The sequence below is a fragment of the Amblyomma maculatum genome, chromosome 3 (genome assembly GCF_055883805.1).
Source record: "Amblyomma maculatum isolate TAMU_Amacu chromosome 3, ASM5588380v1, whole genome shotgun sequence".
Lineage (NCBI taxonomy): Eukaryota > Metazoa > Arthropoda > Arachnida > Ixodida > Ixodidae > Amblyomma > Amblyomma maculatum.
The window spans coordinates 55,527,083-55,671,261 of NC_139346.1; the positions used below are offsets into that span (position 1 = coordinate 55,527,083).

Below are 144,179 nucleotides of genomic sequence, written 5' to 3' on the forward strand. Positions count from 1 at the left end.
TATTGAGGAATTGAAAGCCGTGAACAGCGCAAGTGAGCCCCTTTTCAAAATTTTCTTAATCGACGCCCCCCTTCTGAGCACGTGCCTTCAGGTGAGGGCGTTATCAGAAAGCGGCGATAATAGGAGAGCGATTTCGCAGACGCGCTTCGAGGGCGGGGGAAAATAACAATACAAGCAAAAAGGCACATCAGCCGTGTGTGCACTGCGTCCCTGTCACTGCAAAGTAAACAACGTGCACGCGGGACACAATGTACAAAACATTGACGGCCGGTATGAGGCAACCATATCGTCCGAAATATTGCTCGCGAAGCGCTCGATGACGGCGCGCACTTTCAGGCGAAATGGGACAGGACGTCAGGTCCGCCTGTTCGGCAATTACAGCTCTTTGTACCTCACGTGCCGTACCGTATGCATGAAGTGCACGCCATAGCCATCGTGCAAGAATGTTGAAACCGAAGCAGCGATCCACGTATTCTAATTCTATAGGAAATCATTTGGGAGTAGAAAAGAGCAACTTAATATGATGTGCATGGTTCTTTAATGAACGATATGTATAAATGGACGGTTGAATAGTTACAGTAATGGAGTGTTCCGCTAGAATTGTTTACGGCCGTGACCGCAATAAACATTACTCATATTGCTCTTAGCTTTAAGCTCTGGCATTGATAAGCCTATCTAAAGAACCGACTGGTAGTGACAGGTTGTTTACAGCTGTTGATCAAAAGGTAGGCCATCATGCTATTATTGCAGGCATATTTGCTTCTTTTTGTACCTCTGTTTACTAAAACTTAATTTTGTTCCCCATTCCTAGGGACGCTGCACCTCTTACAACACTCACTGTTCAGTCGCTTTTATTCAAGTATACAAAAAGGAGGAAATGCGCATGCACTCGTAGGATAGCCTGTCTCTCCGTTAGCAGCTGCAAATAACACGCCACTGCTCCTCGGTACTTTGGATGAAGTTTTCAATGGGGTTACCTGAGATGGCTAGCAATTGCTGTAATATTTATACCAATCACTGCAGTGAAACAGAAAGGTAACACTGCATCACTTTGACTGCTGCATGCACCTATAAACGTGCCTTAATTTATTGCCTATTCTTATAGACGCAGGACCTCTTACTATAGGCTTTGTTCAGTAAGCAACCGTCTTTCATTGCTTCAATTTCTATCTCTCCACCACTTTCTTGTTGCTCTGGGTGTGATCATTTGATTTCATTGTTCAAATCATATTGTTTTATCATGTGTGAATGATTTAGCCTGCACATACCTGCTTTCATTTTTTTAGATGCGCATCGGGAGCGTTTTCTACGTAGAAGTGGATCGATTGAGTTGTATCACTGGTGCGAAAACCGACAACCCCCAGAAGATATGTGTCCTGTGGTTGGAAGGGCAATAAAGAAGAAGAAAATCAGCGGAAAAGCCTGCCTAAAAAAAAGGTAGCACTGCATCACTGTAACTGCTGCACGCACCTTTAAATATGCCTTATTTTTATTGCCTATTCTTATAGACGGTGGACCTCTTGCTATTGGCTTTTTGCAGAAAGCAACCGCCTTTCATTGCTTCAATTCCTATCTCTCCACCACTTTCTTGTTACTTCGAGTGTGATCCTTTGATTTTATTGTTCAAATCATATTATTAAATCGCCGGTGAATGATTTCGCCTACACATACATGCTTTCATTTTTTTTAGGTGCGCATCGAGAGTGTTTTCTACGTATAAATGGATCGATTAAGTTGTATCACTGGTGCGAAAACCAACAGTTCGGTACCCCCAGAAGATTTGTGTCTTGTGGGTGGCAGGGGTATAAAGAAGAGGATAATCAGTGGAAAAGCCTGGCTAAAAACTTACAAAGATGGCGCAAAAGCGAAATGCTGATCAGGGTTAGAGTCTGATTACTTCTGTTATCCCATTTCACTTGCTAGGTGATGTGACATATATGAAGCACCTTAGTATAATTTGTGGTATACTCACTGAAAATTGTGTAGACATTAACTTTTTTCTCGTTCAATTATTTTGAGTGACGCACGAATTGGAATAAAACGAAGTCATCCACACGTCTAATGCCCATAGACATTAGATGCGTGGATGAGCTCATTAATTGTGTTCCTATGTGAGCATGCAATAGTTTGTCGAATATATTAGTATGTTAAAAGTTGATTTTTTTACTGTTAACCGGAGTAATACATATGCTCCATATCATAGCATTATTCGCCTGTAGTTTGTATCTGCTCTTTCCTAAATTGTATTCTACAAAGTACACGTGTGTCATCTCGTACGTCTATTTAACTAGCGAACAATTTGCAATCGAATTCCTTTTGTGATGTTTCAGCTACAAATAATGTATGACAGTTGTGACAATATAGGTAGCTTTAGGTGTAACATATAGCGCGAAAATCTTTAATATATGCGATGATATTTTTATTCACCGCATTGGCTAAACCAGCCTGTTGAAGAGACGAAATGAAAACAAATATGGATGTCTTCGAACAGGAACAGTAATCGTGGTGCCATGACTATTTTTTTAATTAAATTTTCATATGTCGTGGGCTAATGTCTCGACACAAAGGAATGAGCCTTAGGTTTGCCAGATCCGGCGTAGTATTCTCGAATAAAAAAAAAACGCCTATCACTAAAGCTGGAAAACGCCGTTTTTGTCGTTTCAAAAAGTTGCACGTTTGGAGGCCGGCTGGTTGCGTAAAATTTTGTCATCCACTGTTTTTTACTCACCGCAGTTGGGTAACGTTTACTTGTATAAGAAGTATTAAAAGTGTGTCTCATTGATGCAGTTGATTTAGTAAAAAATCGCAAACTTTGCTTCAAGAACAACGCGCTACAAAAATGTTAATGTTCAACCTTACATACTGGCGTGACGCATTGCGTTGTTTGCACTAAAATATTCTGTGTTTATTACGCAGGTCATATTGTTAATTTAAGGCAGAATTTGTAGCTCTAAGCTGCTATGTGTGTTCTCTGTAACGCCACCAAAAGTATTATGCTGGAAAGCGATTTGCTTAAGATTGTAATTATAAAAATTACACATTGAAAAATCATCTTCAAAAATATAGTATTGTTAGTGGTGGTCAAAGCTGACAAATGGAATAATATATTAATAACCTAGATTGAATACTATTGCACCTAGGAATAAAAAAGAATGCAGGACAGAGAAAAAGTTCAGCCTTCACTTGCGTTCTGCCATGAAATTGACAGAAATAGTGAATTGATACCATTTTAAGCTATATTAAGTATTTGTCCCAGAAGCAGAAAAACGGTGTTAAGCGCTGACAATGTTTTAAATTTTACTTAAGGTAAAATGTAACTAAATTAGGCAAATACTAAATTGAAGTTTTGATGCCTATTCCATAAGGGGGAGCCATATAAGCACATCTATAGAACAAAAACAAGCATTTTTATATTTCTAATATTACATTTTGCAGAATTCAATATATTTACTGACTCAAATTAACAAAGTACTTTGCATTGTTTCCAGAGATTTTGATAAAAATTGATGTTGCGGCCGTTTCTTCAATTCTAATCAGTTTTCCTTATTTTACCATTTTCTTACCTTTGTCCAATTTCAAAATAATATGCAGATACACACACAAATCTAGAGCTTGAAATTTTTTCAGAAATAAAGAATGGAACCTAGATAATGTAGAAAAATAGTTTCTGTGCCAAGATATTATTGGATCTTGCAAGAATGCAGGCTGAGTTTGGCCATTATCAGCACAAGCACTCGGTTTAATATTTAATGTTATATTTTTAAACAGTATAACGCAACACTTTTTAGTCCGTGATATTTTTGAGGTACTGAAGATTTTTGAGAGGGATTTGAATGAAAATCGAAGATGATCTTTTTTTAATTGCAGCAAATTTGCCCTTTACTGCTGTTTTCGAATTCAGAGCAATTTTGATGCGTTGTGGAGAACACACCTAGTGGTCTGGAGCTCCAGATACTGCCTTGAATTAATAACATGCGTCAGGAAGTGAAAACATATTTAGTGCAACCAACCTAATGCATCATATGCCAGTACATAAGGTTAAAAATGAATATATTTGCAGCGTATCGCTCCTGAAGAAAAGTTTGCGATTTTTTAATAACACAACTGCAAAAACAAAATAGGTTTCTAATAGTGTTTGTAAATATAAAACCTGCATATATTTAGTGAGTAAAAAAGAGCAGATGACAAAATCATGGCATCCAAACTTGCAACATTTTGAAATGGCAAAAACAGCGTTTTCTACCTCTAGAGATATACCATACAATTGTTGTTTTTTTCGAGGAAACTACGCGTATCTTGAAAAACTAAGGTTAATTCTTTTGTGCCTAGATACTTGCCCACCACATATAAGAATTTCATTGGAAACGAAAGATGGCCATGGGACCTCGATTATGTTTCTTATCTAAGGCACCCATAATACGCTGTGAGAAAGCCAATATCAAGGGCTTTTTTTAATATTCCATATTTCGAACGGTTGTGCCATCTAAGAAAATTAGAAAGCTAGGCACACCTTAGGTGTAGCCAGCCCTCACTTTCTGTTACAGCTGCATTTGCTAAGCTGAATTAATGCGTTTATTACTTTATTTTAGCCACGAATATAGCGCTATTACGTGTCAATTATAAAGAAAGGCCGCAGTGACGCGATTCCTGTAGAATTTGTAAGTGAAATCTGTAAACCTTACAAATCTACCCATATATATGATCTCTTGCAGGTTTTATTCAAGCTACATTACACCTGCTGCGCCCCATAGCTTGAGCCAAGGGTTATAAATAAACCATTAGAAACAGACGATGGAAACCGGTGGTGCATTGCTGGCAGCCACTTAGGACAGCGCAGAAAATTTTTATTTTGTACGTGGGGAAGTGAGGTTATTCGCTTCAAGTACTAAATATTCACTTTAGACAATAAATAGGACTTACAGAGTCGGTGAGCACGTTCGGAAACCCCTGTTTCAATATTTGCGGTTAGAAACCTCATGTGTACCTTTTTTTCCAGCTGTAGATAAATTCCGGGTTATGTAGATACCGAAACCGTTACCAGCCCATTCACGCACCTCAACTGTGCTGCTCACAACATGATTTTGAGCGGACAAAACAACCTGCCGCTAAGATTGCTAGCCCCATGCATGAGTGAGGGTGATATGCTGGCGATGGTTGCTTCGCGTCGGCCCTTTGGCACACATGAAGGCTCGAGTTACAATGAGCGCGCCGAACTTTGCAATGCGGATAATGACTACAAAGCGGTAAGGATATAAATGAGTTTAACAGTATTTTTCAGCTGTAAAATACAAATACAGTCTTGTTGGACGATGTGCTGGCGCGGACGAAGAAACCATAGGCAACTTGTAGGTCTAACGCTACACAGGGCTGTCGAGCCAAGCCAAGTCCTCAATTGTATTGTCCGGGAATCAGATTTCTGTATTTTCGTGGTTTCCTATTGTATCTGGCGTTCAAAATGCAGACGTGAGGGTTCTTTATCACAAATAATCAAACGTGGATTGTGCCGGTACTCTTCAAAGCAGCAACACCATTTATTGTGTAAGTCATTAATCAGTAATTTAGGTAAATAATGTCAATAAGGATTCCAAACAAAACCTTTTCTGTGGCGCTCAAGGTAGCTTCCAGCAATATATATCTGGTTTCCTTTGCCTGGCTCCGAAATGTTTTTTTTTTTATCCCTTGGATCAAATTTGCTTGGACAAGCAGTATATGTGTAAAAATGATGCACCTGTGAGCTACCCGTTTAAGTGAGCTCCCGTTTAAGTGAACTACCCACAAAACCAGTCAAAAGCGTATATCAGCTAACCAGCGGCCAGTGCAGCAGTCGTGGGCTTAGATCGCTTGTGTATATTATATCTAGCCATTTAAAAAAAATGAAAATGGTCGCCGAACATTCTCTTGGTAACGATTATTAGTATAAACTGTTTGCACATCGCAGAAAGCGTAGGAGCGGCAAAAAAACTAGCGCGCCAGTCATATGCGGAGACAGCCGATAATCAAGCACTAATTCCTAGTGTGGGATGAAACACTGGCTGTCTCAGCCGTATTGCTGTGGAGGCGATCAAAATGCAACGGGGCACATGCTATGCAATGTATGTGCGTCTTTCATCCTAATAAACCCAAGGCAGCTGAAACTAGTCTGGAACTCATCAGTATAGTGTTTCTCATTGACCATAAATTTCGGTACATGAATCCTGGAATTTTCTACATCTTCCTAAAATAATGCGCGCGATTTTATATGCCTCGTAATAGTGTTGTAAATTTTGTTTCCTCATTGTTTTTGTGCAGGTGCCATTTGCGAAAAAGTTGGGGTGGACGATTTGGAGGCACACGCATTTATTCGCAGGTGGCTGCCTGGCTCCTGTGACAGGGGGGGGGGGGGTGGAAGAAAAAGGCGTTATGCTGAAACCTCCCCTGGGGAGCCAGGCATGCCACCTGTGAATGCAATTGCAGGGTCAGCCCCCTCACTACGCCTATGAGTGTGCCCTCCAGCTCCCTGGCCCCTTCCACTTCCCGAGAGCCCGCCCTGCCCTGACCAACCCTGCCACTTCCCCGCTAACTGCTGCTGGGTGTGCCCTCAGCGCTGGCTAGTAACAACTGCCGTCTATAGTAACAATTGCAATAAATATTATCTTTTTGTGAACCATGCCCTTGTTTTGTGAATATCTACTAGTTGCTCATGAGCAACAATTTGAATTTATATGGCCACTCCTATTTGAAAGGCCATTATTGTCCCAGCAAGTTTGATGTGCTGTCACGAATATGGCTAGAATGAAAAAGGCTGCAAATTATGGCCTGCACAGGCAGTGCCACAAAATGTGTAATCTTGACATCATCAATGGCACATGAATGGAGTAGCCGGTGTACCCATAAACCATTGGATTAATATTGGTATCGACAATATGCGGCATGAATAGAGTAGCCAGTGCACCTGCAATGGCTAACCATTGGTATGATATTGGCATTGACAATGGGCCATCAATGGAATAGCTGGTATTAAACAAATATTGGTAATACAATGATGGTATAATGCTGGACAGTATTGGCAAGAATCATGGTGCATGAATGGAAAGTCTAATATTGTGCCTACATTGGTGGCTCCAGCTTGGTTGAACACTGGACCAATCTTGGAACGAAAGATGGGCCAAGAATGGAGAATGTAGTAAAATGCCCAAATGCCAATATCAGTCCAATATTGATGCCATTCTTTTCCAGTGATGAACCATTGTTGGACCAATGCCGGTGTGCTGCTTGGGCTTGTAAAGCAGGGATCCAGGCACTGGTAATGGGCACTGGTAGCGAGCAGAACCGGAGTGGTGGTGGCTTAGCTTTTAGTCAGCCGGTCCGCAAAAGCACTTCCTCTTCCTCTTTCTCGGCTATCTGTCCGCTTAATCAGAACTTCTTTACAATCTGGCCCCCGCAAAAAAGAGGAGCCATCCTGGCGACTCAAGGAGATGAAATAACAGCAGGATCGTAGTAAGGCTTTAAGCGGTCGACGTGAACAATCTCATGCCCACGGCGGCGAAGGCCGGTAGAAGCGGCTAGTGGTTCAACTAAGTAATTGACGGGAGAAGTCTGGTGGAGCACTAGATAGGATCGTGGTACTTGGCAGTAAACTTGCTGACCACACCTGGTGGTCGATGGGACCCAGAGCCATACGTGAGAACCGGCATAGAATTGGTGGACAGAGTGGCTGCTGTCGCTTTGCGCGTTCATCTGGGCTTGCTCATCCAAAGTAAGCAAGCGAGCCAGCTTGCGACATTCTTTAGCGTGCCTGGCACCTGCTGAAAGGTATGCATACTCTGAGATATCAGGACGGTAGGGGAGGATGGATTCGAGTGGAGACGAAGGTTCACGCCCGTACAGCAGAAAAAATGGCGAAAATCCGGTAGTTGCTGTAGGCATAGGTTATAAATGCGAGAATCGTGTCCCAATCGGAGTGGTCGGAGGCGATGTACTTGGACATCATGTCACCGAGTGTACGGTTGAAGCACTGTGTTAGGCCGTTGGTTTGAGGGTGGTACGCGCTGGCTGTCCGGTGCATGGTCTGACATTCACGTAGCGCTTCGAGCGCTTCGAGAACCTCGGATAGGAAAGACTTTCCTCGATCACCTAGGAGTTCACGAGGGGCCCCGTGCCGCGGAATGAAATGATGAAGACGAAAGGACGCGATATTCGCTCCGGTGGCATCCTGAAGGGCTGCTGCCTCCGCATAGCGAGTAAGGGGATCGACGGCTACGATGATCCAACGATTCCCTGCAGATGTATATGGCAGAGGTCCATACAAATCGATGCCAACACGATCGAATGGTCGGTATGGGCACGGAGGATGCTTTAGTGGAGCTGACTGATGGAGAGGAGGAGGCTTGCGACGCTGGCAATTGATGCATGAACGCATATACTTACTGACGAAGGTATACATAACGCTCAAGTAAAGCGTTGTCGCAACCATTCATAAGTCTTAAATACACCCACATGGCCACGCTGCGGGTCATTATGGTAAGATGCGCAGATATCACTACGGAGGTGGCGAGGTATGACTAGCAGCCGCTTACGGCTAGCTGGCATATAATTGCGTCGATAGAGGAGACGGTCACGAAGGGCGAAATGCTGCGCTTGACGACGAGTACCTGCGCCCTGCACGATGGATAACTCGTATATCATACTCTTGCAGTCCATGCGACCAGCGGGCGAGACAGCCCGTGCGGTCTGTAACAACATCGATAGGGCGCCCATAAAAGTAGGGCCGAAATTTCTGAAGTGCCCAAACAATAGCCAAGCAATCTTTTTTTTGTCACCGAGTAGTTGATCTCGGCCTTGGTCAACGTTCGACTTGCGTACGCCACAACTTATGCATCAACACCGGATTTTCGTTGAGCAAGAACAGCGCCGAGGCCGGCGTCGCTGGCATCGGTGTGCACTTCGGTAGGAGCAGCCGGGTCACATTGGAGCAATACGGGTGGGGAGTTAAGTATCGTGCGCAATTTCGTGAAAGAGTATCGCAATCCGGCGACCAGGCAGAAAGATCTTTAGGAGCACTGAAAAGTCGCGTCAGAGGGGAAATGATGGTCGCAAAGTTCCGAACGAAACGCCTGAAATAGGAGCATAGGCCTATAAAGCTGCGTAATTGCTTGATAGATGTCGGCTTCGGGAACTCTGCGGAAGCGCGTAGTTTAGACGGACCTGGAAGGATGCCACCCTTAGTCACTAAATGCTCTAGAATAGTGAGATGGCGAGCGGCGAAATTGCAGTTTTGTCAGATTGAGCTGCAGACCGGCGTCGCTAAGACATTGCAAGGCAGTTTGAAGGTGAGTAGGTGGGTCGCGAAGGCTGATGAAAATACGACGATATCATCCAAGTAGCAGAGATATGTGTGCCACTTCAAACCGCGGAGAATATTGTCCATCACGCGTTCAAAGGTGGCGGGCGCGTTACACAGGCAAAACGGCATAACGTTGAACTCATAGAGCCCGTCGGGGGTGACAAAAGCTGTCTTGGGGCGATCGTCCTCAGCCATTGAAACTCGCCAGTAGCCAGAACGTAAATCGATTGAAAAGAAAAATTCTGCTGCATGCAAAGTATACAGCGCGTCGTCTATGCGTTGTAGCGGATAGACGCCCTTTCGTGTGATCGCATTAAGGCGGCAGTAGTCCGCACAGAATCGAATAGACCCGTCTTTCTTCTTGACTAAAACGACCCAGGACGCCCAAGGGCTACTGGAAGGCTGAATGACACCATTACTGAGCATCTCGTCGACTTGCTCATCAATAATGCGCCGCTCTGAGGCTGATACACGATAAGGGCGTTGGCGTAATGGGGCGTGCGTACCGATATAGATGTTGTGGGCAACAGTTGATGTACGACTCAAGGATAACTGCTGGATGTCAAAGGAAGCTCGGAATCAGTTTAGCAAGTCGAGGAGCTTGACGTGTTGATCTGGGGCGAGAGCACTGTCGATGGTTTTGTTGAAGGCGGTCAGAGGCGACGAAGGAGAAGAGGAAAGAGGTGGACTAAGAGCACTAACGCTGTAGGAGATTGTGTACGCACAGATAAGCGGCGGGACGGTCACAAAATTTTCTGATTGAACACGCTCGGCATGCCCTACGCACACGCCACGTTGCAATGTGAGTGGATAGAACAAATCATTACTAATGGCGAGTTCGATGCGGCCGCTTCGTAACCAAGGACGGCGCAGGGGAGGGGAAGACAGCGTCGCGAGACGAAAAGGGAAGATGGGGCGAAGAGCACTCTACAGTTTGTAGAGAGGCACAGTTTATAGACACAGTCACAGCAGATGAAGGCGGGATATCAGTAGCATCCGCAACGTGGCATTTGGCTTCCCCAAGAACGTTAGCGGCGGTCGATGCGGTGAACAGCGGTGAAAGCTCTACTTCGGCACGAGCGCAATGAATGACGGCGCGATTAGGACACAGAAGTCCCATGCCAAAATAGTGTCATGGGAGCAGTCACGGAGAACGACAAAACTGATGACATAGAGAATGTCCTGAAATGTCACTCGAGCCGTGCAGGTACCGAATGGCTCGATGTGCTGAGCAGTGGCGGTGCGCAAAGAAATCCCAGAATGCGGCAGAGCAACGTTTCTTCACAAGCGGCACAGTCTAACGTCAATAACCGACACAGCAGCACCAGTATCTACAAGCGCGAGAGTACAAACATTTTCAATGGTAATGTCGATTAAATTGTTCGGTGGCGAAGGAGGACTTTCACTTGTCGACGAAAGCGCAGTTCTTGCCTGGGGAACTGCGTCTAGTGGTTTTCCGGCATAAGCGAGGTAGACGACGACGCATCGGTGACGGCGAACGACGAAGCGCGGAGGTTGAGCGGTGGTCGTGCGAGAAATGGTCAAAGTGAGACGGCTGAGGTGGCGCACGGGGTGGAGACGGCGGCGGTGCGTAGGCAACCGGGCTCTAATCGAAAGCGTACGGGGTCGGGCGACGGCGACACGGGCGTACAACATGGCCAGGGAGACCACATGCAAAGCAAATGGGCCGGTTGTCAGATGTGCGCCAAGGCCGTGGAATAGGTGGCGCACGGCGCTGAGTGAAAAATGTGCTAAGGCGGACCATACGATAGAAAAGGTGTAAGAGGGGGTGGCCTTGTGGCAACTTCAACATAAGACAGTGGAGTGGGTCCGGGCGTCGGAACATCGTCGGCATGAATGAACGGAGCTGTCAGTGGAGCAGCATGAAGAGTAGGTTGTCGACGGGGCGGAAGTGCGTCGGCAATTTATTACTGAATAACTTGGCGTATGGTCGGAGCCAGGTGTGAGCTGGAATGCGGAACGTGTGGAATTAGAAATAATTGCCGTGCAACGTATTCCCGTACGAAGTCTTTAATTTATTGAATAAGTGTGGAGCGTACAGTGGCATCTGACATAGCCGAGATCGTAGGCTCAGGTTATCGAAGGACGATGCGTTGGCGACGAAGGTCGTCCTAATTTTGACACATCGTGACAACATCATCTACAGTACGGGCCTCTTTTGCCACTAGGATGTTGAATACACCTTCATTGATTCCCATCATGATCTGACGAATCTTCTCGGCTTCATTCATTAATGCATTTACACGGTGGCAAAAATCTAAAACATCTTCGATGTACCTAGTAAAAGTTTCGCCTGTTTGCTGCACCCGCTCACGCAAACGGTATTCGGCGCGAAGCTTGCGGACCCAAGGGCGACCGAAGACATCCACAAATCGGATTTTAAACGAGGCCCAAGTTGGAATGTCAGCCTCGTGATTTGTGAGCCACAACTTTGCTACTTGGGTCAGGTAGAAGATGACGTTAAGTTTCAGGGTGGGTGCTTACGCGCTCATACGAAGAAAGCCAGTCCTCGACGTCCTGATCGTTGGTACCACTGAAGATCGGCGGGTCCCGCTGTCGAAGCACCCGGTGCATAGAATGGAAGGGGCCGAGGGAGCGGGGCCGGTCGTGTTGGTGCTGAGGTCGGAATTCGGCGGCTGCGGAGCTCCAAGGCGAGAAAATGTAAGATAGATCCAGCGACCTCCACCAAGTGTTAAGCGGGGATCCAGACACTGGTAGCGGGCAGAACCGGAGAGGTGGTGGCTTAACTTTGAGTCAGCTGGTCCGCAAAAGCACTTCCTCTTTCTCGGCTATCTGTCCGCTTAATCGGAACTTCTTCTTTACAGCTTTAATTATTTGACCTATTAACTCCTGCCTGTTTGCAGATGAGACTACTTCATGCATTTTGAATGCTCTACACAGTTCTAAATTTAAAACTGTTTATTTAGAACAGAGCAACAAAGTTAGAGGGTATCTTAGATATTACTTAAAAGCAGAGCGGCGAAACTTTGTCCTCTTTCTCTCCTATTATTTTAATCTAATTTTTACCTCTTATCGGTCGTTGTAGTGCTGCATATAATTATAATTGTTTACAGGAAAGGAAAGGCGCAGTCTCAGTTACGCTTTCTCCTTTAAGAGTGACGTTGGATGGTATACCATCGCTCCTGTCGCGTGGCGTTCATTGGTGCGCGTTCAAGTCTGGGATAGCAGATAGCAAGAACGCTAGACAACAAGAGCACATCTCGTGGAATCTCGCGCACAGATCCAACACCGCCTAATAGGAGGCGTCGATAGATCTTGCAAACGGGATTTCGTTCCATGAGCCAAGAAAGGCTGTTCTGTAGCACATGTGCATAGTGGATCATGAAAGACTGATATGGTTCTTGATGTCCCGCTGGTCTTAGCGGCAGACTAGCGATGATCTGCGGAAAAGACGACCAGCGGGTAAGCCATCTTTTTGCAAGCCCTACTGCCGTGCTCTTTGGCAGGTAGAAGCTCGCTGTCGGCTTTTTTGTCCCGGAAAGTGTGAAACGCTGTGGTTGGCGGCTTGAAGAGTGCCCTTCGGCTGAATGTAGGCGTTTCGGGGGTTCCATCCGCAAGTTTCAGGATAGGAGACGGCGCAAAACTACTGTTCTGTAGCCCATGCGCGTAGTGGATGACGAAAGGCTGATATAAGTCGATAGATATCCCGCTGGTATCAGCGTTAAGCTGGCAATGATCTTTGGAAGGAAGACCAGCTAGTGAGCCTTATGCTTACAGGTACTGCTGCCGTGCCGTTTTTAGGGAACCAGTGGCGACTACTGAAGATAGCTTTAAAATTAAAGATTCGCACTTTTATCGAAAATATGGGGCAGGAACTTATATTCTTGACGTGGTCAGTGGGCATACTTATGGCATGAAGCAGTCTCAGGATTTATGAATAAATATCTTCAACAACCCTCTATAGGTACAGCCGCCCTGATTTTTATTAATATAGCTCGAGCGTCGACCAAACTGCTGGTCAGCGCCTTATAACGGCGATAAGCTTGCAACACAGCAAGAGTTCGCGCGCGCGCAAAAAGAAAGAGCGTTGTCTGCTACGCTGTTCCGATCATGAGAACACACTCCCTGCCATAATACCACTTCGCTGAAACACGCGAGGCAGTACAGCACATGCGCATGAATAAAATGTAACAGTGAGACGTGATGCCGCCTCGTTTTTGCCTTATACGTTGCCTGATACGTATTTTGCCTTTTTGCGAAGCAGAACGAATATAAGAAAAATAAAAAGAAGGAAACTCAGCAGTAGATGGAAACGATTGTCTAGATCACGATAAGAGAGGCACCGACCAGCTGTTTAATCGGTATTTCAGTGTCTAGACGGTCTAACGGCGGTATAAAAATGGCACCGCAGCTTTCAAACGTGCCCTTCCGCGGGGAATGCCTCCTTGCGAGTTATCATTTTTCGGTTTTTGTTGCTCTGGACCAAGGCCCACTTGTCTTAATTCGGAAAGGTCTACTCGCTCACTCCTGAACTACTTGAAGAGCAAAGACACGGAGCCAGGAATGATTGCGCTTTCATTTTTCTTTTCTTTTTTGCAAGAGGGTTGCCGCTTTCTGCATGCGTCAACTGAGCTGGAAATGGCAGTCGCCAGGTTAGGAGCGATGAATGCATTGAGAAGCGTGGGGTGTATAAGCACGTTTTTCTTGCCTGCTGCTTTTTTTTTTCCTTTATTTAGGAGAGAAGGGGGTAGTGGAGGCATAGCTGTATGGTTGAATACTTCTTCGTATTTTTACCAAATAACCTTTATTTGCTTAGTGCATTTTATAACTGAAACAAGGCATTGACTCAAGGCTCTCACAAATCAGCCTTCGAGTTAATAACGGTTAAATGCTCCTCCGGGCTGAACAACACTTGCGATGCGCTTGGACAGTGCGGGTACAAGATCCACGTCATCCTTGAGGGCATCCCATTCAATCTTCACGGCTTCCCACAAGTCGTCTGGCGAGAAATCATGCAGACTCATTTTAGACAAGTTGGACTTGAGGATGCCCCAAACATTTTCATTTATATTGAGGTCCGCTCCCTGGGGAGGCCAAGACAACGTCATGATGCCTAGTTGCTCCAGATGTTCTTTCACGGCGCGTGCAGCATGCACCGGTGACAGGTCAGGCTGTGGGTAGAAGCAACTGTCCGGGAAAGGGCCGTCCAGAAGATGAGAAAGAAGCTCCTCGTTAATAACGTCCAGGTATGCTTCAGCACAGAAGCGGCCCGATATACGACGGAGCGGACCAAGACCGCATTTAGTTATTACACCCCAAATATTTACCCTCGTCCTGCCACTAGACTTCACATTCTGAACATAGTGTGGGTCAAACCTGTAACAGTGGCAAAAAAATTATAAACATATATTGTGTGAATGGCTTCTATACAGTATTAAACAACACCCAAAGAAAATATTACAGCGACAATATACCCCCTCTTTACATGGAAGTATAATCCATCCACAATCTCAGCAAACATCTTTAAAATTTAACGGAGTATAAATAATTATATTTAGGAACCATTTTACCCGCCTTTGCTGCATCATCGATTTCTTGAACAGTGACAGCTGACTTTGATAATCACATGTCGCCCCGCGAAGCAAATGTCATATACTTTCGTAGATATAAGCCAAACATAGCCAAATCGAAAAAATGAACAATGATAAATCACCAACCTCATGAGGTCTGGCCGGTAAACTTTCTGTTGCTGGTTCCATTTTGTGCAAACCGTGGACTCGTCTGTGAACACAACATTTTCCCAGTCCTCCACGGTCCATTCAATATGGTCGCGTGCAAACTGTAGCCTTTTCTCCTTGTTAGTCGCCGAAAGCTTTTGTTTCTCGGCAGCAACTCGATTGCGAAGACCTGCTTCTCGAAGACGGACACGCAGCAAATTATCACTCACGTCCACTCCAGCAACCTTTTTCAATTGTCCAGCAGTCATCAAGGGTGCTACACAAGCCGCAGCAACAATGGCATGGTCCTCTTCTTCGGTTGTCTTGCGCTTCAAATGTCGAGGAGCTTCACGAATTCGCCCCTCGTCGCGATAAGCCTGAACTATTCTGCTTACTGTAGCCTGAGTGACTCCAACGCTCTTAGCAACTTCATTTTGAGACTTGCCGCAAAGCGACATTGCGATGAAGCGGTGGCGTTGTTCCAGTGGCACACGTGGAGGCATTCTCCGCCGAAGAGGGCGTTTGAAAGCTGCGATGACTTTTTATACCGTTCAGACACTGCAAGACTGATTAAAGAGCTGGTTGGAACCACGTTTATCGCGATCCAGGCAATAGTTTCAATGTGCTGCCATATTTCTTTCCTTTTATTTTTTCTTATCATACCTATGCATCGCCAGGCTGGCCTCCCGTAAGGCAGAAAAAAAAAGAGACCAAGAAATCACGTCTCGTGCAGTCTCACATAATAATCATGCGCATGCGCTCTACGACTTGGCGGGATTTTGCGAACTGATATTGTAGCAGGGCGTGTGTCCTCTTTTTCGGAACAGCGTAGCAGACGACGCTCTGCCTTCGTGCGCGTGCGCGTACTCTCAACCTTGTTGCACGCTTATCGCCGTTATAAGGCGCTGACCAGCAGTTCGGTCGACGCTCGCGCTATATTGATAAAAATCAGGGCGCCTTACTTTTCCGATCCTTGGGGGATTTTACGAAATTTTATGCTCCACTGTCGCTAGGTGGAGACGTCAAGACTTGCATTCATCTACAAAAAGATCCTTCAATTTTCTACGTAAAATTAGGTCTTCGCAGTAGCCGTGCCAAACGTCAAAAACAACTGTTATCAGCTTTAAATATTCTTACGTTCTGACGCCATGAGCAGAGTTGCATGACATCGGCTTGAATACAATGAGACTGTTACTATTAGGATAGTTCACTGATATATACGTTCATTTCAAGAAAAGCATCTCGTCAACAATAATTAGGTGGCACTTGTAATTTTATTACTGAAATCCTTCACCATCTGCGTGGGAGTCAATGTGCAACATGTGTTTTTTGGGTTTCGCAAAATAACCCATAAGCAAAAGGCATTGCATTGCTGTATTTAAAAGAACGCCCGGCGCTGATGGCGAGATTAACTTAGGCTGGGGATATTTCTACAGCTGGATTGAAAGATTTCGACTCATCTTTCAAAATCTCATGAAGAAAAAAATTCTTGGATAATTTAGAAATTTATTTGATACCAAACAGAGCGGTGGTTATGCGTTTTAACTCCTCTTCAAAGCCATTCTGAAGCAGTTCTTCGCATGTTTTCATTAGAACTGACGTTATATACTTAATTTCGTTCAGAGCATCAGCAGATATTACATTGTTTGTGTCAGTATGTCTTATATCAATTTGGTCCTCGTTTGGTCACTCAATCTCCAATCTTTCGAGAATTATCTTGGGCTTTGGGCTCCTGCAAACAGTGAATAAAAACTATAAAAACTCTAAGACAGATACAGGTGTAGCATGATTCTAAGACTTCTCAAGCAATCATATCGCATATCGTCGTGCTAGGCCTTCTCACGAAAAACGATATTTAGCTACCATTGAGAGAAATATTATACAAAATGCACAGAGATTGCACAAACGTAAAAGCTGGAACTATGCCAGCCCCAAGAAAAAAATGATAGAAGAAACTGAAGCTCCACCTATATAGGTATAGCATTAATGACGTTGCCTGTGGCTCCTGCTATATGTCTTCGTTCACCCCCTTGACTCTGTCCGCTTAATTACTAATCACTTTGCTCTTGCCTGTTATATCCTAAACATTTCAAGTTTATATCATTCAAGGCTCCATTCTCGGAAACTCTGGCGTCGGCCTCCCGTCATCCGACGTTGGCGTTAGGAGCAAAAACTTACGTGCATGTATCTCGCAGATGATAGCTGGCAGCTCACATGGCCGACTATTAACAGGACATAGCGTTACCAGGCATTATGTTTTGCAGAAGCTGGTAATTCGGCCTCTCCTTTCATAAGGAGCGGTGATCAGCCTACCAGAACCGTTGCATTAATTTCACTCCTAGGCCGTGCTCGCAAGTTGATATGGCTTTTTTAAAGCGTGGCTTTATGAGAACAGCCATCCTGACTGGCCATCCAAATTCCTGAAAGCTGATGCTTTTCGCATCCTCTGCCTAAAGTTATTAACGCGATGTTATAGCTGCTTAAAACGTTGAGACAGCATGGGCTATCGTTGCATCACACCGGCAATGGCTAATTAGTGATCAGCTATGTCACTTGCAGACAACCACCTTGAAGTGCCTGACCCGTTAGTTTTCGTTCACAAACGACACGACGCCAACGCAATGTTTTCTACTATAATGACTAAACGTCATGACAATAAAAGGCCAAACTGGTCAGATATTTTCTCGAGGCGATTCAACTGCGCACCTGTCTGATGCGCATTTATCACGTATAGCTTAAAAGAAATCGCAAACGTTCGTACAAGAGCGTCGCTGTATCTTCGTGGCTTTCAAGAAGTTCTAGCAGGCCAATACTGCACGAAGCCTTAGCATATCGAAAGTGCTATTCACTGCTTGGAGCCCTCCTTGCAGCGCCTCTATTAGGCGACAAGCCCATTTGGGGAAATTGCCGTATATACCACTGACCTTCTAGAGAGGGATCTACTTTGATTTAGGCAGAACATGTGCCAAATGCCCTATAAAACCTGTAGAACAACATGGTCATTTCTTTTTTGTCTTTTCGCATCTCCGCCCTTCGACAGAAGAATAAAAATAAAGAGAACAGCTTCTCATATGTCAGAAGGGCGTCTTTTATTATGAGCGATGCACTAGCTCAACAATCCACCATAATACTTGTGGGGCCCTGCGCCACATCTCTGTAGGGCCCGTGGCACGCCGCGCATTCGAAGGCCGCGCCACTTCCCAATGCTCCCGGCGCGGTTCCTGTTTCCCTCTGCAGGCTCGTTCGGGGATAACCGGTCCCGCGCGAGGGGGCTATAAAGGCAGCCACGCGCCGCCGTCTCGTTCTTCTTCGCTCCTGCTCTTCGTTCCTGCGTCTTCACTCCTGGCGCTTCTCCACGGAAGACGACCCGCAGGCTGCAGCCCCCCGGACGACGACCCCGCACAGCCTTGGACGACCCCCTGTGAGAATTAAGATGTTTGTTACACGGCCCGCTGTGTATTTGTCGTGCGCATCTCTCGGGCAGAGGAATCGCCCACAACTGGCACCCAGCTGGGGCTGAATTAGCACCCATGTGGACGATCTCTCTGCCGACATGGCAGCGCACGGCAACACGACGGGCCGGTCCTTTGTATAATAGGCGCGACACCATTTTGAGTTTAGGGCTATCATGTGTGCAGATGACGCGGAGTGTAGTATAGTAGTGTTTGTACAGTGTTTTAATTTTGTTTTAGGTTATGTACGTGTTTTTTAGTGTCGGGCGGGTTGTGTTTTATTTTTTTTTGCATATGTTAGTTTTATGAAGGGTTGTCGCCGCTATTAGCCTTTGTGACTAGCCTCTTGATGCGCGCTAGGTGGTAGTCGTACGCGTGCAGTTGTTCTGTGGCTCCCGGCCGGGCTTAGTTGTTGAGTGCAATATGCCTCCGAGAAAAGACGTGCCAGATAGGGCCGCCGCTTCGGACGCCACTGCGTCCGGAAGTGAGGTAAGAGACGCGGTAGAGTCTGCGCAGGTTACCGATGCGGCCGCCCTGATGAGGCAGATGAACGAAATATTTTCGGTGTTCACCCGTCAGATCGATTCGGTGGCTAGCGTCAACCAAGCCACAGCTGCGGCGACAGTCTCGCGTCCGCGGATAAATGTAGAGGTTCCCTCCTTTTTCGGCTACACGGACGTGAAGCCAGTCCACGAGTTCTTGCAAGAACTCGAGGATTATCAGACGGCACTGGGCTCCGCAGACAACGTGGTGCTAGCGCAGGTAATTCCCGTCGCACTTTTTGAGAGCGCGGCGCGATCGACACGCTGCCAGCCGGCCTTCCAGCCGATGGCAGACTTCACAGATCGCTTCCACGCCGAGTTCTTGCCGCCCGATTACGAGCGCCGGATGCTTGAGGAGCTAGCGTTGCGCACGCAGCACCCAGAGGAGAGCCTCCTCGAGTATGTAGGCGCAATGCAGGAGCCCTACAAGAGGGCATATCCCACGACAACCGATCTTGAACAGGTCGCGCGCGTGATGAGGCAATGCCATCCGCGCTTCAAGCCGTATTTGCGGGGACGTGGTTTTGCAAACCTCGAGGCCCTAGCACTGGAAGCGAAGGTAGTACAGGCGGATTTACTCGCTGAATTGCGCTACCCCCCAGGCCAGCCGAATCGCTAGAACCGCGATGCGCCTGGGCCGGAGGCCAAGACTCCGCGCTGCGCGCCAGAGGCGCAGACGTCATGACGGTAGGGCAGGAAAGGCCAGCGGAAGGCTCCGCGATTCCTCGCGCTCTTGACCCGTACGCGTTCGAGCAGCGGCGTCGAGCTGGGCTCGCCAGCGACGTCCGCATAGGCTCGGAGAGAGGGGAAAGACGTCCCCAACCGCTTCGTGGAACGCGGCATCCCCTGACTGCGCGGCAGGTGAACGATCGGCTTTGCCGGAATTGCAAGCAGACGGCCCACGTGACACGAGAGTGTCAAGCAAGGCGTATACAGGGAAACGCGGACCGCTGGCGGCTATAATTGGTAACACCAGCCGGTCGCCGTCGGCGGTAAAATTTCGTGGTAGCCAAGCCGGAAAATGGAAAATGTATTCCCATGCCGCGTCACCGGGCGACCGCCCCGAGGGCGCAGAGGCTTTCGTCCCCCTCGCCTGTAGAGCGCAAGTAATGTTGTCGCGCTCGAGACCTTTTATGCTAGTGCGATTAGCTGGTCAAAGCTACTCGGCACTCATTGACACGAGCTCAACTCTGTCACTGGTCGGTGATGATGTGTTCGAGGCCTGCAGTAGATGTAACATCCGTGTCCTTTCATGAGGAGGCAATAGGGGGGCAAAGCACCCTACTCTAAAACCCCTCAATAAACTAAAAGTAGCGCCATGTCAAAGCTACTCGGCACTCATTGACACGAGCTCAACTCTGTCACTGGTCGGTGATGATGTGTTCGAGGCCTGCAGTAGATGTAACATCCGTGTCAGGCCAGCCGAAAATCCTTTGAGCTTAGCAGCAGGGACGGCAAAAGCGGAGGGAGCGGTACGTCTGGTCCTGCGTTTTGAAGGCAAGAAGCGGAGGCATCGCTTCGTCTATCTGCCAGGCTTAGCCATACCAGTTATTCTGGGAAGAGATTTTCTTTCGAGCGAAGGCATTGTGCTTGACATGGGGGAGAACAGCTATCGCTACCGCCCTTTCACCCCCTCATTCCCTTTGTTAGCGCAGCCAAACAGGAATGCGTCGCCCAGCGAGCGAGCGTCCACGCTTTTGTGGCAGACAGCTCCCCCGCGACACTGAATGGTAGCCCATTAGAAGCAATTATCGCGTCCTTCTCAGGAACCTGTAGTCAGCGCCGAAGGCTCGTGGAAACTTTACTCCCGTTTTCGGATTGCTTCATAGAGAAACTAGGCAGAACCGACTTGCTGCAGCACGAGATCGAAACGGGTGATACGCGCTCTTTCAGATGTAACCCGCGGCCGTTAAGCGCGTTAAGAGACAGCTTCTCGACAGCGCCTTTAACGAGATGATTGATACCGGCGCGGTGAGACCCTCCCAAAGTCCCTGGGCGTCCCCAGTGGTTCTAGCGCCGAAGAAAGATGGTTCGGTCAGGCTGTGTGTTGATTATCGAAAGCTCAACTCACTGACGCCTATGGTTGCGTACTCTTTCCAGTCCATCGAGGCTGTGATGTACGCGTTAGGGAACGCAAGGTTCTTCACAGTCGTGGATGCAAGCAGAGGGTACCTGCAGATTGAGGTAGCGGAAGGTGACATTCAGAAAACCGCATTCACCTGTCACCGCGGGCTCCTCGAATTTACTCGAATCCCGTTTGGTTTGCCTAATGCACCGAGCACGTTCATGCGATTGATGGACATCGTGCTGGGCGATGCAAGGTTCAACTACGCGATGGAGTACCTCGACGACGTCGTGATATTCTGACAGTCGTTCTAAAAGCATCTCATTCACCTGAATGAGAATTCCGTTCTTAAAAGAATTAGACGTGCAGGTATAGCGATCAACCCAAAGAAGGTGCAGTTGGCATCAGAGTGAACCTCTTGGGATTTGTGGCTGACGATGGCACTTTGAGACCGAACGATGACAAACTGCAGGCAATTCTGAACTACCCCTGCCTGACGGACGTGAAAAGCTTGCAGAGGTATTTGGGAATGGTTGCCTTCTACAAACAATTCATCCCTAGTTATTCAGAGCTCGCTAGGCCATTGAACCAGCTGTTGCGGACAGACTCGAAGTGGGTCTGGGGCAAGGAACAGAACGACGCTTTTGTTGCCTTGGCTCGCGCGATAGCGAACACCGCTAGTTTGCGCCTCCCCGACCTGAACAAGCCGTTTGTCTTGCAGACAGATGCTAGTGATGCCGGTGTAGGAGCGGTTTTGTTGCAGGAACACGAGGGCAAGCTGCACCCTGTCGCGTTCGCTAGCCGCACGCTCACATCGGCGGAGCGGAATTACTCCGTGACCGAAAAGGAATGCCTGGCGATAATGTTCGCATTGTCAAAGTTCGACATGTACCAAGACAGAGCGGTTTTCACCCTGCAAACACACCACCAGGCACTTTCTTGGTTAAAAATGCTGAAAAACCCCGCAGGCAGACTCGCGAGATGGGCGCTGACGTAGCAACGTTACGCGTACGCCATTGAGTACCACCGGGCCAGCATGAATAGGGTGGCTGATGCTTTATCGCACGCACCGTTGAAGGCTGGCAGAAGCGCAGAAGAGGCGCAGACCAGCCTTGCTGAAAGCGGCGTCGCCGCTACTAGAGAGGAGGAGAGGACGGACGCGAGTGTCGCGCCCTGCGTAGTTAAAGGGAGAAAGGAGGCGGACAGAGTTGCCGCGCTGTGCTGCGAGAGAGGGAAGGCGCAGCAGCTGGTGGCGGCGACTAGTCGCCTGCCAAGAAGCGAGGCTGAGAGAAATCTGTCTTGGGGAGTAGCGATCAGTTGGGAAGAGCTAACTGAGGCCCAGAAAGCAGACGGTCTATGCCAGCGGGTGCTGACAGAGCTTGCGAGTAGTGCAGCTTGCACCGCGAACGCTGAGGGCAAGTACGACACGTATCTGCTGGGCGATGATGGCTTACTGCTCCGCTACATCCCCCAACTTGACGAGGAAGAGGCGATTGCATCCCCCTTCCGAGTCGTGGTCCCGAGAAAGTAGCGGAAACGATTCCTCCAGTACTTCCATGACTCAGCGCTGGCAGGCCATGGCAGCGGCAGTAAGACTTACAACAAGTTATGCCGTGTCGCGACCTGGCCAGGTATGAGAAAGGATGTGCTGGGTTACGCCCGCAGATGTCCTGTTTGCCAGGTAGCCAAGCCTCGGGCGGGGAAACCCGCTAGCCTGATGAAGCCGGTAGTTAGCAACTATCCGTGGAAAGTGGTCGCGTGCGATATCATGGGACCCCTCCCTCGCTCCGCGCGCGGACACCAATATATCCTGGTAATAATGGACCACTATTCCAAGTGGGAGGTTTTCCCCCTTAGGAAGCTTGTGTCGGAGCGGATTTGGGAGAAACTGTTGGAGACATTCACTCGTTTCGGTTTCCCTTCCGACCTGATTACAGACAATGCTTCGTATTTGACAAGCAAAGTCTTTGTTGATTAGTGTCGGGCGCTTCAAATCCGCCACAGGAAAACGAGTCCCTACCACGCTCAGAGGAACATAACCGAGAGAGTGAATCGGAATGTTAAGAGTATGCTGGTCGCGACGACCGAGCAGCACAGAGATTGGGACGCGCGGCTGTCCGAACTGGCTTTAGCCACTGCAACAACCGTGAACAGGTCGGTGGGTATGACAGCTGCTTACTTGAATTTTGGGAAAGAGATCGCTTTTTGCTAGAGAATGCCCTACTTGATGCGGCGGGGCCCGCGCGCCCTGCGCTTACACAGTATGCGGCAAAGCTCCGCGAGCGCCTTGAGGCAGCGCAGCGCGCGGCTCGTGAAAACCTCGAAGTCGCGCGCATGGAGCAAGCGGATCAGTACAACAAAGGTCGTCGTCACGTCGTTTTCAACACGGGCGACGTGGTACTGAAAAAAACGTACCCGCTTAGTAACGCAGCGCGTGGTTTCGCCGCGTCACTAGCGCACAAGTGGGTTGGACCGTTCGAAGTTACGGCACGGACTACGCCACTCACCTACCAGCTGCTGTTGTTGGCGAGCGGTGAAACCGCTGGTCCAGTGCACGTCGCAGACCTGAAAGCTTACCACCTTCGCAAGGACGATAACTGCGAAGCGGGGGAAGCTCAATGCGATGCAGCGATCTCCCCCAAAGTAAGGCGTACAGGTAGCAGCACGGTTCGCAACCGACGCTATAACCTAAGGCCAAGGTAGTGCACTACTTTGTCTAACGTCTTTGCTTCTTTCAGAATGCATTCTGATAACATTTTGCAGCAGCCAGATGAACCACCGTCGCTGGGGCGGGAAACCGCACTCAGCGCATGGTTCAAGGACGCGCCACTTAAACAGGGGGTACCCCCCTAGTTTGTCGTGGTTTGTGGCCCATCATTGTGACCAGCGCGGCCATGCGGGCCGTCTTCAACGAGCCTGGATTGGAGCCCGCTGCCCAGGCCTGCAGTACGGGCCTCAGGAAGTCAGGTGTGCCCGGGGTGGAAGCGCTTGCTGCAAAGGGGTCCCAGAGCATCCAGCACGGCGACATGTGCAAAGGGGTCAGCGATGTAGAGTAGCAGCTCAGGGCCGCTGCCAGGTGTATTCGTGGCCGAGCCCAGCTGCGCAGTGACCCCGAGGATGTGACCGCTGTCGGAGAGGGACCAGCCGGAACAGTCCCGCCATGCCTGCTGCTTCTCCCGTCCCACGGACCAGCAGAAATGGCATCCCGCCAGAGCCAGGCGACAAGCCTTCATAGTTTACGCCCACCCGGGCTCGAACATGGACATTGACCAGCTGTTGGCGGAGCCAGGGCCGGACGCTGAGGGGGGGGGGGGAGATGTGGGGCCCTGCGCCACATCTCTGTAGGGCCCGTGGCACGCCGCGCATTCGAAGGCCGCGCCACTTCCCAATGCTCCCTGCGCGGTGCCTGTTTCCCTCTCCCCGCTCGTTCGTGGATAACCGGTCCCGCGCGAGGGGGCTATAAAGGAAGCCACGCACCGCCGTCTCGTTCTTCGCTCCTGCTCTTCGTTCCTGCGTCTTTGCTCCTGGCGCTTCTCAACGGAAGACGACCCGCAGGCTGCAGCCCCCCGGTCGACGACCCCGCACAGCCTTGGACGACCCCCTGTGAGAATTAAGATGTTTGTTACACGGCCCGCTGTGTATTTGTCGTGCGCATCCCTCGGGCAGAGGGATCGCCCACATACTGCAGTTCTAAATCTTACAAAAAATTGCAGGAAGACGCCGATGCAGAAATAATACATAGGAGCACAAACAATGTCACAAGAAGAAAGCAACGGCATATGCATTCATATATTGCAGAGTGCAGCAGGAACAGGGAAACTCTTGCAAGCACTGCTACAGACCACAAGATAATCAGCAATTTATTGTCGCGTCTATTTGTAGCAGAACTTTACGTAAGCGATTAATCCTAATTCATCATTTGTATATTTAATGGTACATAATGTGCGCCTTCCTTGGATCTTCTTTCATTTGTACATACCAATATCTTCTCTCATTTGTACAAACCATCGTCATCGTCCCGCCGCGCCTGCTCCGGCACGCGCCTGGGTTCGCCATCGGATTAAACGTTTGACACTGCATACCTTGCCTTGCCGTCACAACCTTGCCGTTTCGACCTGGCCTTCTTTCATAAGTACTGTAGGTGAAACTCGATCCACTTGTTGCCTTGTGCCCAGTCTCTCGCTGGAGCTACGTTCCGGTCACCGTTTGGCAACAGCCACCATCATCATGTCAACCGAGAGCAAGCCCGACCCGGCCGGACCCACTACTTCGGCTGCACCGCCACCACCGACTATGCCCACACGACCACGTGACCCACCGCTTATCTCTGGTCGTCGCAACGAAGACGTAGATGACCCCCTTGACACCTATGAACGCTGCAGTGCCTACAACCGGTGGTATGATGCTTTAAAATTCCTCAACTGTTTCTTTCTATCTTATTGAGGTCACCGGGAATTTGTTCATCAACCGCGAACCCCACACAACTGACTGGCCAACCTTCATGCAGCAGTTCCGAAAGTACTTCGCCGAACCGGCTGTTCGGACTGAGATTGCCAAGAACAAACTTGCTTCCCGCCTTCAAGGTCCAGATCAGTCATATGCGTCTTAAACACAGGCCGAACTTGTACCCTGCCGTCGTATCAGTCCCACCATGCCAGAACCTGAACGCGTACGCAATGTCGTGAAAGGAATCAATTATGTTGCTTTTAGCACCATAGGTGTTGTGTTGATTATTACGCCCTGTCTGCAGTCCTCCCGATTGCAGCCCGGTTTCGTTACTAGCCCGACCTTAGGCTGACATCGATTTATCAGCACTGATTCGAGCGATAATACGCCACGAGCTCCAAGCATTCAATCCTTTCTGCCGATACAGGTACGATCATTCTTCTCTGCCGTCTTGTGACGCGGGCTTCCGCAACATCGTTAAAGAAGAGTTAGCAACTGTCACCCACCCTGTCGCACCTGACCCTCCTGCACCTTGCCCAGCAGCACCGACTTACGCTCACGTTACTGCATCCCCTCTTCATTTTGTTCCCCCACTCTGACAAGCACCACCCTGCAACCATATGAATGCCATGGGGCTGGCTCATGCTACGCCACCCTATTACGTACCTTGGCGCCCCTCCCGACCAGTGCGCTACTACTGTGGAATTCAAGGTCATACAGCCCGCTTCTGTCGTCAACGCCTGAAGAACAAGCGGCGTGGTTGCAATGACTTCGAAAGTGACATACCTTCATGTTATCAGAGACGACCTTTCCCAGCCCACCTCGCTGATCCTCTCCACCGCCGGTATCCTCGTCTTAACCCAGTGGGGCCCATGTAATCCAACGCCGGTCCCCTTCCCCATACCGCCACTGTTTCACCACTTTGACCAACAACTCTCCCTGTCCTTCATTCAAAAACCTAAGCGATGCAGTTTCAGGAAGTGAAACGGCACTTTGCGAACTTACCAAAAGTCCTCCTCATCGCCCGTACAATACGATTTTTGTTTCAGCTGAAGGGTTGCCGGTCGAAGCTTTGGCTGCAATTTTTGTTATTCATGCTAATTTATGCCACAGTTTGTGGAAAGTAATAACACCATATGATGAGCCTGAACTTCGTGGAGCAAATGACGTACTTATGCACCCTTCAACAAAATGTACAGTTCGGGTTTGTTATAGACGGCGTCCGCCACCATGCGCAGTTTGCTGTGCTTTCATCTTGTGGGTATCTGGTGATTGTTGGATAGGATTTTGTCAACCACTTCAGCGTTGATTTCTTGTGGCGACCGTGTCATCTATATGACATAGAGTGATTTTTCATCTGACTTTTTTGGATATCATTCCCTCGTTGCAGCAATTGATAATGTTTGCTTCCGTAGCGCGAAACTCTTACCGTTGTTTCCGAACACATCACCGACTAATCGCCCCATCTCATCCTCATCTTGCGCCTGTACTCGCCTTCCCATCAAGCCTTGTACGATTCCGCAGCAGCTCAGAGATACTGGCTGCCACAACCACTTCCCGCGAATTCCTTGTATTGACTAAAGGAACTTCCATGCCATGCAGAGTGGGTGCTCACCCTACGTCCATTATGGTGCTCACCGCCCCGCTGCCTCAGCAACGTGATTTATCGCACGCGTTTCTTCCCGTTTTGTCAAAAAAAAATCAATCCAAATCTCATGCCACAGCCACGCTAAGAATTGCTGGAATTGCTTCAATCCCATCAAGCCATTTCTGATGCCCCTTCCCCACCACTAGGACGGACTAGTGTTGCACACCATCGCATCATTACTGTAGGTAACTCAATTGTACGCCGACGGCCTTATCGGTTTTGTCTCTCGGAACGAAAAGTAATTGAAGAAAATGTCAATGATATGCTCCGTCGCGATATTATTCATCAATGAACAAGCCCATGATCCTACCCAGTAGTATTAGTTCAAAAAAAGACGGATCGGTTCAATTTTGTGTTCATTATCGCGCACTCAACAAAATGACCCACAAAGATGTCTACCCGATGCCGCGAATTGACGACGCCCTTGACTCTATCCCAAGCGCCGAATATGTCTAGACTTTGGACCTCTACTCATGTTATTGGCAAATACCTATGCACAAGGATCACAAATGAAAACCCGCTTTCGCAACTCCTGATGGACTTTACTAGTTTAATGTTATGCCTTTTGTAGCGCACCAGCGACATTTGAAAGAATAATTGATACTGTACTTCGTGGCCTAAAATGGAGAACCTGGTTATGTTAATTGGACGACATTGTTATTTTTTCGTCAATTTTTAACGGCCATCTCACGCGCCTGAATGTGGTCCTCATGCGTCTTACTTCAGCCGGTCTTCAGCTCAACACAAGAAGTGCCGCTTTGCACAGACAGGAAATTAATATAATGGGACATCTGATTAGCCATGATGGCATTCGTCCAGGGACTAAAAAGGTCGTCGTGGTCTTAAACTTTCCTCGTCCGCAACGGAGTGTAGATTTGCTCAGTTTCCTCTGCCTGGCGTCCTATTTCCTGCGTTTTTAAAGCATTTCGCAACTATCCTTGATCCACTTCATAAACTATTTAAAGCGCGCAGCCCTTTCGGGTGGACGCAACAGTGGGACACTGCTTTTAACAACCTAAAACACGTCCTCGCATTAAATACCGTCCGTGGCCACTTCAGCGACAGAGCTCCTACTATCCTGCACACTGATGCCAGTGATCATGGTCTTGGCTTTGTACTTCTGCAGAGCGATGCAACTTCGCGTGAGCAAGTGATGGCCTTTGCCAGTCGGACCATGACTCCAGCTGAGAAAAACTACACCATTACCAAGCAGGAATGTTTTTCGTCATCTGGGCTGTTCAAAAATTTCGGCCTTGCCTATATGGTCGGTATTTCACAGTTGTGACCAATCGCCATGGTCTTTGCTGGTTGTCTTCGCTGAAAAATTTGACAGGCAGACTTGGCCGTTGAATTCTACGCCTGCAAGAATGCCATTACGATGTTGTTTATAAATGGGGTCGCCAACACCAAGAAGCTGACGCTTTTTCTCGCTGTACACTTTCGGAATCAGCCTGCTGTTTTTCTTCGCAATGCATTTTCACCTCTGAGCACAGCCGACCATCTCTACCCCCTACGCTTATCACAAGTTTCTTTTGACGACTCTGAGAACAAACACGCTCTCCGCTCGCACCAATTAGCCGATGCATACTGCCATCCCATCATCGACCGCTTATCAGCTCTTCGAACCCGCCCAATCCTAGGCTTCGCAATTACAAGCTCGAAAATTGCATACTACGCCACTACGTATATTGCGCTGATGGAACTCGCTGGCTCCAAGTCGTGCCGTGTGTGCTTCGCCCACGTATATTGGCGGCTTTCCACGATAACATTACTGCAGGTCAACGTGGTTTTCACAAAACACACCACCGCTTGAAGCGACGATTCATTCGCCTAGCCTATCTTCTAACGTAGCTAAATACGTCGCTTCCTGCCATTTGTGTCAACTTCTCAAACAGCCGACTTCTTCACCCGCTGGCCTCCTATAGCCTTTTCGCTGTCCCTCCCCGCCATTTGACGTTGTTGACATCGACTTATATGGTCCCCTAGCTCTCTTCACTGGGGATAACTATTGGATTAAAACAGCTGTCGACCACCTTACACGCTACGCTGAGAAAGCACCTGTACCGACTGGTTTCGCTCACGAGATAACTAATTTCTTTTTGCGATCAATTGTATTGCGTCATGGCGCTACTCTGGTGCTCCTAAGTGACCGTGGGATGGTCTTCTTATCGACAGTCGTTGCCGAAGCTCTCCATGCGTCATCCACCATCCATAAGACAACCTCAAGCTACCATCCCATGACTAACGGTCTGACTGAGTTATTTTATCGCATCCTATGGGATATGATATTCATGTACATCACACCGGATCATCGAAATTGGAACACTATTATATTATTCGTCACATTCGCCTCTAATGCAGCATTACAAATCACTGCCGGTTACTGTTCATTTTGTCTCGTTTTTGGCCGTCCTCCCACTACAAAGCTCGATAAGTCCTTCTCCTCTACGCCCGACTACTCCTCATCAGTACCTGCCCCGTTCTTATCCCGTTTACCCAGATGCCGTCATCTTGCCATCCTCAACACGGAAGCGTGCCAGGAAGACCGCAAGAGTCGCTATAATTCTACGCATCGTGTGGTTTCTTTTCGTCCTGGTGACGAAGTACTGCTTTATACACCACTGCGCCCCCCTGGCCTTAGTGACAAATTTCACCGCGCTATTTTGATCCATACAAGGTTATCAGCCAAGTGTTCCCAGCGAACTACCTAGTCACACCTGTCGATCCTAAGCCGATCGACGCCACCGTGGATCTAAAATTGTTCATGTCTCTCGCTTGAAGCCGTTTGGGCGCCGCGGTACATCAGTTATTTAGGAGCGGCCAGGCTGGCCACTTTCGACCCCCCAGGTATTGTTTGAGCTCTCCATGTATCTTCTTTCATTGTTACATACTATGATCTTCGCCTGTCATTTGTACAAACCATCATCATCGTCCTGCGGCGCCGGCTCCGGCACGCGCCTGTGTTCTCTATCAGATTACATGCTTGACAGGCATGCCTTGCCTTGCCGTCTCGACCTGGCCTTCTTTCACAATAATTACACTTAAGTTATTTTGTAATATAAATGGTTATCTTTCAAATAATACCATTGCGGGTAGTTCCAATACTTTTTCGGTAATTAATTACCAGTTACCAATTACTTCAATGCAGAACTAGCTAAAGGGGCGAAGCGTCTGTGGAGATATAATTGTTTCAAATTTTAGGCTGCGCGACAGGGCGCGTGGCTGCTTCTCATTTCCACTCTTCGAATTCTTCGTTCTTGGTATAGCTTCTGCTGGCATGGGATGAACATTCTCGAATAAAGGCCAATTCGGTGTCTAATGAAGGACGAGGCCAGAAACTCGAGCAGCATTTTAAGCATTCAGGCAAACATGCCTACAGTTCCCTTTTACCAGCGCGAACGACTAAATGCGGGCTTCATAGAGGATGCTTGTTTGGTTTGTAAGGTTCAGCGTCCTAAAGCAACATAGGCTACGAGAGACGTTGTAGAGATGTGCTCCGGAAATTCTGACCCGACATTGAGTTTTTTTTTAATGTGTACTGATATCCACGTGCAAGTGTATAGAACACGTGCGCCTTGCTTTTTTTGAAAAAAAAATTGAGCTGCCGCCGTGGCCGGAATTCGATTCCGCGTCCTTTCGTTCAGTCATCGAGTACCGTCACCACTCAGCTACTGCCTGCCTCGGGTCGTAGAGAATGTAGAAATATGCAAGGAAACACTGAGTAAGTATGAGCCAGTGTCCAAGCCTTTCGTACGCTGTAACAGCTCTCTAATCTACAGGGCTTATTTGAAGAGGAATGTTCAGTGTAGCGGGCGAAGCCTTCGGAATGAAACGTTGAAATATCATTGCCGTCAACCTCAAAAACAACTCGTCTTCAATGTTTACCGCTGTAAAAGAATGGAAACCGCGCATGTTAGTTGCAGTTTCAGCGAGTTCGTGTTCTGAGAAAAAAAAAGTGTTTTGAAAGGCACACACTTTGATGATGGAAGGTAACGCAATTGTAATCCCCGGCTGTTCTGTATTTATCTGTTAGCGAGAAAGAAAGAATTCCAGAACGTAAAGCAGATAATTTAGCCGACATTTAGGATTCGCTCACAAGCTACTCTTCCTAGGAGAGGAAATTGGGAAAGCGAGACGAAATAAAAGAGGTGTGGAAAATAAAAGATATAAAAGTAGGGGAAGATAGACTGCGGTCATTAATGGCGTACTAACGTGCTTCGTAGAGAAATGTTAAAAATAAACGGATGAGATGCATAATTCTAGATATGGCTTTACAAAGTTCCAAGCGTGAACATGCGCGAGAATGGCCCGCAAGAAAAAAGACGTTCATAGCGTAAAACATGCTTGAGGGGAATATGCGGCTTGCACTATAGCTTGTCGAGAAGTGCAATGACTTCTAAATCTGCAAACAGAAATTTCATTGCATAATTCTGTTGCTAGGTCAGGTTAAGCGAGCTGAAATACTGTACAATGTTAGAGGCTCTAGGGGAGAGCTTCGCCATGCAAAATTCATGGTACGCACGCTCGTAAGTATACATTTACCGTCCTTCCTTTTACTGCCCACGTATTGAGAGTGCGCCGTTTTCACTTGAAACATGACTTGTCATCTACCCCGTTCTCGCACTTCGCCAGTCACCTAGGACATTCAACCAAGACATGGTTCAGTTTCAGTCACACCGCAGTTGTCAGAATTCGGACTGGTTGTCTCACCGAAATGGTATTGCAAGCCATGTCCAAATGCAGTGTTCATGTTACTTTTCCGGAGCCGTAATGAACCGCTTTACTATGCTCCATATCAGAAACAGTGTTTCTATTTGTAAACGGGTACTTATTTTCTCTAGCGTATACAAGTCTGACTCGCAGTTCCAATTTATGTGCCAGTCAAAAGGCAACCTTAGCACACCGGCAGAGACTGCCCACCCACATGCCTGCAAAACAGCTTGCCTGCCCCCCTGTACCTGCCTGCCTTCCTGTGCTTGCATGCCTTTGTCCTCCCGTCTGTGTCTAAACGCGTCTGCCTCTAGTTTCTCTGCCTGCTACCAGCGACGCCTGCCTCTGAGTGCTTAGTGATGCTTTCCTGCCATGCCGTTCTTCTATGCCAGCTGCCTCCGTATTATGTACATTATTGACTAGAGACCGATTTCATTCCCATGCATATTCAGTGCATCGAATTCAAATCATTTGTACATATGAACATGAATCGAACATTGACCATGCGGTAAATTTTGTTTCCTAGCGCTTATTATACCTGTTTTGGACATTTGTGCCTTTCTGTTGCTATCTCTTTCTTTGAGGCGAAAAGTATCCCTTTTACCGAAACGTGGCATCAATACATTACCGTTTTGGTTTCGAATCGATTTCTGGTTGGAGTATTTTCGCGTAGCAATATATAAAACATTCTCAGTTCACTGTAAACGGTATTGTGTCAAGATCGGCTGAGTGAATAATGCTAACCAAGTGAGCAGAAACGGCATGCAACAATTAACTAATTTCTGCAGTTTCACCGCGGAAGGTTGTAGCTTTCGTGCGGTAGAGTGCCAATAACCCTGTTGGTGCTGCTTTTTAAGAAGTACATGACGTTAGTTACACGTTCGCGAATATGTTTGCTAGAATGTACTACTCATTTTTATAATCTTCCATCATGCCATAGCCGGATGTTATTCTCATAAAATTGCATTTCACCACACTCCGGTTTCAACATGTAACACTCTAAACCTGGAGGAGTCGCGCTTGTACACGACCGCGTATTTGCTCATTCACATAAAGAACATTGTATGGAGACTATTATTCCGGCACCAATCTCGCTTCATATCTTCGGAAACAAATCATCTTTGGCGCCAATGTTATTCCTTCGAGCCTTCAGAAAAACAGTTCCCTCTCTCTTCGTCAATATGAGGGACCCCCGCTGGGCTTCCCACTAATTTAAATCACAAAGTCTCTAAAGTGTATTTATTCGGAATAAAACCAAAACATTTGTGAAGTTTAATAATCCTGTTGGTGCAAACCTCACGGCGAAACTGTCTGCCGTGTGGAGAGGTGACCACATAGCTGGTATGTTTATTGGAGGCATTGCAGTTCTCCAAAATTTTTTACGCCTTACACCTCAGCCCTTCACCGCCATTTATTCATGGCCTGCTGTTACTTTATGCAGACTGGGTTTGTCAAACTTTGGGTTTGTCAAACTTTGCTCATTAACCTCTCGATGTTAGTATGCTCCACATGCTTTGCTTCTCATGCCATTAAGTAAATTTAGCACATTAGTATACGAACGTTTATCTCCTATGAAAGAAAAATTGCGTTTATTGCGAATTTTCGCCTCCGGAGCTATTACCTGAACAAAAACGATAAACAATGGCTGCGGCTCAGCACAGCTAATCCTGGATATGCAAAACAAATGCTTACGTCTCCATGGAACCAATTAGTCACAGATGCGCATTCGGCCAACCAAATGGTGCGGTTGACGACCATTCGTTCGTTCATTTCCTCGCTCACTGTCATTGTGGCTTTCGCAGATTCGGACAAAGCCGCCTTAGGCGTTCTGTGAGCCGAACGGCTGGCTATTTCTCAGTCTGCAACGCTGGCTTAGCGCGCTTGGCATTCCGGACCCTTTCCAGTGAGGCAGCTTTGCGGGCTGTACCCACCGGCTGGTTAGCCGCCGCTAACCGACTACGGCTTAATGCCTCTAAATCTTGCGCAAAGCTCAGAAAAGACGGCCCGGCATATCTCTCCTGCATCGCCAAGCGCTTACTCACTTGACTGAGCGGAGCTTCTCTTAGTCAGGTGCGCGGCGAGTCACATGGTCAGGCGGATGCCCCTAGTAGAGTATAAAAGAAACGTTTGAGTGAAAACGACGCGGCTAAAGGGAAGCCTCACGTCGCCACATTCTGGTGAGCAAAAAAAAAAGCGCCGGTGTGCCTCACGCAGCTGATGCACTTTCACGCATTACCTCCATCGGCGTGTCTACATCAGCTGTGAACCGGGAATGTGAATTCGGAATGTCTTCGTGACCACACCATGCCCTCCGCATGCAGCTCGTGCCTGATCCGCTTCTGACCGGATTGCTCTGGTGCGACATGTCATCGGCTCTACCTCGTCCATTCATCGCGGAAGCCTTTCGTCGTGCCATTTTTCATTCACTTCATGACATCTGCCATCCGACCACAAAAGCCGCACAGCACCTCGTTATCCAGCGGCACGTGTGGCCGAACAACACCAGCAATCGCCTTGCTTGCCAGTAAGCCAGTGAACCGCATACAAAGACTCCACCCCAATCTTTCCTGCAATCTGGTTGCCGCTTTGACCACGTTCACCTGGACCTGGTTTTATCGCTCCCTCCCTCTAATGGCTGCCGGTACATTCTGACGATAATCGCACGCTTCACTCACTGGCCTGAAGCAGTGCCCATTCCGGATATTACTGCGGAAAAAAATGCTAAACTTTTCGTTTCAGCATGGGTTTCCCGCTTTGGTAGCCTCGGTATTGATACAAGGATCATTGCCGCCAGTTTAATGCGCCCATTCCACTTCCCTGCACCATCTGCTCAGCACTGAACACTCCCTTACGGAAATCCCGTATCTGCTCCAGATATGGAACATGCTGCCAGATACAAATATATAAGGCAGCAAATAAGACCTTATCTGGGCCAGATAAGGTCATATATGTGCAAAATGTTCCCCTTATATGGCTCAGATTTGGCCATATCATGCAACATATAATCCATATCTGAACGGGTGACGGGACCTTATATGGCTCGATCAGGGGCATATATGGTATCTTTGCGACCTTATGGGGCCTGATAAAGGGCATATATGGCATCATCATGACCTTATATAGACAGACCAGGGCCACGGCTTCAGAAAGGGTATGTCCACTGTCACGCAGTTGGTAACTACAGTTAATGAATTTCAAGTAGTTCTCGATAAATCTGGGCAGATTGATGTCCTCATTTTAGACTTCTGCAAGGCCTTTGACACAGTTTCCCATAGTAAACTCATTTATAAATTAGTAAGTGTCGGCGTCCCTAACTATCTTGTTAATTGGATTAATGCTTATCTTACAAACAGGAAACAATACGTAGAGGTTAATGGTTTCAAATCAAACGAGCTTCCAGTCACATCAGGTGTACCCCAAGGGAGCGTGTTAGGACCGCTGCTTTTCATAATTTATATTAATGATCTGTCTGTTTCTCTTCCTGATAATGTCTCTTTAAGGCTTTTTGCAGATGACTGCATACTTTTTAAGACCATAAATGAGCCCAACGATCACTACACCTTGCAAAATTCGCTATTAGCTGTTCACCAATGGTGTCTTAAATGGGACATGAAATTAAACCTCGACAAAACAGTCCTATTGCGAATTTCACGTAAAAAACATATCAGTCATTTCTCTTACAGCCTGCTTAATCATTTAATTGAGGAGACTACACATTATAAATATTTAGGGGTAACCTTAACTCATGATTTAACTTGGTCTTCTCATATTTCCGACATTTGTTCCTCCGCATTTTCCAAGCTGTGCTACTTGAGGCGGAAACTTAATGATGCTCCAAGTAAACTCAAACTTCTTGCATACACATCATTTATAAGGTCTAAATTAGAGTATGCTTCAATTTTATGGGATCCTTATTTAAAAAAAGACATACATAAAATAGAGATGGTGCAAAGGAAAGCGGTTAGGTTCATTTACAGTAAATACAAGAGGTCAGACTCACCTACTACACTAATGAAAGCTAACCATATTCCACTACTTGAACTACGCAGAAAAATGTCCCGTTTATTGTTTATGCACAACCTCTTAACACACAAATTAAACATACCTCGCCCTGAAATTCTTAAACAATTGTCGCGCAGGACACATCATTCAAGAAGTAACCTGCTCGAACCCATTTTTGCAAGGACTGACTCTTTCAAGCACAGCTTTTTTCCACGGACCATTTCCGACTGGAACTGTCTTCCTGAGGCCATTCTCCAGTCTTCCAATTTCATTAAAGCTCTAGCGTTACATTTTTTTGAATGATACAGTGTTGTATTTTGTTGACTTGTTCATTTACTCTAATCCCGTGTTTTGATTTTTATTTTTATTTGTTGTTTTAATGCCTTGTATATCCACTCCTGCCTGGGCCAAAATATTGGCCTGCAGTATTTTGAAATAAATAAATAAATAAATAAATATGCCTGGCATCAAAAGGGCTTTATATAACCCCATCGGGGCCCTAATTATGTCCGCGCCATAGTGATTGTATATTAGCAATATATGGCTTTCGTCTACCTTCTGCAAATATTCAATATTGGCATCATGTGGTCGAGCTTCAATTTTTCTACACTCAGCATGGCCTGAATGCTTAGTGTTAATTGTATCCAATTTAGAAAATAGCTACGACTCCTAATATTTCAAATATTCTGCAGATTTTGCTGCACTATAATTATTACACCATGTGTTCCTTAATCCAGGAGGGCGCTGGGTTATGGCTACATGCTCCTCTTTCCGTCTACTAACTCCCATTTTCATTTAAAATGCGCCGGCAGTCCGGTGCACAAACGCATGGTCGGTTAAGTTGAGCTATTCAAAATATCAAGAAAATGATGGCAGTTCAGTATACGGCCCCCTCCGAGCTGTCTAGATGGTGACTCACCCTCAGAGACAGCTGGCAGTTGCTACGTGGAGGGCCGCACTGGCTAGACAGTGACCCCTCCTCTCCCGCGTTCCCCTCTTCCCTCTCAAACAGCGGCGGCCCTTGCGTCGCGGGCTCGCATTTCATCTCTCCTCCTCGCTGCCACGCTCTATACCGCGCAGGCCGCGAGCTCTCCGTTTTGTGTGCGCTTGCTTCTTTCCCCTCCCCCTTTCAACTCCGTGTGGCGCCTAAGCACTTGTCTCCTTCCTTTCGCGGTAGCAGACATCAGAAATCGGTGCGGCTGGTGGGCATGCTGCATGTTGTGTATGCTGGTGTGTGTGTGTGAAGACGCCTGTTCGCTATTAGCTGTGTGCATGTAACAAAAATGCGACAGCAGACCTACAAGAGCTTCAGTCTGACTGTCGGTCACAGAGGAAATTACTGTGTCCCACTGCGGGTGGAAGCTGCCTCCACAGCCTTGGCGGCGAACCTGATGGTCGATAGAGCTTTTCGATTCTTCTGCCTCGGGTGGCCCGGCAAAATCTTCAACATTGCGTCGGATCGCACCCTCATCGTGCCGCCTCATCTTCACACACGATCACCAAAACCGTGAGCGTGAGACTTCTTGTCGGGAACTAGCACTTGCCAGCCTCAGGATATTGTTCACTTTATTATTTTGATGGAAAAATTTTCCAATCACTAAATTGGATGGTAATTGCCAGTATGTGATATTTTTCCGTACATTTCATTGCTAATTTGTCTTTCGCTCAGTGGGTGTATAAGGTCCTTCGTTGTTTATTTTTATTATTATTTGCACTACCTAAGTAGCTTCATGCTTGATTTGGTTTAGGGGCAGAGCTGTCGCTGTCATGACAAATGCCATCGGACATGCTTTTTTCTTTGTTTTCTCTCTTAATTTCAAAAGCAACCAAGAGTTAGGCGCGTTCGCTCATTTCGCACTGCAGTCTCTGCTTAAGGTAACACCAGTACTTCCTGACAGCATATATGTACTTTGCTAAGGCTTAAGTATTATCAGCAGTCCCAGAAGTGTGTGTTTTATCGCCCTGCGGTGTAGAGGTACCTTTTCCGCGCATCGACAAACCTTTAAATTCCGTTTCAATAGTATAGTTCAATTATTAGCCGTTTATTTTATTTACCTTCGCAAGTAAACCAGCTCAAACTAAAAGCATTTACTGGTTAAAGCTCTGGGTGTAAAAAAGTAGAATAAAAATACAATATTTAACTTAATAGGATAATGTCCTTCACTTCGCTTCTCATATAGACATTATTCTGTTCAGATATCCCATTAGTTTGTTATAGTATCGCGCCTAAATGAGTAGAATCTCAATGTTTACTAACGGATGAGCATGTCTTTGGCCCTCGGTATACACAGGTAATTCAGGCCCGTCTTTGAGCGATTCCATATAGGCAGGGAAAAAAGAAAACCTGTGGTTTCAAAGCTATTTTCCTGTAAGGTTTTAAATAAAAGGGGAAATTCAGGTTTCCCTTGGCAAACATGATTAAGCGTGCGTTTAGCTGGAATACTGAAATTGCCTTGTATGTGTTGTAATAAAGTGTTATGTTGATATGCAGATATATCGACCTATAGTTCAAAACTTACATGCCATGCGGGCTAGATCTTTAAATCAGAAATTGGGTTGATAAGGCATATCAGACCAGATATGCCTTATCTGGTACTCGAAATCAGGAATTGGTCAGATCAGGCATATACAACCAGATATGCCTTATCTGGAACTCGAAATCACGAATTGGGCAGATATGCCTTATCTGGCCTAGATCTGTCCTAATATACCACATCTGCCCAATTCCTGATATACCTGATCTGGATTTTTTTTATAAGTCCAGATATGGCATTTCCGTAAGGGCTGCGGCGCTGCAGCATACCGTCTCAGTGTCAACGACATGGTCGAGCAGCTGCATCGTCCAGCTCAAGACTGCATTCACTGCTTGCCTTGACTGTGAGCGCTGGTCTAAAAACCACCCTGCAGTGCTTCTTGGCCTACGCTCCATTCTTCATAGTGACTTTGGCTTTTCTGCGGGCGAACTCGTCTTCGGTTCACCCCTACGGCTTCCCAGAGACTTATTCGTTCCTTCGGCTCTCGTGTCCCATCCAGGGCAGTATTTTCAATGCTTTCAGGACTGCCTTCAACACCTAAGCCCAGCCCCGCTTCCATCGTGTAACCGTCAGATCTTCGTACACCCGGACCTTGCGTCCTCGACTCATGGTTTCCTAAGGCGAGAAGCTGTAAAAGCGGCTCCTACATCCCCCCCTCCCGCGATGGCCCGTACCACGTCCACAGCAAGACGACAGTCAGTGTCTATCCTGCTGGATGATCGGGAGGAGGAGGAAGAAGATGAGGAAAGGCAGGGAGGTTAAACAGTAAAGGAACTGGTTTGCTACCCTGCACTGGGGGAGAGGGGTAGGTGGGTATAAGAGTTGTGGGTGTGTGAGGGCTGGGTGATGACAGTATACAGTCACAATCGGGAATAGATCGTCTCCATATATCGCCTAAAACACGCATCCATGGGGACACCTCCCCAAGACCTCCCCTCTATGTTTGTGGATTACCTGCCGACCTGCCTGCCGGCGCGGCACCCCCATCCCGATCCCAATCGGCGCGTACATTTCGCATATCCGTCTGGGCGAAGGGCAATCTCGCGCACAGCTGCCCTGTAAAGCGTATGCTCTAAAATCAGCGTTTCCAGCCGGCGAAAGAAGATAAAGTTGAACGGCACGGGCTGTTCGGTTCGAGAAGCCCGCCACGCTGGTCGTTTTGTTCTGGTGCTCCACTGCGTCCCGTCCATTTTCTACAATATCTTCCAGGGGGACCACCCAGTTTGTGTATGCTTTCTTAGGCCTCCGCATGGACTGAGCAAAACCTTCTCCGCCTAGGTAGGTATGCGCGTCTGCCTGAGCTCTACGACTTTAGCGCCATCTTCCTTCCCGTTTTCTCCTCTACGCGGCCTTTTTTACTATCCAGCGTGATGCTCTTCATCGAGACAATCTTCGATATTTGGCTGGTAAGCCATATGTTTAGTACTTACAACTCTCGGGTGCTATAGGCTCCACCCTCAGCAATCTCCATACTTAAATTTTTCGGTGGCGAGCTGCTATCGACCCCGGGTATGACCGCTGCGGACTCGCTCGACGCAGTGTGGATGTAGTGCGACAAGGCGCTAATTACGCTTAGCTTCTCAACATACGGCAAGAATCTTGACAATAAAAAAAGGTGCGAAAAAGATGACAACATGCTTAAATTTAGGTGCCTTCGCGGTCTTGGCGTAGTCCACCACACGCTTCAAAGAATATTCGGGATAAAAAATTCAAAGTGCTGCCGAAATAAAGGAAAATCTCAGACACCATCTCAAATGCTTCCGCTCTCGTCGGCTGCTCAGAGCGCCGTTAAGCGCAGGTCAAGTGTCGCGGGTGCGGTCTCGGAAGATAATCCAAGGACCATAGATGTGAGCCCAAGTGCAGGCTCTGCGGCAAAAATTATATGCTGGACGACAAAAAATTCAGGAGATTTTTCGGACTCCGGACGTTGTCAAGAATCAGTGGGAACAGAAACTACGTTATATCAACTCAACGGAACACCACAGCAAACCGAGAGAGTTGAAGCTGGAGGAGGAATGCAAGGTCCGAGATGAGTCCTTCTCGATATTGCATATATACTAAGCCTGTAGAACATGGAAGGCGATCTGGCTCCCGACCCTATTGCAGGGGACGAAGCCAAAAAAGAGTACTTTCGAATTCGATCAACGTAGAAGCCAGGAGCGTAAGGCAGTAAGCTTAGCAAAGGTCCCCCAGGAGCTCAAGTGGACCGGAATGGGAGAATTTAACTCCGGCGACCATTATGTCTTTTATTGTGGGCACGAATTCAAGAGAAGGAATGGGGTCGCTCTCATAGTAAACAGAAGAATGGGCAAAGAAGTGCTAGGGTACAACCCCAAAAACGACCGAATGATTTCACTTCGCATCCAAGGTCACCCTTTCAACATAACAGTTATCCAAGTCTATGCACTGACCACTACTGCTGAAGAAGCTGACGTTGAGAAATTTTATGCGGATCTACAATGCCTTTTAGACCGCACCCGATCATCAGACGTCGTTTTTCTCATAAGAGACTGGAATGCTAAGGTAGGGAGTGAAGAAATATCCGGAATTACAGGCAAGTTCGGTCTTGGTGAGCCAAATGAAGCTGGGCAGAGGCTAGTAGAGTTTTGTCAGGAAAACAACCTGACCATAGCGAATACTCATTTTCAACAGCACAAGAGGCGCCTGTACACATGGACTTCACCGGACGGACTGTACAGGAATCAGATCGATTATATTATTTGCCGGACGAGATGGAGAAGCGCTATACAAGCAGTAAAAACAAGGCCTGGGGCCGATTGTGGCACCGATCATCAGCTTCTTGTTGCCAAGATTAAGCTTCGATTGAGGAAAAGGCAGAAAACTAGAATGCCTTTCAGGTACAATCTGGATCAAGTTCCACTAGAATATGCCGTGGAAGTGAGGAATCGATTTCAAGAATTAGATCTAGAAGACAAAGAGCCCGAAGAGATGTGGACTGATGTTCGTGATATAATAAAAGAAGTTGCTACTAAGGTAGTTTCAAAGCAAAAGAAATGCAAGAAAGCAAACTGGTTATCTCAAGAGGCTTTGCAAATAGCTGAGAAAAGGAGGATGGCAAAAGTTATGGGGGAAAGAGAAAGATACACGGTTTTCAATGCGGATTTTCAGAAAATAGCAAGAAGAGATAAGAATGCCTTCCTGAACATACAGTGCCAAGCATTTGGGACAACAGCCAATTAAGGAACACAAGTGCTCTGTATAAGGCAATCAAAGATATCAAAGGAAGCTTCTGTGCTAAGCTGGGCGTGATAAAGGACAAACGAGGCAAGGACCTGACTGAAGCCGCAGAGATAAAGAAGAGGTGGCAGGAATACACAGAAGAACTGTACAAGAAGGACCCGAATGTGCAAACCCAACATAAGACGGTTGTGATCACTGATCTCGAGCCGGGCATCCTGAAGAGTGAAGTTGAATGGGCCTTAGCCAGCCTTGCTAAGAACAAAGCTAGCAGAATTGATGGCATTCCAGCTGAGTTGCTTCAAAACCTCAACCATGATGCTGTTAACATTCTGCATGCATTATGTCAGAAGATTTGGACAACCCTGCAGTGGCCGCAGGATTGGAGGAGGTCAGTTTACATCCCCATTCCAAAGAAAGGCAGCGCTAAAGATTGTTCCAACTACCGCACGATCGCGCTTATTTCGCATGCTAGAAAGGTGATGTTGAAAATTCTCCAAGGTAGGCTGCAGCAGTATGTGAATCGGGAGCTTCCGGACGTGCGAGCTGGGTTTCGCAAGGGCAGAGGAACTAGAGACCAAGTTGCCAACCTTCGCTGGATCATGGAAAAAGCAAGAGAGTTTCAGAAACCCATCTACTTCTGCTTTATTGTTTATGCGAAAGCGTTTGACTGCGTAGATCACAGCAGATTGTGGCAAGCTCTCCAAGAGATGGGAGTTCCAATTCACCTCATATGTCTCCTCGGGAACCTGTATGAAGGGCAAGAGGCCACAGTCAGAACTGGGCATGGTCTTACTGATTGGTTTCCGATTGAGAAAGGAGTGAGGCAAGGATGCATACTGTCGCCCTGCCTATTTAATCTATATGCAGAGTGCATCATGAGGAAGGCCGGTCTGGACGAGTCTTCAGCTGGAGTGAAGATTGCTGGAAAGAGTATCAACAACCTTAGATATGCGGATGATTACTCTTTAATGGCAGAAAGTGAAGGGGAACCCAAGAGACTTCTGATGCGCGTACAAGAAGAGAGTGAGAAGTTTGGGCTTAAACTGAACATTAAAAAGACAAAGGTCATGGCGTCTTGCCCTATCAAGTCCTGGAGCATCAAGGGACAAGAAGTGGAAGCTGTGACAGATTTTCTCTTCTTGGGCTCCAAGATTACCTCGGAAGGATACTGCAGCCATGAAATTAGGAGACGCCTGCTTCTGGTAAAGAGAGCAATGGTTAGCCTTGACCGCCTTGTAAAGAGCAGAGACATTAGTCTGCCAACCAAGATCCGTATAACTCGTGCTATGGTGTTTCCAGTTGTGATGTATGGATGCGAGAGTTGGACTGTGAAAAAGGCTGATCGCCGAAGAATTGAAGCGTTTCAATTGTGGTGCTGGCGAGGACTCTTGAGAGTTCCTTGGACTGCCAGAAGATCAAATCAGTCAATAGTGTCGACCATAAACCCTGACTGCTCATTGGAGGGTCAAATTCTAAAGTTAAAGCTCAGCTACTTTGGTCATCTGATGAGAAGAGAGGAGTCGCTGGAGAAAGATTTGATGTTGGGAAAGGTTGAGGGTCGCCGGAGAAGGGGAAGGCAGCGAACGCGATGGTTAGATGGCATCGTAGAGGCACTGCAGATGAAGTTATGTGATGTTAGGAAGATAGTGAGAGACCGGAAAGCGTGCGTGACATGGTCAATGGGGTCACGAAGAGCCGGACACGACTGAACTGAACCAGGATAAGGCAGATAAAAAGGGTGAAGTGCTTATTGATCAGTTTAAAAAATGGTCGAAAATTTTAGCAGTATCATGGGATGATACTGCGAATGAACGGCGCAATGAGATATGCGAGTTGGGGGGGGGGGGTGATGTAGGGTGGTTGGCAAAGTGAACTGTAAAAAAACTTGTGAAAGCAAGAGTTGTTAGACTTGATTGTGCTTTAAGTGCTGATACACTGATGTCGTATGAATAATGGGAATGAATGAACCTCGTGGTGCGATTTTGAACTGATTGAAGTGTGGTGATGAGATATGCTTGATGCGAGCTACAGATAGCAGATGCATACTCTAGCTTTGGTCTGATAAGGGATTTATACTCGAGAAGCTTAACGTTCTGAGGTGCATGTCGTAGATGACGCTTCAAAAATCCTAATGATCGGTCAGCGGATGTGACAATGTTTGTTATGTGTGTACGCCAGGAGAGATCCTGGCACAAGGTGATGACGCCCATGTACTTGCATGAATATGCAGATTATAAGGGTCTGTTAGCAACTGAGTACGTGAAGTGGTATGCATTACGACGACGATGAAAAGACAAGAGTTTGCATTTACTGGGATTAAGGGACATTAACCAGTCATCACACTATGCATGCATGTTATTCAGGTCATTTTGGTGCAGCGCTTGATCAGACATGTTAGTAATCGTGCGATAAAGGACGCAGTCGTCGGCAAACAGCCGAATATTACAAGCCAGTGTCGATGGTAAGTCATTTATATAGATTAGGAACAAGAGGGGAGCTAGTACAGAGCCCTAGGGTACATCTGAAGTAACCGGGAGAGGAAGAAAACTATGGTCAATAACGAGGATGAATTGGGAGCAATTAGTGAGGAATTTTTCTATCCGTGATAAGACATTAGAATGCAGATTTAGACATAATAGTTTTAACAGCAAATGCTTGTGGGGTACCTTGTCAAATGCATCTGCAAAATCTAGAAAGATAGCGTCAGTCTGTGAACTTAGGTCGTGATTAGTATGTAAGTCATGAAGGAAGATGGCTAATTGCGTTTCGCATGACAAACCTTTGTGGAACGCGTGTTGTTAAGGATGAAGGAAGCTGTTACTCTCAAGAAAACTCATGATTTGAGAGTAGAGAATGTGTTCCATGATTTTGCATGGCACGCTGGCTAATGAGATTGGACGATAATTTAATGGAGCATCTTTTTTACCTAGCCGGCAACGACCTTTCCCACCTTCCAGTCGTCCGGTATGCATCCTGTAGAAAGTGACTGAGAGAACACTAAACACAAGTACACTGCGGACATGTAGTTAGTATTGCGCAATATTTTAGAGGTAATTTTGTCTGGTGCCAGCTGATGATTAAATTTTCAATTTTTTAGCGACAAAATGCCGGCTTCTGAGAACGTGACACCAGGCATAATGGACTATGTGGTAGTGGCAGACACAGTAGTTGTCGGCGGGTGGGTCTCATTAGTGAATACTAAGGAAAACGCGTTGTTAAAAATTTCACCACACTCACTTTCATTGGTTCGTTCTACAGATTCTTTACCAAGAGTGATGCAAAGTTTAGGGTGCTGATTGTTTACTATATGCCAGAATGCTCTAGGTTTCTGAATCAGAATTTTTGGAAGATCGGCATGAAGAAAGGAATGATTAGCATTTCGGACTGCGGTTAGATATGCGCGTTCCACTGAATAGTATTTTTCCTAGGCGCAAGCATCGTCTTATTGTTTCGCAGCGCAGAAATAGCGTTTTTTCTTGTTGTCAAGCATTTTTACAGTCCTGTTATACCATCGCTTCTGTTGATTTGCTTTGAAACATGTTTTCGTAATGTGTCTGTTAGCCAGTTCGTTCATCTTGTTTTTAAAGGAAATCCATTTGTTTTCGATTGACTGGTTATAAAAGGACGCCTCAAACTTTGTGCGATATTGGGTCAGCTCACGATGAATGGCTTCATAGTTACCTTTATCGTATAGACGAATGGTTTTACTGTAAGTGTGATGGTATCCAGGAACAACCAGACTAATCAGAAACAAGCTGACGAGTCTCAGAGACTGCGTAATCAGTTGGTCATATTAACATTTGCAAGTATATGTAGCAAGTTATTCATAAGGTTCAAAATTGCCAGCCGCGCTCAGAAATGAATTTGGCAGCGCAACTTTCGCTGCTTCCGCCGTGAGCGGGGGATTCTGCAGCACTACCTTCCTCTACTGATGATCATGCCACTCGTGATTGGGCTCCAGGAGACGGCGGGCCGGCCACATGGTCAGGATTTTGACCGTTCCAAAGCTCCAGTGAAGAGAAATTGAAAGTCACGACTCTAGTGAAACGAAGAATTGCGGCGGTAGAACAGGAGCTCGATTCGCGAGAGATCGAGACCATTGTAGAAATTTTAACAGGTAATAAAACAGAACCCAGCCATTCTGTTGAATATATACAGCTCTAGAAACAAATGAAAGGCAGATTTAGATCTGTGCTCTGCAAAGCTTTCAAAGTTACCGGGGACCGACCACTCGTAGTAGTAGGAGATTTCAAAACGCATCATCAGGCCTGGGGTACCCTAATAATTAAGTGCCCGCAAAAGACGACATTTATTGTAGGACGTACAAGACCAGAGGATTTTCTTACACACTGACCCTGAGAGCCCCACGCGAGTGGGAAACCGCGTTACTAACCGCCGTATTCACAAAACGCCTTCACTCGAACTTCTACTCCAAGCGGCCCTCGAGGCCTGTTTTTCGTTTCAGAAAGCAAACTCCACTCGAATCGCTCCTCCAGCGGCGGAGAAAACTCAAGTTTTCTCGAGAATCTCGAGTCGGTGACGACGCTACCTTGGCCGCTCCTCAACCGCCACTTCACTTGTAAACATGGCGGGCATCGCATCGTTTGCGCGCTTCGTAGACTTTATTTTCCGAGTTGATGAAACCTTTGACAGCAACATCCAAGTTCATCGTGTGCCAAAACGTCGCCTGCGGGACCGACTTAATCCTTTGGAACATTTAGCGACCGTGAATTCCTCTCTAGGTACCGGTTCACAAAGGAGACCGTGGCCTACCTCTTGACAAGGCTGCCGCTGATGCCGAGCGCCTACAATCGTGGCCTGCCGCTCTCGCCGATGCTGCAGCTGCTGGTCGCGCTCCGGTTCTACGGCGCCGGAACGTTCCAAGTGGTCGCTGTTGACCTAGTGAATGTGTCATAACCCACCGTGTGCCGCGGTGTCAAACGGATTTCAGAGCTCATAGCGAGCACCTTGTTTGCTCGTGTGGTGAAGTTCCCGCAGGCGGCTTCCGAATTCGATGCCGCGATGAAAGACTTTTACAAAAATGCAAACTTTCCGGGAGTGACAGGGTGCATTGACTGTACTCATGTGTGCATTAAAAACCCTGGAGGGTCCAACGGAGAAGTTTACCGCAAACGGAAGGGGTACTTCTCTATCAATGCGCAGGTGAGCGTTCAATTTTAATTGGCAGTGTTAAATTTGGCATATTGTGTGCATTCGCGTCGAAACGATATTTGTAATGTACAGTTTATTTCGCTAACCATCAGCCATATTTCTGCCCCAGCACAAATTGATTCTATTTTCATTCATTTTTATATTTCCCGCTCCTCATAATATTCTGAACAGCGTCAGACAGCGATTTTGTTTTCAGTTTTAAGTTTCAATTCAGTTATATGTATTGCAATTCGGCATAAATCCAACAGCGTGAAAACATTTTTTTTCTCGCAGGGGGTCGAGGTGCCGTAAAAAAAGCATTTCTACGCTTTTTGTGGTGACGGTGGCGAAAGCAGTAAATCAGTTTGCTTGGTTAACGCTGGCAAGAACAAGGCACAAAACATGAATTCCTCTGTAGAGTAGATAAATAACCCCAACCATGTGTCGGCATAAAATTGCGATTTTTTTTTGGAGGGGGTGGGGGGGAGGGGGCATTTCATTTAGTTTTTTTCTTCCACTTCCTCATTGGGCGCTACAACCAGCGTTCGTTCTTCACTCTCAGTTTACAAGCTGTTGATATAATGTGACATCAGACAGCCAGCACTAGTAGTACCGATTAGGGCACTAAAGTCAGATTTGAATGGGACCCAGAAATAACGGGCTTTCTGGCATCGCTTAGGCAATGGTGTACTGAAATAAAGAGGATATAATAAAATGAAAGAATATATATTAGGCCGTGACAGCAGCAAGCGCGCTGCTCGCGACCATGCAAATTCACACAATATTTCTATTGGATCATATTGTATTGAACCATCAAGACACTTTTACTGAACATTTAAATACATATTGGTGGGGCAATGTTAGAAGGAAAAATAATATGTGGCCAAAATTTTAACATTTCGAAGCACACAGCATGATACATTAATTGCAGAAGTGTAGGAAAAAAGATCATAATCTCCCAGTTGACATGAAAACTCTGCTGCATGCAAAAATTGTCATGCCAGGATTCTGCATGCACGTCTATATATGTAGACACCAATGACAAAAGCTATATTTGATACTTGACTCGAGTTTTCAGTTTATAATTATGCACATCACAATTTTAGATTCTTATTTCAAATGCAGCTTCAATCAATTGCTGCCCATTGCCAATATGTATTGATGCTTATACAGATTTCAGCACTTTCGAATTCAATTGATCTCACCAAGGAATAACTTACGAAATACTTTGGAATGACTCAAGTGCATGCTTACAAGGAGCAATCATGTTGCACGTGTAGAAACTTCTAGCAGCACTCATTACTTTTTTCATTGCTGCAATCTATTCAACCTATTTAAATTTGCCTCTCTTTCTAGGCCATCACGGGACCCCAGCTGCAATTTTATGACGTTGTTGTTGGCTGGCCTGGCTCCGTGCATGACAGTCGAATCTTCGACAATAGTCGTGCACGGGTCCTATATGAAACCGAGAGACTTCCTGGAATGCTTCTCGGAGATCCAGGATATGCCTGCATGTCATTCCTGATGACACCACTAGCAAATCCTGGAGCCCCAAACAGCCCAGAATCGAGGTACGTAAAATTGTGAAACAACATACAGCAACAAGCTTACTTCTTGAGTTTCAAATCCATCAGTGTCATATGTTGTGTTTAAGATGTCTTTAAGACCTGTTCTTCTTATGCAGGTATCAGGCTGCCCACATCAAAACGAGAAATACACTGGAGCGGGCGTTCGGTGTGGGGAAAAGGCGGTTCCCATGCCTTGACATGCGGCTGCAGCACAAGTTGGAGCATTCAGTGCTTATAACCACAGCTTGTGCTGCACTGTATAATATGGCCTGCATGCGGAACGAACCTTGCCCACCTGCTGTGCCCATTCCTGCTGTCCATCTACCCCAAAGAACGAGGCAGCAACCCCATTTGCCGCCACACCCTGCGCCTGTTGATACAATCAATGGCAGTCGTGCACGTGCTCGTGTGATCGCGAGGTGCTTTCAGTAACTTCTTCATTTTCGCGTCCCTGTCGTGCTTATCATTTGTGTCGTCCGTGCTGTCATCATGCCAATAATAATGGCCTGAATAATCTATACTACCCACATTTTAATTTTCTACTTTAAGCTAATGCGATGAAAAATTTGGAAAATTTAAAGACTCTGCCAATCCATCCCCACGTCCTTTTATGATGCCGATGCTGCTCCTGTAATTCCTGCTCGTTACCACGGTTCCTGCTTGCTAATATCTGAACCTCAACACCCAAATGGCATGCTATATCTACTTTCACAAACTATTAGCAGAATGTTATATAAAAATAATAATTAGAATACACCATACAAATTCATCATTTTGTGGCACCCTTACATCAAGTTTTCCACACAATAACAAAGGAAAGGGCTGTACATGATCTGTCACATAATTGATTAGATTATGAAAAACACAGTAGTATGAAAAACGACAGGCGCTTTTTAAAACATACGTATGAAAGGCACAAAGAGGAACTGAAATGAAAGGGAACAAGAAGCATTCATTTAAATTATCTTGTCTTGATTCTTACGGCAAGTAATGCTGGATGTTAATTCCTTTACATTGATTTAAAAAAAGATTATGAAAGGCCTAAGCAATCAAGAGCACTGACAAAAGGCGGGTTCCAAATACTCATTTTGCATCATTATGCAGAACCATAAAAATAGGTGCCCTCTATTATTGCTGTTGCGAATCGCTGCGTGATGCTAACATTGCAAGTTGCTGCTCCTTTACTTTTTTCTCCATTTCGAGCAGCTCAATCTCTAATTTGCTCTTTTTTTCTTGGTGTTCCAATTCCATTTTTCTTTTCTGTCTTTCGAATTCTAGATCCATTTTGTTTTTTTATCTTCATGTTTCCATTGCCGAGTCTGAATTAATAATGTTCCGCGCAGCAATTTCCTTCGCAGTGTGTGTAACTGACGCTTTCTTTCTCCCGCTTCCTCAAAGCTTTTGTAGCGGGCTTCGGTCTCGGGAGCTAGCATGCTTTTTATAGCTGCAATACGGCCTCCAGCTTGACTGCCTTCTACAGATGTTACCCCATTGGTGCCTGTGGTCCCCACACTGGCAGAGGGTGGTGTTTCCGGCCTTCGAGCTGGTGACATGGGCATCACAGGGGATGGCGTCCTGTTTCGGCATGATGGGCCTAATAAAAGAGTTGAAACTTGCACATAAATATCAACAAAAAGTAAAGTGTGAGTACAAGAACACTTCAAAACATTACAAATACTGATTTCCAACTTCACTTAATGCATAGCAAGCAAAAAATAGAGGAAGCTTTTTTATATAGTTTGTTCATTCAATATATGCTGTATGATAGTTGATTACCTGTGCCTGCGAACGAATATAAATCAGGCATTGCTTGACCAGGATCTTCGAGAATGGCTACAGCACAACTGTTTAGTCATCATAGCATGATACTGTACATAAATTGTTTAAGGGACATGTGATTGCAGGATAGCTCTGTTTGCTTATCTGGTATATTGCTCTAGCACCACGCATCTTTTCTTTTTTTTAGCAAAACTTTCTGCAGCTGGTAATGAAACAATTCTCATAAACAAGTCCACAGCAGAGATTCACACTTGCAGGCAGTTTTGCGTGCTTTGAATACAACAGTTCTCATTAGGAATTTACATCATTTTTAGTTAGTTGATTTAGAATTTTTTTTCTCTGTCATGAGAGAAAAATGTTGAATAAAGATGAATTAATAAACAAATATAAAAGAGCAGCAGCAATCAGCAACACCACAGATATTCAAAATCATATATCACAGGAGCGACGCTGCAAAGCATCTGCTAAAAAATTAGTGAGTACATGGTATTGAAAGTAATAGCAAAGATGCAACCACTTATATGAAATCACTTAATATCATTGGATACATTCACAGCTGATTCAACATCTTTAAGGACGTCTGCATAGAAACATTGTTCAGTGAATGAATGTCATGTATGCTAGGGTATAGTGTTTTTCTTGGCTGAAAGATAAAATTAAAGCTTGAATGAAAACTGGCCAATGGATAGGCAAAATGATGAATCCATTCTTCGATATCACCTGTGTTTTTTAGAAATAAAGAGCTGAGTTGTTAATTCCCTTTGTTTGTCTCTTCGTCCTGCACTTTATGCTGCCTTGCTTATTAAGGGATGAATATGCAAAAGGCGGCCGCCACTCCAGGGTGAACACACGAGTGTGAGTCGTTTCATTCGGCATGTCAAGTATGCCAGGTAAAAAATGACATGAAGGTGCTTTTTGGCGTCATCATGCAGCCATTTTGCTTTGATCTATGGCCCTGAAAATTGCACTGATGCTACATAAGAATGCAGCCGCAAGGTCGCTCTGTCATGCACAAGCAACTGTATAATATATATTTTCAGCCTTTTATACAGATTACTCTGCATGCTATACAAAACGTCTCTCAAAAGGATGCTTGAAAGCAATTGCTGCAAGTCTGTAGAAGCAACAAAAAAGGCTAATTACCAGGCATGTCGGTCCAGTCAAGATCTGGGTCCACTATATATCGCGTTGAGCATGGCAGCCGGTGGGAGTGCTAAAACTGGCTCGCCCATGTGAATGCCATCGCTGTCGTATGGATTTTCCACCCGCGTTGACATATGTGATGCCAATGCTCCTACAAGCTCCAATGATGGGCTCATTGGACGGCATCCTCGTGATCCACCTCCTGAAATCAAAATGGCACATATGCGAAACCTGCATGTATAACAACTTAATGTATGCACAGTCAATGAAAGGGTAGATCTGACCCTTTATGCCCAACGTTTGGATCAAAAGGGAATAATTTCTTCCCCAGTATGCCAGCCCGTATGTATGCCTTTTGAATATGCATAGTTTTCAGCTTAACATAATAATTAAGCCATCAATAAAAATTGCTGTTAGTGCAATTAAACTTCGAAAAGCTGGTGTGTATATTTCACATTCTGAGTGGTGTGGACCATATAATATCTCAAAACGATTCGTTGGCCTTAATACATATTCCTGTATTTAAGCCCACAAATATTCTAAAAAAAAAGAGAGATGAGGAATTGTCTGACAGAAGTCGCACACCATTACACACCAAACATTTTTAACGGAAGGTAGTTTTCTTAAAATTTTGGCGCATCAAGGTATATTCTACCCAAGCTCCATAGAACAAAAAATAAACATGCATCAAATATGATAACGGGTTCACGGCTCTGGGCAATTATAAATGACCTGGTCAAGGATCCTGCATGCAGCATGCATACATTGTTGCAATCAAGCAGGAGCGTGTTTTTTAGCACAGGCCACAGAAATCGAATTGTCGAAAATTTACGAAGGTGTCAAAAAATGGTACTTACCAGTTGCATATAGATCACGCTTCTCCTTGGAGTCAGTTTTTTTCCACCTGGACTTTTCATTATCCCATAGTTTGCGGAGCTGCTTCGCAGTTCTTGGCCGCATGTTGGGCTGGCTGTTGTACTCCAGGCAGAACTTCTCCCATGCTTTTTTTTCGCTTCTGTCGAAGCGCTATTTGTGCGCTTATTTTCAATGATTCTTGTATATTTCCCGACAAGCGCTCTGAGCACTTCGCGTTCCTCCTTTGTATAAATAAACCGCGTAGCCTCTTGGGGAGGCTGAATACTTTGGCTCTCGGCTGACGAGGACATATCGATAGAGCACCGACGTAGAGACGTCCGAAGCGATCGACTACGCTAGCAAAACTCTTCGGCTGTGGTTCTAAGCGGCATGGCGTACAATTTTTTTTTTTTTTTGCTTTCTTATCTTTCCGCGCACCCCTCTTTTCCTTGCACTCACAGTTCTGTTCAAAAGACAGTGAAAAAAGTCTAGCAATCACTTTGCTATTCCATATGCGCGAACGACGACCAAAGTGGGCGCTCGCGGACCAAGTACGCGGCCAGCCATGTGTGTCGTAGCCATATCACTGCGCAGCCTAGCGCCTCAGGGTGCGCGTTCGAACCCCATTCTGCGTTTCCGGGCATGCTTTGCGCATTGCTGAATACAGCTCCCAACTGTTCTTCCAAACGCAAGCAGCGTTTGCTTCAGCGGAGTGTTGCACGAACGACCACCCGAAAGTAACAGAGCAGTGTACGCTCTGCTAGGTTTTTCTATTTTCGCTTCACTATTCACAACAGAGTCGCTGCTAGCCGAACCTCTGAAACGAAACAGCGCTAAAAAATGAAGAAACTTGTCAGATAGGAAGAGGACTTATTGGTCCCCGAAAGTGCCGCGCGATAGCTGTGGCCATGCCGCCCAAGGCGCCGGCTAATGAAACGCAGTCGCGACTGCTTGGCTGAGACCGACCAGCGCTTTTTTTTTCTTCTTTCTTTTTTTTAAGAGACGTACGCAGAAAAGAAGCGCCGTAGCAAGTACGCCTTTGAATGCCTTGCTTGCTTGTCCAGGCATTACAAAGCACCGAGAAGCACTGGCAGCAGACGACTTTACAGCGCATCCGCCGCTCGCCCCTCGCAGATGTTTCGCGCATGTTGTTCGCGCGAGTGTTGCCAGATGCGAACGCGTTTCAGGCCGCGCCATTACTCGCAGTGCGGAAAGCGCGTTTTTTCTATTGTAACCGTCGATCTTCTTTCAGAAGTTAATTCAGAAGCACGCCTTGCTAGAAATTGCGCATGTTACACATGACAGCACGCAGTTTATACGAAAAAATTTGCTCTTAATCTCGTCCCCATACTTCCTTCTCGCCAGCTCGGTGGAGGTGGAGTGGAGGACGGTTTCTCGAGGGCGCCTCGTCGGAGTGAAAGCCGAGCGGGGTTCTTGAAACCGAAATGCCTCTTGAGTGGAGGAGCGGCTGATATCTCTCCTCCACGGAGTGGAGGTGGAGCGTCGAGTCGAGGCGCATTTGTGAATACGGGCATAAGTATACATCCCTGGATCCAACCCTCACAAAACACGTTACCTGCTGTGCATGGCACAATTCAAAGCTACACTACTGGAGCGACCACAACATACTTGTCATAATCATCATCCTCACTATACCCACTGCAGGGCGAAAGCCTCTCCCATATTCTTCCAATTAATCCAGTCCTGTGCTATCTGCACCCACTTGACCCCTGCGAAATTCTTAACCTCATCCATTCATCCATCCACCTGACTTTCTGCCGACCGCTGCTACGCTTTCCTTTCCTTTAAATCTAGTTTGTTATCCTAAGCAACTATCGGTTATCCTTTCGCACTACATGTCCTGCCCATGGCCATTTTGTTTTCTTTATTTCCTCTAGACTGTCAGTAACTTAACTTATTTCTCGGACCCACTTTGCACGCCTCCTATCTCTTAATGTTACCTCTACCATTTTCGTTCCATAGGCCTCTGCGTTGTCTTAATAATAAGTAGAACCCTCTTCGGTAGCCTCCACGTTTCAGCCCAGTAGGTGAGAACAGGAAGATGCAACGGTTCTATATTTTCCGCTTGAGCAATTCTGGTAAGCTGCAATTCATCATCTGCGAGTGCTTTCCAAATGCCATCCATCGCAATCTTATTCTCCTTGTTATTTCCCTTTCATCGTCCAGATCACCGGATACTATCTGTCCTAGGCAGACATATTCACCTACTACTTCCAGTGCTTCGCTACCTAACATGAATTGCTGTTCCTTCCCGAGGCAGTTGAACATTACCTTAGTCTTCTACGTATTATTTTCAAGCCTGCCTTTCTATGTTACCTTTCTACGTCGTCAATCATTCTTTGTAGTTCATCCACTGAGTTACATAGATAGGCAATGTCATCAGCAAATCGCAGTTTACTGAGGTGTTCTCTATCTACCCTCATCCCTAACTGCTCTTATTCCAAGTGTGAATACTTCCTTTAGGCAAGCTGTGAAGAGTAGTGGGGAGGTCGTGTGTCCTTGTCTAACACCTTTTTTATGGGACATTTTTGCTTTACTTATACAGAACTATGGCTTTTGTATAGACACTATATACCGGGTGTCCCAGCTAACTTGAACCAAGGGTTACAAAATAATATATTTGAGGTAGGTCAGTGAAACCGACTGCATACAACTGCCAGCCTGTTTGCGCACAACAGGCAGCTTTTGTTTTGGAATTACTTAATTAGCTAATTATGTTAATTTCTCTAATTTATTAAATATCAACTTTAGACCAAAAATGTCAATTGGAAAGTTGTAGAGCACCTTCAGAGTCCCCCATTTCATTAATTGCGATAAAAGAGAATCACGTGTATCTTTTTTTCCGGGCTCAGAAGAAAGCCCGCGAAATACAAATAATACCACGTGACTAGTGCATTTGTGCGCCGCGATTGTGGTGCTCTCAGTCGTGGTTTGAGCGAACCAAATTAGCTGCGGCCGTGTCTTCTTGGCCCCGTTAAAGCGGCAGGCCGATATGCCTGCGATGGCTTCTTCGCCCGGCTCAGACAGCCGGCCCACGTGACGGTGCAGTAGCAGCGAGAGCGGCGAGCCGACATCACCGAGATTCTAACAAGGCCTCCTTCTCTCCCATCAGCGAACGGATGAGCGATTAGGTATCAGCTACTTTATCTGCGCATGCATGCTTGGGTAAAGGGCCGAGATGACATCATGTGACTCGAATAAAATTAGCGCTGCACCTTCATTTGCTGGTTCTTTATCGTCATCCGCCTGTCGTGATGTAGGCTGCTGCGGTGCGCAGGTCTGGCCAAAATCGTGGTGGCGACGGGCGAGCTCGAGCTCGCTCGAACCATCGCCAGCATTTCTGCCTGCCGCTGCAATGGGACCATCGGGTCACGGCCGCAGCTGATTTCGTTCGCTCAAACCACGACTGAGAGCACCACAATCGCGGCGCACAAATGCGCTAGTCACGTGGTATTTGTATTTCGCGGGCTTTCTTCTAAGCCCGGAAAAAAAATACAAGTGAGGCTTTCTTTATCGCAATTAATGGAATGGGGGTTTCTGAAGGTGCTCTACAACTTTCCAATTCACATTTTTGGTCTAAAGTCGATATTTAATAAATTAGAGAAATTAACATAATTAGCTAATTAAGTAATTGCAAAACAAAAAATTGCCTGTAGTGCGCAAGAAGGCTGGCAGTTGTATGCAATTGGTTTCACTGACCTACCTCAAATATATTATTTTGTAACCCTTGGTTCTAGTTAGCTGGGACACCCGGTATATATTCCAGTACTTTCACGTGTGCCTGGTCTACACTCTGATTTCGTAATTCCGGCGTAACCAAAGAGGTTTCCTACTGATTCAAATGCTTTTTCGTAATCAATGAATGCTATGTATAAGGGCTGGTTATATTCCGAGCATTTTGCTATCACCTGGTTGATGGTAGGAATATGATCGATAGAAGAGTATCCTTTCCGAAAACCTGCTTGATCTTGAGCTTGATTGCAGTAGAAGTTTGTACTGATTCTATTAGCAATTACCTTAGTAAATACCTTACGCGTAACAGACAGTAACCTGATTGGACTGTAATTTTTCAGGTCCTTAGTCATCCCCTTTCTTCTGAATTAAGAGATTGTTTGCATTCTTTCATGGTTCCGGTACCGTCGATGACGCCAGGCACTGAGTGGATGGGTGGACAGTTTTTCCAGCACGTTATCCCGCCGTCCTTCAACAAATCTATAGTTACCTGATCCTCTCCAGCTGTTTTCTCTCTTTTCATAGTTTCTAACGCTTCCTAACCTTGTCCATCGCGACTGGCGAAATATCTGACTGCTTCCCTACTGCCAGTCGCAATATTGTCCTGACTACTTTGGCTACTGTAGAGATCAGTATAGAACTATTTACCTACATTGACTATCTTATCCATATTCGTGATGACGTTGGCCGTGTTTTCTCTTAGCGCATACATTTAATTTTTGCCTGTGCCCAAGTTCTTCACCGCTTTAAGGCTTCCCCCGTTCTCTACAGCATGCTAGATTTTCTCGATGTTACACTTCCTTATATCTGCCAATTCCCGCTTATTGATTAGCTTTGATATATCCGCCAATTCTCTCAGGTCTGCTCAATTGAACGACTTCATAATCTGGCGTCTCTTTATCAAATATTTCTTTTCCTTAGATAGTTTAGTGGTGTCATTTCTAACTATCCTGCCGACTGCTTATACAGCGCACTCAACAATATCTCTAAAATATTGTTCATTGATTGTAGGCTAAATTCTTCATCCTCGTTTAGAGCTGAATATTTATTCTGTAACGAGATCGCGAACTCTTCTGCCCACCCCCTCACTGCAGTTCATTGATAGACTTCTTTCTTACTTATCTGTTCCGTTCCCTCTTCGGATTTAGCCCAATTTGAGACCTTACCATCATGCGGTCCCTGCATCTCACTTCCCGGTTACCTTTACATCCTACTTAATGTTAATGGCAGGGTAGAAGAAAGTATGAAGTCGATTTAATTTTTAGTCTCCCCGTTAGAACCTCTTCATATCCACTTCCTGTTCCTACGTTTGTTGGAAAAGAAATTTTTGATTCTTAAGTTATTGAGCTCTGCAGACTAATCTAAACTGGGCGGAAACATTCGATGGCTATGTAGTGGAAGCTACAGCGCCGAAACACACCAGCTCGCTCCGCACGAGTCTAGTGCCTCCATACATTTCGCAGCTGATACTCTGGAATGTTATACTATTGCGAAACAATTCACCATATTATTGTGTCAGGCTTATACTACAGTGATAGCCAGTGCAGCAGGAGTTTAATACGCAGCGTTGATGTCGATGGCTGCGTGGCTTGTCGACTTTCTCGTAAAGCGTAAGCTGCGTACGCGGTGCCGGGTGGAATGCATCTGCTGTTTTTCTCCGCCCATTTATGAGCGCTTTCGTTACGTACGTCACTTTTTGACATCACGGTGCCGAAACCACAGCCGAGGCCAGATACTCGGAACTACATAATAATAATTAGTTTATTTGGACATGAATCATATACACAGATTCTGGCCAGGAGAAGAGGCAAAAGGAAGAAGCTGCTGGCACACTTCCTGACGAGGCCTTACCCCGCGTCACACATTAATGACAGAAAGATGGATAAGGTCAGTTTCTGGCGTAGTACTACAGCCAGAAACATGGCGTAGTAATACAGTAAGAAAGTCCTGCCCCCGTAGTTTTGGCTTCATTGCAACAGAACGTAGTCCCCAAGTATAGTAACTCTCCCCTGCTATTCATAGAACTAATTTCGTGTTCACCGACAGCGTGGTCTCCTGCCTGCTTTTTCCTTGATTTGAAACTTAAGTCGCCCGTTAGTACAGTATACTGTGCATTTCCTTCCAGTATTGCCGATTCTCATCATGACTACATGTAGGCGCGTAGACCTGTACGACCTTCAGTTTATACCGATTTTAAAGCTTTAATTACAATGCCTGCAACCCTCTCATCAATACTTTAGAATTCATCTATATTACCCGCTAAATACTTTTTGACAAGGAAACCTACTCCTAGTTGTCGCCCCTATGGTAAACCTCGATAACACAGTACATGCCCATCCTTCAGTACAGTATATGCCTCATTTGGCCTCCTAACCTCACTGAGCCCTATGACATCCCATTTCATGCCCTCTAGTTCCTCTAACAGCACTGCTAAACTAGCTTCACTAGCCAGGGTCCTAGCGTTGACTGTTGCCAGGGTCAGTTTCCAACTTCGGCCGGTCCTAAGGCGCCGGAAGTTTTAGCACTCCCCGCTCCTTCACAGATCTGACCGCCACCGTTGTCAGTTGCTTCGCAGCGACTGGTTACTGAGGGCCATAATTTTATATTGTCACGTAGTGGTGACGAGGTTGACGACACAAATGAAAGGTCGATGATTGCACTAAAGAAACTCTTTATTTGGGCTGACTTGCGCCCGCAAAGGAACTAGGCAAGTCGGCGGCGGCGATAGAAACAAACGTGCTCGTCGATCGTCGAACAAAGAATGCTCGTCACACTCGTCAACGTTCAATTTAAAGGCTGCACAGAACAATCTAGATAACGTCGCAAACAGCTACCAGCACAGGCTGGAACATTGTGGAAAGACACCCGAGTGGCCGGAACCTTCGAGACAGATCTCGGTGCATCTTGCGCTACAACAAAACTGATAAAGGCGTTACTCGCGACATCGAGCATTAACAAACAAAGATTACGGAACTGATACATAGAGAAAGAGATTGGCAAAGAGCGGTCACTCGGCGAAAACTGGCCCCAAAAAATGACGCGCGACTTTTTACGCTGCCGCCGATTGATGGAAGGCGGCACCAACGAGCGCATGCGCCGACGCGCGCGCGACCGCACTCGCTGCAGCGGTAGCCCGCCGGAGCAGACGTCAAGAAGTTGTCGAAGAGAGCGGTTGTGTGCTCGTGCCTAGCGGCGCTTGTGCGGCACAGACCTCTCGTGGGCTGCTGCGCGGAAAGACAGCGGTTGGAAACGACGGCAAGGTGAGCAACGTTTTTTGCTTAACTACGCTGCATTTCAAGCAGTTTAGGCTGACCATGCCGGCCGGTGCCCATAAGTTTCGCAGCTCGTGAACAGGTGCGCCGGCTGTTCAGGCGCAGTTCGTTACGCCGTAACTCTAGCGGTTCCCAACCACGGCGAGGTGTAATATGTTGTGTTCCCGGGAAGCAGCTTCATTTCGAACAGTTTAGCTCGTCACGCTTGACAAAGTGGCATGTGAAGGCACAAAGGCACGCCGTTGCGCCAAAATGGCGTGTTCGCCGGCCGGTGTGGCCATGCTAACGCAGTTCGCCGAACGGCTAGTTTTGTTAAGTGTAGCGTATAGCAGAGCAACAGTAAAGTGAGAAACGTTTCATTCTTGACTTTCTTTTCAAACTACGCAGTATTTCAGGCAGTTTAGCTCAGTACGGCGGTCTGCGCTTCACAAAGTCTCACGTGAAGGGCAGCCAACAGGCGTGACAAGGCGCTCGCCAATATGGCTAGCGGGCCGGGATGACATGTGACATGGCGTGAGGTTTTGCGAATGGCTAGTTTTGTATGGTGTCGCGTTTAACAGGGCAACCGCAAGGTGAGAAATGTTTCATTCTTGTAAAACTGCGAGGCATTTCGGGCAGTTTATAGCTCAGCGCGGTGGTCTGCGCTTCAAATCTCGTATGAAAGGCAAGCCAACATGGCGTGGTGTCGCGTTACGGGACAACGTTAAAGTGAAAAATGTTTTATTATGCGGCAAGCTTCATTGCTTCAGCTGTTCAGTGCTCTTGAGGAATATTGTTAGATTAGTGGCTGTTATTTCACGCTCTGTAGAAATGCATTTTCAGATAGGTTCGGTTAGCCTGCATTTCCTGACCTCTACTTGCAAGAGTAGCTTTTGTATCAATTTTACGAATGACAGCTTTTCTGTTCTGGACTATAACTGCTGCTCACCAAGGTTTCAGTACCAACCCACATGCACAGATGTGTGCGCTGTGCAGTGGCCTTACATTTCATTGCAACTTTCTGCATCATGTTGATTCCTTTTCCAACAGCACTGCATGGACCCACGGACTGCAGCCGAAGCATGGCAGATGCGACGAGTGAATGGTGTGGCCTTCCCTCAAGCGTCAGTACTCCTCTCTGCCCTGGACAACACAAGTTACCCTTGCTAAGGTAGCCGCGACATGGACTGTGTAGTTTATGTATAATGCCTGTTTTGTTACATATTTGCAGTAATTTTGAAATCAGGTAGAGACAAAAAATAGCATAACTGATTTCTCTGTTGCTGTTTCTCACCTTGTGTATTTTTGTTTTTCTGTATTGTGCACATCGCCTAATGTGTGTCAAGTATTGTCAATGCATCCGTCTACATCTGTTGCATCTCTTGTGTTTTATATGCAGCAAAATAAATTCATTTCACAAAGCACTTGGCGTCTTTTCTGCAATACTGTTTTGCAAAGGCTGTGGCGCACCTGCGTTGATGGCCAGTTTAGAGAACTGGGAATCTATTTTTCCTGTTATGCATGCTGAAAATAAATAGAAGCACTAGCAGACCATTTAAAACCAAAATAATGCGCGAAAAGGGCAGGGAAGGACGCAGCGCATGACGCATTCAAATCGCGCGCCTTTCAGCAAGACCGGAAGTAGTTGCCGCCGGCCGCTTGTTGCACTACAGTCAAATGGGCCGCTGGGCCCTATGGGAGTGTCCGCTCTTTACCAATCTCTCTCTGACTGGTACGCGGCCCAGAATTAGAGTGATAAGCCTGTATGCCGGCGGCTGTTAAAAAACAACACTGTTTTGAAGGATTCGCGGCATTACTCCCCCCTTAAAAAAACATCGCCTCGATGCTACAAAACAAACTTAAACATAGACACTGCAAGGTTTAAACACCACAGGTTCTTTAACGCGCGTAATATGGTTTCAGTCGTTACAACATGTACAAATTCTGGGCGTGCGTGTCGCCGCTGTGATGGTGACGTTCCGTCGGGAATCATAGTCCAGTGGTCCGACGCAGCGAAGGATTTTGTATGGCCCAAAGTATCGAAGCAACAACTTTTCACTTAATCCGCGACGGCGAATTGGTGTCCAAACCCACACTTGGTCTCCTGGATTGTACTCTGCGTGGCGTCGTCGTAAATTGTATCGTCGGCTGTCGGTGTGCTGTTAGTCTTTAATAAGCAGTCATGCGAGTCGTCGGGCTTCCTCTGCACGCTGCAGGTAGGCGGCGACGTCAAGGTTGTCTTCGCTGGTCACATGCGGCAGCATTGCGTCGAGCGTCGTCATGGGCTCCCTGCCGTACACAAGCGTAAACGGGGTCGCTCTGGTCGTCTCCTGGACTGCCGTGTTATACGCGAAGATCACGTACGGCAAGATGGCGTCCCAGGTCTTGTGTTCAGCGTCGACGTACAGAGCGATCATGTGCGCAATCGTTTTGTTCAGGTGCTCCGTAAGGCCATTGTTCTGGGAATGGTACGCAGTTGTTCGTCGATGGCTGGTGTGACTGTATTCCAGGATGGCTTGCGTCAACTCTGCCGTAAACGCCGTTTCCCTGTCCGTGATGAGCACTTCTGGGGCGCCGTGTCGCAAGAGAATTTGTTCGACAAAAAAAAATTGGCGACTTCTGCCGCGGTACCATTTGGTAGTGCTCTTGCTTCGGCGTAACGGGTAAGGTAGTCAGTGGCTACGATGATCCACTTGTTACCCATAGACGAAGCTGGAAAGGGGCCGAGGAGATCCATGCCGATTTGTTGAAAGGGCAGGATTGGAGGCGGAATCGGGTTTAGTAGTCCTGCTGGTCTGATCGGCGGCGTCTTGCGTCGTTGGCACTCACGACACGTCTTCACGTAGTGGACAACTTCGGCAGGCAGTCGCGGCCAGTAATACTTCTGGATTCGACGCAACGTGCGCGCAAATCCGAGGTGGCCTGCTGTGGGCTCATTCTGCAACGCCTGCAGAATTCCTTGCCGAAGGGTTTTAGACACTACGAGAAGCTGCGTGGTCTTGTTGCGTGCGAAGTTCTTCTTCACGAGGAGGCCATTGCTTAACGTGAGGGATGATAAATGTCGCCTGAACACACCAGGAGGGGAAGCGGTCTTTCCTTCCAAATAATCGGCTAGCGCTTTCAGCTCAGGGTCTGATCGCTGTTGTTCTGCGAAACTGCTGGCGCTTAGCGGTCCCAAAAAGGCATCGTCGTTATCGTCGTTCGGGGGAGCATCGACGGGAGCTCGGGATAAGCAGTCTGCGTCGGAATGCTTCCGGCCCGACTTATAGACTACAGTCATGTCAAATTCTTGAAGTCGTAGGCTCCATCTGGCAAGGTGGCCAGAAGGATCTTTCAAATTAGCCAGCCGGCAGAGCGCGTGGTGGTCGCTTACCACCTTGAATGGTCGGCCGTATAGGTATGCACGAAACTTAGAAGTGGCCCAGATGATTGCAAGGCACTCCTTCTCGGTCGTCGAGTAATTGACTTCGGCCTTTGTGAGGGACCTGCTAGCGTAGGCGATTACTTTTTCCTGTCCGGCACTCTTCTGGACGAGAATGGCTCCTAAGCCCACACTGCTCGCGTCGGTGTGAATTTCGGTCTCAGCGTTTTCATCAAAGTGGCCAAGTACAGGAGGGCATTGCAGGCGGCGCTTAACTTCGTCGAAGGCTTCTCCTTGCGGCGCTTCCCATTTAAAAGGTACGTCAGCCTTTGTAAGCTGCGTCAACGGTTCGGCGATCCGCGAAAAGTTTCTGACTAATTGTCCATAATAAGCGCACAGCCCAAGGAATCGGCGCACAGCTTTCTTGTCGGCAGGCGGTGGGAACTGTGCTATTGCAGCTGTTTTCTGCGGATCTGGGCGAATACCGTCCTTGCTAACGATGTGACCTAGGAACCGGAGTTCTTCGTAGGCGAAGTGACACTTCTCTGCTTTTAGCGTTAGTCACGACGACTTGATGGCTTCCAGCACTGTCTGTAGTCGTTTTAGGTGGTCCTCAAAGTTTGAAGAGAAGACAACAACGTCGTCCCAGTATACCAAACAAATTTGCCACTTCAAGCCTGCAGGACTGTGTCTATTACTCGTTGAAATGTGGCTGGTGCGGAGCAGAGGCCAAATGGCATCACCTTGAACTCAAAAAGGCCGAACGGTGTGATGAATGCGGTCTTCTCGCGATCTCTTTCGTCGACCTCAATTTGCCAATATCCGCTTTTCAGGTCCATCGATGAGAAGTACCTTGCATTGCAGAGCCGGTCGAGAGTGTCGCCGATGCGGGGAAGCGGGTAGACATCCTTCTTCGTTATGCTATTCAAGCGGCGGTAATCAGCGCAGAAGCGAAGTGTGCCGTCTTTCTTCACCAAAACGACTGGTGCCGCCTAGGGGCAGTTCGATGGCTGGATTACGTCATCACGCAGCACGTCCTGAAATTGATCGCGAATGGCCTGGCGTTCTCGCGGCGATACTCGATAAGGGCTTTGGCGCAGAGGTCGGGCGTGTTCGTTCGTTATTATGCGGTGCTTGGCCAGTGGTGTTCGTCGTACCTTCGATGACGATGAGAAGCACTCCCCGTAGCTTCGAAGCAGACTGAGAATCTGGTCTTTCCTGTTGTGGGTCAATGCCGGGTTGATGTTCAATGTGGGCTGACGGAATAGGTCCGGTGCGTCTTCCAGCGTTTGGTCGCGGAGGGCGAATACATCTTTGAGGTCCGCTAATTCGTCGAGAAAAGCGATCGTCGTGCCCTTGTTGATATGCCGGTATTCTTCGGTGAAGTTTGTTACCAAAACCTGAGCTTGACCTCTCCGGAATTTCGTGATGCCTCTTGCGATGCCGACACCTCGTTCTAAGAGCAATTGGATATTTCCTTCGACGATGCCTTCAGCGGTTTCGATGTTGGCGCTACCTACGCAGACTGCGATACTTGATCGGGGCGGGACGGTCAAGTCTTAATCGATGACGTTTAGGGGGATGTGTTACGTCGACGTCGTCGCAGCAGGAGTGGCTTTGTCTGCAGAGAACTTGATGAGCTTGGATCGCAGGTCGATGATAGCCCTATGTTCATTTAGGAAGTCCATGCCTAAAATCACGTCGCGGGAGCACTGCTGCAAGACCATAAAGCTGGTGGGGTAAGTACGCCCATTTACGGTTATTCTTGCAGTGCATCGTCCCGATGGAGTAATCACGTTGCCACCTGCGGTGCGAATCAGGGGGCCATCCCAAGCGGTGGTAACTTTTCTGAGCTGAGAGGATAACGGTCCACTAATGACTGAATAGTCAGCTCCAATGTCTGCTAGGGCAGTGACTATGCGACCGTCGATATCAACTTCGAAGTCACTTGTTCGCGTCCTCGCATTGCACGTGGGCCTTAGTGTCCGATCTCGACTTCGTCGTTTCTTCAGGCCATGGCCGGGGCATACCGTTGTTACTTCGCTGGGCGACAGTGTCTGCTTGCAATCTGGTCGTGTTGTCGTCGTGTGAAGCGGCGATTAAATGGTTGCGTCGTCGTTAGTGGTCGTCGGCGGCGGAGGATCTTCGTCTTTTCGCCGTTGAGCAACCTCACCTCCAAAGGTTGCTCGATTTAGTTTCTCCTGCGCGGACTTGGCGACCTTCCATGCATACTCTCACCATAGGTACGGCCTGGCAACGCGAAGCGGGCCCTGTACGGCGATGGAGATCTGAACTGACGGCTTGGTGGCGCAATCTCACCGCTATGCAGACAGTTGTCAATTTCTTGTGGTCTTTCACCTGGGCGTGGTCGCGGAGCGTCGACTGCTAATCCGCGGAGACCGATTCGTCGGTACGGGCAGTGGCGCAGAATGTGGCCGGCCTCACTGCAGTGGAAGCATAATGGCCGGTTGTTTGCAGTCCTCCAGGCGTCGCACTTCCTGGGGTTTGGAAGTCGTTGGTAGGCTTGGCGGCCGGGAGCCAAGGTGCGGTTTTCAGGAACAGGATGGTAGCGGCGAGGGCTCGGAAAGTCATCACGTTGGGGCGGAGGGCAACGTAATGCACTAGCGTAGTTTATCGCTGTTGCCTCTGGTGCTGGAACAGCCGCAGCCGTCGCTTGAGGAACACCCAACGCCTGCTGGACTTCTTCACGAACGACGTCCGCGAGCGTCGCCACTTGCGGTTGTTGCGATGATGGCATCAGTCGGCGGAGCTCCTCTCGCACAATCTCCTGGATGAGGTCTCGAAGGTTCTCTCCGCTTGTAGATGCGCTGGGGTAGTGGATTGAGCAGACCGGCTGAAGTGGTCGCTCGTACTGGCGCATCCGGGTGTCCAACGTCTTCTCGATGGTCGATGCTTCACTTTCAAATTCTTCCACAGTCTTCAGCGGGTTTCGGACAAGCCCCGCAAAAAGCGACTCTAAATCCTCGCATTAGGAATTTCACTCTCTCACCTTCGGTCATGTTATGGTCGGCGCGGCGAAACAGGCATTTCATCTCTTCTACGTAGACCAGGACGGGCTCGTTTGGTAGTTGAATCCTTGATTGGAAGAGGGCCTGAGCTCTTTCTTTTCGGACAGAACTTGTAAAGGCCATCAAGAACTGTGCTTTGAACATCTCCCAATCCTTGAAAGAAGTCTCGTGATTTTCAAACCAAATTCGGGCATGTCCTTGAAGAACAAAGTAGACCTGCCTGAGTTTCGCAGCGTCGTTCCAGCCGTTGAAATCTGCCACATGGTCGAAAAGGTCCATCCAATCTGCCGCATCTTCATCCGGTCGTCCATGGAAGCAGGGGGGCTCACGGGGTTGGACGAAAACAACCGGTGGTGTAGGCTGGGCCATTGTCAGCGTCGATGATTTCCGAGATCGAATGTGGTCAGGCAGCAGACCGTGTTCGGGTTGTAGGCCTTGGATTCGGCGGCTGGCTCGGTGACCTATAGGCTGGTTTTCCAGGGCGACAGGAATAAGGCTGAGGTCTTCGCTTGAAGGATCAAGGAAAGCACCTCCACCAGATGCCACGTAGTGGTGACGAGGTCGACGACACAAATGAAAGGTCGATGATTGCACTAAAGAAACTCTTTATTTCGGCTGACTTGCTCCCGCAAAAGAACTAGGCAATTCGGCGGCGGCGATAGAAACAAACATGCTCGTCGATCGTCAAACAAAGAATGCCCGTCACACTCGTCAACGTTCAATTTAAAGGCTTCACAGAAAAATCTAGATAACGTCGCAAACAGCTACCAGCACGGGCTGGAACATTGTGGAAAGACACCCGAGTGGCCGGAACCTTCGAGACAGATCTCGGTGCATCTTGCGCTACAACAAAGCTGATAAAGGCGTGACTCGCGACATCGAGCATTAACAAACAAAGATTACGGAACTGATACGCGGTCCAGAATCAGAGTGATAAGCCTGTATGCCGGCGGCTGTTAAAAAACAACAAATACTGTTTTGAAGGATTCGCGGCAATATGACCAATTATTTGTTGTTGCAGCCAATTAATGCACCAAGATAGTAAATCTCTGTTCTGGTGAGAGAGTACATTGCCAGAAGTGTTCTCCCAAACCCCAAGCCTCGTTATGCAATTCCATCGACACGCTGATCTTGTTTTTTTATCCGGAAGAGAATGGCGCGGCACCGGGATTCGAACCATGGTCCTCTTGCATGCGAGGCGGATGTTCTACATCTACGCCACCGCTGCACCAGATACTGGCATGCATACTGAAAGAGGGCGTTAAGACGCGCATGGCACTCAAGCCGGCCGTTGTCATATTGGGCCACTTTAGTACAATCAGATCCAGTCATGAAAGGAAACTGATTTGCGACATCTGCAAATGGGCAGATTAGTAAAAATCGAACGTTAGGGACCCCCCAAAACTTGCGAGGTCAGGACGCCCCCGATAGCTTCAATAATCGCCTCCTATATATGTGGGAGGGTCAGGAAAGCATTGCAATACGTCTACAGAAACAGAAATAATACCGAACCCTCCAAAGAAGGTTGGCGCGACACAATAAAGAAATTTAAGATTATTAGTTTAAATTATATGAAAAAAAAATCGGCATAAAATGTGACATATGGAGGGAGAAATGAACATTGCCAGAATGTCAATTTTCTCCGTCATTTGCTTTCCCCGGAATCTACATGCGTTTGGAGGTGGAGTTGATGATTACATGCAGAAACTAATAGAAACCTACGTTGGTGATACAAAACAAACTCCCCTTCTATACTATGAGGGTGCGCCCAACGAGACGCGTGATGGCCCCATTTCAGAAGCTTGCTAAATTTTTGACGGGATTACAAATAAAATTCTAAGGAGGTAGGATGATACCACGATAGGTTGCCTAACGGGATATATGCAAGCATGATGGGACAAGGACGAACTGCCGCAACATTGGCAATCGAAAAACGTCATCTTGATTCCCATGCCGGGAAGCCTTCTACGTTCGAGGATCTCAGCCTCATAAGGCTTACCTTCTGCCTAGAAAAGCTAATAAAGCACGTCATTTAGACACATTTATTCAGATACTTGGAAAAGCAATACCTTATGCCGTAGACAATGTTCGGATTCCTCACTCATCTGCGGAAGTAGGCCATCATGCTGCCAAGCAAACACGACATCATCGCCTCGCGGTCGAAGGGTGCGAAGGTCATCCTAGGACTAGACCGGACGAAAGCCTTCGACAGCGTAAAGCACGAGTCGCTACTCAGTGGACTCAGCAATATAAACACGGGCATTAAAGCCTCCAATTACGTGCGAAGTTTCTTTTCTCACAGGACGACCTGTGTACGATTTCAAACCAATGAATTTTCCGCAATGGGGTTGGGCAGCAGGGGCGCCCTTGAAGGCTCAATTTGTTCCCCTTTATTTTTAACGGGTTATTTGCGTACTCCCGAGCTGATGGAGCGGATTGAAGGGATAAAATTCAGTCTCTATGCAGACGGTATTAGTATATCGGTCAAACACGGCAGTGACTGTACTTGAACAAACGCTGGAGGCAGCGACCGCCACGAGTGTGAGTTACGCTCGGGCGTATTCGCTACAGAACTCGGAGCTATTCAGCTACAGTCCTAAGCATCTCTACAGTCGGTAATTCGAATTCAGGTAACGGGGGCGGGAGTTCCAAAATTAGAGCAGATAAGTATTCTCTGGCTAATTCTCCAGTCTCACGGCCACAACGGAGGCTCTAAAGCGAATGAGAGCCACAGGATGCAGAGAGTGATTATTATGAACCGGGTTGGGAGCAAAGCACGGCAATTAAAAGCAAAGGATTTAATGAGGCTGGTACAAGCTTTCATAATTAGCAGCTACTCTACGCCCTATCTCGGCCTGAAGTCAAGTGAAAAGATAAAATTTTACGGACACATATCGGACAACACGTCGGTCGAACACGCAAATTTTACGGACAACACGTCGGTTTAACTGGCGAACATGGTGCGTGCATCTCATATTGAGAAATTGTGAAACAAAAAATGGGAAGGACTATCCTGGCTAAAGTTGAACCAAACTCAACAGCACACCAACCTCAAAGGTTGCGGAGGAAATCAGAAGGTGGCTAACCATCCCTCCCTCAGCTAAGAATACTCATTCCGAGCATAGCGGGGTGAGAAGAGAGAAGAGAGCGGAGTTCGTCAATCTCCGGTATAGTAAGATGCCCTTCCCAGCCGAAAAAATCTACAGAACTGTGTCAAAAATACCACAAAATATTCTGTAGTTCTGTCGTAACCATCAGTTTTTTCTGTAGTTCTGTAGTACTTTTCTGTAGTTCTGTAGTTTTTCTGTAGTATATTTCTGTTGCACTTTTCTGTTGTAACTACTGAAATTTCTGATGTTACTACAGAATGTTCTGTTATCAAAACAGGTTTCACGTCAAAATTGTGAAACAAAAAATGGGAAGGACTATCCTGGCTAAAGTTGAACCAAACTCAACAGCACACCAACCTCAAAGGTTGCGGAGGAAATCAGAAGGTGGCTAACCATCCCTCCCTCAGCTAAGAATACGCATTCCGAGCATAGCGGGGTGAGAACAGAGAAAAGAGCGGAGTTCGTCAATCTCCGGTATAGTAAGATGCCCTTCCCAGTCGAAAAAATCTACAGAACTGTGTCAAAAATACCACAAAATATTCTGTAGTTCTGTCGTAACCATCAGATTTTTCTGTAGTTCTGTAGTACTTTTCTGTAGTTCTGTAGTTTTTCTGTAATATATTTCTGTTGTCTGTAGTTCTATTGCACTTTCCTGTTGTAACTACTGAAATTTCTGATGTTACTACAGAATGTTCTGTTATCAAAACAGGTTTCCCGTCAAAAACCGCACAGAAATTCTGTCATAACATCAGAAAATGTTCTGTAGTTTTTCCGATTGGGTTAGACCAGGTAGCGCATTGGACGTCGCGGGTGGCCACAACGGACAAACGGTAGTCGCAGTAGGATATGACCACGGAAGTAACGCTATGGCAGTCTCCTTAATGGCGTGGTCCGCTGCAGTGGCGGAGGAGGTTACGGTACCAAAGGCTTTCGTCAGCACGGAAGCAAATTTCTTCATAAGTGAAAACTAGCTCTAAGTTTATACTACTGGGCTACTGATGCCCACTATGGGCAAGGAAGCGCAGAACGCATCGTAAAATTTGGTGAAATTATTTGACAACACAGACTGGAAGGCATGCTGATACCCCCACGAGACCCGTCGTCAAATAATGCGGAGGTAGTCGAGTGGATAGGATTCCGAACATAACGTTCCCACACACGATCTTGGCAAACCATGATTTCTCGGATGCAAGATCAGTCGAGCGTAGACACTGTAGATTGGAAAGAGTCCATTCGATATATCATCTGGGAACACCCCCTTCTTCTGGGAAGGCGCTAAGTGTTTCCTAAAAATCCTGGGAGCCATTGCTGCGTACCTCGGACTCTGAGTTCCAGCTCCACCTTGTCCGACTAGCTGAAGAGGCCCCCGGAACACACGATTTCCCGGCCAGCTTCTAAAGCGGTGCCTCCTGCATTCCCGGCCTAGGGCCGAGGGGAGAGGTGCCATTTCCGTCAGATAAAAAATAATCGGTCCCTTTCTTCCTCCTGTACTACCTCTTAGCGCGCGTCCAACTCGTCGAAGCCAGCCACAGATATTGTTCCTTTGAGGCCGGATCAGCAAACATGCACGCATACCAAGCTACGCAGAACTGAAACGCATTCTTTATGAAAAGAAAGCAATCGTTCGTCATAGGGATATTATAAGGATATATTAGGATATTTATTTTCGCATTCAACATTATTTGGCGGCTGTACAATTTCGAACCCTACTGTAAATCCCCTCCTATATTCAATTATATGAGGCACTCGAGGATCGACCGAAAGCGTAAGACGAATTATATATTCGGGCATATTTCTGAATTCTTTAAAGTGCTCCTAGAGTAGATGAATAATATAAATTGCTTTTACAGCATTTTGTACAGCCCATAATACTATGAGATTTCCGACATCGGGGTAGGAGGCGGAATCCCCAAGGCAGAGGCAGCAGGAGCGAAGAATGACACCTTGCATCATGGAGGCGGAGCTACTGGGTAAAATGAATACGGCGCTTCCCGTTGGTCTATGCGAATAAGCGCGAGTCTTATTCATTTCGGAGTATAAGTTATCTCTCCTGCAAGATGTTCTGACGGCTATATGTCGCGCTAGAATGAGTGAGCCACTTGAGCAACGTTCACCAACTCAAATGCCGTGGAGCCAGATTTGTCGTGATGAAAACGCTTTATGCCGGGCATGAGTTTGCCACTGGTGCGAACAGAAGAGCCGAGCGGGTCAAGGCAGTAGCACAACTATTCGAGTTCCTAAGTAGCAGATTTCTAATGCCACGCCAGATGGTAAATGGCATAGTCAGGCAATATATAGGTGTGCAGGCTTGCGAAGTCGTTCAATACGCATTAGGAGCGATATCAGCGCTGATGGTTTCTCGAGTTTTCTCTGCACACTCTTTATAGCACTAGGGCAAAAGCGGAAGTGTGCACGGAGTTCTAAGGCCATCCCTGAAATTTACCACATAGTATTTAATTAAAATAATCCATCAATATATTCAGTGGGGAATTCTGGAACAAGAAATTTTGTGGTAATACACTTTTGTTGAAAGCAAAACACCCGCCATTTTTGTAGCATAGAAACAGGTCTTTCTTCGAAATTTCTGTTTACACATCGAAGAGCTATCCCTCTATGAGGCTTATAAACTGCCTGATGACAAGAATTCGCGAACAGCCTATTGAACGCATGCTACTTAGCACGCCTCTACCAAGAAACGTACAACGTCCTGCAAAAGAACCGTTGAGCAAATTTGAAGCAAGAACGGTAATGATAGTCAGACTTGTATGGAAGTAAAAAACAATCAGACGTGCAATAACAAGGTATTCATACTTACTCTTTGAACTGCAGTGAGAGCCTTACTTCCGTCATGTTGGCCAATAGTGTAAATGAAGCTGAAGGAATGTCTTTCTTAGTTAATTGACCCGGGATGCTCAAGACAACGGGTCCCATTCCGATACGCACATGTATATCGAATCCCTTTTCCGCTGTCCATGAAGTCTTAAGATCTCCTGCATCAGGGTTTTCAATGCCGACGATGAACCCTTGAGAAAACTTCAAAATGCCTAGCCTTTTTAAGTCTAGCTTGTCTTCTCTCGTGCGCGGTACATCTACGTTTGAATATCTCATACCGAAGTCAATGAGGTCAGAAAGTGCCTTGGCCCCAGCCTCAGTTGAAGTAGTATCTGAAAAACAACCATACAGTGTGGAATTTAATACCATGTGTCTAATAATTCATAATGTTCAAGGTTCCTTAACTGCGGCCGCTTCAATTACGAGAACACCCCCTCCCCCATTTCACTAGTCTACTTATACGAACAGAGGCATAAAGTTCTGCTGTGCTGATATCTTTTTCTCTGCAAATGTCGTAGGAATCATGTAGTCTATAAATATTGATTTTTTCTCTACGCACACCCTGGGAGTTAGTCAACGATGTCTGTAAATGGTACATTTAATGTTCCTGTGCAGTGTACTTTAGTATCCTACTAAATCACCCTGATGGGGCGAACTCTTCAAACGACGACCAAATGCTGTTAAGATATCAAATTCAATCCGTGGTATGCTTTCATATTTCACTGGTTTATCTGCAGTTACTTTGATCTTATCTCCCACTTGTGCGTCGTTTCGTGTGGTGCGTAAGCAGTGTACAAATTAAGACTCGCGTGAAGACACTTCTGTTTATTTTTTTCACTTGATTGCCGGTTCAACGAGTGCCTGACAGGTGCAAGTAGGGCGTGATGCAATATAATCAGCGTGTTGTTTAGGCGCTTTCTGATTCTTACAAGCTTTCTATAGTATACACGATGTGAACTGAAATCGCTTTATCCCAACCTAATCTATTACATTTTGCTTTGACGTGAGGGAATGCGCAGTCGCGTGATAAGGCGTGGTGTCTTTTATTTCACGCACAAATTCCACGGGTATGAAACTTCCAATTGCCACATGTACTGGCAGACCGCGCGAATCCTTTTAATGGAACGAATGCACTGAAACGTTTTACTTTGCATAATTATGTGCCCATAGCTCTGCGCGTCAGTGTGCAGCAGTAAAGGAGAAGAGGTGGACTGGATACTTTTCTGCTTCTGGAAACTTAAAGCAAAGCTAGCAACCTAAACTACGTTTTGCTCCTCTTTCAATTGTCTTCCTAGCCCGCACATGGCAATCTACAGCATTAACCGCCAGTCTTTAAATTAAAGGGGAATTATCATATTGTGTATGTCATTGACACATCTCACACAAACCGTGATGCTGCAGCCAAAAAAAAAATGTTTCACTTGATAAAAGCATGTTTCGCCAGTGGCCTGTAAACTGATTGAACCACTGCTTCTGCACAGCCTAACCAATGAGCGCATCAGACACATCTCTACGCTATCGATCCCACCGGAAAAATCGAGTCCAATACATCTGTTTAGGTCAGCGCTTTTCGTCAATCTCTCTGTCTATGAGAAGCCGGGAAGACCGAGGACTTCGGCACTGCTCATAACTCCCACCATTTAGTCTTCGCAGTGATTAGTCGTCGTTACGCTTTTCACACAGGTAGTGCGAGAGCAATTTCGACAGGCGAAACCACTCCGGAGTTTTATATCAGTCACGTTGACGTTTCCGACACCTCTAAGCTATTTATTGTCCACGCTGTAACTGCCTCCGTATCTCAGGAGCTTTTGACATTCAGATATTTCAGCCATGTTCGCCTAAATGTTATGCGAGTATGTTCTACCGTCGGACCCCATGCAATTTTTTAGCCGAAATCACTTCTGTACGACAGTACTCATGACCTTGAAGTACTCATGACTCATGAAACAGGAAGCAATACGTTAATCTTGATGGGTTTTCCTCCCCCCCCCCCCTCAAACAGTTGAAACAGGCGTTCCCCAAGGTTCTGTTCTAGGCCCTATTTTGTTCCCTTTATATATTAATGATTTCCCTCAGATTTTATCTTCATCTAAGGCTGTTATATACGCTGATGACACAGCAGTAATATTTTCAGGCAAGTTACTTTTAGAATTGGAAGCAGTAATTAATTCCAAAGCATGTCGAATAAACGAATGGCTTAACTGCAATAAACACGCTAAATAAATCAAAAACGAAATTTGTTGTATTTCGTCCAAGAAATAAGTTCTTTATTCTAGCCTCAATATTTTAATTGATGGAGCAGCCTTGGATGAGACAGAATCAATAAAATATTTAGGTATTACAATTGACAACCAGTTGAACTTTAAAGAACACATTACAAATCTGTGTTCGAAACTTGCTTCAGCTTATATTCTTTTTCGAACACGATTATATTTCTCTGCCCGTATATTAAAAATGGTTTACTTTGTCATATTTAATTCTCACCTTATCTATTGCAGTGAGTCTTGGGCATTCACATTTAAGACATACTTAGACCCCATCATTCGTCTTCAAAAAAGAGCCATACGCATAATGACCTTCTCGCACTGGCACTCATCTACACCTTTATTCTTCTCAGAGCTACATATACTCCCTTTTACTCTTGCGTCGGAAATGAAAGTTTGCTGTGTAGTAAATGCCATCCTCCTGAATACTCACCCTTTACCAATTACAATATTTGTTACACCCAACAGGAACACGAGAAATGCAAGCAATATAAACTTTAACTTTCCTATCACAAGAAACTTTTACGGCCAGCGCCTAATACAATATGTCGGTGGAAAAATATGGAACAATATTCCACTTGAAATTAAAATGGCAAATAACTTTTTATTTTCCATCAAAAGATTTTATTTTGACAGAATTATATTATTATAACACTAAATAAAAGAGATAAGAAATGCTTACATTTCTGGCGCTACCAAATGTGTATGTCTTGGTTGTATTCATTTTCTTCACATAGGGAACTGTATTCCGTGTTCTCTCAATTATGCAAGTCGCCTTAAATAATTTGTGTATGTGCATGCCTGCTTTTCATTTCTTTGCTGTTATGTGCTCATTGATTGTTACGCTTGCTTGTGTATAAGCGTGAAAACATTTGTTAAATGTCCTTTAGCGTGTCTCCACTGCTGTGTATATGTATGTATGTATGTACGGCCCTAAACTAGCTTCGGCTATTGTCCCAACATTTTTTTGCAATTTCTATTTTTATTGAAATAAAATGATTGATGGATTGATTGATTGATTAATTGATTGACCTTCGAATTTTAGGAGCCGATAAGAAAATTGTCGCGAATACATGTGAGCAGCATCGTAGACGACACATTAACCGCCTACTGAAGCTGGTATGTTATCCCAGACTCAGTGTAAATAAGAGGTCTATAACATGCATTTTTTTTTGTATAGAACACAGCGAACGTTGGTCGGCACATCACTCCAGGGGCTTCCAATGCGTAATACGCATAGGACGATGATGACGAAGCGATGTTATGGAGCCACGAAAAACTCCAACAAAAAAAAATTACAGGACGGCGCTAAGGCTGCTTATAAGCGGAAATAGTGAAAGCCATATTACAGACTGTTATCATTAACTCCCTCATTATTGTCAGCGATACTCTAATCATTGTCCCTATCGCTGTCATTATTGCCACTGGCAACTAAATGCACTGTCATTTTCATGGCTACTACCTACATTATATTTACCAAACATATAACATTATATTTAACAAATCACATGCGATATAAGGCGCCCTTTTTTCACATTGCCTAAATTTTTAAATTACCTTAAATATTTGTAATATAATACACATGATACTCTATATAATTGGTAGAAGCGAAAGGGTCATAATAATCAAACCGCTGAAACGACAGGAAAGAATCATGGAGACAACACAGAGCGGTACTGAAAACAGTTGTCAGTACCGCCATGTGTTGCCTTTCAGCGGTTTTTCTCTGCGGTTTCTATTTTACGATTTTTTACCACTGGCCTACAGTCATTCATTTAAAGAGAAAATGATTCACGCGAGAGTACACTTATTGCACGCTGTTTGCCTTACAAAAGGACCCAAATAACTGACTCAAGGAACTGACACTTCCTCTAACGTCTCGAATCGGGCATTATAACTGGCTTCCAGCTAGTGTGTAGACAGTTGTAAGTCATAATAATAAGGTCAGTGATGCTAATAATAAGGCCAGCGTCACGACGCATTACACCATCGTTTGCCGGCCTCTCAATAAAGCTTTCCATACATACATACATACATACATACATACATACATACATACATACATACATACATACATACATACATACATACATACATACATACATACATACATACATACATACATACATACATACATACATACAATTGCTAGTCTTTACCTCGATGCGAACCGATGGTCACTGCAACGAAGAAGGGAATTTACTTCGGTAACTTATGCAATGAAGGTACTGTGCCAACTGGATCATCCATGTCGCCGGCTCCTGCTTGACAAAACTAGCTCTGCACTTTTCTCAAGAAAACCATCTCTGACACCACCATATCCAATCAGACTTGCCACGCATATTGAACATCGGGACGTTCCGGTTACCAGTCTTAATACAACTTCCATAAAAAAACTTAATTCCTCCTTGGGAAATGCACGTTGTTAATTGTGACCTGTCGTTTTTGAAGTGGGGAAACATGCATCCCCTGTTCCCATACAGCAGCACTTCATGTCACTTCAGGTGAAGTGCACTTGTGATTAATAATACACTGATGATTCAAAGTCTGCTCAAGTGTCCTGTACAGCACATGGATCGCTGTTTTCACTTTCAAAAACACTGAACAGACATACAAGTATATTTACCGCTGAATGCAATGGAATCCTGCTAACTGTGAGACATATTATTGAAAACAAAGTACGTACAGCAGTAATCTACACAGACTCCCTCAGTGTTTTAACTTGTATATCTTCTTCGAAATGACACAAGAACCCAGTCCTAAATTCTCTCTTTTACAACCCATAAATTACAACTTAAAATTACGTTATCTTGGGTACCAGGCCACCGTTGTATACCAGGCAGCGAGGTTGCTAATAGACTTGCTGCGTCAGCTGCCCTTCGAAATGACAAAGACATTGACAACAAAACTTATCATGACCTGAAGCCACGCATAAAGAACACGATTCGGCACCAATGGCAAGAGGAATGGGACGCAGCAACAGAAAATAAACTACACACAATAAAGCCAATGATAGGCAGGTTAACCAGAAAAAAACGACATAGATTTCAAGAAGTAGCTCTGAGCAAGCTGAGAATTGGTCACGCATACATATAAGCACATACATAATTTTTAACAAACTCTCCTGCACCACACTGTTTGAGATGTGATTATAGGCTTACTGTAGTTCATGATTTATTTATATGCGCACAACTCTAACCAGAAAGAAGATGTCATTTTCCCTCCTTGTACACTCATCAAATATCTGCACACCCATCCATTTTTATTGGTGCCAACCCAATCTTTCCTTTAAAACATGCTTAAATTCTTATCACAATTAGGCTTTTTACATGGAATTTCTTATCGACGTGGGTTTCAGGCATTTCTTCCTTTAGAGGACGGATGAAATGTTTTAAAGCATCTACAAATACTTTTTAAATTTTTTCCCAGCTCATTAAACATCGCAATCGCATTTCAGGCACATGACATTACTGTTTTTAGTAATATTACAGAGCGAATGCATTTTTAGGCCCTATAAACCACTGTTTTTATCCTTTCATGGAACATCACAACTATCACATTACATCAACTTAAGTACACCGTTAACCTTGCGTTTGGCGCTCTTTGGCCTGAGACGCCCTTGCGCCATTAAAATCCACCATCATCATCACATACATACATATATACATACATACTGTGGAAGAAGGCTAGGTCAAGACGGCGAGGTCGTGGCGGCAAGGACAGCGAAGCCTTGTCCAGCGTTTTAATCCGGTCACCAACCCAGGCACGCGCCAGAGCCGGCGCCGCGGGACGATGATGATGGTATGTACAAATGAAAGAAGATGATGATGGCATGTACAAATGAAAGAAGGTCCACAGAAGGCTCACACAATCTGCCCGGGGGGTCGGAAGCGGCCAGCCTGGCCGCTCCTAACTAACTGTACCGCGGCGCACAAACGGTTTCAAGCGAGAGACATGAACAATTTCAGTTCCACGGTGGCGTCGATCGGCTGGGGGAACAACAGGCGCGACTTTGTAGTTACCTGGAGAAGTTTGGCTGATGATCTTGTAGGGACCAAGGTAGCGGTGGTGGAATTTGTCACTAAGGCCAGGGGTGCGCAGTGGAGTATAAAACAGTACTTCGTCACCGGGACGATAAGAGACCACGCGATGCGTAGAATCGTAGCGGCTCTTGCGGTCTTCCTGGCACGCTGCTGTGTTGAGGCGGGCAAGATGACGGCATCTGGCCACACGAGATAAGAACTGGGTAGGTACCGATGTGGAGTAGTCGGGCGTAGAGAAGAAGGAAGCGTCGAGAATTGTAGTGGGAGGACGGCCATAAACGAGGAAAAATGGAGAATAACCGGTAGTCCGTTGTACTGCTGTGTTATAGGCGAAAGTGACGAATGGTAGAATAGTGTCCCAATTTTGATGATCCGGTGTGATATACATGGAGATCATATCCGATAAGGTGCGGTGAAATCGCTCAGTCAGCCCGTTAGTCTGGGGATGGTAGCTCGAGGTTGTCTTATGAAGGGTGGATGACGCGTAAAGAACTTCGGCAACGACTGTCGATAAGAAGGCCGTCCCGCGGTCACTTAGGAGCACCCGAGGAGCGCCATGACGCAATACAATTGATTGCAAAAAGAAATTTGCTACTTCTTGAGCGGAACCGGTCGGTACAGGTGCTGTCTCAGCATAGCGTGTAAGGTGGTCGACAGCTGTTATAATCCAATGGTTACCCCCCTCGGAGAGAGGTAGGGGACCATATAAATCGATGCCGACTACGTCGAATGGCGTGGCGGGACAGGGAACAGGTTGTAGAAGGCCAGCGGGTGAAGAAGTCGGCCGTTTGCGACGTTGGCATAGAGGGCAGGATGCGACGTATTTGGCAACGCTGGAAGATAGGCCAGGCCAAAAGAATCGTTTTTTCACGCGGTCGTAGGTTTTGTCAATACCAAGGTGACCTGCAGTGGCGTCATCGTGGAGAGCCGCCAGTATTCGTTGACGAAGCACACGCGGCACGACTGGTATCCAGCGAGTTCCGTCAGGGCAATACACGAAGCGGAGTAGGATGCCATCTTCGAGCTTGAAATTGCGAAGTTGTCGGCGAAGCCGAGCATTGGGCGGGTCCGAAGCGCCAATAAGGCGATCGATGATGGGACGGCAGTAGGCATCGGCTAATTGCTGTGAGCGGAGAGTGTGTTTGTTCTCTGCGTCGTCAAATGAAACTGTTGTGATATATGTCGGGGAAAGAGATGGTCGGCTGTGGTCATAGGTGGAAATGCATCGGGAAGAAAAACAGCAAGCCGATTCCGAAAGTGGACAGCGAGAAAGAGCGTCGGCGTCTTGGTGTTGGCGACCCGATTTATAAATGACGTCAAAATCGTATTCTTGCAGGCGTAGAATCCAACGGCCAAGTCGGCCTGTCAAATTTTTGAGCGAAGACAACCAGCAAAGAGCATGGTGATCGGTCAGAACTGTGAAGTGCCGACCGTATAGGTAAGGGCGAAACTTTTGGACAGCCCAGACGACGGCAAGGCACTCCTGTTCTGTAATAGTGTAGTTTTTCTCAGCTGGAGTCATAGTCCGACTGGCGAAGGCAATCACTTTTTCACGCGAAGTTGCATCGCGCTGCAGAAGTACAGCGCCAAGACCGATACCACTGGCATCAGTGTGCAGGATGGTTGGAGCGCTGTCACTGAAGTGGCCAAGAACAGGGTCTGATGTGAGGGCGTGCTTCAGGTTAATAAAAGCAGCTTCGCACTGTTCAGTCCACACGAAAGGGCTGCGTGCTTTAAGTAGTTGATGGAGGGGAGCAGCAGTACTTGCAAAATGCTTTATAAAACGCCGGAAATAAGACGCCAGGCCGAGAAAACTGCGCAACTCTGTAGTCCGTTGTGGACGAGCAAATTTCAAGACCGCAATAATTTTTTCAGGGTCTGGACGAATGCCATCATGGCTGACTAGATGTCCCAATATTTTAATTTCCTTCTGTGCAAAGTGGCACTTCTTGGTGTTGAGCTGAAGGCCCGCTGAAGCGAGACACGTGAGGACCTCATTCAGGCGCGTGAGATGGTCGTTAAAAGTTGACGAAAAGATGACAATGTCATCCAAGTAGCATAAACAGGTTCTCCATTTTAGGCCACGAAGCACAGTATCGATCATCCTTTCAAATGTCGCTGGTGCGTTACAAAGTCCGAAAGGCATAACATTAAATTCGTAAAGGCCATCGGGAGTTGCGAAAGCGGTTTTTTCTTTATCGTCCTCGTGCATAGGTATTTGCCAATAACCTGAGCGGAGGTCCAAAGTCGAGAAATATTCGGCGCCTTGGAGAGAGTCAAGGGCGTCATCAATTCTTGGCATTGGGTATACATCTTTGCGGGTAATTTTGTTGAGTGCGCGGTAATCAACACAAAAGCGTACCGAGCCGTCCTTTTTTTTAACTAACACTACTGGGGAGGACCATGGACTTGTCGAGGGACGAATAATATTGCGATGGAGCATGTCATTTACATTTTCTTCAATTACCTTTCGTTCAGAGAGGGAAACCCGATAAGGCCGTCGGCGAACGATAGAGTTACCTTCAGTAATGATGCGATGGTGCGCAACACTAGTCCGTCCCAGTGGTGGGGAAGTGGCATCAAAAATGGCTTGGTGTTGTCGAAGCAATGTCAGCAGTTCTTGGCGTTGGTTCGGCGTGAGGTTAGGATTAATAGTCTTTGTGAGAACAGAAAGAGAGACGTCTGTCGAAACACGGTGCTGAGACTGAGGGGCGGTGAGCACCATCAAGGACAAAGGTTGAACATCCACCTTGCAGGGGAGAGAAGTTCCTTTTCGGAGCACGAGGGATTCACGTGAAGTGTTAGTGGCCGCTACTGTCGCCGAGCCGTTGCAGAACCTCACAAGACTAGACGGGAGGAGGAGGAGGAATCAACATTTATTAAGCCCGAAATAATTCGGTGGTGCATGCTTGCACCAGACGGGGTGGTTCCCTAGTTGCGGGACCCATATGTTTCCAGCAGCTCCTGGCCCCTGTCTGTCAGTGCGAGCTGGATAGATAGGGCGGGGCTGGACAACAAGGTCTCCCATCGCTCAAGGGGTTGGGGATTGGGGGTGTTGGCGGGAAGGGGAGGAGGGGGGGTTTTGAGTTGTTTGCATTCTGCCAAAACGTGCGGCAGGGTGCCCTTTTCTTTTTTACAAAAAGGACAGAGCATGTCGTGTTCCGCAGGGTACATGCGGCTCATCAATACGGGATGCGCAAGCGATCCCGCCTGCGCTCGGCGCAGGATCGTCTGTTGTTGCCTGGTGAGCTTGGGGTGCGGTTCTGGCAGTCTGCACCTTTCCTCTCGGTACATACTTGTAATTTCCCGAAAGCTGGTAACCGGATGCGGTAGCTCTTCCGGCTCGTTCTCGCCCCGGATTGACATTTCTCGGGCATGGTAGTCTGCGATGATGTTGCCTGCTACCTGCGAGTGAGCCGGGACCCACACGAGCTCTATAGCTCTTCCCGGAGGCTTGCACTTGGATAGAATGGCTCGGGCCGCGGAAGATATTACCCCTCTGCGGAAGCTTCTGTAGGCTGTCTTTGAGTCAGTGACCACGGTGTCCACGCTCGGTTGTGCGAGTGCGAGGGCCATGGCCGCTTCTTCTGCAACTGCGGCGTCTGTTGTCTTTATGGACGCGCTGACGATCAGCCTGTCTTTTGACGTAACCACCACTGCTGCACGGTCAGTGTGTTTTCGGAGCGAGGCGTCCGCGTAGAGGACCCTGGGGTTCTCTTCCAGCTTCCGGGCTATGGCTTTGGCCCGCGCGGTGCGCCTCTCGTCGTCCTTGCCCGGCGTCATGTTCCGGGGAAGGGGTTTGGTCTGAATGGCCGTCTTCCAGTCTTCCGTAAGGGCTTCCTTGAGGGGTACTGGCTCAATCTGCCATCCTATCTTGCGTAAGACGGCTCGTCCGTGTTTCGTATGACTGAGCCGGATTCTCTGATTAGAGAGGTGGGCTTCAATGAGCTCCTCCACCGTGTTGTGGGCGCCCATGTCCAGCAGTCTTTGTGTGGACGAGTATATGGGAATGCCCAGTGCTTGCTTCGTTGCCTTACGAAGCATCGTGTTTAGGGTGTCCCTATTCGCCTTCGTCAGCTGGAGATAGGGGGCGGAGTAGGTAACCCGTGACACGACGAATGCGCGTATCAGGCGCATGACATCGTCCTCTTTGAGGCCTCGGTTTCTATTAGATACCCTTCTGATCATACTGAGTATCTGTTCGGCTGTAGTTTTGATCTTTGTGACGGCGGCGTGTGCCTTCCCGTCGGCCTGAAGTAGTAGGCCGAGGATCCTAATCTGCTGTGTTGGCTTGATAGCCGTTCCGTCGATGGTGACGATCACGTTCGGCGGCAGCTCTTTCTTGGATTTTCCCGGTTGGATAATAAGCAACTCTGATTTCTGGGGAGCGCAGCTCAGTCCGCATGACTTTGCGTACTCGTGCACGGTTGTTGCCGCCTTCTGCAAGGCTTCCTCCATCCAGGCATCAGAACCGGCTCGAGCTGTCCACACCGTAATATCGTCGGCGTAGAACGCATGGTCCACGCCTTCGATTTGCTTGAGTAGACCGGGCAGGGGCAGGAGGGCCAGATTGAAGAGCAGGGGCGACAAGACCGATCCCTGTGGGGTGCCCCTATCACCCAGCTCGACAGGGTCTGACTTCTCCTCCCCTATTCTGATGGTCGCTGTTCGGTTTGACAGAAATTCTTTGATGTAGTAGAATGTCTTTCGGCCACACCTGGTCATATTCAGATTCCGCAACACGCTCGCGTGGGACACGTTATCAAACGCTCCCTTCAGGTCGAGGGCGAGTATCCCGCGCGGCGTGTGCCTCGTTGCCGGCTTGACGACCAGTTCGTGAAGTTGGATCATCACGTCTTGGGTGCTGAGATGTTGCCTGAAGCCGTACATCGTCTCCGGCATCTGATCTGTTTCTTCGAGGTACTTCTGCAGCCGGCGAAGGACCATACGCTCCATCACCTTCCCCGCGCAGGACGTGAGGGAGATGGGCCGCATGTTGTCTATCGTGAGGGCCTTGCCGGGCTTTGAAATGAAGCAGACCTCGGCGTCCTTCCATTCCTTCGGCAACCGCGAGCTCTCCCAGGCTTCGTTGATGTGCCCTAGGAGGCCGCGGGCCGCTTTACTGCTCATGTTACTGAGTAGTTTGTATGTTATGGCATCCCTGCCGGGTGCACTTTTCTTGTTACTTTGATCTATCGCTGTCCACAATTCCGTCATGGAAAACGGCCGGTCCAAGTCTTCGTTGTCGGGTCCTTCGTACCTCTCTGGCTCCGGGTACTGTCCCTTCTCTGTCTTTAGGTACTTCGCCTTCAGGTCTTCCAGGAGCCTGCGGCCGTCTCCCTTGTACATGTTCAATACTTTGGTAAGGTTGCGATTGGTCGCAGTTTTGCTACTCAGCGGGTCGATCAGATGCCTCAAGAGGCACCACGTCTTCCACGTCGAGAGCTTGCCCTGCAGGCCGTCGCAGGTCTTCAGCCAATTCTCCCTGCATAGCTTGGCCGCGTGCTCGGCGATCTGCTTGTTCAAGGCTGCTATGCGTTTGGCCAGCTTTCTGTTGTGCCGCTGACGTTTCCATCGCCGTGTTAACGAGTGCCGGGCCGCCCACATGTGGGTCAGTCTGGCGTCCACGTACGGTGTCTGCGAAGTCGTTGCGATTTCTTGGGTAAATTTTTGGAGGGTCTTCTTCTGGTCCCTCGACCATTCGGTGTAGGTCTGTTGTGTTTCAGCTCGTCCGGATTCTTCCTCAGACGCCTCTTCTTGTTCCTGGGTGAACTTTCTCATCTTGTCCCAATCCGTGATCCGCGCTGTCCCCAACACAGCCCGATATCGGGAACCTCGGATCGTGATGCCGATCACGCTGTGGTCAGAACCCAGGTCCACTTCTTCGCTTCTCCAGGAGACGTCTAGCGTTCCCGATAACCACGAAAGGTCTGGCGTAGTGTCCCTCGCGGCACTGTTGCCTCTTCTGGTAGTTACGTCAGGCTCGTTCAGGAGGGCAATCTCGTGATCCTCCATTGCTTTGGCCAATGCTTTTCCTCGTTTTGACTGGAACTTATAGCCCCATGTTGTGTGAGGGGCGTTAAAGTCGCCGAGGATCAGGAGCGGCCTGGTCCCCGCCAACCCTTTCGCCTGACTCACGATGCGGTCAAATTCGTACTGCCGTTGTGACGGCCGACAGTACGCGCTCATTACAAATAAATTGCCCGCGCTGCCAATTTCTCTTGCATGAATTTCGACCAGCGTGTGCTCGCACCCGCCCTGCGCCGTAACATGTTGAGTTGCCGCCACGTTGCTGCGAACGAGCACCGCCGTTCCGTTCTCCGTGGGGTCCGTGTAAGTGACGTACCCCGGAAGTCTTGGTTTCCCGTTCGTCTCCTGTAGAGCAATTACATCAGGCTTGTTGTCTTGCCCGTCAATGTATAACATTAGTTCCGCTTCTTTGTTGCGAATCCCACGGCAGTTCCATTGGTAAATCACGGTGGTTTCCCCCCCGGTCTTCTTGTGCTTCTTACTTGGCTTCTGCATCATCCTTTCCGGCTGTCTCGAGTCGATTGCGCCTTTTCGCGATCGCGTTTTTTATTTTTTCGGCCCGCTCCTTTTTCAGGGACGCGAAGTGGTTCCTCACCGATGTTGAGGCTACTTTTAGCGCTTGACGTTTGTGCTTCGCCGATGACGTCTGAGGCTGACTCTCGACAGCTTTAAGTCGGTCGTCTATTTTGCTGAGCCTTTCGTTAATTTGGGAAATTGCGGCCAAAATGGCCATAAGCTCTCCTTCTCGCGGGATCTGTGTCGTTACCGTGGTCGCGGTCTCTGCGTTCGCAGTTTCCTCTCCGCTCGCGGGGCTCTCTTCGGCGTCCATCGCCTCTAGGTTATTTGCTGCACGTTGCATGGCCTCAGCCTCTCCAGCTGTCCGCCCTTGGCGGGGCGAGGGGGGGGCCCTCCGCGGCACCTTGCGCAAGCCTGCGGCGTTACTTGTCGCCGTGTTGTCTTGGGGTCCTGAATTTGCCAGGCTGCCGTTACTCGCTAGCGTTTCGATCTTATTCATAAGCGCCTGTATTTGGGCGTTCTGTTCCTGGATCTGAGCGTTTTGGCGCTCTATGATCCTCCTAAGCTCTATCACTTCGCTACTGTCCTTTTGCGGATTCGCTTGTGAGTTAAGGGGTTGGGAGGGGGTGAGGGGTGGGAATTCGGTGTCGCTGGTTAGAGCGACGGGAGACCTGTTGGTCCGGCCCACCTTTTTCTCGGCGATCCCTCAATGTCCGGTTGACTCTGGCGACTGTTGTTGACAGCCACTGTTGTTGCTGTTGCGGCCCGGCGTGTGTGACCGGCCCCGTTGTTTGGAGGCGCTGCGGTGGGGTCCGCCTGCAGGACCTCTCTTGTCTTGGTTCCTTCTCCCGATGTCTTCTTCCTCTGCTCGGCGCCGTTCCCAGCGCCTCCGGCGGACGACGTAGGGTGTCTTGAAGCGGGCTTTGCAGGCCTTGTCCGCTGTCAGGTGTTTGCCTCCGCACAGGCCACAGTTCGGGACACATTCGTGATCTTCGGCGGGGTTGGAGATTCCGCACCCTCGGCAGATCGTGTTCGAAGGATCCGGGCACACGTCCATTCTGTGGCCCACTCTTCCGCACGCATAGCATACGTCGATTTGTTTTCTATGTAACGTGCACTCCATGAGCAGGTTGCCGTATCTCACGTATTTGGGTACTTTATGCCCTTCGAAAGCAATGACGACTGATCGGGTCTTACCGATCCGGTTTGCCTGTAGCGCCGTTGGGTTATGCTTGTGCACAACATTGTCCTGAATATCCTGGGCTGTATCCTCGAGCGGGATGCCCCTTATGACGCCCTTCACCGTGCCGTGGGGGGCCGTTTCGTAGGTACTTACTTCGTGTGCCGTGCCGCGTATGTCGATCCTTCCGACTGCAGTGTATAGGTCGGCGTTCTCTCTCTTGGAGGTGCTCACCACAACGATATTCTGCTGGAGGTTGGGGCACACGACATCTTCACTTGCTTCATTGCCGGGGATCTGTGCCGCCGCCACAATTGCACGACTTAGTTCAACGCGGGTCACGTCGCTCACGTGGAGCCCGCCTCGTGGTCGTAATACGATCTTTATGTCGCCGCGCGGCAAGTCTGGCATGCGCGCGCCCTTCAACAATTTGCCCTTGTTTATACGTTTCGCCCTTGAGTGACGTGTATCGCTGCCAGTGGCAGCCATGGCCTTGGCGCCATCTTGGTTCGTTTGAAGTACGGCATTTAGGCCTAACTTGCCCATGCCTTTGTGCCTGACCCTCTCGCCGGCAGTTTTCCAGCCTTGCGATCTTGTGCACTGGTCCGGCGGAATTTCGACGCCGTCCACCTCTACTCGCATAGCTGTAGTTATCTTAGGTCAATGCTCACTTGCGTAATCACCGATGATTCGATGTTCCGCTGGCGGCCTCACCGAGGCTCGGGCTGGGCCTACCGCTCCTCCGGCCAAGGCCGGAGTCGACGTTAGGCCCAGCTGCGGGCGCTCCTCTCGGCACACAAAAGTCCTTTAAATTTGGCAAAAGCGGTCCCCTACCTCGGAATTCGAGTTCCCGGTGGTCCACACAACTTCATGCATCCGGTCGACGCACTTTCATTAAGGTGCTACTCAAAAAATCTGGCAGTTCAATGAAAAAAACACGGAGCCCAGGTGAAACGCGTCCGCTCGCTCCGCAGGAACGCCAGATCCCGCTTGCGGAGGAGGCTAGCCTGCCACCGAATTTTTATCTGCTCACTAGACGGGAAGGCGATACCGCGTTCAAGATGACGATAAGATGGTGCGATGAGTACGTCCCCGTCAGCGATGTGGTCAGAGACAACGGTAAGCAGTTTTTTGCACTGAGGAGGCAGAACAGTATCAGCGGCGGCAACGAGGGGATGATGTCGTTGAGAAACTTCAGATGAAAAATCGCTGTCTGTCATATGGATAACACGGTCGCCACAAGAAATTAATGCCGAAGCGGTTGACAAAAAATCCCATCCAAAAATTATCAGATGCGCACATGGAGAGAGCACAGCAAACTGCACATGATGGCGGACGCCGTCAATAACAACTCGTACGGTGCACTTTGCTAAAGGGCGCAAAGGGACGTCATTGGCTCCACGGAGTTCAGGCCCATCATATGGTGTCGTAACTTTTCGCAAACGGTAGCACAAATCAGCGTGAATGACAGAAATTGCAGCCCCTGTATCAATCAATGCTTCTACCGGTAATCCTTCAGCGAAAACAGAAATCACATTATACGGGCGATCTGGAGGAATTTTGGTAAGTTCGCAGACTGCAGTTTGACCTCCGGAAACTGCAACGCTTAGTTTTCCGGATGGCGGACAGGGAGAGTTGTTGCGGGTCGGAGAGGGGAAACTGAGCGGCGGTATGGGGATAGGGACCGACGTCGAGACGCATGGGTTCCACGAGGCTCAGACGAGGATTCTGGAGGTGGGGATGATCTTCGAGGTGGGCTGGACATAGGAGGTCGTCGCTGATAATATGAGGGTACGTCACTTTCGAATGCGTCATAACCACGCCGCTCGTTCTGAATACGGCGACGGCAGAAGCGGGATATATGTCCTCGTATTCCACAGTAGTAGCACACTGGACGAGAGGGGCGCCAGGGTGCGTAATAGGGTGGCGTAGGCTGAGCCGTCGTCACGGCGTTGATGTGGTTGTAGGGCGATGCCAGTTGGGGCGGCGGAACAAAAGGAGGGGGTGATGCTGCGACGTGCGCGTAAGTGGATGCTTGGCGGGGTGCAGGAGGGTCGGACGGCATAGGTCGCGCGATTGTTGCCAGCTCATCTTTAATGATGTTGCGTAGACCGGCGTCATTAGAAGGTACGGAAGAATGATCGCACCCGTGTCGACAGACAGGCTTGAGGGCTTGGAGCTCCTCCCGGATGATGGCTCGAATCAGTGCCCGTAGATACAGGTCAGCATAGGTCGGGCCTGAAGCAATGCTGGGCTGCAATCGGGAGGACTGCAGCTGGTCGATGCGTTGGCAGGTCGCAATAATGGCGTCAACAGTAGAAGGATTCTGGGCAATCAGGGTATTATAAGCCACAGAATTAATTCCTTTTAAGATGTGGTGTACGCGTTCAGGTTCCGGCATGGTGGGACTAACACGCCGGCAGAGTGCAAGTATGGCCTCTATATAAGACGCGTACGACTCATCGGGACCTTGGAGGCGAGAGGCGAGCTTGTTCTTCGCGACCTCAGTGCGAACTGCTGGGTCGGCGAAATATTGGCGGAACTGCTGCTTGAATGTTGTCCAGTTAGTGGTGTGGGGTTCGCGGTTAATAAACCAGGTTCTGGCGACCTCAATGAGGTAGAAAGAAACGTTCAGAAATTTTAGAGCGTCGTCCCACCGGTTGTAGTTACTGCAGCGTTCATAGGTGTCCAGCCAGTCATCGACGTCTTCGTCGCGACGACCAGCGAACAGCGGCGGGTCGCGTTGTCGTGCGGGCATAGTCGGAGGGGGTGGTGCAGCCGAGGTAGAGGGTCCTGCCGAATCGTGGGTGCTCTCGGTAGACATAACGATGGTGGCAGGCGGTAAACAGCGACCGGAACGTAGCTCCAGCGAGAGGCAGGGCACAAAACAGCAAGGGGATCAATTCTCACCTCCACCACTTGTGGAAGAAGGCAAGGTCAAGACGGCGAGGTCGTGGCGGCAAGGACAGCGAAGCCTTGTCCAGCGTTTTAATCCGGTCACCAACCCAGGCACGCGCCAGAGCCGGCGCCGCGGGACGATGATGATGGTATGTACAAATGAAAGAAGATGATGATGGCATGTACAAATGAAAGAAGGTCCACAGAAGGCTCACAATACATACATACATACATACATACATACATCAATACATACATACATACATACATACATACATACATACATACATACATACATACATACATACATACATACATACATACATACATACATACATACATACATACATACATACATACATACATACATACATACATACATACTTGCTTACTTACTTACAAACATACATAAATACGTATGTATCTATGTATTTCTATATTTCTAGATTGATCTTGTTTAGAGCCGTTTATAATGACACATTCGCAAGATGACTGTGCAACACACTTCTGCTTGTCGGGGCTGTATGCGAGTAAGACTAGGCCACCTGCTGTTTCCTCAGAGTGGATCCCATCTAGCAGGATGATAGCATTCCCTTACAGCACGGCATGTACCGTTTTCTTACAATAGGGCGGCTCCCCTGAATTCAGTTGAGCGCTAAGGTCTACACAAAAACCGACAAATGTATATAAACTATAGGAAGGAAAGCGTAGCAGGGGGCGGCAGAAAGTTAGGCGGGCGGATGAGATTAAGAAGTTCGCAGGGGTCAAGTGGATGCAGCTAGCACATAACCGGGTTAAGTGGAGAAATATGGGAGAGGCCTTCGCCCTGCAGTGGGTATAATCAGGCTGATCATGATGATGATATAAACTAAACAAAGGCACTGATCCACACGCTATTTCTCGACGGATATGTCACGCATATTTGTACGCATTTTGACATCGAATACCGATAGTTTGAACCGGGTTTTAATGTTTTTTTTTTATTTCCTCCTTTTTTGCTGAACTCTACTGGACATTTTATCCGACATGCTACAAAACGTAAAGCTCTAATCCTAACCTCTCATGCACCTCACTGATGGATTGTAAATAATTTAAAATGTATTTACAGCGCGTTGCAGCTATATAGGCTGGTACACGCGATGCAATCCCAAGCAACTGTCTTTCCTTCTCGGTGCGAAGCGTAGAGAGGCGCCACCGGTCATAGAAGAGCGCACCACCTGCTGGCGTTTATACAGGCTCAATCTTTCATTTCAGAATAGCTCTTGTCATTTCCCGAATTTCAGAGTTCTTTTCATATTACAATATCGCACTGTGTTTGACGGCCGTTTTCATTGCGGAAAGCTTTTAAGGCATTTCGGCGATTTTATAGGCTGCTCTGCCCGAATCCCATGAACTAAAATAATTACACGGGTTCAACGCTGCTGAACCCTGTGTGAAGCGAAAGCTTTGGTTACGGGTGACCGAGCGTTGCATCGAACACAACCAGCGTTCAGTTGAACGCATCAATGGTCACCACCGTTATAGATGGTTGATAGTAAAGACATTTATTGCATCTAAATATGGAGGACACTTAAGCTCTGCCCTTAAGGATATGACGCGATAGCGCAGGCTACCAACCCAAACATAATGCCCCGACCGCTTTAAACAAGCCGTATGAACATGCTTTAGGGGCCTGTAGGCGTTACGTGAATGTCAGTGTCCTGGCAGGCTGATTTGTACATAACTGTCTCGTGTAAAACGAGAGACCCAAGTAGGCAGCTCCTGCCGCGGTGCCGCGGTAACAAGGTGACGGCTCGACAGCCAAGCACAGTGTAGCTTTCACTACAAAACGCTGGGTCTGTTCTCGAGAAAAACTTGTCATATTCTTCATCGTCCCCCCCCCCCCCCATCACCCGCTTGACTATACAAAATGCAATATAAAAGCATGCCCTATATCCCTCAGTTTGTCCTCGTCTAGTGTCGGCTGTATCCGCTTATTCCTTGCAAGCGAGCTCATTCATCCAACCGCATAACCTTCTACCTTCCAATGTACGCTTGTCCGGCCTTGAAATCCAGTGACGGCCCTCAGTGACAGCTTTTGCTCTCGCTAAGAAGTCTTCTACACGGAAGCTCAAACGGGGGATGTTATTATTAGCTATACACCAAAACGCGTGTGTTCAGGAGGTCACGTTCTGTGTCCTAAACATCAGACATGCGGAGGAGGTCGCCATAGCACTCGCCGTTTCAGAACCGGACTCCGGTTTTACGCAGTTGCGAGTACTGGGCTCGCCTGGACACAAATTTCGTCATCTGGAGGCCAGAACACTCGGGACTAGAGGGAAACATGGCTGAGGACGCCTCAGCCCACGCGCTTATTAGCCAGGCATACTCTATACTCGCCGCCTGAGGTACAGAACCTACTCCAGCAATAAATTACAAATGCATTTCTCACTTTTATCAAACCCAGCCTATTTTATCCCCTTGTGGCAATAGTAATAAAAGGCGAGGAGCTTCGGCTCCTTCGCTTGTATGCAAACACATTACTGTGCCTGTCAGTGTTGCAATATTTGAATCAGACTTTTAACAGGGAGCCCAGAATTGTGTGTGCGCGTTCTTGGTCGGGCATGCCTCTCCAACCCAGTTTGCACGTCTTTCCTCTCACCTCCTCGATGAAGCTAGGAGGCTGCTCTAACATAGAGAGCCAAAGAACTCCTGTGGCTAGGGCACAAGCTGCCAAAGACGCAGCAGGGGTTCCAAACTAGAGACACCTCCTAGAATTTGTAAGGGCCTGTTTTTGCAGCTAGCCCCTCTTTCTCATGTCAATAGCCCTGAATAAACGGCTTCTACCACCAACAATGAGCAATGCGGAACGCCGCTAAGAGTTGACACTAATGTACCATATGAAGGTTCATTTCTCATGATGCTTTACAATTTATTTTTACGACTAATCTTCGAAGTTATATACTTAATGCTTCTAGTGCTCTTGATGTTTTTGTCATTTGGCAGCGCACCTGTCAATTTGGTAATGGATTTCCCGTCGATGAGTCAGCCTTTCGCTACATTACATTAACCTTTGACTTTAATATAGCAGCTTTGGGTCGTTACAAGAACAATGACCGAAGACACTTTTCTCAGGTGGACCGGCTCATACTTTTTCTACAGCCCAAGCGGACGATGTTCCCATCTTTACTCAGTTATGCGAATGTATGATTAACAGAAATCTTTTAAGGCGCCACTTGTGAGCCATAGTAGTTTAAGAAATCTTGAACAGCTTCTAGCAGCAATTGCTTATAGACTCGGACACTGAGGTAAAGATATTTATTTGTAACATATGTGCCCTGCATCGCTGAACGTTGAGGAAAACGATCAACAACAGTGAGAAAGAAGGAAGACGAAGCTGTATAAATGTAGCTGGTGCTAAAAGAAGATTGGCGCTTGCTAGAACATGCACACAAGCTATCAGCCGTTGTGTTTCTTGAGCAAACCTTCTTGCCACGTATGATCTTGGTGGAGGCGGCTTAAGATCGCCGTGCGCAGAGTACCTCTTGCGCTGCCAAAAGCTGGATTTGAGCAGCGGCCGCCAGATACCTGGGCTTACAACGACAACAACAACGGCCACTATGGCCTCCGAGGCTGCCCGTACCACAGCGGCAACTTCGCTCAGCCAGTCGCAGTCATGCAAATCCGCCACCCTCCTACTTTTAATGGCCAATATAAGACAGACATTGACGACTGGCTGGATGAGTACGAGCGCTGCATCAGGAACAATCACTTGGACGCGACCATTATGCTGGCCAACATCATTTTCTGTTTGGCGGGAACAGCTTGCACGGGATTACAAAATCACGATCAAGAGCTTGTGACGTGGGAAATCTGTAAGCAAAAGCTTCAGGCCTTGTTCGGGAAGCCCATTGGGAGGCTTTCGCAGCCAAAACAGAACTTTCTTCTCGCGCCCAATTCCCTACGGAGTCCTAACCTTGCCTACATTCAAGACGTGCTTCCATTGTGTCGCAAGGACAACAGCTCTATGACGGAAAGTGAAAGGTTGGGCATATCCTCAAGGGTATCGCGGATGATGCGTTCAACATCGTATTCTGCACTGATTGATCTAGCGTCGACTCAGTGCTTCAGGTCTGTCGCAAATTCGAGCAGACTAAACAACGACGCATTGTACAGCGCTTTGAGTGCCTTCCAGACACTGCAGGTACATCATCCTGCGATGCTCTGACCCCTTTGCTACAGCATTCTTATCCCATGAACATGACTCGAATCATCCGGAGAGCGCCCAAGGCCTGAGTTTCTACACCACTGACGTCTCCGCTGCTGGACACCATGGCCATAATGCAGGCCGTAGTTCGCCAGAAACTTGCCAACGTCGGATTCTTATCCAGCCCTGTGCCACCCACGCCACCAACGTACCCTGCTCCTCTAGGGTCTGCTTCTACCGCCAGACAGGCGTCCTCACGTCGCTACATTAGTCGCAATCCTGCAGAGTGGTGCACCTCAGAAGACAGACTCATTTGCTTGATTTGCTGTCAAGCCGGCTACACTTCGCGTTACTGCCGTAGCCGTACCTTCGTCCAAATCTTTTCGTGGTACCTGTCGACCTTCTTTCTACTAACGGGTGTACCAGGGAAATGATCGGAGTTTTTGAGGCACTCGGTATTCGCTAAACTATTTATCACTGAACACCTGCCAAACCGCAAAGCGCATGGAAAATGGCGTAGAACATGCGTCAATCTAAGACTTGCGCACTTTAATGTGCCACGCCTTTTTCCGGTATTGACATCCGCATGCTAATAAATGTTTCCTATTCATTCAATGGAGGGGAAATGTCTTCACCAGAATGCACCTCCAACTAACTATTCCTAGCAATGTAACGAGTACGGAGAGATCAAAATGAGCATTTAATGCACCACGTTTATCATTTTTCGTGCGGAACCGAGCGAATGAGATACAGTGTTAAAGGATTATATAAAATGAAACCGTCACTTTATACAATATTATAAACGTGGAAAGTATGTACTCACCGGAGCTTTCACTCCTCTGGACGAAGATATAAAAACACCAAAGGAAGACTCCGTCCCTAAGAAAAAACATAGTTACCTATATTCTACTATATAAACTTCGGTGCCTTTTTCAAGTCCCACGACGCAAATATTGTGTAAGATTTGCGGCTAGCAATCCAGTAGCCTTCCCAAAACTAACACACGAATCGAATATTTATATATTTTAGGTTAGCTTTGCCGACACTGCTACTGGGACTGCAGTGCTCTGAACGGCTTGACTTGCGAAAAGACTCATTGTCTCCTACAAAATACTTCTGGGCTCCTTTATTACATAACGAAATGAGCTAGCAAGAATAGCCCATTAAACGTACGTCATCAATACTGAATATATTCAAGTGAGCGCGAGCGTAGCAGTGCACATCTCATAATACACCTGCTGCGAAGGCTTAACGTCATTTGTAGGATTAAGCAATACTGCTATGCCGAGAACGAAATAATTATTTATTCTTTTTACATAGCTCCAATATTTTTGTTATATACCATGTGTCCCACGGGGAGTGAATGAAAGCAACGCTCTTTAATATTAAGGAAATGTCAAAAGAGAAGTCTCATTTCTGCATGGAAAAATTTGAAACAAGGACAAAGTTCATGAACCCAACAGGTCGGCTTTATCATTTTCTGGAAGTATTTCGCTTGTCTAATTTGCCCAGACTTTCATTTATTTGCAACGGGACACTTTGCAACTAGAACCAGTGATGTGAGCGGACGCTCTCGATAATGTTCCTGGCATGCAAGAAAGGAAACGATAGTACGCGAATGCTGTCGTGGCTTACAATACTTCCGGCATGTGCAGTCGTCGACTGGCAGACTATTGTGTTGTGCTGGGTACTTGAGGATACTGTGATTTCAGACTGATTTCAGAGTTCGATTATCAACTTCACTTTGCACTAATCAGGGTATATAAAGCTAAATTCAATATTCTAACAAGTTTAGACGAATTAACTAGGAGTGATCCATCACGTTATTCCACACGCAATCTCGAACTTTGAAAATTGTATTCCTTCTGTAATATTATGGATTCCAAACATTAAAATATTGAAGTTCTGATATGCTTAACAAATACATAAATGGTAACGTTGATATGCTTATCTTAATCCAAGTGAACTGAAACCTTTGTTCCTGTAGTTCGTTTTTTGCAGGCGTTTTCTGTCCTGAGTAGTTTGGCCAGTAGTTAAAAACTGCCCGATTCACTTTTTTAATACATAATTCTGTGAGATCTTCGTTAGAGCTGTCCTATCTAGCAATATTAGCTTCGCTCGCTGTAATACCCTTGGCTGCTCCTTGTTCTTTCGCATTTGTTCACTGCAGTACATTTACAGTCCTGAGTGTTTGCTTATCTAATTATGCATAACAATTTTTTCTTCAACTCAAAGACTTGTATTCACTTTTCTTTGTCACATGGAAGAGAACCAATTCATTCTGCATACCTTTATTATCACGAATCTGCATTTGTGTTCAACAGCATTTTTGTACGAGCTGTACATTGTACTTTTCTTTATTTGTTTCATGTAATGTTTGTCGGGTTGTGTGACGTGTGCTGCGGCTTTGTATAGGACGAGGACTTGTCAAGCGGCTGCTGGAGATTTTTATCTCGCCTCCTTCATTGTTGAAGGAAAGAAATGATTGCTATAAAACATAACAATTTCTTACTGCAGTGCCTTGTGCCTATGTGGCGTAACTTGTTGTATGAAAGCCCAATCCTCGACATGCGCGTTTTTTTATATTTGGTAGCTTGTGGTAGGTGTTTAATGATGCAACCACTGGAGGACCTACTCCCGAGGGTGTTCCAAAAGAGGCAACTTCCTGGGCCAGAGGATGCACGCAGGTGAGTCATTTGCGCTGCCATAGGCAATAGTGAAGATGGGGCCAAATGTTTAACAAGCAAACTTGCATAAACACATATCACGTCAACAGCGGAATTTACAACGAAGATTTCAACAATCTGTGGGGGCGTTCAATTGCCGTATCGCGGCATCTTGTAGCTTAAATTACGCGCAATAATACGACTTATAGTGATGTCAACTTTTACGATGCTCTCTAGTAGAATATTTGTATTCAGTCACATCCCTCTTTTTTCGATGATGCGAGTGCTGTTGTCGCGCTGTACGTGTCATCGGCGCCAGGTCTGTTGAAAGTGACAGCCATTATCGCTCTAATTTGCTTTATCCGCACAGAGAGTTTCATCCTGTGCAGCCTTCATGCAATACTAGTATAGGTATGATAATGGCAAGATGCACCGGCGAGGGGAAAGCGATAAAAATCAGGCTACAGTACAATATATCACGCGCGACAAAAGCACACTCTTGCGTTATTTCACGTGGCATTGTCTTCCTTCTGTACCAATCGTAATGTAGGAAATTCTTTTTTTTTGTGTAGTTCATTTCACTGTTTCTTGTCTTTTATTCCTTTTACATATATGTTTTGCAATTTGGGATGAGTCTTGCCTTGTAAATATTGTGTTTATTGAATACATTTATCAGAAACAGGTATTAGTTGTAATTATGGCTTGTTTGTTTTGGCTGATTATTGCTTGAAGCAGCAATGTACTTGAAATCAGTGCTTTGCACAGCCTGTCGCTATATTGTGTGCTAGCCTACTCAACCCCTTCATGAATCACTGCCTTGCCGTGGCGGTGGGGCTTGCGAAACTCCATGAAGTCGTGAGCTCTGCTGTGTAGGGCCAACCAAGATAGACAGGTCACGGCAGAGAGTTCAGGCAAAATGTGATTCACTGAAGAAGGTACTGGCAACCCATTCCAGTATTTTCTGCCAACAAAACCCTATGTCCAGTACCAATAGCAATAATGATATGGCGCCGGAAGATGAGCCACCCAGGTCGGAAGGCGTCCCATATGTTACTGGGGATGAACAAAGGGCGATTCTTGGTTGCTCCAGGACGAATGAAGCGGCTGGGCTAAAGCCAAAAGGACGCTCAGTTGTGGATGTGTCGGGAAACGACTGGAAAGTCCGATGTTGCAAGGAGATATATCACACAGCAACATGAAATGTAAGATCTATGAGGCAAGGTAAACTGGATGTCATCAAGCGAGAAATGGACAGATTGAACATTGATATCTTGGGTATCAGCGAGCTCAAGTGGACCGTAATGGGAAAATATAACCCCGGCGACCATTATGTCTTTTATTGTGGGCCCGAATCAAAGAAAAGGAATGGGGTCGCTCTCATAGTAAACAGAAGAATGGGCAAATCTGCGCTAGGGTACAACCCCCAACACGACTGAATGATTCCACTTCGGATCCAAGGTCACCCTTTCAACATAACAGTTATCCAAATCTATGCACCAACCACTACTGCTGAAGAAGCTGACGTTGAGACATTTTATGAGGACCAACAATGCTTTATAGACCGCACATCTTCGGACGTCGTTTTGCTCATAGGAGATTAGAATGCTAGGGTCGGGAGAGAAGAATATCCAGAATTACAGGCAAGTTCATTGTCTTGGTGAGCCAAATGACGCTGGGCAGAGGCTAGTAGAGTTTTGTCAAGAAAACAACCTCACCATAGCGAATACTCATTTTCAACAGCAGAAGAGGCGCCTGTACACATAGACTTCACCAGAAGGTCTATACAGGAATCAGATCGGTTATATTCTTTGCAGGCAGAGATAGAGAAGCGCTATACAAGCAGTAAAAACAAGGCCTGGGGCCGATTGTGGCACCGATCATCAGCCTCTTATTGCCAAAATTAAGCTTCGATTGAGGGAAACGCAGACAACTAGAAGGCCTTTCAGGTATGATCTGGATCAAATTGCACCGACTTAAAAGACAGACAGCCTGAAGAGATGTGCACTGATGTTCGTGAAATAATACAAGAAGTTAAGATGATGGCAAAAGTTATGGGGGAAAGAGAAAGATACAAGGTTCTCAATGCGGATTTTCAGAAAATAGCAAGGAGAGAAAAGAATGCCTTCCGGAACAAACAGTGCCAAGCAGTTGAGAACAACCGCCAATTAAGGAACAAAAGAGCTGTGTATAAGACAATGAAAGCTATAAAAGAAAGCTTCTGTGCTAGGCTGGGTGTGATAAAGTGCAAACGAGGCAAGCACCTCACTGAAGCCTCAGAGATAAAGAAGAAATGGCAGGAATACACAGAAGAACTGTACAAGAAGGACCCGGATGTGCAAACCCAACGTAAGACGGTTGTGATTACTGATCTCGAGCCGGGAATCCTGAAGAGTGAAGTTGAATGGGCCTTAGCCAGCCTTGCTAAGAACAAAGCTAGCGGAATTGATGACATTCCAGCTGAGTTGCTTCAACACCTCAACCATGACGACAGTGTTAACGTTCCGTATACATTATGTCAGCAAATGTGGGCAACTTGCAGTGGTCACAGGATTGGAGGAGGTCAGATTGCATCAATGTTCCAAAGAAAGGCATTGCCAAAGATTGTTTCAACTACAGCGCTCACGCTTATTTCGCATGCTAGCAAGGTGATGTTGAAAATCCTCCAAGGTAGGCTGCAGCAGTATGTGGATCGGGAGCTTCCAGACGTGCAAGCTGGGTTTGGCAAGGACAAAGAACTCGAGACCAGATTGCCAACCTTCGCTGGATCATAAAAAAGCAAGAGAGTCCCAGAATCCATCTACTTCTGCTTTAATGATTATGCGAAAGCGTTTGACTGCGTAGATCACAGCAGATTGTGGCAAGCTCTCCAAGAGATGGGAGTTCCAATTCACCTCATCTGTCTCCTCAGGAACCTGTATGAATGGCAAGAGGCCACAGTCAGAACTGGGCATGGTCTTACTGATCGGTTTTCGATTGAAAAAGGAGTGAAGCAAGGCTGCATACTGTCGCCCTGCCTATTTAACCTATATGCAGAGTGCATAATGAGGAAGGCCCGTCTGGACGAGTCTTCAGCTGGAGTGAAGATTGCCGGAAAACGTATCAACAACCTGAAATATGCGGATGATACCACTGTAATGGCAGAAAGTGAAGTGGAACTCAAGAGACTTCTGATGCGCGTACAAGAAGAGAGTGAAAAGTCTGGACTTAAACTGAACATTAAAAAGACAAAGATCATGGCGTCTTGCCATATCAAGTCCTGGTGCATCAAGGGACAAGAAGTGAAAGCTGTCAATTTTCTCTTCTTGTGCTCCAAGATTACCCCAGAAGAAGACTCCAGCCATGAAATTAGTAGAAGCCTGCTTCTGGGAAAGAGAGCCATGGTTAGCCTTGACCGCCTATGAAAGAGCAGACATTGGTCTGCCAACCAAGATCCGTATAACTCGTGCTAAGGTCTTTCCAGTTGTGATATATGGATGCTAGAGTTGGACTGTGAAGAAGGCTGACCGCCGAAGAATTGACGCACTTGAATTGTGGTGATGGCGGAGACTCGTGAGAGTTCCTTGGACTGCCAGAAGATCAAATCAGTCGGTATTGTCGACCATAAACCCTGACAGCTCATTGGAGGGTCAAATTCTAAAGTTAAAGCTCAGCTACTTTGGTCATCTGATGAGAAGAGAGGAGTCGCTGGAGAAAGATTTGATGTTGAGAAAGGTTGAGGGTCGCCGGAGAAGGGGTAGGCAGCGAACGCGATGGTTAGATGGCATCCTCGAGGCACTGCAGATGAAGGTATGTTGTGTTAGGAAGATAGTGAAAGACCGGAAAGCGTGGCGTAACATTGTTCATAGGGTCACGAAGAGTAGGACACGACTGAACCACTGAACTGAACTGAGCCTACTCAAACAATGAAGCGCCACATAGTCTCAGATTCGACCGACATCACACACATTCTGAGTAAAAAAGGCGTAGGTGTTGTTTGATCTGCATGAAAATTATTGGACGGACGATAGGCGTTTGTTGGAGCCATGACTTCCTAATTTATCGAAGAGCTCGCATCTGCAATAACATTTTATTCCTTGTTTTTGAACTACTCTTATATTTGATTACCCTTCATTCAGCCATAATCCAAACGACCACAGCACACGGTAGCACATATCTAGCGGGTATTTTAAGCTCTTTTGGAGAACCAATAGCTGAGCCAGATTTCTTCCCGGGAAAGTTACGCAGCAGTCCCGAGAAATGAGTTTTTGCATCGCCTCGCCTGAAGACGTGCTGACGACTGCTTAATGTTCCTCGGTGATTTGACACTCGCGCCGGATACTGACCCAAACTGTAAAAATGTACCAGTATCCCCCCCCCCCCCCCCGTAATAACTAGAGCGCACGAGCTAACGAAAATTCGTTTCACGACGTACCCTGCAAGCGGATGCGAATGCGTATAACTTGGGTACGTGTGGGACACCCAATGTTCAGCTTGACGCTTTTGTTCTTCGCCTCATCAGCTGCCCGAGAGCGAAAGCACGTTTTTCAACTGTCGATGCTACGTTTTATTTTGGAGGCATAAGTACACATGCACTTATTCAACAATGGCAGAACTCTTAAACTTACAGTTACAGCCAAATCTTGACCATTGCTCATAACGGCTCATTCTCTGAAGTATTCTGTCTGAACAGAGTACAGCTCAAAAAGGCGGCGAACGCTGAATACACGCCTCAGGTTAGACTAATGTTTGCGCACATATAATGACGAATAAGTTAATCTCGAAGGATTGTGTTTGTTGTTGTGTGTGGTGCTTAAGGTCCCAAAGCGACTCAGGCTATGAGGGACGGTGTAGTGGAGGACTCCAGAAATTTCGACCACCTGGGGTTCTTTAACGTGCACTGACATCGCGCAGCACACCGGCGCCTTGCTTTTCGCCTTCACCGAAAAGCGGCAGCCGAGGCCGGAATCTCTAAGGACTGTGACGTCTACACCATCTTCTCCCTGTGTTATCGGCTGCTACAGCTTTAATCAAGAATAACCAAATTGGGCAGCTAGCTACCTTAGTCCAAAGCAGTCATTTATGGAGTACGCTCCTCACTCGTCCTTGCGCTTTTGAACTTTATTCCACAAAGGACCGCATACCCAATTTTTACCGATCATATGCTATAGTTTAAAACACTGTCTTACCTAATTGACACTATTCAGGCTTCTGGTTTCCTTCATCGTTTTACCCCAAGGTGCTAGCACTGCAAGCCACGTACTAGATGGTCTCTAAAGTCCCCAGACCCTAGCCCAGAATATGCTCCGGATCTTGTGCTGCTTTAATATCAATGTCACCCGTTAATAATTAGGAGGGATTAATAACGATGTGCCCTTAACACTCCCAGACACCCTTAGAGTGAGGGGGGGTAGCTGTTCCGGTCGCAAAGCAGATCCCCTCGACCTGCGTGGCAAGCTCAGCTGGAATTCAACTACCTTGTAGTGGCAGAAGGGGGTGGCCATTTGGTGCCCAGCTGTCACTGGTTCAAGCCAGAGTAAGGGTCGGAGTCAGAAGTAACAAACAAAACAAACTTTATACAAAGCAAGTGAAGGTACAGAGGAATACATAAACACTAAAATTGCACAAACGAGAAGTTCACAGAAAAAACAAACGCTTAGCATGCAACGCTAAGCATGCAATAAAACAGAGGCTTTACAACACAGATCAAACACGAGAGAGTCACAAATACAAACACCAATTTGTTCACCGGGCACTGTTGCAGTCCGACGCCTCGAGAGTCACGATGTGGCCGCCATACAAAACAAGCGCCGCTCCATCGCAGGTGCGTGGACTTCCAAGCAGTGGGGGATCCCCGGCAGTCCAGGCGAAGCACTACAGAACACGACGCAAACACTGGCTGACTGACTGACTGATTGAGTACACAAGCGGTGCGGCCTCAAAAATAGGGCGCGCCGCGTCTGTCTGTTAAGGTGCGCTAAGGCTAGCGCGCACACACACTTAGCTTCCCTAGTTGGAGCGCTCCCTTTTCCTCCCGTTGAGCCGCGCGTCGTCATTGGCTACGACCCGTAGAAAATTCTGGAGATCTCTGGCATATTCCAGACTGATGAGCCACCGTCATCGCCGGGTGATCAGAAAGAGGACGACGGCGACGCGTACAAAGCTACGCGCTCTCTCGCGCGGGGAAGGAGGTCTTTCTGGAATTTTGTGGAAGTTTCCATGCGGCGACGCGCGGACCTCGCGCCGCGCCGGCTTATTAAAATTGTGTGCTGATTTCAAGACAATAAACTTCCCCTTTTCTCTTATAAGAAGCAATAACTAATGTTGTAGGTTGTGCAATGACACCTCTCGTTTTTGCGCAACATGCCTTTCAGAATATGGCGCCACAACGAACAGAGACCACAGACTGGACAAACCATTCAAAGCTTCTCTTTCATTCAATGGGTGAAATGCATTTGTATTCACTGATTATGGAGACAATTAGAAAATTTAAGTGAGTGAGAAGGACACACAAACTAGGGAGCTGTAAGCTTTATAAGAAACTGGGGGCGCTCATTTTTCGTCTTCGGAAACGTCCAGCGTTTTAACCGAAACATTTATTACGCTAATCGTTTTATATTTCTTGTTTAGTTTGGTTTTGTGGAACAGAGGGCGCAGTCATAAACTTCTGAAGGGACACTTCTGAATGTCAGACATGCATAAGTAGTCGATTCAAATCCCTATTGCAAACTACACTGTCGAAACTCGAAGATTGATGTCAAGTTGTATCCGAATTAACACGACACATCATTGACTGCAGCATAAAATACAGTTAAATGACAACTTTTGGTGTGAAGCTAGTGCTTATTTTGTTAGCTACAAATTTTCTCAAATCGGGTTAGAGCGACTTCAACGGCTGCTGAGAAGACGCTGGCTTTTCGGCCCAAGATAGTGTATACGCTTCGCGTAAAAGTAATGTCACCTCCTTCATTGGCGCCTCGTTCGCAGAAATGCGAAATGCTGTACCGTAAATGATGTGCATGGCGAAGGTATAGAGGCCTTCACCTTCCAATGTGAATTCAGAAAACTTGTAGACCTGAAGCATATTTTAATGCGAAAACATTTTTTGCCTCACGATGGCGTGGAAGGCTTGTGCGATCACTAGACGTTGCATAAAAACGACAACAAACTAGGAATGATAAATGAAGGGTGTTATAAGCCACAACTGCACCCACCAGCTTTGAGAGCCACAGAAGATTCCACAGCTCACTATCGTACTCCGACGTACTGAGAATTAGCCCATAAGTTTTCTCGTCTTCTTTGAGGTGACTTGAAGGCGCTGATGTTAAAGCCGACAGTAGAATAAGAAATACAGATAAAATAATAAAAAATAAAGACAAAGAAAATAATAGATGAAATAATAATAAGAGGAATATTAAAATAAACTAGGTAACTAGAACAGTAATGAAAGTTTAAAAAAATTGAAAAAATATAGAATATAGAACATTGCCACTGTAGACGTCGGGGAAGCAACTAAACGCAGAAGAGGCTTACAACAAAACTAGGCACTGAACTCGGAATGCTTTATTTCTGCACATATAAGCAGGCGTAATGCACCGTGTACAGTTTCATCCGTTGCGGGAGAGGACATGCGGTAGATGAAAAGGACATGCGAAGTCAAATAAAATCAAATCAAATCAAATCAAATTTATTTTCCAACAAGTGAATGGTCACCTGGGCTAAAAGCTGTACAAACAGCCTGACAAAGGCCCAGGAAACCCGTACGCTACAAAGCAGGAGCAAACGGCAAATTCCAGTTCATTAATAATTGTACTACGACCATAGATATATATAAACAAAAAATAAAAAGTTGATCAATAATAAAATCAATGAAAAAAACTCAACAAAGGCGAAAGTTCGAAGCCGAGTATCAATTTTAAAGTAAGAACACATGTATGAATAGATTATATCTTTACGAAGTAGGTTCTCAACTGTTTAGGACTAAAACCAACAGTGTCTTTATATTTCTTGAGAAAAACGGGAAGATTATGAGCCAAAGATTGTAATTTGTATTCTGTTCTAAAATGTGGTAGAGACCACGTGTCAGTGCGTCTAGTGTTTACTATTGCAGTGCGGTGTTCAAGAGATGCATGTTTCATCAAGAAATTACCTATACCTGTCGAACCGGAATACGTTAATTGTAACAAGCGATATTCATTAATATTATCCACGCGGATCATATTAAGTGATGTTGTTATGGGTTGAATATTTGATGTGGGTTCTAAGTTTACGATGAAATGAATAATTTTTGTTTGCAAGACAAGAAGCTTCTTCATATGTGTTTTAGCTGTTGTTGCCCATACTAGACTAGAGTAGTTAACGTGAAAATGGAATAAAGCATAGTAAATTTCCAGTTTAGCACTTATGGGGAGCAGTGTGCGACAGCGTGCGATTACTCCAGTAACAGTAGAGAGCATTTTAGAAATATGGTTTATATGAGCAAGCCCTAGCAGTATGCAGTATACACCTCGCAGTATGCAAACCTTTCAAGGCCTGCTGCAGCTCTTGAGACAGCTCAAAACGTTTTGTTGCATCAGCAAAACTCAAAGCTTTTCTCGTTACGTCTACAGAGCTGCAGCGCTATTTATGGTGCGGTTACGACGGCGCATTTGCCTACATTTCAGGCTTCTACATTGTCAAAGCATATATGCACAAAGGATGATCGTGTAAGGTCGTCTAAAAGAATTAGTATTTAATCATACGTCTAGAAAGTGCGTTGAGCGGAATTTCGAGAGGTTACTTCACATTATCGCACATCTCTCGAATGTTATGAACTCTCATCTCCAGTTTAACGTCATGGCTACTGACGCACACGAAGCCTATGCCCTGACAATTATTTGAGAAATAGGGCTCTTATTGGTGAATACTAGCATTGTATTGTACACCTGAACGCACCATCTGGAATCGTTTTATTTTTTGCTGCACAATAAACCTCTAGGCATTGAACGAAGAATCCAGTCCGTGAATAATTCGGTGAAGGGTTTGAATGCTAAATAGCACCAAGAAACATCTTACGTTTACTTTTTAATTGCAGTCTTGAATGCCTGGTGAAGCGAGGAGAAATAACCTGGACAACGCTAATTCGCCACTCGTAACACCATTGAAAAAGACCGTAAACATAACTGCTAAGAGGAAGTTTCACTGACGAGTGTCGAGCATATTTTTCTGAAATAGTACAATGAAGTGAAAGTTCTAACAGTGTTTTCAAGTCTCTGTGCTTTAGCGGCATGAAATTAAATTATTAGAAAGTAGCTTCCGAGTAACAAGGAATGAGCTTTCGATCCGATTAATATCGTGCCTAAACTTCCTCATCGCATGTAAAATAATGGTTCATATAGAGGCATTGATCTCTTCTTCTTGAAGCTTTCACGCTAGAGGGTCATTATTCGAACTTTTTCTATACCAGTTAGCTTTGCCGGCGTGGCACCAAGTCGACTCCCGCATTTGTTCAGTCCACTCCCCTCCACTTGACTGGTGACACGAGGCATTCTCTTTCGAATTAACCCTTTTAATCAATTCCATAACTACCTTGATATGGGTGTGACCCCTCCGTAGAAGATATTGCTCGGGTTAATAGCTGCACAGGCTTAACCATGACGTTTATTGAAAGACTGTAGGTTGATCATATGGTAGGATGTGCTAATGTAAATAGATGTACCGGCATGCAATTGTTTATGCTTCCTTTTTTCTTGGCCTGTGTCGAATTGTGCTACCAGGCATGCTGAGTGAGCAGAAATTGACTTACCGCCCCAATTTTGCTTTCCATCATTGGGACTTAGGCGACTGCCCCTTTTGCTTCAAGGAACTGGCAACGTTCACGCACACGTTTCTCCGCAACGCCACCGTCCGCAAGCCTTTCCATGCACCTTACAGCGGACCCTATCCAGATCTTCGTCGCGACGATAAAACCTTCATTATGAGCGGTAATGGTAAGGGCGTTCGCGTCTATATCGACCGGCTGAAGCCAGCCTACATCGATTCTGCCGATCCAGGAAATGCCAGTGCACCCACAGGCATTCATCTACGACCCTCGACATCACAGCCTGCTGTTGTCATTACACGCCATGCACGTCGGGTACGCCGCAAAGCTTTTTACAAGCCCTGAGGGTTCTCCACTCCACAGGGGAGGGGGGGGGGGGGATTTGGCAACACACAGTGCGCATATTTCCGCGCAGCCTCTGCTTTGTTATCCGCCCTCGCGTAACATATGCTGGACTGCCTTATCGATAAACCGCAGCGCCACCGCTACGTCACCCGAAGCATGCGTCACCGACGGCGGCTACAAAAACAGGCTGCCCGGCTGGAAAGAACCACTTTTTTCCCTTCCGCTTTAGAAACGAGTGTGGTGTCAGTATGCGCGTCCGCTACCACATTTAGCCAATTAAACAGTCGTTAAGTTTTTATCTTGGGATTCGTTTTTCAGCAGGAACGACATCTCACAGTTTTATACGTCCACGGAATTGAATATCCCTCTGAGCGTTGCTAATTAAAATATCCGCCCTGTAACTACGAAATCGTTTCTTGTTTGATACGAAGGATTTAACAAAGCGGTGATTCCTGGATCAGTCCTTTGATGGCTCAGAAACGATACTGAGTCCCGGCCCGCCACATGAATTCGGAAATGTAGACGTCAAGCCGCTGATGTGGATCTCCAAGATCAGGATCTCCAGCGACGTCTTGTCGCCCTGTGTACAATACGCCTATGCGTTATCCACGATTCGGCCGCAGTCACTATAGCTGATGCGTTCCACTTATGTAATAAAGCTTGGATAGAGGACCACGGGGAAAATGCAAACAGTACATGTTCCCTTTGGCCATCACGTCGCTGTGTGAGAAATATTAGGTGATCCGTTTAAATGGACACACGCTATCCCGTTTAGCATTACCGATCTACGACCAGCTTCAGGACAGCGCTTGAAGTCACCTAGGAGCCGTAGATCGTGCACTGCCCTTAACGTGGTCTGGTCTTTATGCTGTTTCACCGTATTCTCGGAATCTATTCCCGTCTGGTGCTGTTATAAAACTATTACAAAAATAATATTTATTATAATATATGTTATTATAAGTATTATATAAATTATATATATTTACTAATGCATATAACGGTAAGGGCAGGAATTTTAGGCGAGAAGGTGAATAACGACTCAAGACTGCAAGGACCAAAAAGCTGAGACACACTCAAGTTCCGCCTTTGTGCGTGACTCGACCGAGTTAATAGCTTCCACCTGCAGCTCTCCTTGAGGATCATATTCGCCTACATGCACTTCACCACCCGCTCGATCAGCGTCCTCGTAATTTGGGCCTCTCTTCTCTCACACACGCTCCCTAACATTTAGTCGTTAGCGATTCTCCCTTATGCGAATAGGCAGCCGACATAGATAATAATGCCCGCTTTAATCGAGCCTTGTCTGTGTGGCATACGAAGAGCGTTTCTCAATTAGGGTCAACAAGTCCAGGTGGACTCCTATTCCAGAAGAGCTACCCGATTTGGCAGCTACGACCAACTGGTTTACATCACGTAGTATCGCGACGTCCCATTATCCTCCAACCAATGATGCAGCACCCGTAAATGTCACCTGCCAAGTATTACCACATGCCAGAATCACAGTCATAATTTTTCGCTCATAACGACAATGCTGGTATCGAATTTTCAGGAAACGTAGACACCTAAAGTCATATTGTTAAAAATTGAGTGGCCGTCAGGCGATGTAACCAACCCACCTCTGTTAATTGTTTTATTTTTTATTTTCAGCTTACATTTTAGATTGCGTCATTATTGCGCATCCAGTTGGGGCATCCAGTTTGAAATGGCCATCTTTGTTTTGTTCAACAGGTGCGTCGGCTTCTCCTGAGTGGAGGAGAGTGGTTGGTTGCGTGTTGGACGGATCGAGGGTTGTAGTTTGCGAATAGTTACTGATGCGATAACAATAATTGCATCGTGCTTCGTGTGCCAAGAAAATTACTCCTGAACTGATAATAACGAAGAAAAATTGTATTACCGCTGGGAATCGAACCACCTTCCGAGCACATATGCTCCCTTGGTTGAGTCGCGAGAGCACTATACTCCTCGTGCGCTGCCGCTTCAAGCGTACACGTAGCGCCCACTACCGACAGCAGCCGCAAAAAATCTTCTGTTCCCGCTGGCATCCCGCCGCGTCGTTAGTCCGTCTACGCCATGGCGCAGCGTGGTGCAGTCGTTAGTTCTGGGCGAAAAACAGTCACTTCCGTGTACTGTTGCGTGTATGGATGCCACAATAGTTACGCCAATACTACCGGGAAACAGCCAAGAGTGGAAGTCTGCCGATTGCCGTGGAAATCGTAAGAGACCGAAAGGAGAGAATGCTGGGTCAGAGCAGTAATGCGTGCAAAGTAAACAACGGCATTGTTTGTTTTGGATGGGGGAATTTCTTCGCATTTTGAGTAGAAATTTCAATGTGGTCGCGTTCTTTGTCTTCACCAGCCCGGATGGGAAGATGGGGCAACTGGTGCGAGGCCGAAAACGCATATGCAGCGCCCATTTCGTTGAAAATCGCCTAAGCACCATCGCCAGTCACCCAGATTACACGCCAAGCCTACTTCCGTCGTGCTACAGAAAAAGGACGGCATGTCATCTGAATCAGAACTGGAAAGATTCGACAGGTGAACTGTACACAAATGCTAGTGATATTGTGTTTAAGTTCTGACGCGGTACTAATTAGATTTTTTTTCATTGCCTTACGCTGGTAAGTTTTGTTTTGATTGTGCCTGGCATTCGCGGCTTCAGATCTGTAGTCCACTAATAACATGCTTGCCTTAAGAAATTTCTTATAGTTTAGCGACGAAGCCAGTCACTTTCGGCGCCGACTATCCAATACGAGGGCAGTGAAATGCAAGATACTCCCGCGGACTATCCTGCGCAGTTGTGTTGAAGAACCAGCGCTACCTGTGGAATCATTGATTCAACAGAGATAAAGACAGAGGAGCCAGCCACTGTAGATCAGAGGCGCGCTTTTTTTGTCATTATAATCAATCAATCAATCAGTCAATCAATCAGACTTATATTTTCTTTATATTAGAGAAGACAGGACTAAAAGCTCGGAAGCTTGACAGAGATCCTGTACTCTTTTTTCACATTAGCATTGCATCAGACAAGCAGGAATAAATTCTGCGCTATAAATTATAGCACAAAGGATAAGATACCTTGAATAAAGAAGCAAAAACTACCAACACAAAAATACATACACCATCACAAATACTTGTTCAAAAAATTTTCAACAGTATTCTTATGCTTTAAAAGGTTAAACATTTATTAGTATAATCTATTTAATAGCACTGGCAGCGTGTAAGATTGTTCTGAGTGATCTGCTCTAGATTTAAGAACTAACCGCATTTCCTTATTGTTGGTTTGTGGAATATGAGTGTTTTTTGCAAGTTCTGCCAAATTACCAACATACCTTTCATTGCTCCGCGAAGCACTTTTGAAGCTCAATAAAAGTCTGTATTCGTGTAAAGCGAAGACTGGCAGGATTTCGTATTTTAAAGAGAGGTCACTCGTAGGGAAACTTTAAGGAACACCAGCAATGCATCTCAAAGCTCTGTTTGGAGAAGATGCAACGTGGTCATGTTCGTGATACCAGTGGTACCCCAAACGATAATACAATAATATTGTAAGAGAGACAGACAGCCTAATTTTGACAGGAAGAATGTTGCGCAAGCGCTGTATAACTCCGACAGATGAGGATATTTTAGATATGATATAATCAACATGATCATTCCAAGTCATGTCCTTTGAAAACATGATACTAAGAATTTTGACAGAATACACGATATCCACAGGATAACGGTTTAAACACACATTGAGTGGCCTAAGCAATACCTTCCCTTTCGGCCAGTACAACACTATTTTAGTATTTTTAGGATTAATATTAAGAAAATATGCTTTTGTCCATGTATATATAGCATCAATTTTTCTACTTGCTTTTTCTTCAGTATCGTCTTCTGATTTCCCGGAGATGAACACTGAAGTTTAATCGGCGTATGATACAAATTTACTCTTAGGTTCACAGTACAATTATCAATTAGATAAATTAAAAATAAAAGTGGACCCAATATGCTTCCCTAGGGAACTCCTGTTCAGATATTCTGTACTGAAGACAAGGAACTTTTAAAGCCTACATGCTGTATTTTATGGGAGAGGTATGATTCCATTAAATCTAGTGCTTTTCCGCGGATACCATAGGTTTCCATTTTATGTAAGAGAATTTTGTGACATAATAAACCAAACGCTTTTGTGAAATCTGTGCAAATGCCTGCAATTACCCCCCTATTTTGAAACTATAAATTATTTCTTTTTGTGTAAGTAGCGCAGTTTCTGTAGATCGATTCTTTCGAAAACCATGCTGAAAGTCAAGGAGAAGATTTTTCTTGTTAAAAAATGACAGGGCCCTACCATGCACTAACTTCTCTATACCTTTAGAGAATACCGGAAATATAGATACAGTGCTGTAATTTTGGATCGAAGATTTGTCGCCACCTTAAAAAGCGGTATCACTGGAGCAGTTTGGAGTTCTTTCGGGAATACAGCGGTAGATAATATTAAATTGTATATGTGCGTGATGGCTGGGCATATAAGGGGAAGACCATGTTTATTGGGCGCCATCTGGAAGCCACTTGGGTCCACTGGTTTGCTACTTTTAATTGTGCTCATACACGAGAAAACGTCTGCGCAGTTTGAGGGAGCAAAGAACAGTTATGATGAACTGTTGCTTCCTTTCAAGAATGCAGTGTAATCTTGACAACTGCCAATTTGGCTCTGAGAAGCTGGTGGAATGAAAAAGTTGTTAAAAGCATCAGCTAAGCTAGTGTCATAAAAACGCTTTCCCTCATGCTGAATGTTATCAGGAGTATCAAGGATATTTGGCGTTAATAAAGAATTTAATTTCCTCCAGATAAGGTCCGATCGTTGTTCAGTCGAGCTCCAAAATATATTTGTAAAACTAGCTTCTTCGAGCGATCTTCAGTTTTGATGTAAGATTATTTCTTGTAGTTTTGAATTGACTAAACAATTTGTCATTTTTTGTTTTTACAAAACTGTGCGTACAAGCTGTTGTTATGTTTTATCATTTGAAGCTACTGCAAGGCTTCTTAGCCCTAGATGGCGCCTCCACTTTTCTTAGTGGAAAGTGCGCTTCATATATAGTTTTAAATGATCTGATGAAGTTATAGTAAGCAATATCGCTACTATCCCCTCAAAAAAATTATTCCAAGTATGTTGGCTAACAGCATGACAAAAGGAATCAAGATTTTTATTAGACTGTGTATAAATTATTCGCCCTTTCGTTTTGTTAACATGCACGGGCTTGTTAACTAGCATGAAGATTTCAAGATGATCACTAATACATGTGTAAACAACGTCCGCGGTTATTAAATTACTGCCAATGTTTGTAATGAACACTCCTAATAAAGATGTAATTTCTAAAGTCACTCGTGTGGGCTTTGTTATTAAGCTAAAGAAATCATTCATTGCGATTAAAGAATGTAGTTTCTTTTGTGATTGTTAAGTTGAAAGCATATTTATGTTGATGTCACCACCTAAAACAATATCAATAGATTAAATACGATGCATAGCTAACAATATTTCCGAGAAATGCTAAGAAATGACTGATGACGCCAGATGGTGGCCTATACATGACACAAAAAAGTTGATCTGAACTTCGGAAAGTGAGCACTTCGTAATTAGCAGTTGTTGCCGTGTATTCCTCGACCATTTCACAAGACATGGTATCTTTAAGTAGAAGCGCGACGCCGCCTCCTCTTTTAACTTTTCGGCTTTGATAAAAGCACTGATAACCAGGATGGTGATACACATTCGACGCCGATGTGTACCACGTTTCAGTCTGCATTATTGCTAAGAGTGGAACTTCGAGAGTATCCTGTAGAATAGGTAATTCATCTTCTTTGTTTATTAAGAATATAATGTATAAGCGGAATAATTACAAAGCAGTTTTTTGAGGTTTAACCTAATGCGGTAACCTTATGTGGCCCTTAACCCATGTTACGGAACTAGTACTTAGGTTGGATGACAGCAGGTATAACTACGCAATTTTGCGGAGATCATCCTGGTGGGTGATCGCAATCACAATGGAGGTGTCCGTTTTTCGCACATATATTTTGCCATTCGGTGTCCACGCATACTTCTACCTCAGTTCTTTTTTTTCGCATTTGCTGCACCAAACAGTTTTTTCATTGAAGGGCTGAAGTGTTCATTGATGAACATTTGTGTCTTCGGTTCAAGTTTAGTGTTCTCGGACGTTATCCTCTGCTTTCGAGCTTTCTCAAGGAAGGCATCACGAACGGATCTGCGGGCAAACTGCACCACTATGTTTGGTGTATCTGCATTTCCCGCAGTTCGAACACGGTGGCAAACTTCGATGTCGCCACTTTCAAGTGGAATCTCAATCGCTCTAGCTATTCTATCTGCAATCTATGTCACATCTTCATTCTGCTTCATTGGTACACCCTTCAATTCAAAGTTGCGACTTCGCGTATGTTTCTTGTCTTGTAGAAGTTTATTTATTTATTATTTATTTATTTATTTGATACTGCCAACTGCCTCTTGGCAGTCCAAGCAGGAGTGAGTAAGTACAGTCGGCACTACAAATCAAGGTAAACAAGAATGTGAGTGACAAGAAAACATAAGGAAATGACTTGCAATACAGATTATTGCGCGGGCAAAAGCAGCTTATACAAAATTACAAAAAAGAACATTAAAAAGAACAAAAAAAAACACACACACACACATCTGCAAACTGCAAAAACAGGAGACTGGACACTCTAAAATTAACATACTTCATTGCAAAGAGTGCACAGCAGACGCAAAGGATTCGACCGAGGTCATATTGGCGACTTCTTGCGGTAGGGCATTCCACTCTGCTATAGTTCGAGGGAAGAACGAGAAGCGATAAGCGCTAGTCTTAGCCTGTGGCATCACAATTGTTTTGCTATGCTTGCCTCTTGTTTCTCTTCTCTTATTAAAATTGATGTAGATGTCGGAATCCATTTTTGTTTGTTTATTAACTATATTAAACAACGTTTGTAGGCGATGTAGTCTACGCCGAAATTCTAATGTTGGGAGGCCGGACCGTGTTCTGAGTTCAGTGACCGAGGCTCTTCTACTGTAAGTATTATAAATAAATCTAAGGGCTTTCTTTTGCACGTTTTCAATGTTATTGATGGCAGTTTTTGTGTGGGGATCCCACACAACATCGGCGTAATCGAGCAATGGTCTAATGAGTGTCGTATAGGCAGCGAGTTTAGTCCTACTAGTGCAATGCTTCAGCCGGTGTTTAAGTAGCCATAGTCTCCTTAGCGACGCCGAAACGACATATTCAACATGAGCATTCCAGGTTAGCTTCGAGTCAATTACTACACCCAGGTATTTAAATTTGTCAACCGGCTTAATTGCTACATTGTTGATTTTATATGTACAAATTAATGGTGTTTTCTTCCTTGTAATGACCATGTGTGTGCATTTTGACGCGTTTAAGTTCATGCGCCAGGACTGACACCAATTATTGATTGCAGTTAGGTAATCATGTATGGCAGTCTGATCGTGCAGTGATTGAATGTTATGATACACAATGCAATCATCTGCGAAGAACCGGCATCGTACCGGGGAATCAAAGGTCAAATCATTTAGATAAATTAAAAAGAGAAGGGGTCCAAGTACTGAACCTTGCGGTACACCGGAAAGTACGGGAGCAGGTAGAGAAATTGAGTTTCCTATACGGACGTACTGTGTTCGGTTAGATAAATAGGAGTCAAGCCAGCGGAGAATTTGTTCATTCTTTAGCACGCATTGTAGCTTCAGTTTTAGTCTATTGTGACAAACACGATCGAACGCTTTCTGAAAATCGAGAAAAAGCACGTCTATTTGCCCGCCCCGGTCTAGCGCTGCCATGACCTCATTGGTAATGTGTAGAAGCTGTGTAACTGTGGATAGGCCACGCCGAAATCCATGTTGTTTTTCGGAAAAGAAACTATTATTTTCTAGAAAGCTAATCACGTGTTTAAAAATAAAGTGCTCCATCACCTTACTAGCGGTGCACAGAAGAGAAACGGGTCTGTAATTAGTAATACTGAGTTTATCTCCGGACTTATAAATGGGTATTACCTTTGCTGCTGTCCAATCATTAGGAAGGACACCTTGCCTTAGACTTTCATTAAATATTATAAACAGATATTTTGCGCACCACTCCGCGTACCTAAAAAGAAAATTATTTGGGATGTCATCGGGACCAGCAGATTTCTTTATATCTATGCTTAGTAGGGACGAAAGAATACCTTCTTCAGAAACAAGAAGGTCCGGAAGTTCACAGCCAGAACCTGAAAATTCTGGATTATTGTCATCACTACCGCGTAGAAATACCGAGGCAAAGTACTCGTTGAACGCTTCGGCAATATTCTGGTTATCACTTGACTCGGTATCATTCACTCTAACTTTGGTGACCGGATCCTTTTTTTCCGTTATGTGCATCCAAAACTTCCTTGGAGCGTTAGTAAAAAAATGGTGCAGCTTAACATTGAAGAAATGATACTTTGAGTCTTTTATTTTGTTCCTAAGTTCTGTGCGCATTGACTGTAGCAGAGAACGGTCGACAGATGAATTGGAACGTGACAGGCGTTTTAAGCGGCGCTTTAGCTGCAATATGTCTCGAGTGATCCAAGGGTTGTTGCGAACCATTCTCTTGCGCTTTGTTGGAATGTACCTGTGCATACATTCTTGGACTGTGTGTTTAAAATGCAACCATAAATCATTAACACTGAATTCCCCCTGGATAAATTTTTGAGAAAAAGTGTCGAAATCTTGTTCTAAGTAGTCTAGTACACTTTCATCTGCCGCATTCTTAAAATCCATGAATTCTTTGTCTGGACAACGTAGCGTTTTTTGCGGTAGATTGCTTCTAAAGAGGACCGCACCATGATCTGATATGCCTGGTAAAACTTCTACAGTAAATCCTGTTTCACTGACAGCTTCAGAGATAAGAACAATGTCGAGGATAGTTCGCGAATTTGAAGTGACACGTGTAGGTGTTCCTACTACCTGTCTAAGATTAAAAGAAAATGCCAAATCGATCAACAAATCTGCGTGCTGACAAGAAGGTCGAGCACAGAGATCGTCCCAGTTGATCATGGGCAGATGGAAGTCTTACTTTATGCAGTTTGAGCTCCACTCGCAAAGCATCGCGTTCCTCCTGTAGTTGTTTTACGGATGCTTTCAGTTCCTCTTTCTCTGTTTCAATTCGGTTCACAGATGTCTTCATTTCTTCGTAGCTCGCGTTTATAAATGCTAGACTAGTTTTTATCTCGCGTATGTCCTTTCCTAAGTCCCGTTCGATACTTTCGGGTAATTCATGGAACTCTCGTTTCAGTTCTTCAGAACGGTCAGTTGATTTCTTCTAAATTGCCACCTATGAAGAAGAAAAAAAATGTACTATTTGAAACAGCGCAAAACCCACACAGCAGCAAGAACAACCTAGTGAAAACAAGCGCAATTGACAGATTACAGTGTGTAGCAGCAGCAGTCACAGCGAAAGTGGAATCGTTTCCACTAGTAGGGAAACATTTCACTAACGTGTGAAAGCACACAAATGTGCTTAGAAAAACTGTGCGATCGCTGTGACTGCTGCTGCCAAGTGAGGCAGCGATGGGGTCTTCGTGGGCTTTTAAGTTCTTCAGCCAGGAATTCACGCAGGTGCAGTACTCGCTGCTGACGAATGCTAGCGAAGCACGTTGTTACAGGCGATGGTCGTCGATTCCAGCAGCTGCCAATAGTACGCCACACGTTGATAGTTGCTGAATGCAACCCGTGAAAGTATACCAAGGTGCTTAGAAAAACTGCGCAATCGCTGTGACTGCTGTTGCCAAGTGCGGAGTCGATGGGGCCTTCGTGGGCTTTTAAGTTCTTCAGCCAGGAATTCACGCAGGTGCAGTACTCGCTGCTGACGAATGCTGGCGAAGCACGTTGCTACAGGCGATGGTCGTCGATTCCAGCAGCTGCCAATAGTACGCCACGTGTTGATAGTTGCTGACTGCAACCCGTGAAAGTATACCAAGGTGCTTAGAAAAACTGTGCAATCGCTGTGACTGCTGTTGCCAAGTGAGGAGTCGATGGGGTCTTCGTGGGCTTTTAAGTTCTTCAGCCAGGAATCCATGCAGGCGCAGTACTCGCTGCCGACGAATGCTGGCGAAGCACGCTGCTACAAGTGATGGTCGTCAATTCCAGCAGCTGCCAACAGTACGCCACTCGTTGATATGTGCTGACTGCAACGTGTGAAAGCCTACGGAGGTGCTTAGAAAAACTGTGCGATCGCCGTGACTGCTGCTGCCAAGGTGGCTACACTTTAACATTTTTGATTGGTATATTGCCGAATGGAGCAGTTATTTTTGTGTATCAAACCTATGGAGGCCGTGCTTCAGACACTTACATTACAATGGATTTAGGATTCTTTAGACCGAATAGAGTCTGGAGATGTCGTGCTAGCTGACAAAGGCTTCCCTGGAATAAGGCACCGACAGAGAGTCACAGTGGCTTTGTGGTACTCCTCCATTTTCAAGAGGAAATACAGTTTTCCTTGAAGACCTCCGGGGTCACAAAGGCAGTCTTTTCCTGATCGCGCTCATTGACTTCTATCTCCCAATAACTACTTTTAAAATCAATAGAGGAAAAGAACTTGGCATTGCGAAGTCGATCGAGGGAATCGTCGATACGGGGCAACGGATATACATCTTTTTTTTGTGATGTCATTCAGTTTCCTGTAATCAACGCAAAAAAGCAGCGTGCCCTCCTTTTTCTTAACCAACACAACTGGCGACTACCACGGACTTTTAGATGGCTGAATAACATCATCAATAAGCATTTCCTAGACTTGTGTCCAAATTGCCTCACGTTCTTTGGCCGAAATACGGTACGGCTGCTGTCGAATAGGTCGGTCATCGTCAGACGTTAAGATGCGAGGCTTGGTGATAGAAGTTTGCCGGACTTTCGGTGATGAGGCAAAGCCCGGGGCGTACTCCAGCAGTAAGGCACGCAGGTCGCGTTGTTGACAGACAGAAAGCTCACTGCTAACATCGATGTGGTCTAAAACGCTTGGAGTATCAATAATGTCAGACGCAAAACATTCAAAAACTTCGTTTACCAGTTCACCGAAAGCGATGGCAATAGAGCGATAGAGGTGGCGAGATTCATTCGTGAAGTTCGTGACGAGAAGCTCAGACTGGCCATTGCTGAGAATAACTAAGCTTCGAGCTGCACAGATGCCAGGAGAAAATAAAAGCGAACGGTTGCCTTAGCTATTATCGGCCCGTCACAAAGCCCGTCGCACACAACACTCACAAACACGCTGGAGCGGGGAGGCACTGAAACACAGTCGGCTGAAACTCGTAGGGCGCACGTGCGTTGGTCATCGGTGGGGCTGGCAGCCGCTTTCTCCGTTGAGAACGACACCGTTCGCTGTCGGAGATCGATGATGCCGCCACATTTCCGCAGGAAATCCACACCGAGAATCTAATCACGAGAACATTCCCGGAGAACGACGCAGCTGACAACGAACGTTGACGTACAACCAGGCACTCTTAAATAGGAGTAATGACATGCCCACCAGCCGTGCTGCGTGCTATACCATGGCGTCGTAACCTTCCTAAGATGTGCTGTCAGCTTCCCATTCAAAATCGAAAAGTCTGCTCCGGTATCCACTAAAGCGCTCACATAATGTCCATCGATGCACACAGGGATGTCCAGCGATAGCCGGTCTCATGAACCAAATTCTGTCGTTTCTGCTCCGAAATCCATATCTGTTCGCATTGGGGGGGACTTTTTTGGGCTGTCATTTAGAGGCCCCACCCCCGGAGGTCGCTCTACTCAGTTTTCCCGGTAGGGGCTTGGCGAGCGACTAGGTGGTGCTCGCGGGAAGTCACCAGTTGTTGAACGGGATTGCTGACGTGGGGATGGTGATCTGCATTGTCGGCGCGCCATCCGGAGGCTCTCTTGGCGAGGTTGTCTTCAGTGTCATGAGGTAGTTAACAGAAGGTGTGTCTAGGCGCGTTGGTGCAAAAACCCTCCGGTCCGAGTTCCCGATAAGGGCACCACCGGAAAATGTTACCAGGTTCTCTACAGTCGAAGCAAAGGCGGCGGCTCTGAGGGGCCCGCCAGACGTCCGATCGTTGAATGTTTGAACGCGCTGGCCGCACGTGCCCCGTTGGTTGCTGTACAGGAATGTATTGTGTCGGCTGCTGGACGGACATCCACTGGGTTAGTGGTAACGTAGACAACGAAGCTTGGACGCGAACTGGGCGTCGGAGAATGGCAGCGCAAGTCGGACGAGAATAATGAGGAACAGGGGTACTTTGAGCTTCAGTAACATGCAGAGATGGCTGCGTGACTTGCTGAATCTCTTCGCTGATTATATGTGCGAGAGAATCACCCCTGGGTTGGAACGTGCCACGAACCTTCTGCAGTTACTCGCGTAAAATTGCACAAATAAGATCTCGGAGGTGATCAGTATTGCTTACAGCAGCTGTAAGAGGCTCGGCAGCAGTCGTAGTGAGGATTGGGCTGTCGTAGACCACCGAACGCTGGTGTAGAATCTTTCCCATGGTGACCACCTCTGTTAAAAATGAGGTAACTGTAGTTGGTGGGCTACGTACAAGACCAGCAAAAAGCTGTTCTTTAAACCCACGCATCAGGTGGCGCAGCTTTCTGTCTTCACACATGTTGGGATCCGCACGTCAAAATAGTTTTATCGTGTCCTCAACATACATCATGACGGACTCGTTTGGCATCTGTTTCCGAGATTGTAGAGCACGTTCTGCTCGTTCGCGCCTATACAGGCTGACATACGCCTGCTTTGAATGCCAGTCGTGGTACCTTGGGAAAACGAAGAATGTTATAGAAAGGTTGAAGCAGTACACAGCTACCACCAGACAAATGAATAATAAGCGAAGCGCGGTTGCGGAGGTCTGCAATGCATACGAGGCATTAACGAGGCCATTGTGCTGGAGACCAAGTCAAATGCGCGCAGAGTGCTGCTTCAGTCATACGAGATTTAGCAGATGTTGAAAGCCTTTCCTTTTTATTGTACTGTCGCAATACACGTTTAGTGAATATACGGCTGACGTATGTTGAAAGCCAAGCTGCAGCTCCTCCGCACCCATACCTTCAAGAGAAAGCCGTGTTCGTAAATGTGTTTTCTTACAAGAGCTTCGTCGTTGTCATTTCCCACTTAATATGCATCCCCAAACAAAACAGGGCTATGTAAAATGACGAGGCAGCAACGGGTGCAAAATCGCAAGGCCATATATGAACAACTTCGATGATTGATTGCTTGGACGCACCGAAGGAAACCTCGCTCTTTGCGCTCCTTACCTGAATGCGCCTCTCATAGCTAAGCGGTACACTCCTTCTAATAATGCTCACGGAAAGGTTCCACGAACATATCAGGCACGTGCCGTGCTAGAAAAGATCTCGCAGTCTTCACAACCTAGCTCGATGCAGCAGTGGACTCTTCTTAATCATCTGCTAGTGGGTTCGCAAAAATCATCAGCGCGTGCTACGGATTCGTTGTCCATGTTTAGCACAGAAGCCGTTGCGCGAAGCTTTTGGGCAAAAAAAAAGAGACACGCGAATACAACTATGCGCAGATGCTGTCTGATCGTCCCATCAAGAGATAGCAGTCCATGAACGGATCGCAGATGACTCTCTTGACTGTTTTGTACAAGCTAGGAAACAGAAGCAACCATGTCATGGTTCAGCCATGCCTTTTTGTCAAAGCCCTATAGAAATTGCATTAGAAAAAAACTTCATTTGGTCACAGTTACGAAAATGCTTCGAGTAGGATTTTTCCTTTGGTCGGCTTGGATTTATCTTTCTATTCAGCAGCACCACATTGCGCCGCGAGCTTTTAATACAATGGAAGATCACATCGTTGCGTCCACAGCTGTTCATGCATCCGAACACTTGTAGAACTGTGTTCTATCAGGTGCACGCTGACGTGTTTTGTACGTCCGCAACGTACGCAAAACGAGGAACAGCGCACGCCGGAAACCCCCTCCATTGGCTCCGAATGCCTCCGGCTCCTAACGGTGACGTCACGACGGACGGAGAAGCGAGGTTTATCCCTCCGCTTTCTTCCTCTGTAGCTGTCGCGCTAGGCGCAGGGAAATTAGAATTGCGCGTTTTTACTCGACGACTGCGCTGGAGTTTTATGTATATTCGAAAAAATAACTTCACAGGCATGATCAACAAATAGTCTACTTCAAAAGCCATTGGTACATTGGTGCATTGGTACAAATCGGTACATTTGAAAACCACTACAGTGTCCCTTTAAGTTGTCGTCCCACAGATTAAAGGATGCGACTCGTTCGAACTGAGTTAGCCAATCCTCAACGTCTTCATGCGCAGTGCCATGGAACGACTTCGGCACTGGGGGGTAAAGGTAAACAGGAGTACCTTGCATGACCGCCGTAGGGCTTTGCGTGGCTGGCCGGAGGCTCGTTGTTGAAGTGGACTCCAAGGGCTCGTGTTCGGGAGGAAGGCCCAGGTTCCTCCGGCTGACGCGATGAACTGGCGTGTCCACAGGCAAAAGCTCATTGTCTTTGGTTCGCGGAGGGGTGTGCGACATTGAGAGGACAAATACCGAGCACCTCCACCAAAACTGTCACGAAGACAGGGACTTATGGGAATCGGCAACAGGGGCAGAGACACACAGTCAAGACAGAGGTTCACGGGAAACGGTAACACAAAGACACAGGCTCAAGAGCCCACAGTCCTAGCTAGCCGAAGCGTGCGAGAGTCTCCAACTTCTTCGTCTTTCAAGCGCTACCTCAAACCGTCAGGTGGCAGTATAGTATTACTCAAGTGGGGGGTCATGTAGAAAGCGTTATCTAGAGACTCAAATTAACATCCTGAATTCCCGAGTGCCAGTTTAACCTCACTTCCTACATGACTGAAATAATGCGGATGTGCTGTATACTTGTGAACCTTCAACCACCAATTATAAATGTGCAAGATGCTGTGGACGATCAATGAGCTTCCTTTTTTTTGTGCCCATGTCTTGAACAATGCGAATTGTATCAGTGTGCAGGCCCGAAAGGAAGAAAGGCTTTGTGAAAGGAGGTGCTACACATATGCTACACAGGCGTGCAGTTTTGTTGTATGTAGCTTATGCACTAGTGACTTGATAACATGGCTAGGTTAATGCGGGGTAACGACAGTTAAAAAATTTCTATCCATCAAAAATTGTTTTTTTTTACGTTATGCCTTGTTATTTCCTTCCGCTCTGCTGTAATTCTTGTGTTGTGATTACTGGCGATGAGAAACTGATGCCATCATGCGCCGTGAGGTTAAGAATTTCGTTAGTGGTTTCTATTAGATTTAATTTCATTGGAGGGGTATATCAGTAACAAGCGTGTCAGGTGTTTGTGACAAATGTTGATACTGCATAACTTTATTTCAATAAAATGCTCTTGGTGCTTGCAAGACTTCCATTCTCCTAAGCTGGGCTTCACAAAATGGTCTCTTACTCAGTTGTTTGTCCTAGGCCCTTTGTCATTTATATTTCAATTTATTGTGTATACACTCATGTCGTCTTTACGGGATATTCAGAAATTTCAGTAGTCCAGAATATTGGGGCACATACATCAGCTCTTTCGGTACCTTCTATCACAATGTTGCTCAAGACCCAGCAAAAACTTACTTTACGTTCTTGGGCTATCAGTTTTTATATATGTTGTGTACGATGTTCCTACTAATTGTTTAAGCAAATTTCCTGAGTCCATTCAGTGAATTCATTTAGTACACTGCTTTTAATCACCTTGTTATTAATCAAACAAATACATTGTAATTTTTTCAGGCTAGGACACAAAGATGGAGCCTTGGGTTCACCTATTTCCTGGCTTATGTTGTGTTTGTCACTTACAGTCCTTGACAAATGGTGTTTGTCTGTACAACAGATGATGAATTCCAGTTTGGTACATATGTGCAGATCATTAAGCAGGCATTCCTCTATGAACCAGTATGTCAAGCTATGTCATGTCCATGTACACATGTTTTCATGCCAGACAGAGCAATCCACAAACTTTTTTCGTGTTTCAACTTTATTGTACATCACCACATGAAAAATATACATTTTTTTTTTTGCTTTTCATTTTTTCGTAGCTTATCTCTTAGAGCGAGTTAGTGTCTAGAAAGTTAAGCTTAGAAACAAAATTGTCCATATTGATGAGGCACATATGCGTTATGTGGAACTGCCTTTCAATATTGTTGTGTGGTCACCTGTATTGAAGTGTGTATATTGTAATGCCGAGTAGCGGCTCTTGTATTCCTGTTTTATGCTCTGTTGAATGGTGACGTGTTATAGGGGTGAGATACTTTTTATTGAGCTTTGACCTATGCTGTGGTATTGCTTGGTTACATCTAGTCCACTTGAGCGAACTGTGTTTTGTTCTTCAATCCCTGAGGATCTCATGCAGGGGTATGTGATGTGACGCATGTAAACATATTATTCACTTTGCTTTACTATGACAATACAAAATGCATGATCTTATTGCACCATACCTGGCTCTTGAGAAGAAATAGTTATTCTCATTGGCCCTGTTTACAGTATATACACGGCACACACTACCGTTCAAAATTTCAGGGGCATAGAAGCTTATGGTCTCTGTCTTGCTAGTCATTTCAGTAAATGCGAAAAGTATAAGCTTTCGAGCTTTGGGTTAACTGTGCCAAAAAAGCATCGTCTCTTTCGACTTCTACGCTCAAACTGCGTATAGAAGAGTACAGAAAAAAAACGGAATCTTTTATTCCCAAAATATCCCCAACATTATCATTACTTGAGGGTAATACTGGTGTATTTTTCTAACTGCTAGCTTGCCATGAACATAATGTACATATTGCGCATGGCTAAAATCATTCTCATGGACACGCAGAATATGATCTCTCAAAGAAAGTGGGAATTTGATTTTAATGAGCGCAATCACATTATTGAATGCGATAACACCACCCGGGCTGTAGCACTACCGTAACTGTTCAGGGTGTATGATAAGTCCCACCTGCAAGAAAAAAAAATGTGATTACTTCAAAGGTGGAAATGTGAATGCTGCTGGTAATAACTATAGCACAATGTTGAAAGCACCTAATGTATGGCAGTTTGCAGTAATGGTGATAGTTCTAAACATGCCAGGGATTTCATCTGTTTGCCTGGGGGAGCTAAAATTGACGGAAATTCTTTTACTGAAGCGCATACCGATACTGTAGCCCAGAAACAATGCCATGACAATATTTCTGGCTGAACTGTGGGCTGCTTCTCTTGAAGGTGAATGCAAAAGTGAATTACTATACTTTCAAATTCATTCAGAAAGCCTAGGAGCAAGCATTTCATTCAGTCACATCTTTCTTTTTATGCACTACTAATGCTACACTAGCACCAATAGGATGCCATGTGAGTTGTTTAATACCTTGCACGCTGTTCTTTTTGTATGACATAGCAGCAGTTGAGAAAACTGCCCTCCTTACAAGGTTGTCTGCCAGGGCTTCAAACTCGCTCTGCCTTATCTTTATTCTTTGAGCTTCGGAGCTGGTCACTCGGAGCTGTCGGTCTAGATGCCACCTGTTAAAAAGCATGCATATAATTAGTATATAAGTATTTGCATATAACCAGATGTCGCACATTAAGTGTAAAGCAATAACAAGCCTCTGTACAGCTGCTTCGCCCTAAGTTATCAAGGCAATCTCAATGATGTCAATGAGATTTTTGTTCACAAATCTCTCATAAAAGGCTTTTAGTTTGTGGACACCACAATCAGCATTTTGTACCTTTAAAGCTTTAGAGGTTATATAGGCAGCACCCTAAACGCGGTGAATCGCTGTCGCTTGTTATTTAGGATCACGTTTATCAGCTGAGCGTTTGATTCTGCTTCTGCTGTCTCCTCAACCGCAACTGAGGGGGGTATTCCTTGACCTTGAACAGCACGAGTTTCGTGATTAAGAACATGCCTTAATAGCAATTTGAGGGGCAGGAATTGCGCGTGAACACTTCCGGGTCGAATGGCTGCAGTACCTGCGCTGGCAGTGGACGTCCTAGGTAAACATTTTTGAAAACACGCTAAGTTATTGGCCTGGCAAGCATCGTAAATATCAGTATTACTCTTAGCCTAAATAACGTCTTCGTGTCGAGATTTGGGCGAGGTGATTGCCTGTTCCACGCATATGACAAGTCCGTGCCCGAAGTATGGTTGTGGCTGTTAATATAAACAGCCAACGCAGCATCGTGCTTGCACCAGCCTTCACGCCCAGCCTCTCAGGTGCAGGTGGCTTTCACGATCTTCCGGTCACCTCACGAAACCTAAGGAACCACAATAAGAGATCAGGCACGTCTGCACTTGTTAGCTAAAACAAGGTGCTTACCTCTAGCCGCACATCTTAGTCGATGCTTTTCATCTCGGCCACGCATTTTACGATTACAACCGACGGCTCCATGGCGCTGGAAATTTCTTCGCGAACGCCGTAAACATGCTGAGAAGCATACACATTTGTGCCTGGATTATGGACTCGTACCTTGGAAAAACTCATCCACGTTTTCAATTCACCTGAAGCCGCAAAACAACACGCGACTGCCGCTTCGCACTGCCATTCTCGAAACGCGCGCTGGAGGTGGAACAAACGGAATACGACCGGCTGTGCGGTAGGTGGCGCTCGATGTTCGGGAGTGGTAGCGCCCTCATACCAGAGCACGAGGCGTATGCTTTGCCTCATCTGGTCAGGCCTCAAGTAAAACTTCGACGCATTCTTGCGCTGTGGAGAAAACTTGATCACCTTCATGAAGATTCAATTCTGTAAAACACTTTAACGCTCTAAAGTGAATATCGTCGTCTTCTAGAAGTTCCTCTAAGCCGTTCCTTCATTCAGCCTAGGTAAGCAGGTCCCGTCTCCAAGCAGGAAACGTGTTCTAGAAGTAACGGACTGGTAGTGATAGTGATAACGGTAAGAGAAATGCCTTCGAATAAAGCAACTAAGCAGACCTAAGTGCACCCCTGCATTTTTTTCTCTGGCGTTCAGACCTTCATCCAGAAGGAGAGGCAGGGGCACCCCCCCCCCCCCCCCCCCCGCGCAGAAAAAGTGGGAGAGTGAGAGACAGACGTTTCCGGGTGAAGAGGGCTATGCTTCTATCACTGTAAGTTAATACAAAAATTATTAAGAATAATCAACAGTGCAAACATAGGACTAATGATTCAGAAGGATAACGCGCGATGCTATTGCTTGGAATATCCTAGATGGAATACTTTAGCTGCATCGGCACAGGACCCGGTTAATTTCCTTGAACTAACACTAGAATCTTCTTTAACTCAACTTGCTTCCAAACCTACGCGCGGCCTTAACGTTTTATACCTTGTTTTCCCATCGGCTCAAGACAATGTTAGCCCGATCTCCCTCACGGATGGATTCTGTGATCACAAACTGCTCCATTTCACTCTGAAAATGCCGTCACACCAACGCAACCAACCGCAGAAATACATCTTCGACTATAACAGAGCGAACTACGATGCAATTAACCTTGGCTTACAAACCTCCTGCTATTCCTTTCTGCAATTCTTTCCTAATCAATCTGTTAACGAAAACTGGCGTCAGTTCAGAGATAAACTCACACAGCTAATGAAAGCCTATATACCCCGCATATGTGTCCGTGCTAGCTCATCTAAGCCGTGGTACCACAATAATCTTCATACGCTGATGAACAAAACAGGACGACTTTTCAAAACAGCTAAACGGCTCAGAACACCCGAATCAAGGGAAAAACATAAAAACGCCAATAAAGAATACTGCGTGGCCATACGGAAAGCTAAGCATAAGTTCATGACTAACGATGTGCTATGCCTCCTTAAGCACAATCCAACAAAATTTTGAAAAACATTATCACCTTCCAAAACTTCTTCAGATTTTACATTGATCGATGAGGCTGTAGATACCACTTCTCCAGAAGAACGCCCTCAGACTTTCAATAACGTTTTCGTCAATATGCTCACGAAGGAAGACTATTCCAATATTCCATCGGCACCTGAATATGTATATGACTACATGAGCCCAATAGACGTTACTGTTGAGCGTGTTACGACATTGATACACAATCTAAAAGTAACTATTTCATGTGGGGTTGATGGGATTAATTCAAATATTTTGAAACATACCGTGGCTCACTCCAGCGTCATACTCACTCATATATTTCGCCAATTCTTTTTATCAGGAGAGATACCATACGAGTAGAAAATTAGAAAAGTTATTAAATTTTCAAATCTGGTGACCGAACTAATTTTGCTAACTATCGCCCAATATCGCTGATGGGTATACCTTGCAAACTTCTCACACACATCATTGCATCTAACGCGGCACTACATTTAGAAGGCAACGGTTTCTTCTATTCACAACACGGGTTCAGAAAAGGGTTATCATGTGAGACACAACTACTCGAGTTTACTAATGAGCTGCTTCACGGTATGGACGAAAATCTTCAAATCAACTGCATATTCCTCGACTATGCTAAAGCTTTCGACCGCTTTCCCCACTGTCGTTTAATCGCGAAACTCTCATCATTGCACCTTGATTTATTACCAATTTCTTGGATGAGAAACTTTTTATTATTTCGTAAACAATTCACTTCTGCTAACAATTCGTCCCCTCTAATTGATGTCACATCAGGCGTACCGCAAGGTAGTGTAATGGATCCTTTACTGTTTCTGATTTTCATCAATGACCTACCATTAAGCATCACCTCAACACTAAGAATGTTTGCTGACGATCGCATCATTTATCGCAAAATCCACTCTGCTAATGACCACATCGCCCTTCAAGAAGATCTAAACAGCATTAATAACTGGTGCGCATCATGGCAAATTTCCCTTAACACTGACAGTTAGCAATTAATGACATTTAGCCGTAAACATACTAATCAATGTTTCACTTGCGTAATCACAGTCCAGGCACCCTTGCGCCGTCATACAAGTACTTTGGCGTGCATTTTTTACCTAATATCTCATAGAAGACCCATATAGAAAAACTTAGTGCCAAAGGTAACCGTACATTAGGTTATTTAAAACGTAACCACAGAGGTGCACCTTCTTCCACACGGCCGTTGGCATATCAAACATTTGTCCACTTTCAACTTGAATACGCATCTTCCATTTGGTCACCCCACCAGCATTACTTGATTAATTTCCTAGAGCGCGTACAGGATCGTGCCGCTCATTTCATTTCTCACCACTATTGCAGGCATTCCAGCATATCTATTATTAAGGCGTCGTTATCCCTTCCACGCTGAGTATCTCGCAGAACAACAGCACTTATCTGTCTCTTCCATAAAATTGTTGATAGCCATCATTCCTCTACACTACTTCTCATAAAAACGGCCCGCACATCTCACCTTTGCATAATCACCTCAGTTTTAAACGCCTTTCGGGAAGAACCACTGCATTCAACTCATCAGCTCTGCCCCGTGCAATCGTTTATTGGAACAGTCTTTCTTGCAACATTGTTCACATCTCAGATTATGTTATTTTAAAAGCAAAAAATAAGCAGCATTTTGTTCTGAAGTGTTCTGTTACTGTTACTGAAGTGTGTTCTATATAGTGTGCTTTTCAAATTTTGTTCTTTTTTTTTGTGTTTGCCATTGCATAACAATAACGTTTAAAAAAAAAGATTTTAAAATAACTATCTTACACTTGCTTCTGGCCCAGTGATGTACCCCCCCCCCCCTCACATCATACTCTAATCGGAGCCCGTGAGGTATCTGAATAAATAAATAAACGTAGCAAAATTTATTTCTGGTGCCTTCCAGTTGGGCTCAGGAGCCGCAATGCGCTCTTGATCAGCTCGGGAAACGTTGAAATGTTTGCGCTGCTATTTTCACCATTGCCCTTTCCACGTACTGGTAGAACTCACACTAGTGTTTCGCTTGATCTTGGGAATCACGCAGTTGAGCTTTATGTTCTGCCTTGAGCCTGACCTCGAAGGCGGTGAAGCAGAGGTACCGGTCGACTATGTACCTGTACTCATCTATGCGGGCCACAATTTCAACCTCGACCTTGTTTCCTTCCTCGGGGTCAGTGCTGTGGTGGAACTTGCGTCAGCGTAGCTCGATTTCGTAAAAGGAGTCTGTGGACATGGTGCGGAACTGGACACCATTGACGATACACAGGCGCGTAACGAAATTGACCGATCCGGGAGTGAGGGTCTATTTGACATGGTTGTCGGTGTGCTGGCGCACCCAGCTGTTCATCTGGCGGCGTACCATTTCCGAGTCCTCGACCAAGTCCACTTCGTGTACCGTGCCGCCGTACATGCGCCTCCTTTTGGCCCAGTGCTCCTGCGTCGGGCAGAACTCCTGGCATACGAGGGCCTCCGTCGCCAGCCGAAGCTCGGCATGCATACGTCGCTGTGACCACGGCTATTAGTGTTATCTGGAGGACTAGCGGATGAAAGAGGCATGGTGTTTTTAATTGATGGGCAGCTAAGATATTTATAGACCATATACAATGCTTTCGTCGACATTTGCTCCCATCTTTGTACTAATCTTCTTGCAGTGAGAAGTCCCTCTTTCCACTGCCCTACGGGACCGCAGTATTACTGACGCTGAAGACAGTGGCATCACTAGGGGGTAGTGGTGGGCATGTAATGCTACGAATGCAGCACAGCGATTGAGTGCAGAGCTTTATTAATTCGTTACTCATATGACTGACTTACGGTACGGCGTATGCCCCGCAATTAAGAATGCAACATTTCGAAAATTTTGAAGGCTAGAAATAATAAGAAAAACAAAAACGTTTTTTTACGGAAATTTATATAAATTTTGACTGATGTACGGTAAATTTATTTGTCAAAATGTATAGCAGCATATAAACAAAAAAACAGTTTCTTCGTAGCTTTCGAGTGTTTCTGTATATGTTAGGCCAAATGTACTTGATTTTAAAAGTGCATATGATACTTTTCGCGCTATTATAAACGTTAACCGTTCTGTTATGATAGCAATATTTGCAATGATGGCGACAAGAACAAAGCATTTTATGAAAACTACTTCTATAAAGCTTTCAAAACCCTTTCGTCCAGCTCAGTCCGACACCGCATTTAATTTCTGAGGTAGCATCTGACAACACGTTCACCAGCTCTTGATCAGAACATGCGCGTATACCCAAGCGGAAAGTGCTCTACCTAACTAGTCGCTGACAGCGAGCAAGAAAAAAAAAACTCAGTAAAAACTTATGCATGGTGAACACTGTCTCATCGACCATTCAACGCATGCGGCAGCGAATTTGCTTGATCCGAAGTTGAGAGGGCACTCTTAAGGTTAGGGAGACGTACAGCAAGCCTTTGTTTATTATCGGAAGCAGCGGAGCTCAACGATTTAAACATAAAAAAATTGTTCTGCCAGCTTGCCGAATGCGGCACACACCCATACACATTCTTTGAAAAATACTTTTATTAGGCCAATCATAGCACAATTTACATGGCCCGGAGCCTTTGCATTGATGAGGTTATAATTTAGGTTGAAAATCGTCTTCTGCACGTTCCACCTTACACTGCCGCAAGTGAGAGGAATTGGTAAAAGTTCACTGCTGTGCCCACCAAGAGCAGGAATGTGCTTAAAGAAAGACAGCACAGCCTTAACGACACAAAGTAAAGAAGTTGGTGTACATTTGTTCTAACTCAGACCTAAATGAGTCTAGTTTCATGAGGCACCGTCGAAAGTAACAGCAGGCGATTCACATTAGTGAAAGTAAAAAGAGCTCTGGCCTTGTTCCCGCACTTACTTTTCCCTTGAGGCTTTTTCTCGGCTAAGGCGGCATTGAGTTCTGATTTGTTTTTCCTCTAAAATGTTGTGAGGAACTTGATGAAATCTTGTTTCTGTACGTATAAATAAGGTCAGCCTCCGTTGTATTTTTTTCTTCGTGGTTCGAGTCGTTTTATATTTTGCCACGAAGATGGTTTTGCATTTCATTGAGTTCCCTTGTACTCTTCAAATTCTATCATATTTTTCATTAAATCACAGACCGCACTAAAAGTGCGAGCCATGTGCTGTACGTGTTTCAAATGTTTTATCTTTTCTAACTCTTACTAGTGTATTTTGCGCGAATTTACTCTCCAGGTAAATGTTTACCATATTTCTCTTTGAACAGAGCACATTTCTTTGTTTCACTTGTGTTTTACGTATGTTTATTCTTGTGTTATTCCTCGTGTGAATTGAATGTGCAATAAGATGCCTATCACATTTTCTATGAAATCAACCAGGCAGTATTTGACATATTTCGCCACATTGAAACACATTTCTTTGTCGTCTGATGTCAGCGGTCACTTTTTGGTTTTTGTAAAATTTTTACTGTTCAAATTATATTATCCTTTTTTAAATGCTTGTTGCCAAAATAAAATGCTGGCCCTTTTTTACGTGTTTCCTATTTTTGTTCTTTCTGGTCAATACATAGAACTATCATTTGTGTTATTTTACTGCAAAGTTTCTTAAACAGTATAAAGTTTGCCACCTTGTCCGTTTCACACTAATGATGTTAATCTGTTCATGTTCAGTTTCAGTCCTCTTATCTCACAGTTAGTATTATATGCATTCAACTGTATCATGTTCTTCATTTTCGATTTGTAGCTGTATTTACGCTAACTTCATTTACAAATGTCAAAATGAACAGAATGCTTTGAATATCTGTTTTGCAAACGCTACTTTTTAAAGCGATTTCCGTGGATGATGTAATGGCACTTACTGTGTAGCAGCGAAGAAATGTTCGGCAAAATGGGCACGTTATTAGCGGCTTTGCCTCGAATACCACCATGTTCTGCACTTAGTGGGTACAAATTATTTCTCTAGGAGAAAACAAGTTATCGTTTCCAAGCGCTGAAATTACATCTCAACTGCCCTTTGTATCCGCCTTTTGCGCGAGGATGTGGCGCCATCATGCGGGAGCGGGCGGGAAGCACATTGAGCGGCAGTGTAGCAGACGACGCGAAAGCGCACCATACGAAATGGCCACGCCAACGCAGGTAGAAAGCGAAAGCTTCCCCCCTTTTTTGGCCTCGGAGCGGAAAGTAGTGACAGTGATTGCAGCATATCATGTTCACGCAGTATGTGGGAAGGTAGAGCGTTTTCACAATCCACTCATAACGCACGTACGCATTACTATCTTCGTATTGTAAGAGCGTGTAGCGCGGTCCGTGTTTGACGTGACAGAATGAGACGCTCTCAGCGTGCAGGTTTTCGGCAGACAGGAGAGCGTGGGGGCAGAGAGAGAGAGAGAGGGAGTGATCTCAAAGGGCAAAGCAGCCAGGGGTTTGTTGATGCTGCAGAGCTAGGTGGAATCGTCTCCTGTGACTGTGCGGCGCATATGCGCGGGGTGTCTTGAGTTACTGAGCACAATGCGGTCACCGCGGCGCCGGCATGGTGCAATGGGCGTCACTTCCTTCTCGCGTCATCTACAACCGTGCAGCTATAGGATTTCATCCACGAAGATCGGCAGAGAGTCACATATACACACCCCGTGAAAAGGGCATTGTCCCGGCCGGAATGCACACCTGCAGGAAACGCGCTGCATTTTTCTGGCAATGAATGATTCAGAGCTGTAGCCGGTTTCTGGCCTCAGGAGTCAGAACGGATGTGGTCGCAGTGGTGAAATGGTTCTCGGTGCGCAGAGAATGGTCATTCTGTTGTGAAAGGATCTCCAACGTTCATTTCTGCCTCCGCCGCGATTTCTGCGGAATCAACAACTTGGTGTCACATGCGAATCTCCTACATATCGGATGCGCAACTCGGTCAGGAACCAACCCTGTTCTACGTCCAGAGCGATCCACTCTGCAAGTGAACGAGCATGAACCCTCCAGGAGACTCATTTATTGTGCGGGCGGTTTCCTTGCCGTTGCAAACGGTTGGACGCAGACGACGATTATCAAGCTCCCTAACGAAGTGCATCTTATTGCGTAGATTAAAGGAACAAAGTCCGGATGCTTTGGCGTGCACGAAGGCGAGCCTTTAATTAGAAAAAAAAATACTGTGCGTCGTGCAGGTGTCGAGTGCGTCATATGCTCCGAGCGGCAAAAACACAGATACTACAGGTATGTATGCATCTAAGCGAAATAGGCATGATGAAAAGTACCTACTGGAGTTTTCACCCAGGCTGTAGCGCACCAGTGATAGCTGCAATGAGGATTTCTTCGGTGCGTGATTGCTTCAGTTGCACCGGGGCCTGAAGGCGATGTATTTTGTCCCTTCTTTATGTGCGAAAGGGCTAGGTAGCTTAGATATCACAGGCGGCTGTGTGCGCTAGGCCGTAATATTTAGCATGTTTTATCCTGACTGCCACCTGACTAACAAGAAAAAAAAAATACGGCGTTTTAACGCACTGCCGTTCGCGAACCTCATGACCAGCTCAACCACTCGGCTCGCTAACGGCGGTGCATCACAACAAACACCCTTTTCTTCTTTTTAGTCAGGCGGCAGTCGCGATAAAACATGCTAAATATTACGGTCTAGCGCACACAGCCACCTGTGATATCTGCACTACCCGACCCCTTCGCACATAAAGAAAACAAACGACAAAATACATCGCCATCAGACGCCCCGAACAAATGCTCATTGTGGCTATCACTGGTGGGTTACAGGCTTGGTGCAAACTCCGGTAGATACTCTTCATCATGCACATTTCCTTTAGATGCATACATACCTGTAAGGAAGTGTTTTTCGCACAGTCGAGAGCACGCAGTCGGCTGCCAAGGTCCCCCATTCACGTCTTGACGCTTGGTTGCCCTAATCCAAGCTTCACGCCGTTGCAGGTCGCGGCTCGCCGAAGGAAAGCTAACAAAACGCGTCTTGCCTCGAGAGTGGCAGCCGTAAGCGGCACAGGTGGTTGGCATCGTTTTACCGAGGCTGTGAACGTGACCGCGCCTCCAGCCCCCGTGCGTTGGCTATGAGTGCGGCGACGAGAAGCGCCGTCGACGCCGCTCAGTGTGTTTTCATCAGTCGCCGCTGGGGCTTCGCGCATGCGCAGAAAACTCGCGCAAATGGCGGATTTAGAAATCATTCGTTCTCAGTAGCAAGGTGCAATGCACCACTGGCGTTCATATTTAACCAGCCAAAGGACGAGACACAGGGAAAAAGAGGACCGGACAATGTTTATTGTTTATTGAACGGAAGAATGTTTATTGAACGGAAGAAAACAACGAAGACTCCTTCCGAAAAGCACGCGCACAACCCAACCGGTGGAATGGCAGGAAATTGAGAAGATCGTCTCGTCCTTTGCCTGGTTAAATACGAACCCTTACCAACTTGCCCAGTGGACAACCTTATTGAATTTCACAACTGGCGTACAGTACGGGACCTAGCACTTGCTTATAATGTTGCTTGCGCTACATTTTATATTCAAAACAAAGCAGTGAAAACCTTATACCGCGGATTCATTCATACCTCAGTCTTTGTAGATACTGCATTGTAAAGAAAACAAAATTCTAGCACTTCGGCATACTGCAGTCTTTAAAGTAGGCTAAGGATTCGCCATGAAGCTTCTCAACTATATCTGAAATGTAGAGCAAAACCCAAATAATACCAAATGCAAAATAGCGTTCTGCAAATGTCCAAGTGTATTTTCTTCTACTTAGAAGCAGATATTTATAAATTCAATTTATTAGTACAAATTACAAGTTTTTCATTGATTTATTCAATATGTGTTACTTATTAGAACATCAACTTAACTCTCTATTTAAAGAAGATTTTACTTTACACTCTTTATTCTGCAAATCAATATCTCTGACAACTCACTCACTTTAAGGACAACTGCGCTTTCAGAGCGGAGGCCATCAAAACACTTTGCTACAATAAAGTTTCTACTTTTAGACAAAAGCTATCAATGAGTGAAAACATAATATATAAAAAGCCTCGCCCATTATACCATTATGACTCATTCCAGTTTGTCTACCTCATCACGTCTTCTGAAGCAATCGTTTTCCTTCGTACATTAGTATCGAGCGCTACAATTTTTCCTGTCCCGTTACCCTCTACATTGTTTTTACGAAGCAACCTTCAGTGATTTTCTGGACTGCCAAATTGACTGTAGGGGGCGCAGAAGATCAGATTTCATGCCTAAATCAGGCGCAGAACATACTGAGATTTCTATAGGTGTGTTATTCAACAATATGAACCCTAGTTAACGAATAGACTTATATGCTCCTAATCTCTGCATATATATTATACCGTTTTGTTGTATGTTATATCCCTTCGATTCAGGAAGTTAATTGCAAACCTAGGGGACATAGATCCTGCCAGTTTAATTTCGTCTCACGTTACCTCCGAATACCCGAATACATACTGATTACAGGTGATTAGTACCGAGTGCTGGTACCGCGTCACCCTCAAATCTCTTCGTAACTCACAAGTGCGAGGTACCGAGATCGTTACTGAATTCCTAAATAGCAGCAGTAAGAGCAACATGAAAACAGACAAAGGAAACGGAAACAGCACTATCTCCATCCTTTCTTTTGTGTGTTTTCTTGATGTTCTTAGCGCTTTAATTAGGTATGCCCCTTGTAGCATCTATTTCGGGGTTCAATGCTACACAGTACATATAAATCACACAGGTATGAATTCAATGAAACTCTTTTGGGTGTGATAAATCTCTGCGATTACGTAAGATACTGTCGTGCACAAATTCATTTTTAAAATTCAACTATCAACGTGGGGCAGATCTGTAGTTTTGAAATTGAACCTTCACCAGTAGAGGCTACTGAACGTTGTCGTATAAAATTAAAGAGGTGAGCTTTTATAGAAAATATGTGGCAAAATTTGTCGCTCGGCGAGTTGGCTGATCATCATTAAAGGAACAGAGCTGGCAGAAGAAGGACGAGAAAAAGGAGAACACACAGCCTGCACTTACTAACAACTGTTATTCCGAACACAGCCGAACCGCACTTTATATACAGCCAGAATTAGAACGAGAGAATGATGCGCATGCGCCCATTGCAAAAAGAAACTTCGGCATCTGCCCAACAAATGTCAGAAGTAACTTATCAATACCCACGAAGAAGTAACGCTGCCAGAAGACGACCGAAATGGGCAACAGAAGCCGGAAAACAAACACACCAAAAAACAAAAATCGCAGAGGGCGCATACAAAACCTGTGTAAAGATGTAAATGAAAAGCCAACAACGCACCCGGACAAAAAGATGACGAAAAAAAAAACTATGCGAGAAAAAAATTTAAACCTGCAGCAACGCGATGGCAGAGCAAAAAAGCAATCAACAAGCACCGCGACTAAAATAAGTGGAGGGGCAGTAGACGCTAAGAACAGTAAAAAGTAAAGAAATAAAAAGCCAATAAACAACGCGGCTAAAATAATGAAAAAAAGCTCGACACAACGAAAACACTAAAGCCAATAAAACCATCAAAATAACGAATGCTGTGCTGCTAATCGACAGAACACCGCAGCTAAAATCGTGACAAGAAAAAGAAACGCTAAAATTAATAAAGGTAAAAAGACATTAGTGCCCACAAGGAATACACAGAGCACGGGAGTATAAACCCGGAGAACCTAAGCATTAAAAAAAAATATGTGAGCAGAAACTGAGACGGAGGGGCGCGAGAGGTGGATCGTAAAATGAAGCAGCAACTCATTACAAGCAAGGAAAAGAATGTGCAGCCTCAATGCAAGGCGGAGAGGAATGAAAGCTTCTTTTCTAGCAGGTAAACTGATGGTGTGCTAACACATTCATCGTTTTGCTTGTTGATAGTGGCGGCTTCTATGATTTCTAGTCCGAGTACATTTTTGTGCTTGGCCAGAATTTCTATTTGCATAAATTTAGGTGAGAAGCGACGACGGGGACTGCAGTCCCGACATAGCCAGATTTCTGGATCATTTGTCATTAGCATTAGTTTTTTGCTCTGCTTTTGTTTAAGCATCTGACTGTCCGACCAATATATTTTTTGCAGCAAGGTAACGATATCGAATAAACGACGCTTCAAGAACGTGCAACAAACGGATCACGATTCTTTGTAGCGCATTGTGGAATTTTTTTTCTACGGAACCACTAACTTGCTTAAAAAGTCCGGAGAAGCAAAAGGGGGCGGAAAAGACAACTTATATTACTTTTTTTCCCAATAATTTAAGGTTATGTGAAACTTTGTGGACGTAGGTTATAATAGCCAGCTTTTTGTTTCGATTCAGTCATTGCTTTCAGATTGGTTATTTCTTTCCATAACTCTCAGCAAGTTTTTAGCCACAAAACACAGTTGTAGAGCAGTAGTAGCAGTATGCAGTTGTAGGCAGTACCGAAGGCAGTAGCAGGGGCGGGTGCCCTGAATCGAGTAACTATGTGCTTGGTTAACGAAGCTCGTATCTACATTGAGAAGCTGCGCTCTAGAGCGAAGGTTCGTCAACCAAGCACAAAGATTACTTAATTTGGGGTACCGACTCTACAAATGTCTTCTGTGGTTGAAAACATTGCTGAGTTATGCATGGAAATAATCAATCCCCAATGAATGACTCGGTTCGCCACAAAAAGCTAGCTGTTATAACCAACGTCCACCAAATTTCACATAATCTTAAAATAATAGGAAAAAAGTGAATAGAATAGTTGTCTTTTCCACCCCCTTTCACTCTTCTAGACACTGTAAGCAAGTTCATGAATGGTTCCGGAGAAAAAAATTCCAGAATGCGCTACAAAGCATTGGAGCTCGTCTGTGGCATGTTCTTCGGGCGTGATTCGACCCTATTTTTTGCTTCAAAACGTACAGACAGATGTTTAAATAAAAGGCTACTAGAAAAAAGAAAGCAATCCTATTGACAAAAGGTGTGGAAATCGGCCTATTCATTCTCGGAACTGCAGTCACTGTAGTCGCTTCTCATCGAACATAGTACAAACAGAAATTCTGGCCAAGAAAAAAAATGGACTCACCCGAAAATTCATGGAAGCCGCCACTAACAATAAGCAAAGCGTATAAAGTGTTAGCCCACCGTGAGTTGCCTTGCTACAAAAAGAGCTTTCATTCCTTTGCACAGGCTGCACACACGTTTGCTTGCCTGTAAAGGTGTATCCACACGACGGACCACGGACTGGGCCGCGGACCGGTGACGTGGTGCCGATCGCGCACGGTCCGGCTAGGTCCGGCCCGCAACAGCATCCACACGGCGGGCCGAAATAGCAGCCGACAAGCCAGACCATGGAGCTGGCCGAAGGTTTACGCTATTTACGTCGCCGTTTCGCGATGCGCTCGTTGGACACTGCCTGCATTTGTTTTAACATTTTTTTACAATGCGGAATTTGGCGTGCATTTGGGCAATGTTCAGGTACGGCCTTCGTCTATAGGGGTTTCATATAAACATGGATGCACCTGTGCTGCCCTGACAACGTACCTGAGTTGACAGCGTTCCACTTAATCCGTTTACCTCAAGACGCAAAGATGAAAGTGATAAGGTCTACATCAACATACGCGGAAGCCTTAACTGTGGACCAAACTTAGCCGCAGTTAATGCGAATAGCAGCGCACCGCTGCTGCACAACGCACAACCGTTACCCTTTAGGTTATCAGCGTAACGAAGCTGTGGTTACAAATATCCTAATTATTTATATCACCGTGCGTGGAGCTGCTCCCGACTCGGGCGGCAATAGCGCGCTCATGCATCGCCCTACCGCCGCGTCGAGGCATGATACGGCAGCGGCGGATATCTCTTGCGCCAGCTTGCGTAGTGAAATAGTCTTTCCTGGAATAACAAGCCTCACATAAAGGCATATCCAAACTGCGTGTTTTCCGATATGTGGACGATTATCTGGTGCTACTCAGACTTACCCCAGAAGATGACCTGCATGATGTCGTCACTAACATTCTAGGATTATTTACATCATCGTCCCGGGGCTTAACCTTCACTCACGAATTAGTGGCAAATAACACTTTACAGTACCTTGCTCTTAATCTTGAGTTTACTTCGCAACACATTTGCTGGTCGTATAATCCCAGAACGAAAAAGAACCCATTGCAATTTGGGAACGCTCACTCCAAGCTTGTAAAACGTGCCAATGTAATCTTAGCCTGCAAATCTGCCCTCGAAAAATTATGCATCCATAAAATCGAGTCAAGCTTCAACCAGAAAGTTCAACAATTTTATTTCGCAGGTTACCCAGCCCATTTGATCAAAGCAGCATGTGAAAGCTTGTTGCGGAAGAAGAAGGAAGAGAATGTTAAGGAAACACCGCTGCAGGTGATGCCCTACATTCATCGTGTTTCCCACAATATGAAAAAAATGGCGAACCGGTATGGTGTCAAGATGGTTTTCTTGGCACCGATCAAGCTGAGTAGCGTTTGCCCCTTGGTGTCTACACGAAAGAGAACAAAGCATCACTGCAAAAAGAATCAGGAAAAAAAGTTCACAGAGTGTGCTTCAGGACTGGCATACAAAATTCCCCTCACATGCGGCAGATTTTACATTGGGCAGACGGGTAGATGTTTCAACGAACGGGCACGAGAACATAATTTGGCAATAAGGAACAATGCTGGAGGGCATTTTGTACTCCATTGTGAGAACGGTGAAGGTAAGGGGAAGGGAAAGGACACAGCACCCTGCACACCAATTTGGCGCGCAACCACGTTTTTGTTTAAGTCAAGAGAAAAGACAGAAAGGGAGGTCGTTGAAGCTTTTCGTATCTTAAAAACAGGCGACAGATGTGTGAGCACACCATCTATTTTGCTTTCATCGAGTGAAATTGCGTTTTTGGAAGGCCACCTGTAAATTTTCTGGTGCCTTTTCATGTACTAATCTTCTCATAAACGGTTTTCAGTTTTTCAAAATGCAATTCGTTGCATAGCTTTCATCATCATCATCATCATCATCAGCCTGATTATACCCACTGCAGGGCGAAGGCCTCCCCCATATTTCTCCACTTAACCCGGTTCTGTGCTAGCTGCATCCACTTGACCCCTGGGAACTTCTTAATCTCATCCGCCTAACTAACTTTCTGCCGCCCCCTGCTACGCTTTCCTTCCCTTGGAATCCAGTTTGTTACCCTCAGCGACCATCGGTTATCCTCTCTTCGCACTACATGTCCTGCCCATGTCCATTTCTTCTTCTTAATTTGTCGGTAACTTGAGTTATTTCTCTGACCCACTCTGCACGCTTTCTACCTTTTAATTTTACCCCTACCATTTTTCCATAGCCCATTGGGTTGTCCTCAACTTAAGTAGAACTCTCTTGGTTAGCTTCCACGTTTTAGCCCCATAGGTGAATACAGGCAAGATGCAACTGTTGTATACTTTCCTCTTGAGCGATACCGGTAAGCTGCTAGTCATAATCTGCGAGTGCTTGCCAAATGCGCTCCATCCCAATCTTATTCTTCTTGTTATTTCCTTTTCATGGTCCGGATCTGCGGTTACTACCTGTCCTAAGTAGACATATTCGCCTACTACTTCCAGTATTTCGCTACCTAATGTAAACTGTTGTTCCTTCCCGAGGCTGTTGAACATTACCTTAGTCTTCTGCATATTGATTTTCAAGCCTACCTTTCTACTTTTTCTGTCTAGGTCATCAATCATTATTTGCAGTTCATCCCCCGAGTTTCTTAGCAAGGCAATGTCATCAGCAAATCTCAGGTTACTGAGTTATTCTACCCTTATCCCTAACTGCTCCCATTCCAAGTCTCTGAATACTTCCTCTAAACAAGCTGTGAATAGTACTGGTGAGATTGTGTCTCCTTGCCTAACACCTTTCTTTATGGGAATTTTGTTACTTTCTTTATGCAGAACTATGGTTGCTGTGCAGCCACTATATATATCTTCCAGCACTTTCACGTACGGCTCGTCTACCCCCTGATTTCGCAATGCCTGCATCACCGCCGAGGTTTCAACTGAGTCAAATGCTTTTTCGTAATCAATGAATGGTATGTATAAGGGCTGGTTATATTCCGACCATTTATCTATCACCTGATTGATGGTATGGATATGATCGATAGTAGAGTACCGTTTCCGAAACCCTGCTTGATCCTTTGCTTGATTGCAGTCTAAGGTTGTCCTGATTCTATTAGTGATTACCGTAGTAAATACCTTATACGTAACAGACAGTAAGCTGATTGGTCTGTAATTTTTAAGGTCCTTAGAGTCCCCTTTCTTGTGAATGAGGATAATGTTTGCGTTCTTCCATGATTCCAGTACCGTCGATGACACCAGGCACTGCGTATACAGGGTGGCCAGTTTTTCTAGCACGATATCCCCGCCGTCCTTCAGCAAATCTGTAGTTATCTGATCCTCTCCAGCTGATTTCCCCGTTTTCATAGTTTCTAGTGCTTTCTTGACCTCGTTCTTCGTCACTGGTGGAACGTCTGACTGTTTTTCCCTACCGCCAATCTCATTACGGTCCTGAATACTTTGGCTACTGTAGAGATCTACATAGAACTCCTCGGCTACTTTGACTATCTTGTCCATATTAGTGATGACGTTGCCCGCCTTGTCCCTTATCGCATACATCTGGTTTTTGCCTATGCCCAATTTCTTCTTTACCGCTTAAAGGCTTCCCCCGTTTTTTACAGCATGCTCAATTTTGTCCATGTTATACTTCCTTATATCGGCCACCTTGCGCTCATTGATTAGCTTTGATATCTCGGCCAATTCGATCTGGTCTCTTGGATTGGAAGCTTTCATACTCTGGCGTTTCTTAATCAAATCTTTCGTCTCCTTAGACAGCTTACCGGTATCCTCTGTAACTATCCTACCGCCTACCTCTACCACGCACTCAGTAGTGATATTTCTGAAATTATTGTTCCTTGCCTCTAGAGTAATGTCGCCATCCTCAGTTAGAGATGCATAGCTTTATTGTTCACCTTTACAGCTGCGTTTTGTTTTCCATCCTGTCATTGTTGCACATGATTCTTTTACCTAGTTTATTTACCTGGTTTTGATGGTTTTAGGTTCACCTTTACAACTGTTCCTTGTTATTTTTTTTGTTTTCCCATGATTCTTTTAGCTGATTTTAATGGTTCACCCTTACAACTGTTTCTTTTTTTTCCACCCAGTCATTTTTTCACATGATTCTTTTAGCTGGTTTTTATCTTAAACTCCATAATTGTACCCTCTTTTCAATTTACCCCTGTTGTCTTTTCGCAAAAACGTTTTCCTCCTTTAATTTTCACCGTTTCTTTTCATCTCTGTCAAATTTTTCACGCTACCGTTGTTTTTCCATACACCTATACATTGTTTCATAGCCTTTTCAAAACTTTTTTGTTTCTTCTGGTTTAAACTCCGTCTGATTGTGATTTGCCTTTTTGGAACGTGGCGTCTGATAGTTAGACCTTTTATCTTGCAATCTGCAATATGTTTTCTCATAGTGTGAAAGAAGTTTACGATAAAATTTTACCGTCTTATGTTTATCACGCCTCGTGTTAAAGATGGCAGTGGTTACGCGCCCTCATGTATATAGTTCCCTCATGTATATAGCATGTGTTTTCGTTCACCAATAAACAGTTGGAAGCCTGCGCCCGTGTTGTGTTGATTGTGTTCCTTCGCCTTTTGTCCCGTCTTTTTGCGCAGTTTACACTTTGACCTATTATAGCTTCCCTACAGCGTTGTGACAGCAGGTGTTATGGGTACATCTTGGATGGATTAATAAGTGCTCAGCTATGTCACGTGCCCAATGTAACCCGGAATTACCAGACCCGTTCGTTTTTACTAGGTTTGGCAACAACTAAACTGGACCAAAACGTCATGGCTTTAAAGAGCCATGACTGTGAGTTTCCGCAACTGTGAGTTTCCGCAAGACTATTTAACCGCGCACCTATCTGTTGCGATGGGCCTCTATAACTTCGGCGAATGTAGTGCTTGTCCCAGTTACTGCAGTACGTGCTAGATAATGACAGCGGACCCTTCTTAGGGGCAAATATGTATTATCCTGATGTCAACAGCAATGTGTGTAGTAACAGGATGTTTCCTGGCGACAAAAGGAGTCGCTGTTGTTACGGCATCTATACCCCTTCGCCGTTCATTGCTGCCGCAAGACAATGCTCCCCATATGGAGTCTACATAAACCTCGTCTGAAGATGCAAAAACCAGGGAGAACCGTTTAGCGTAAAATACAACTGCACTGTTTGGAACAGAGCCTGCCATCACTCGAAAACTCGTAAAAATAATCACCGAGCTGTTTGCAGGCCAGCATACGTTTACAGAATTGTACGCAGCCGTGAACATTAGCACAGTAGTCACAAACTTGGTCGTCACATAATCGACAAGCGGAGTCGGACAGCAGGGATATCACTTATTCCACACGCCGATGCATCACTAGCGTGGGCTGTTCAAGTCGTTCACAGGAAATGAAGGTCAAGTGTGAAGCTGAGAAAGGACGTCCGTACTGATAGATACGCCAAAAGTACACTGCGGCCGAGGCCAACCGGTCTCACGAAATCAGATTTTTCGTTAGAAATTTTAGCCGGGTAGTTTAGCAACGTAGGTGCTGTGAAAGAAGGCTAGGTTGAGACGGCAAGGTCGTAATGGCAAGGTCGTAATGGCAAGGCCAGCGATGCCTTGTCTAGCGTTTTATTCCGGTGACAAAACCCAGGCGCGCGCCGGAGCCGGCGCCGCGGGACGATGATGATGGTATGTACAAATGAAAGAGGAAGATCATGGCATGTACAAGTTAAAGAACGTTTACAGAAGGTTCACACAATCTGCCCGGGGGGTCGGAAGCGGCCAGCTTGGCCGATCCTAACTAAACGATGCACCGCGACGCACAAATGGTTTCAAGCGAGACACACGAACAATTTCAGTTCTACGGTGGCGTCGATCAGCTGGGGGATTAACAGGCGTCACTTTGTAGTTCACTGGGGAAGTTTGGCTTATGACCTCATAGGGACCTACGTAGCGGTGGTGGAATTTGTCACTAAGGCCAGGGGTGCGCAATGGTGTATAAAGCAGTACTTCGTCAACAGGACGAAAAGAGACCACTCGATGTGTAGAATCATAGCGAGTCTTGCAGTCTTCCTGGCACGCTGCCGTGTTGAGGCGGGCAAGATGACGGCATCTGGCCAAACGAGATAAAAAATGGCCAGGTACTGACGTGGAGTAGTCGGGCGTAGAAAAGAAGGAAGCGTCGAGAATTGTAGTGGGAGGACGGCCATAAACAAGGAAAAATGGAGAGTAACCGGAAGTTCGCTGTACTGCTGTATTATAGGCGAATGTGGCGAATGGTAGAACACTATCCCAATTTCGATGATCTGGTGTGATGTACATGGATATCATGTCCGACAAGGTGCGATGAAATCGTTCAGTGAGACCGTTAGTCTGGGGGTGGTAGCTTGAGGTTGTCTTATGAAGGGTGGATGACGCGTGAAGAACTTCGGCAACGACTTTCGATAAAAAGGCTGTACCGCGGTCACTTAGGAGCACCCGAGGAGCGCCATGACGCAATACAATTGATTGCAAAAAGAAATTTGCTACTTCTTCAGCGGAACCAGTCGGTACAGGTGCTGTCTCAGCGTAGCGTGTGAGGTGGTCGACAGCCGTTATGATCCAATGGTTACCCCAATCGGAGAGAGGTAGGGGACCATATAAGTCGATGCCGACTACGTCGAATGGCGTGGCGGGACAAGGAAGAGGTTGTAGAAGGCCAGCGGGCGAAGAAGTCAGCCGTTTGCGACGCTGGCACAGAGGGCAGGATGCGACGTATTTGGCAGCGGTGGAAGATAAGCCAGGCCAAAAGAATCGTTTTCTCACGCGGTCGTAGGTTTTGTCAAATCCAAGGTGACCTCCAGTAACGTCATCGTGGAGAGCCGCCAGTATACGTGGGCGAAGCACCCGCGGCACGACTGGGATCCAGCGAGTTCCATCAGGGCAATACACATAGCGGAGTAGGATGCCATCTTCGAGCTTGAAATTACGAAGCTGTCGGCGAAGCCTAGCATTGGGTGGGTCCGAAACGCCGCTAAGGCGGTCGATAATAGGACGGCAGTAGGCATCGGCTAATTGCTGTGAGCGAAGAGCGTGCTTGTTCTCAGAGTCGTCAAAACAAACGGTTGTGATATACGTCGGGCAAAGAGACGGTCGGCTCTGGTCAGAGGTGGTAATGCATTGGGAAGAAAAACAGCAAGTTGATTCCGAAAGGGGACAGCGAGAGAGAGCGTCGGCGTCTTGGTGTTCGCGACCAGATTTATAAGTGACGTCGAAATGGTATTCTTGCAGGCGTAGAATCCAGCGGCCAAGTCGGCCTGTCAAATTTTTGAGTGAAGACAACCAGCAAATAGCATGGTGGTCGGTCACAACTGTAAAATGCCGACCGTGTAGGTATGGGAGGAATTTTTGGACAGCCCAGACGACGGCAAGACACTCCTGCTCGGTAATAGTGTAGTTTTTCTCAGCTGGAGTCAAGGTCCGACTGGCAAAGGCAATCACTTTCTCACGCGATGATGCATCACGCTGCAGAAGTAGAGCGCCATGACCGTGACCACTGGCATCGGTGTGTAAGATAGTTGGAGCGCTGTCACTGAAGTGCCCAAGAACAGGATCTGATGTAAGGGCCTTCTTTAGGTCATTAAAAGCAGTTTCGCACTGTTCAGTCCACACGAAAGGGCTGCGTGCTTTTAGTAGCTCATGAAGTGGTGCAGCAATAGTTGCAAAATGCCTTATAAAACGCCGGAAAAAGGACGCGAGGCCGAGGACACTGCGCAAATCTGTAGTCCGTTGTAGACGGGCAAAGTTCAAGACCGCGATTATTTTTGCAGGATCTGGGCGAATGCCGTCATGGCTGACCAGATGTCCCAATATTCTAATTTCCTTCTGTGCAAAGTGGCACTTCTTGGTGTTGAGCTGAAGGCCTTGCGCGTGAGGTGGTCATTCAGGCGCGTGAGGTGGTCATTAAAGGTTCCCGAAAAGATAACAATATCGTCCAAGTAACACAAACA

At 46.2% G+C, this 144,179-nt stretch overlaps 2 long non-coding RNA genes across 2 annotated transcripts in view; one reads left to right on the forward strand and one right to left on the reverse strand.

Annotated features, from left to right (window-relative positions):
* LOC146194789 (uncharacterized) overlaps positions 1-6,357 on the forward strand; it is a 7,043-nt gene extending 686 nt beyond the window's left edge. Inside the window, exons 2-3 of the long non-coding RNA XR_014705480.1 lie at positions 1,287-1,437; positions 6,289-6,357. This is a non-coding gene — a long non-coding RNA (uncharacterized LOC146194789). The remainder of the gene's footprint in view (positions 1-1,286; positions 1,438-6,288) is intronic.
* Positions 6,358-16,515: 10,158 nt separating this feature from the next.
* Positions 16,516-93,605, reverse strand: LOC146194790 (uncharacterized). Its single transcript, XR_014705481.1, has 3 exons — positions 93,394-93,605; positions 71,437-71,785; positions 16,516-16,753 (listed from the first exon to the last, which is right to left on the reverse strand). It is a non-coding gene; the product is annotated as an uncharacterized LOC146194790 (long non-coding RNA).
* Positions 93,606-144,179: the final 50,574 nt, after the last annotated feature.